At 29.2% G+C, this 144179-nt stretch overlaps 4 protein-coding genes across 5 annotated transcripts in view; 1 reads left to right on the top strand and 3 right to left on the bottom strand.

The window, feature by feature from the left end:
- Positions 1-23591, bottom strand: part of LOC111034875 (AT-rich interactive domain-containing protein 3A-like) — an 83818-nt gene extending 60227 nt beyond the window's left edge. Inside the window, exon 1 of the mRNA XM_022316281.1 lies at positions 22925-23591. Within this exon, the coding sequence (XP_022171973.1) occupies positions 22925-22927 (3 nt within the window). The 5' untranslated portion in view covers positions 22928-23591. The remainder of the gene's footprint in view (positions 1-22924) is intronic.
- Positions 23592-30686: 7095 nt separating this feature from the next.
- Positions 30687-99241, bottom strand: LOC111034876. The gene is made up of 10 exons (XM_022316282.1): positions 98758-99241; positions 76142-76354; positions 75657-75965; positions 62910-62982; positions 39649-39832; positions 38115-38701; positions 33345-33419; positions 32426-32815; positions 31054-31149; positions 30687-30825 (listed from the first exon to the last, which is right to left on the bottom strand). The coding sequence occupies exons 2-10, from the start codon at positions 76325-76327 to the stop codon at positions 30716-30718; spliced, it is 2010 nt and encodes a 669-aa protein (XP_022171974.1). The 5' UTR covers positions 76328-76354; positions 98758-99241; the 3' UTR covers positions 30687-30715.
- Positions 99242-109019: 9778 nt separating this feature from the next.
- On the bottom strand, positions 109020-113769 carry LOC111034878 (28S ribosomal protein S29, mitochondrial). Its single transcript, XM_022316284.1, has 8 exons — positions 113534-113769; positions 113245-113458; positions 113069-113161; positions 112863-113002; positions 112634-112794; positions 111408-111549; positions 111219-111311; positions 109020-109351 (listed from the first exon to the last, which is right to left on the bottom strand). The coding sequence occupies exons 1-8, from the start codon at positions 113633-113635 to the stop codon at positions 109166-109168; spliced, it is 1131 nt and encodes a 376-aa protein (XP_022171976.1). The 5' UTR covers positions 113636-113769; the 3' UTR covers positions 109020-109165.
- A 104-nt stretch (positions 113770-113873) lies between these two features.
- On the top strand, positions 113874-134854 carry LOC111034879 (calmodulin-lysine N-methyltransferase-like). Of its 2 annotated transcripts, XM_022316285.1 has the most exons (6): positions 114174-114309; positions 126187-126259; positions 128506-128640; positions 129762-130032; positions 130834-131158; positions 134050-134854. In XM_022316285.1, coding segments are annotated over exons 1-6 (1017 nt in total). In that variant the 5' UTR covers positions 114174-114307; the 3' UTR covers positions 134261-134854. The 2 variants fall into 2 exon arrangements, with proteins under 2 accessions (XP_022171978.1, XP_022171977.1); XM_022316286.1 differs by lacking the exons at positions 126187-126259; positions 128506-128640; positions 129762-130032; positions 130834-131158; positions 134050-134854 and adding exons at positions 115109-115659; positions 116103-117390 and having other exon boundaries at positions 113874-114309.
- The last annotated feature ends 9325 nt before the right edge of the window (positions 134855-144179 follow it).

Below are 144179 nucleotides of genomic sequence, written 5' to 3'. Positions count from 1 at the left end.
TATGTATTTTGTGTTTTACGAAAAACGATAGCTCCGTGAATACATATATATATATATATATATGGACGTATTCAATGATTCTTAGTAATATCATAAGACGTCTGTTTGAATAGTGTACACACTATTCGAACAATAGTAGTGCATGTCTGTTACCAAAACGCTTTTTGTGAGGTCGGGCCGCGATTGACTCTTCATCTCCTACGCTCTTTAGAATCCAAATTTCAGAAAATAATTTCTAGGTATTTTCCTCCTGTACACGTTAGAATATGTATTTATTATACAGCTCACCCCGCTACACCACAGCCGGCGCAACGATAATAATTATTATAGTTTCGGGCGCGTTTTAATAACTGTTATTTACGAGACGCGTCACGATTGCATGGCGACTACCGCGGCGGGTCGGATATCAACGTTATAATGTGGCTAAGGCAAAATACAATATATAAAGTATAATAAAATACATAGGTTGCCTGCCTCGAGAAAGACCTGCTCGGGAGAGTTTACATTATATTATATTGTGCACGAGTAGGTACATATTATATTATTACGGAATTAAGTATAAGTATAATAGGGCAGTATCGAGGGAGTTTTTAAAACTTTAAAAGTAATACATATGTGTTACATGTATTGACAATTACGGACGGCGTCCTGGCGTGTTGTACGTCGCGTAATATATTATATCGTGTTATAATATATATTGAAATACCTACAACGATACTACGGGGGATGAGGTTGCTAAAAGGGTATATATATGAACGTGGGTGGTGCCGCACTCGGGATTCCGCAATAACACGTTCAACCAAAACTTACTATATTATTTACACTATGCGGCAGTCATTATTTATCGGCGTATACTGACAAATTCAATATGTACAATACTCAGAGCGACCGGTAGAGTTCGCCAGTAAGTTCAACACCCTCCATATATTATAATAAGGCTTAACACGATATTACACACTATAACGTCGCAACGTGAATTCAAATAAATTGTGTTAATGCTTAATAATATTGTGTTAGTTGGGCTGTAAGCCGAAAATTGGTAAATTAATTTCTGGGCGGCTGTGACTGTCGACTGTCTAATATTGTTTTTCATCTACATACAACAAAGCAAAGCCCCTTGTTACACTCTCCTGCAACTGCTTCATACCTGACATTGCACTCTATGTCGCTCAGTAACTATTTTTCAAACTGTTATGATCCATATTTTGTACAAATAAAGTAATTGAACTATTCTTATAGAATAGGTGGTTACATTTATTATCGTTATCATTATAGGCATATTTATGTTGTAGCGTATATAAGTAAATACCTCGTACAAAATTAACAAATGTCGACTTCTTAAAATAAACAGCCGTTTTCACCAACATAATATCTCAAGTCTTACAATATTATCGCCAGTCAGTTCATGATTATCATATACGATATATCTTATTCGGAACACACAAAAACTGTAAACCACCGGTCGCTTGTTGTTTACGCCGATCGTAACATATGTATAATGTATATAATACTTTTTAATTTTACATTTAATTTTTTCTTTTTTTTTCGCCGGCCGCGGAAGAGCCGCTCGTTAAACAAATTCTTACGACATCATTAATTACACGCGCCGTGGAACCGTCTGACACTTTTCCGCTGCCTCCACCGGTCACCCCTTCGCCATGTAGCGCCGAAATGAGATTAGTAGATATATACCGAGACGAAGACCCAAATGATGAATGTACTTTTGTTGCGCTCTTGTTCCGTCAGCTCTTTCGACGTCGCGCATTCCACTATCGGTGCATTATATATATTCAATATTGTATATATATATATATACTATTCGGCTGCACCCCTAAATGTATCGGTTCATCAATTTTGAGCGCCAAAACTATTTTCCAATAACAGAGTGCTGGCCAAAGTCCTCTCGCGGTCTATGCGCACACTAACCATATATTACATAACGATTCTGGTTGATATTCTAATATTGTAGAAGTCGTTATACACCCCCCTCCCCCCTTACACGACGGAATCGATTATCTGCCAAGCTGTAGTCGTGATCGGAGTGGCTAGTGTATTATATTTGTTTTATCGTAGTATGAAATCATATATTATTGTAACAATGAGATTTTGGCACGGGCCTGATGGCTTGAAATTATAGAATGTACAATCTATATATTGGGGTGGTTTTTTGACATTATAATTTTTGATTTGCCAACCCCTTCAAATTTCTTAAGTATAATTGCCTCCATCCAGATTCCCAAGAGATTTTAACAATGGTCAAACTGGGTATTAAAAACTACTTATTATCATAGTTTATCTTTAATAAAATAATCCCTGAAATTTCTCTTTAAACTATTATTTCCCAAAAAAAACAATCTAATGCAAAACTATTATTTTATTTGGCAGCGTAAATTCTGTTTATAGGTATACAGTTATTTAAATTACAGTTATTTAAAATTTAAATATATATTTGACAAACGGTCAGAGAGATCCGATGAAATATCTATATAGTGTCTATATGTTAAAAACGATAAAAGTTTGACAAACAAAAAGCGAAAAAATTATAAATTTTCATACACGATAAATATACACACGAGTGACGACGATGAGGAGTCTGGTAAATCCGATTACGCCGCGATACGCGTCGATTGATTTGATCCATCTGCACTGGACCGGCGCTTTGAATAACACGATACGCGCACATATCGTTCGTTCGATTATTGTTATGACTTTACGAGTACAATATAATATCATGTATATATGTAGTATAAATAAATATGTATACTTGTAAGTGTTCAGTATTTTTACGCGGTTTTGCATGTCATTTAATTTCCCAGACGACTTGCATTTCAAACGGAATTAAACGAAATGGAGAAAATATTATAAATAAAAACTACTCGAGCGCCGTCGTTGTCACATATGATAGAAATCTGATCGCGACGAAAGGTTATATTTATAATATTTTAATTTTTAATATCAAACGCTGTACGTCGCGCGTTATGCTCGTATGTAGATGATGCGCATGCACTACCCGCCGTATAATTAGCCGATACAATATCCGGTCTGCACTTATATCATCATAAAGTCTTCTTTTATTCAATCATCTGGGCCAATGATATAACGGTTTTAATATTATTATAATGGGTAGGTGGTAATGCTGAAAGTTAGCAGCAAAGTTATTTTTTTTTTTTTAGCCAATTGTAAACCATGTCATTCGATGTTTTATATCGTAGTGCATTATTAAATGCACAGCAATTTACGGGCATAGATATGCGCGGTTAAGTTTTTTTTCCACACGATGTGAGACAGAAATATAGAGTTGACTCGATCGTAGCAGTTTGTGCATATTTATAGGCTTCGCCAACAGCAGGAGAAATACCTGCCCCTGGCAAATAATATCATAACGTGATGTTAAATAATAGATTACCTATGTACATACATAACTTATTCGTAGAGTATACGTAGGCGTCTCGCGTGTAATAGGCACGTATTATGTGTTAACTGCAGTGTTATTACTTGTCATGTATATTTTTCCCCTCAAAAATTATTACAATAAAATTTCAATTTGAGAAATCAATAACATACACTAAGAATGGTGGGAGAGTGTAGTTACCGGGTATGATTGTGCTATTTTTCCACTGTGGATACACCTGCCCGGAATCTTTTAATTATAATGTGCATTACACACACATATTATATTCACGTAACACACCTTATGATGCATTTTTTTACGATAACGTATAATTTTCTCCGACCGCTGCTGCCGATTGTTCACTCCAATATGCGGTAATCCGACAAACCGTTTTTAAACATATCGTTGGCGACCACCAAACGGCACATGTCGATCCCAGTGCGGGCGTAAACAATCGTTCAGCGGAGTGTGGACTCGCAGGTGTGTAGGTATTTTATAGTAATAATAATAATAATAATAATAGGTACACATGAAACACCAAGAGAACACCAATTTCAAATCCAATTGTGATATTTTTATCGGGACGTTTTAACGTGAAAACTACTTATACCGGACGATGAGTATGTACAATAATATTAATAACATTAATTACAACATCTTTCGGTCAAGACGTAGTAAATGATTTGAGCATGTATGTTCGGGATCGTCACGGCGGGATGATCGTTTCCCAGAAACGCCGCAGGAAATGATTTCGCATAAAGAAATTAAATATTTATTATAAATATTAAAAAAACCGATCGTTTACCTGCAGAAGTGTGGCCGCGTCGTGCTAATAAAGCGCAAAAAATAGAAGCCGTATTATAAATACGTTCATAATATCAAAGACGTATGTATGATATATACTTTAACAATTATATTATAATAATGTGTACGTCATACCTAAATAGAATATGTATATATAATATGCATAAAAAGAGGTCGTCGGATTATAAGTTTTTTTTCGAAGGTCTCGATAACGACGAAATATAATGCATATTATACATAATAATAATAATAATAATAATATATAAGAATGACTACGATCGCGGTGGGTTAATGTATGATATATATACATATAATAGACCTTATATACATTATAATACAGTGGCTAATACCTATATAATATAATGTGTGTTTGTGTGTGTGTGTTTTTGGGGGGGAAATCGTAAAAATTAAACAACCGATACGACGTCCGTATAATGTCATAATGATATTAGAACTCGGTGGACGGTGATGTAATGATAATACGTCCAGAGCCGGGCTTCTTATGTTGTAAAACAAGTCTGCCGTTTAATCCAAGACGGGACTCCTGCATAATATTGTGACTTCGTCGTCATCGTTGCCGTCGTCGTCGTCGTCGTCGCTGCTCAATTGATTCATAGTACGGATTCCTTTATACATAATAAGAGTGTCTATGTACATACAAAATATAATAAACCCTTATAAAGCTTCTGTTTAATAATATTCTAATGTGCTTGTATTTACTCGCCGGCGCTGAGTCCAATACACTTGCCATCAAATTTAAATATCATTTTTATCTATTTCTTATTCCAATGTAATCATCGATGGCCCGTGCACCTATCGGCTGACTAATAAAAGTCTTGTTTCATCAAGTCCCTACATCGTACGATTCGTCAAAATCTTAGGGCTAGTGACGAACGTAGCTATGGCATATTATAATATACGTAATCGTCCATCAGGTTCGTTTTGTTAAATTATATTTTTGTTTTACCGTGGCATAATTAGGTAGAAATTTATCATGAATCCCACAATTTAATTTTCAAGAAAGTGTTGGTATAAGAAACTTAAAATATCCATTCATAAACCTTCATTATCATTATTTATCATCTCTAATTAATTTTTATTTAGTTCAATACAAATGTACAACATATTATTCAAATCTGTAACTAGGGAAATTCTAAGTGTTAGACAATTTAACTCATTTCTATGAAAAAAAAGTTGAAATAAAATAATTAATTCGTACTTTTTCACAAATTTCTTGTAATGTACTAAATCCATTTATTTGCAACCCTCATACAATTTATGGGGTAAAAATTTACATACCCTGATGACGCTTTTGATTATTATTATATAGTAATTTATTATATGTTATGTTATTATAATTTGTTTGCGTTTGGAGCGGTTCGAACCGGTTGCGGTAAGATCAAATAAATTGCAATTCAGGGTGAATGTCATTCGTCCCGTCACAACGATTTGACAACGTTCGTATCTTTAGGCCAAATGCACTAGTGAACGATAGATAACAAATAGTCTGAATGTTATAACCAAATCTCTACCGAATTCGCGTGCGATTTACAATAAAATCTCCTAATAATAGACCCACTATAAGACCGAAATCTCCTTACAGTTGATAATAACAACTACAGTCCTATTTAGTGTGTAACACATATTCCGTATATTTTAGTCTTCTACAAAGGAAATTCCTTTGTAACGGAAAAATCTATTGATGTACAGAGCGGTTCTGTTATATGGGGGTCTTACTGTATTTCGTTCACGTTCCCAATTTGAGAAATAAAATCTCTTGCCTACCACCTGAAAAAATAGTATAAGAATAATAATCGTATTAGTTTACTTCCTTAATTGCTTTTTTGATAATGTTGATGACACGGTACAACAATTGGAATAACTTTCATAAAAGTATAATTTTCAAAATGTAATACAAATATTATTGCGGTACGATATACACATTATATTGGTGTTTATATCGACAATTTTATTTTACCATATAATTACTACATAAGGTCTGATGAAGACGAGTTCGTGGACCGCCAGTTTGGGAAACACTGGTAACGCTGCAGTCTTAACGATTCGTCGTCATTGCAATGCACCGTTGCAAAAACCTGCAACCTTCGGGTATTTGTACACACCACATACACGCATCATCGAATGGTCAATAGTGTAATATTATATTATTATTGTTTTGATTGTATATATTACAAACGGACGATGCATTTCTGTCGTTTAGTCGAGCGAGTAATGGGTGTATTTTTATCACCGCGTCGTACAGGTGTAATAGAGGCTTGATTTACTCGCAGCTGTGTTTTTATTTCCGCACGAAGAACAACACACAATGTCCGTCCAAGTATAGTACGTATAATATGCGTGTCGGTCTCGAAAGTCCGTGTACTCCTCGTCATTTGCAGAATTCTAGTGGCATAATGTTATTAATATTATATTAAGTGCAAAACGAATGATTTGAATCGATACATCGTATTATTATGGCATTGGTCATAATAATTGTACGATAATGTCATGTACTATGCATCACTTGCACGCTCCTCTACAGCCGTTTTCGTCGAAAAAAAAAACGGCGATGGAATTTATGTTTTAAGTCCAACACACTACGTCTGATTTTTGGGGGTCGCATTCCAAAATTTCAAATACTTAACGAAAGTTAAAACCAGCGAACATCGCTTAGATAATCTATTGTGGATCTTGTCATAGCCAGGCTCCACTCTTCAACATAGGTACTGTAATTATGTGAGATCATAAACATGTTCCGCAGATGATTGGATAATAAGGTAATGTTATGCGCTAAAGGAGTGATCTCTTGTATACGGTCTACTTTACAAGGAGAATCGTAATTTTATGAAGTCCTTATTAGGTTCTACAACAATATATTGTACATAACATGTTAAAATCTTAAAAATATAGGGTTCATATATTCATTTCAATGGGAGTATGAAATTAAAATTGAAGTATGCAGGGAAATTAGGCAAGTACGGCTATGACTAATGAGACATAAATAAAAATATTTTTTTTATTTGGGTCGAAATGAGATCAAGTAGAAAATATGTCAAAGTGTCTCTCGACTATCTTGTATTTATTACATAATATGTATATTATATTATAATACCTTTGCCGAGGAATGCCTCGGATTAACTACGTATAAACACTATACACGTATAATAATATAGTATATATATTGTATTATTATGATGTTTGTAACATTCATAGCAAACCTAAATAATATTGTGTATTATAATTTGTAGGCACATCGATAGAGTCGGTTATCATGTGGAAGTGTCGGCATTGCCCCCGACTGTCCCACCGCCATGCAGTTAAGTATATAGAGGTGCACGTTGATAATATATTGTATAAACGCACACAACAATATGCGACTCGGCATAAAGAAACAAAAAATGAATTTTTTATTATTCCATATTTCCCCGTGTGTTGTTTGTATCCCTTTTGTACGTATATAGATATATATTTATTATTTCCGTTTTCGTTCCGCGCAGTACACGCCCCTCGAATCACCGGCGCTGTTCTAAAACGACGGATTGTTATACCTACCATACATAGTTATTATATTTTATTATTATAATAATATATAGACTGTATCGTGTGCGTTTGCTACAAACTATTACTTTTACGAGTTAACCGAAACAACGACATGCGACGACGACGACGACGACGACGACGACGGCCGTACATAGTATTATATTCAATTTATTATAATATGTTTTTCTGGTCACAATTGCACCGGTAATTCTATGCAGTAGTAATATATTGTATACGTGGTTATATTATTATTATAATTATAATAAGCGTTTGTCCGTACGTCGATATTATTCAAATCCTGTCTCTTACAAATGCACGTGCGTGGAAACGGGTTACGGGTCAAAATATCTCAAGAAAATAATATACTTTATCGAAAATATCTCTGTCAATACGCATCCTGAAAAAATCTTTACAACAAAATATATCTTATCAGAAATATTTATCAACTGTATACAAGTTGATATAAAATGAGTTAAAAATAACAAATAAGTTACATAAGTCAAACCTAAAGATTATGTGACATATAGCTCCTAAATTTTGAACTCTTGAAGACATTCTGACTATAGTTACCCAAAAATGCCATTTCACTATTTTTTTCAAAAAATATCATCGACGATCTGCCATCTATCTACGTATATAGATATCGTATTATACGCGAGAGTAATTTATTTAAAACAGTAAATGAATAAGTAAATTTAAGTTTCAAAGTACGACCACCTACTTGGTGGTATCTGCACTACTTATGCCTCGTGTTATCAGCATATTGACCTATCAGTTAATATAATTACATTGTCGATATTTTGAAAAGTCAAAATAAACGTATCGCATAAATCATCTGCATTAGGTATACATAAAGGAGAATTTTTATAGCCAACACGGTAAGGGGTCGAAAAAATAACTTTTAAATTTATGCCAGTTGTATGGGTACACATTATACCTACACACACACAGACACACACATATTATTACACAGCCTTACAGACAGAACAAACTTACTCATAAAACAATAGTACATACGATTATTATTACAGTTATTATTATTATTACGTTTTGTATACTAAAAATTACAATTACGACATTTAATTTACCTATATGCACATCGTCAAGTTTTGAATTATTATATTAGTAATAGTCACGTTTATTTGGGCGTGAACACGCATATTTTCGTTTATTTTCTTACTATAAATAATAAATATATACGTTATAAAAACAATTGACTCCTGAATAATATTACATTCAAACCCTTAGTTAAATATTATTTTAACCGAATCATCAACAGTTGATTACTTGAATATGTTTATAAATTATACTGTCTACAGACTTGGCCTCATGTAATCTATTTCTTAAAAATAACGCATATTAGGTTTGACGAATTTTTTGATGTATTTAAGTCACAGTTATGTTTGAATAATTGCCTGAAACGTGTTTTGATGTGTGAATTAAAATATTGACGAATAAAAAAATGTAAATAAAAATTATCTACAAATTTAAATCAGGTCTTCATGACCTTATAGACAGTATTTCAACGTTATGATATCTTCAGGATTTATAAACACTTGAATGAAAAAGACAAAAGTATTAAAAACTATTTGACTTATATTTTGAGAGTATTATTAACAAATATATGAATGCATCTATAGAATATACATATAAATAAAAATTAAGCTTTTTGTGAGCCGCACGAGACACGTACAGTAATCGGCGTGTGCCAACGTTATAATATTATTATTATTATTAAGTAGACGTTGTCTGAATCGCCCGAACAGCCACATAACGTGTAATAGGTAAAATAAAACATGTATAATATGTATGAATCGGAGATACCCAAACTTTTTTTGCGCACTACACTTCTGATAAAAACTAAAAACAATGGCTATTACAAATAATAAATCAGTGAAACATTGTAATCGTTTATAATTGATCTGTTATTTATTTTTCAGCAAACGTTTATTCGTCGTTCCATGATCTCCTGGCACTGCGCTCGCATATTTTATAAACATTAATAAATAAAATAAAATTCGTATTCACTTTTAATACCATCATTTCAATTGATCTTCTGCATAACACAGTTTGAGAACCTCTGATATGTATATTATTATTCTGTAGCGCCGGCGTCGTTGTAACGAAACTAAGGATTCATGTTTGCGTGCAACGCGATCGTTGAAATAAAATAGCCACCAATAATTATTATTGAACTCAACAATTTTTTTAATCGACGTAAAAACTACTGTATAATATTGTATTATATTATATTGTTTAGGTACGCGTTAAACGACGATTATGTTATTAAAATAAGTGCGTATTATCGATGCAAAGTACCTATGGTCGCCCAAAACGAATTCCATATGGGTATTTTATACTTATATTATTATATATTTAGGCATCTATAAATTCTGCGTGCAATGTTACATATATGCACACTCCATACCCACCTATAGAGAGATTTGACTAAATTGCTTGAATATTGAAAAAAAAAACAATTTTAATTCCTCGAATTTCATGGATATTGGGTCTGGCTCACGACAAAAGAATCAATATGTAATACGCGTCATATATAACAACAATGTTATGTAAAACATGATTTTTACAAAAACTCTGTATATTATGAACTTAAGATATTTGATATAAATATAGGGGGCTTAGGTTGTTGTATACGAATATTTTGAGAATGATCTCATGTCAGTTTAGTGAGTGAGATAGAAAACATTTATTTTTTGACTTAGGTACGTAAGCAAGATTATCAAATTTAATTTTAAACCTGTTTCAAAAACACAAAATATATTTGAGGACGGTTCTGTGTGCATCAACAGTCGCGTATGTCTTCCGTCACTTTTTGCTTATGATTTTATAGATATGTATAAAGCAATTTATTATATAATTTTATCACAGGTCAATACATGTGTATATTATAATATCATTGTTGAGCATAACGCAAGTGTACCAAACGTATTATAAATATAAAAACCCTGGGTGTTGCTTTGATAAGTCTTAATCACAGAATTTTTAAAATAGTATTGTTTCAACAAATCCAAATCCGGTTAAATAGTTAAAGCCAATAAGTAACCAAAGAAAATACAGTAAATCGTTATTATTAGGTTTGTACTTTGTAATATATAATTCAAACGCTCAAATCTTAAAAACACCACCTTGTTATCCGACAATAAAATAGCCGAACGTTCACTATTTTATTGAAATAGCATTAAAAATATTTATAGTTTAACCCGTAATAACAGTCAAATATTATAAAGAATTTCATAACCTACATATTTTAGCTTCAACATGAAATTTATAACTGGATTTAATCGCGTTGTACAGGACGTAATCGCGAGCGCAAATATCGGAAGAAAAAATTCCATCGCTGCATATACAGTGAGTGGTGTGGACGCGGACTGGACGGTTCTTACATGGCGTGTGGTGTATAATATCTTACACACTGAAATAGAGTACAAAAATTGTAGAATATAGTAGGCAAATCATACTAAACGAGTGCACGTTCACATTAAATTCACATATGATAATCGTGTACAAGAAAATATATTCCGTGTATGCCGTACCTACTTAAAAGTAAAATATTTAATGATCCAACAATTATTTATATCGGTAGTCAAAGTTTTTTCTTGTCAACGCTCGGAGGGGATTGCTGCAGGTCGTTATCGGATGTTATTATAATATTATTACATATTGTATACGAGTTATGATATCGTGTGTTATAATTACGAGACGTAGACGTCATTTCTGTATAATATGTTAATCATCATTATGTATATTTTATGCATTCACGTTAACTATACATCCATATACATCTATAGGATGATTCACCAATCATGCTCATCCCCGTTTTACCCTTGAACTATTCAAATTGATTTCAATCATTTTTGAAATTCTTATTTATACTTTGAGAATATGTTTTCAAATACTTAGATTGTGTCCATTTATGAGAGGTATAATTTTTTTTTTTAGTGAGAACCACCCCTTCCTACTGCAGAACGTTAAGTGCTACATAACAACAACTATAGTATTTACGTTTTACTTGATGACTTTTTGGTAAAAACGAATCAATTTTGTCATAGCTCCACGAAGCAATATAAAGCGTATAATATTATAATGACAGCGCATGGTCGTTTGATAATTAAATGTTTTCGTACAACAGTTGAGAACAATAGATTGCTCGACATCGAGCTCATTGACTCCTACGCCCATTAATTTTATATAAGTTAATACGCATGTATAATAAGTAATAACCTCGGTAACCACGTTATAATATTATACTGGGGGTGGTGGTGGAAACTATCAATAAATCACATTTCATATATGAACAGTGATTTGTATCATAAGGTGTTCTGTGTCAATTATGTGGCAACCTATTGTGTTATTATGTAAGCATGATATAATATAGGTATAATTATGGACCTATAACAATAATGCGGCTTAAAAATATTAGCAGTGACAAAGTTGATCAGTTGATTAATATAAGACCTTTACATATTATATAATAATCATTTCTTGATATTTGTATCCCAATGGCCTATGTCGCTGAGGGTAATTTCATCAATAAAAAAAAATAAAAAAATATTGTTCAATATTTTGGATGTGCGAGTCATGAATCTTAGGTAGGTACTTAAATATACACTCCATTTGTCTCTTTGATGTAGTATAATATCACTTAGCACTCGAAATCAAGCTGGATCATTTTGCGATCCGCTCTTATAGAAATCAATGTACCTATTTATTGTACGTAGCCATTATATTTACCTATACTAGAAAAGCAAGATTATAGAAATCACAAAAAAACAAAAAATATATAGATTACGGGAAACAGCTTGAAATTGGACAGTCGATCATAAATTATTATTATAGAACAACGCTGTGAAAGTATGTCTCTGACCTGCACGCGACGTTGTAATTTTTTTTCTTGCACTCAAAATGAAGACAAGTGGAACGATACATTTATACACACCACGTTGCCGAATAAAATACATATTTTTAAATAATAATATATCATTATTATAAGCATGGTCTGGTCTGACACCTATGTATAGATTTATAAGCACGCTCGAAACTAGGCCACATTTGTGGTAGAGGACTTGCGAAAAATAATAGATTAAATTGTCGTGATTTGGGTGTTTGGAAAAGGATAGGTCTGAGGATCTGAATTTTAGTTGATTACATTATTATAGAACCATTGAGTTTTTAATTGTTTTATGCTATATAGGTACCTACCGGTCAAATGTATAATAGTTTAACTCAAATTTTTCAAAAAAGAATTTCGAAATTAGTTGGCGCTCTATGGAATTCCGCAACTGAGTGCTGTTGCGTCCTCACATAGTTAGTACCCCTGCGATTTCCCCCCTGCAATATATACCTAGGCCGTAACCGTATTATTTTCGACGCCCATTTTCGATTTATATTTAGATGACAAGATCGCTATAATATGGTACACGTACAACACCTACCTAGTAAGTATTGTTAATATTTAAGAAACCATTAGCTAACTATTGCATGATTCGTTAATATTGTTTTGTGATTGTTCATGTGACCCAGGATAGTATTTTTTACATTTTTAAACAACAAAGACTATTTTTATATTTTTCACTTATCATTATGCTATATTATGCTCATAATAAGGCTATACCAAAATAGAAATATTAAAAACAAAAAATATAAGTTTAGAACTAGATGTATGCAATTTTTACCTGTTTTATCTTGCACTTGGGACTTTAGCATAACCATTTTTAACCATTTTTTTTATAACTTTTAGAGCTTAAAATCAAATATTTTACTTTTTTATATATATATATTTTGGGAGTTTGTAAGTATTTGCACCATCATAAGTACTATTAGGCTTATACTGTAGTTGTATCTGTATGTATACCGACTTAAAAATATATACTAAAATTTGAATAGATATAGATTTATTATTCAAAGGCCATTACACATCCACTATTTAAGAGGTTGAATATAGGAAATTTGAATGATATTTTGAGAAGGGTTAAAATTGTTTATAAACTAGTTCAAAGTGTTTTAAAATTTTCCGTACCAACAATGGTGGTTACGTAATAATAAGATTATATCGTTTTCACGGGGGAAAAACTATCACGAGTATGTTATTGACAGTAGATTAACCAAACCATCAAACTACACAGAAGAAAACTGTGTCGCTGTTGTAAAATTATTTTTTTTTATACATCAATTCTCAACTAAACTCAATTATAAGTATTAACAATTAATAAACAAATGAAAAACAAGTATCAAAAATTATTCTTAACGAATGAATAATGTGGATTATCTTTAAGTAATAAATATAACAAAAATGATACGACATACATACATATTTTCTTCTATATGTATGATAAAATTTAAATATTGTCTCTGTATAAGTTTATCCCCCGCAAAATTATTTTCATAGATAAATAACGAGTGGTGTGCGGTTCTAATAAATGAAAAATGGGGTGATACTGTGTGGTGAATCACTGTGTATACAGCTACAAAGAGTCTGATAATAATTCAAATAATATTAGGTAGGTACACCAATAGACGGGTATAATATAAGAACCACGAGCACCTGTAGATTACTGCAATTTTATTTTACAACTGCACAATTGATTTTTAATGTCGTTTACTCAAGCGTATACAGCAATGAATATATTAATATAGAATATTAACATAATAATTGTCATTGTAATACAATATTGTGCTGTATCTAAAGTGAACAACTTACTATACCTACATTATGACGTATTTTAAAATGACACGCGCGACCGCTGCACTGCCAAACCTTCTCTGAGCAAACTTCCTTTTTCGTCATTACACGTAGATTCCCAGAAAAACGCCAATTCCACCGTTTTTGTAAAACCAATTTCAATACATCATTTATAATAATATGTAGGTACACCTTCTTCTCGTATTAAATTGTTTACCGAACGATAGTAAAAAAAAGAACCGTAAAAATTAGCGTTTAGAATAAAAACGTATATTTAATATCACTATATTATGTATTTATCTATGTATGTATGATGCACGTGGATCATGATTGTATATAGTATAGGTACCTATTAGATCGGTATAAGCCAATAAAATGAATTTACTTTATTTACTGTATACAATATACGTGATATCTATATAAAATGTACCTAATTAGTTTTACTAAAAAATAAATACAATTTTACTTCGATTGTACATATACGCATGAATAGCACTTTAAAACATACTTGGTGATTATTAAATGTAGATACCTTTTTTTATATAATGAAGCATCATTTTTTACTCAGCACGATACTCTTTTTATGTTACTTTTTTATGTAAGGGAAATTCACGAGTATGTATCACTACTTTTGTTGTAGATTATGAGTTCCATATGACTAAAAAGTTTTATTCTTGACGTTTGAATGCATATAACGTATAACATAATGAATAGGTAGATGAATTCACGATATTCGATATTCACGACAACTTAAAAACCAAAAATATTTATGTACCTATACTTCACGCAATCCAATAAAAATGAAAACTACTTGTAACTATATTTTAAAATAACTGCTATAAAGTTTGAACTATACACCTATAGTCACATTACATAGTAAAAACCCCCAAAAAATATATTTTAATTATTTTCCTATTCAGTAAAGAATTTTTTTCCTTCTGAAAAATTGGAAATGTCTAGTTGTTGTTTCTTTCAAGTATTCAAATCCTATCTGCATTAAGTACAAATTATTTTTATTCCACTTCATTATGTTTGTACATAATATGATGCAGCAGTTGGTTTAGGTATTTATTATTGGTATCACATTCAAAATTGAACAACCAAGTAAAAACTTTTTATGTTTATGTATGTATTATATTCAAATAAAAAATGAAGAAATGTGTGCTGTTGTATCATTATTATTATTATTAAGTTAACGACCTTTATTAACCAATCTTTTTTGAAGTATCTTTATTTCTAAGAATTGTGTTTTTATAATATTACTTGTATCTACTTACGTTGTGCGCGTTATGTCATATAAATATGTATTAACAATAAAACTAATATTGAATATGTTTGATTGCATTATTTCATAAATTATATAAGCACGAACGCATTTAGAAATCAAAGTAAGTTTTTGATATAAATGAAAACGAATTGACGAAACGTAATTGGTAGGTAGTTAAAAATGAATATACTATTCAGTTGTAGGTACAGATAATATTACATAATATATTTCATGAAATAAATATTCAAGATTTCCAAATAGTAATATAATAATCCGCGTTTTCTGGTTCATTCTACTCATTACACATAATAGCGTATAGAAAATAAATGTTTTTACTACCCATTATTATTGTAAGTTATAATGCATCATTTTATTCCATTATATTATATTTTATAGGTGTATTGATGATATTAATCACGACGTATTTACCACACACCGCCGACAGTCAAAACATAATAGGTACATTATATTATTTAATCGACGGTGCGTTAGGTGCATGCATTATAGGTACTGGCAGTTTGTGTGATTTAAGATGTCAAAAGGGTTATTTTTCTCGAGTCAAAATGTCAACATCACACAAACACATATAAAAAGGACGAAATCATTTGTACAAATAAAAATACCACCCGCTATTATCGGTCCGTGCGCCGCACAAATAATAATAAAATATATATATAATAGAAATCGTGATATCTTATTCTTTATACGTGTTGTATGTTATTTTTCTCCCAGTCTATAAACCTCCCTTTTTTTTTAAAAAAGGCATCGGTTTCTTTGAACTAGCAGGTCACCCTTATAATAATAATAATAATAATTTAAGTATACACACATATTATTATATTATACATACGTCACGACTAAACAAACGTTTGATTTGTACGGGTATTTTTTCTTTTTTAAAAACGCGGTGTACTTTTTGGGGATTTTTATTACACGTCCATAGCGAGTTGTCAATACACATATACACACACACACACACACACACATACACACACACACTTGCACACTTGCACACACACATACGTAGGTATAAATCGTCGGCGGCATCACCACATTATCATCATATACGACGTGAAAAGTCCTTGGACCCATTACAGGCGTATACATACACATATTTATTCCATATATTATACATTGTAATACCTATGTTATGGTCAAGGACGTGGAGGGCGTCTGTTCGCGCCGCCGAGATTCTTTTGCCTGTTTCGGCCGTGATAAATTTGACGGGATTATATTGGCCGATGTGGGTAGGTGGTATTAGGTAGGCACTCAATATAAACCGAACCTAACTATTGTGTTTATGATAAAAAAGGACATATTATTACACACTATTGTACTATATTATTATTAAGCCCTATATGCTGTGTCCATATTATATTATAGTTATAAAGGTACTTTTACCGAGCGCTGACTGGGGACTGTGTTAGTGTGTATATTGCACAATAACGGTATTATGTCACTGGTGCATCGTACCTTTGTCTGTGTGCAAATTATGTATACCTATACCAAATTAAACGAGAATCGGTTAGATTTAGCTTTTTTATATTATCGTAAATACGTCTATGAGTACATTATTAAAATAAAACGAGCCAGTACAGTGAGGTACATTATCGAACCAAATCACTTTTACGGTGATGTGGTGTGTTGCACTCTACCAAATCATATAATCTATGAACACCACGCTACTGTACATCTGTAGTGCATCAGTTATGACTTATAAATTAAAGTTGTCCATGTAACGGTCCACGCTCGGTATTTGTAATTCTAGTTTAATTATTATCCTTCCACTTCGTTCGTGATATTTTTACTATTTACTATTTATAATCCAATTATTTAGCTAACTGCATTTACACATTTCTTTATATTATTTTAAAACTTCTATACAGTAAATCTCATTGATAGTAAGCTAGGTTTCCCCAGGCCCGATTACACTTCAGCGTATAATTTTTTTCCATATCATATCTTATTATAAGCATCGGGCGCCGATCCGAAACACATAATTTGAACTCGCTATATAAATGCTATATTAATACAAAATTGATGTATCAAATTCGGTTCAAAATGGGAAAAAAAATAGTGATGTAGAAGTATTCGGGAACTGAATGGGTAGGTAGGTACATATTTTAAGCTACTCAAACATCTCTACCACAAAAAATTAGAAAAATATGCAATTGCCTAACTAAAAAAACTTCGACAATGTATATAAATATTATAATATAAGGATTATAATAACGTATTAAGTGTTTCAACATGGATGGAATTTAAATGAGTGGTATTTTGATATGTTGTTATGCATACACTGATTTTTTTTTTTGTTATCCGTTATAATATTCTTTTGATTTAATAATTTTTTATAGTTTACTGGTTTACGAGATTTGGTGTATTATGTTGATCGTGGTACGTCAAGCACACATCAAAATTGGTTAAGGGGTAGGGACAAGGGTGTTAGCTGACATCCATATAAAATAAGGGGCGATGGTGGAGGAAACAGTTTTTAAATCTAGCATCCTCATATTTACAAGATCACAATAATATTGTAAAGCGTTACACCAAATATTGTGTTTGAAGCTCCTTCGAAATAAATGAGTGAGTGGCCCACCCACATTTTATAACGTGTATATTATAGTTCAATTATAATGTTATATTATTGTAGAAACTTTTTACCATAATATCATACACTCTCAGCACAACATTTCATCTTAACTATAATTCGGGTGTCATTATTTTACAAAATGTGCAGACTACAGAGAAATAATATTGCAATAGGTACCTAATTATAAATATTTTTTCAAAAACAAAATCGCCTAATAGTACTATATACAAACGCTATGCCGGATAACACGTACCACCTTTCTATATGTGTGTGTGTGTGTGTGTGTGTGTGTGTGAGTTCGCGTGTGTACATCACTATGCGTATTGGCAAACTTATCAAAGGCATAAGAGAGTGACGTATTTCTGGCACGTTCCAATTATTTCTTTGCGCCTAATCTGGTGACTTTTTATATAATATCATTTCATTGTGCATCTGAAATTTGGGCATCATATCGTTTTTAGTTTGTACGTTTAGGATTAAGCGACTTCGGAAATTTAAATTTAAGCGTCTTATTTAAATATAATATAATATTAAATTACAACACATTTATAAACGTCCAATTCATAATGGCTGCAGGGGTTAATAATTATTAGAGATAATATTCTGTGTATAAACACAATGATCGTCATTTAATCGCCATTACGACGCAATTAATAGTGAATGATCGGCAAGGTTGCACGATAAACGCATTACATGTATACATAATATTGTCATACATACATAGTAGGTATATATTTAAGGGTGAAGACTTATTATATAAATATTATATTATAAATATAATATATTTATTGTAGTCGCCGAAGTTAAGCGTCGAAATCATATTAAAATTAATGTAAGCAGTAGACATATATTTAGAATTTTTTATAAAAATTTTTTTCTTTTATTTAAATTTTTGATTAAATTAATAATACAAGAGTTAACAATGTAATATACGAACTCACAACGAGTACGATAATAATTATATTACAGGGCGTTTACAACAGTATAAATTGTCGAACTAAAAAAAAACGATGAAAAAATGTAGGTACTTAATGTTGTCACTGTCGTAAACGTAAAGACATTAGAGTAAGCATTAGATATTATTATGCATATAATGATGAGTGAATACACCTATATAACCTATAGTTATGTATATCACTTATATATGTATAATAATGTTTTGATGAAAACACATTATACCTAAAATTAATAAGTCATTATTATAGTTTATCATTAGTATTAGTAAAAAATATTAATAACAGTGGAAATTAAAAATATTGAAAATGTAAAATTATATTTATTTTTAGTTAAATCAATCGTGCACTTTGAAAAACGAACTGTGGTCTTAGCAGAATTTAAAATTTAGTCAATTTTCACGTGTAGATCATACTGATATCATTCACAAGATTATGATTAGATATTTTATATAACAAGCACGCATTATTGACAAAAATTCAATTATTTTTATGTTGTTATAATATGTTGTAGTGAAGTTAATTTATCTATAAAGTCCGGCCAAATATAGCTATTATCTACACTACGCCAGATGAAACCGAAAATATTTTGTTATTGAAAGGAATTGTCTGTACAAAGTTATGTAAACAATACCTGATGTAATGTCCTATCATAATCTTTGAAATTTTTATAAATTAAATTAATATCTGATGTCTACGAGAAAATCGGTAAGAAAATATTTATTGCGTGTTAAATGTTTTAAATTTCAATAAACGAGCACCTACACATGTACAATTATATGTAGTACCTACTACCAATATGGCCACATCGCACATATATGTATATATACTGTACATGGATACCTATATAATATACCATATACGTCTATATACTTACTAATTGGATTTATTTAGAAACGGGTATATTACTTAACTCTACAAAGGTTAAGTAATGGTTACACACAAATCCAATTAGCTCAAAATGTAATTATTAATTATTTATGAATATAGGTGGGTAAGCCGAAAACTTAAGAGTTAAGGCATAACTATATATTCTTTATAATGATATATATACACATACAAATTAAACTTAGAATCATTTTGCAACTTTTAAGCATTGATATCTACTGCGGTGAATTTTAATTTAAAGATATTATATAAAAATTAGATTCACATAAGTAAACATTAAAAAAATATATACACATATATATACATATTATGCATATGAAATAAGAGTATGTATGGGTGGGTAGATAATTATTAATAGGTATATAGGTACCTACTTATGATGGTCGGAAATTAAACTAAAATTAGTGTATGGACTCAAGACACTAGTCTAGACCTCATTGGAATTTTCTAATAATTAGTAAAACGAATCGAAACCTCCACAACGGAGTATTATGTTATATTTTTAAATGTTTGATTTAGCAAGATTAACAATACTTTACTAATATGGTATAGTAATATGTAACTACATAACATAAAAAACACATAACGTTTGCAGATAATTAGATGTAAAATGTAAGATATTGATTTTTTTTATTTACATATATATTTAATATACCGTATACCTAAATATGATGTCGAAAACGAATTTAAATTTAATTATGTTCAATAACTTCACAATATGCAGACTATTCGAACTTCTAAACTTCGTAATGTCATAATCTTATATAAAGAGAGTAGTGTGTAAAAAATGTCGCTTAGAAACATATTATTTTGATGAAGCATGATGAAGAAAATAAAAAAGTAGCTACCTTAAAATATTGAAAAATTATATATTTAATATCCAAATATATCATATAAATTTTAATATAGCTGCATAGTATTATATATATATGTATAGTATATACCTAAAATTCAGCTATAAAACAGAATAATACAGACTAATAATGTATGTTCTGAAAATTTTGAAATTTCAAGATCTTGCAAAATAAAGATGTATGAGAAATATTTTCGAATGCACTTCTAATGCTTATAAATTTGATACCTATAGCTGATGTACTGAACCAAGAATAAGCAATAGAAGTCAGGGGCGTCACCTGGGGGGAGGGCAAGGTGTGCAACGGCACCGCTAACTTAAAAAATGTTAACAATTGGCCCGCCATTTATACCCCAAGGCCCAGTCATAATTCACTTATAGGTTATGATTTCATGTAGGTATAGGTAATATAAATAAAATTTTTTTTTTTTTAAGTTATGTACAATTTGGTTTATCAGGTTTATTGATTATACCTTATTTGCCTTTTTCTTCAAATAATAGTGAAATGGCTTTAGGTAGTTGCTTTAATTGCTTATAAGGTATTAAGTCTTTGAATTGCTAGCTATTTAAAAGTTGCATTAGTCGTTATGAGTTTCAATTGAAATTATAAAAGGGATGAAAAGAATATTCATAAATGTTTGAATGGTTACCTACATTTATGTATATAAATATATACTTTTCGAATTTTCTGGGGAAATGTCATAGTTTTTTGATATTTGCACAATTCAACAACACGATATTGAACAAATGTCTATTTCTATATGAAAATAATTTTTTAAGTTCTGCCCTTAATAAATCGGACATTCTAATATAATTTATTAATTTCCCAGGCAATATAGAAAATGTTTAAATGATTATTGATACTGCTCTGCAATAATATGAAATCGTCCTTTTCATTACCAATATATTATACATATTTACATGGGCGAGACGATCGTTAACTATATATAATCATCAAAAATTGTCTGGAATAATGTAAACTGAATATCCTTAGGTTAGGTTAAGTCATTAGGTTAATAGTGATAAATTGAATTATTAATTATTAATTTTTACTATTTCAAGATAGATCTAAAAATAATATATTTAAATAAAAACACTTTATTACCTCTTCTAATTCAAATGATTTTATTTACTCAAAACATTCTGAAAAGTGAAATAGAAATAAAATCTTTTGAAGATGTGCAATAAGAACATTATAATACATATTATGTAATTCTTGCCTTGCTACCAACGGTAACGTGGACGGGGTCATTGTATTATAGCATAGTACTGGTAAACACAAATTAGCCAAACAAATAATAACTATCTTGGTATCTAAGTTAAAAAAATAAAGACAAATTTAAGAAGAACATCCTATTGAATCTCCACAACAAATAATTTCAGAAATAGTTGGACTAATACAAAAACCTAGAATTTCCTTATTAAATAAATTATACCTGATGAAAGATACACACGATAAACGCTTTTCATCGTTATCAAAACATGGGGAAACTTCAAATTCTAGCTTTCTTTTTAGATACCTACTGCACAAGTAATGCAGCAGAAGGATATAAAGTAAATTTCAAAAACTTTTAATTGTCCATCACCCTAATATATTATGAAAGTTATAAAATAACCAGCTAAAAAAAAATCATGACATTCATAAAATTATAATTTAAAAAAGTAAAGAAGAATGCTTGCATTATGGCAATTACATAGCAGCTAGATATCCATATACCTGCGAGCAATATGTATATTGCTTCTGTTTAATAGATATTAGGTACATCATTAGGTACTATTTATTAGGTCGGATATACACATATGTTAATAGGTATATTGAAGTAAAAATATAAAGACAAACATACAAGACATAATAATACATATATATAGGTACATCTATATAAGAAGATACATGCATAGTAAGTATGAGAGTATGTAATAATGCTCAGTGCTTACCATATCCTTGTGCGAGTCCAACGAGTTGGTCTCGCCAGTGGCTGCTACACGGACGGGGTTCTGCTTGACGCGGCCAATTTTGAATGAGTATTCACATCCGGTCCACTAAGGGCGGCGATATAATATTATGTTATGTGTGATGATATTCCGGCTTCAGTGGAGTACTAAATGTGGTGGTCTATACATGTGCGTATGTGTTTTACGCTCATCACACATAGGTTTCTCGTGTTACAGGTATTTATTGTATTATAATTTAATATGTATTATATGCTATTATCAATGACCGGAAGCGGCAACTGCGGAGCGATCGGAACAAGGCTGTGGCGTTGACGACCACGACGACCACGATAAGGACGACACCCGTCGGCGGCAGTACATGATCATAATATATCTGATATTGAACAATAAAAAAGCACACACACACACAAAACAAAATACGAAACAATTTTCAAAACGAAAAGAATTCAATAAATCGCGCGTCGCAGCCACAACGGTGCATTCGTCAACAATATGCAAATGATGCACTAACTTTATGATTTAAATACCAAGATCGACCAAGTCGTGTGCGACGACAGTCAGCGACGGAATTCTCGGCGGTCGGTCGGTACAACTATCGCGGTGCGAATCCGCGGACGGTGTTTGTGTGCGTGTGTGCGCGCGCGCGACGTGTTTGTTCGCGAATGTGCGTGTTCGCCGGCCGCGCGCGCCCGAGGTGCCGGGTGGGGGGCCCGCCGGGCCGCTGTTCCTCATTGGCCGAGGGCCACGCCCCCCCGCGTGCGAAGTTTCCTTCTCCCACAAAGCGCGCGCGCGCTCGATCTGTTTTTTTCACGTTCTTTCTTCCTGTTTTATTACTATTATAATTATTTATTTATTTTATTATTCTTACAATTGTTTCGTAGGTTGGTATTATATATACCTATACATATTACATATTATATTAAATATTATATTATATGTACCTAAATGGGTATGTATAACATTATATTATAATTTAATACTTGACACACGCACACGCCATCATATATAATATAGGAAGTAGATGTACGCAATTCTCAAATACGAATTCGTAATAAAGACAATAATAACAATATGGTATTAATCGATCTCTAATATCATAATATCATGAAGAGTGAAGATCTATTCTCTGAATCTATTGTAGTTTTAAATTAATAGTTTAATAGATAATATTATAGGCACCAATAGGTACTATTAAACCATATAGTATAGGTACTTACATTCAAGTAATAAGTATACATTATGAATTTATGCATATTATATGTACTTAGATGATTTGATCGAAGCCTATTGACAATATAGTACCTATATAATGCGTGTATAGTAAACTCATATAGACGCAACTAGGTGGGTGATTGGGGAGGGGGCTTAGTAACAAAAAATTTAGATATATTGGGTTATAACTTATAAGGCACGCAAAATATTTTCCATTATAATGACGCATCTTATAATTGGCTAAGAACATGCGAGTATAGGTATGCTATGTGTATACCTACAAGACGATATTTTTCAAAATTGGCAATTAATATACTTATACCTATTTGTTATATCATCGAAGGAGTGCTCTGTGGCGATATCAACTTCTTTCTTTCAAATGAGTACCAACCTTTTATACTTACCTAAATACTATAAATATGAATAATAATTTAAAATATGGCCATTGAGAATATTTCAAAATCCGAATAATTTGTGATAACTATAATAATACATTTAACACAGATTTGCAGCACAATATTATTAATGATTATTATTTTCGTATAACTATACCACATTGTATGAAATATCCTAGATGTATGTACCTACGACCTACCTATCTATTTTATATTTTTGTAAAACCATTTTTAAGAACTGTTATATTTTTAGTACAAACAATTTTATAACTAAGAAACTACTCATTTGAATTTTGAAACAATATTTAATAGTACATCAAAAAATTTTTTACATCAAAAATTTCCAAAAAATTATCCACTAAAAAATGTATGGTAAAAAGGAGGATTTTCAGACGTTTGTTTCGCCATAGGACACTCCTTAAGTAGTACAAACGAATTCAAGCATTTTAAAAAAGGTCTTCGAGTATAAAAATAATAAATTTTTCCGTTATGAGTATTGGATTGGTATTTCAAAAACATGAAGCTACCTCACTACCTATGCAAAAAAAAGAAATGTCTTATTTTTATACAGAAAAAAAATCTTTCACTTATGCATCGGTTCTCAATATTTTGTAGGGAACTTGGTAAAAAGTAATTCCTCTATTCAGGCTTTTCCAATAAAAAACTCACATTTGAAATTACTTATCAAGTAGGTACTTCATATCCCAAGCTAATTAGTAATTACTTATAATAATATTAAAGTATTATTATAATATTATATAGCATAGCTACTTGTATAGTAGTGTCAGCTGCAGTATGTGTATAATGTACCTATAATATGTACTAGGTAATTTATATATGGTAAATAATAAGCTTGAGAAATGTTATATTAATACCTTATATGTACCAATATTATACACCTATGTGTGATAACTGATAACTGATAAGTGTAACAATAGCTAATAAGTCTTATATGAGGTAGTACCTACTACCTTGTACCTACACTGGTGTTGTATTAAGCACTATTTAATACATCTGCGGACTTCCTCGTAGTTTTCCATCCCGTAGCCACCACGACACATATGCTCCTCAACCTCGAATATAATATACCTACAATAATAATTGCATTATTATTCGCTCCTATCAATATATTTATTATAATGTCGAAAATATAGTATAATATTTAGCATATAATATGTAGTTTATATGACTATTCTGTAGATGGGCACATTAATATTATAGTATATACCTGGTACAGCACAATTTTCTATGGTAATTAGACAAGTTGAGCATTCCAATAATCTTTTATTTTCAGTGGCGATATATTTTTTTTTAGTAGTGGAAACTCGAGGCAACATAATGATAGGCCGTTGGGTGTGAGGTGGTATAGGGTTATATTGGGAGTCTTTTGTATATGTTTAATAGGTTTTTATGTTGGTAGTATTGTAACACGTGTTTGTGCATAATCTCGTTATTACATATATTATCCCAGGTCTATTGATCTAACTAAGCTGGATTTCTTTCAAAGCTCATGTTTATGAAAGAAACCACGAATTATTCGAGAACTTAAGGAATAAATTCGTCGCATCATTGGTTAACTAGACTTGAAGATATGTCTGCGAGTGATGCGCAGTTTTGTGAATTGAAGCTTGCCAGTATAGCCGGGGGGGGGGTGGACATACTATATCAGATATTAAAGGTGTTTCATTATAAATCTGACAATGAATACCATTCATTCATATAATTTTTTGTTTTAAACAAATGTTTTCTAGTAAAGTATAGTCATGAGATTAAATTCGTCTTTGTAGATGCATCATTTTACAATATACCCACATAAAATTATATTATTATAGGCACTATCATTATTTGCAGTTTGTGTACATTTAATTTTGTAAATTTTAAAAATATTAAAATTCGTCACTTTTCACTGCCACTGCAGAAGTTATTGTTGAAAATATTATTTGAATTCGATAATATGTATCAGGGATCTGTCATATCGCTGCTCCAGTTTATTTTGAATCGGTTGGATGTTTACATTACAAGTACAATTTACAGATAGGTATAGTTATTTAAGTAATGAGTTATTGATAACCGACATCAAAGTATATAAAATACCAAATTTAACCTATGTACACTATATATGGCATGTATAAAATACCTGATGTATAGGTCCTCCACAATGTTTACATGCTGATCGGGAGAACGTCTATACATACTCTATTATGCCGATGTTAGCACACGCAATTACCGAAAATGTCCTTATGGCTTATAGTCTACATACTCTATTATATTATATCATATATATATATATTATATATAGGTGTAGTGAGGCGGCGCATCGAACGCACAAGAACATGATTTACTGCAGTATTTAGTTTATATTTTTTCCGGACATAATACCCGATTCGTGCGCAGTGCAGTACCCACAGTGATTATAAGAGTAAAAATATTAATTGTACATATTTTTATATTAATATTACGGAAATACGTCTTACGAATGCATTTTAAGATCACCCATGTAATATACTATTGTGTATAGTAGGTATTAGTTAAACTAAACAAACAATGTTAGTCGATTTTATACATCCATACGTACCTGGTATATGCTATTGCCTATGAGTATCTAGGTACAAATATTTTTGTTTACTTAGTATACATGTACAATATTAAGTGTTCACTGCTAAAATTATAACACATTAAATTGAGAATTTTCGGAGAATGCATGTTTATTTTTACAATTGAGTTTAAAATGTATATACTATAATCAGTTTATATGTATATACGCATAGGTCTATTATACTGATTATAATTATACCTAAACCAAAATTAAGTATATAGGTTGTCCTCCAGTTATAGTTACTTGTAAGTTGTAGTTAAATAAATATAATGCTATGTTATTCTTGTAACTTGTAAGGAAATAAATATGTTATGTTGTTATCATTAAGTGTGAAATACTTACGTAAATATCAAATACCAATAGACACTCATTTACAGTTTTTAAAACGTATATTTTTTATATCATATACTACATGTCTATTTATAGACGTATTGTATATTATGTTTATGCATGCTACTTCAGTTGAATATTTTTATTTCTTATTAATTGATTAAAATTTTATCCATACAAGTACAATGTATAACAACTAGAAGTAATGTTTGACGATAGTACAAACAATAAATAAACCAAAATACGAAGGTATTATACGCAGTTGCGTATCTGTGTACATTGATTTAAAGTTTCTGTAACTAAATACGAGGACATTCTCATTTAACAAGTGTGAAAGATTTTATGTAAGTCAACTCTAATGATACAAAATTTGTCGGAAGGATATTTTTACATATTTGACTTATGATACTGCATCGGTACCTATAAACATAATATACATTTATACGAGTACCTATCTTAAACATTAAAGTTTTAAAAATACACTGGACAATATAATTTTTCTCTTTGTGATATTTTGAATAAATACCAAAAAAATGTATAGTTTTCATTTGTTTATAAAAATAAAGAGACAATATTTTTAGATTAAAATAAAATGAATTTCATGAAATTGAGCGGTCCATTTGACGGTGTGATAAATTATATATAATGGCAAGCGACGAAGTATAATAATATGCAACAAAGACGGCACACGAGTAGCTCGAAAGTAATATTTATAAAAAGCAGAGGACAACGGTTTTGTATGCACATAAAGGTAGTATACACTATACAGTATATATACTAAAACCGACACGTCGACTCGTCTCGCTTTGTTAACTTCGTCGCAAGTTAGTGACATATTAATATATATGTAATGTAAGTATAGACGCGAAAATTATCGTATTAAAAAAAAAATTTGGAGTGATAGTATCGTGAAGGATTGCCCGCAGTACACACGCTTGACCGTAATTTACCCAAATATAGGTATTTTGTTGCTGTTCTTGTCACATCAAATTTGGAGGTTTATTGCGTATAATCTGGAAGGATAAAGTTTGCAGGGTATTACAATTAAGTCAGGGCATACTTACATATTATTAGTTATTTGCGTTTTTTCAATGGTTTTATAGACCATATATACATAAGTGGCAAAAAATAATTGCATTGATAATTTTATGATTGATAAATGGTTGGAAAGTATAGTTGAAATAATGATTAAAATATAATATTAACAACTGAACCCTAAGATAGTACTATTGCAGTAATGTCACTGTCACTCCCTTCTATACCATTTGCCACTACGTCATGTTATTATTATTATTATACTCCCGTCATTTAATAACTATTTAATTTAACATTTCATGTGACGGACGACGGTTTTCACTTGCCTACTTGTTTGTATACTTACAAATTTACAATTTTACTTGATATTGTTAATATAATTATTTTAGATATATCTATACAGTAATATTATAATAAAAGTGTTTGGATGGGTAATTATGTATAACATGAGATGTATGAGAAATACAATTTTTGCTTGCTAGTTGAATATTAGAGATGGAACATGTCCTCTCCAAAGTAAGAAAAATATTTTAGCACTAACAATCGTCTCTGCAGGTCCCAAAATTTCATATGAGTAATATTATATAAAAAATAGTCTTAACTATTTCAATCTACTGTAATACAGTCGAATGGTTTTCAACCGATGTTTCCCGATCGTATAGTGGCTGTATAGTACTCTCGAATACCTATCGGTAGACTGTATAGGATGCTCCGAATGTGAAATTGAAATTCAAGATATATTATGCAAACATAAATAGCCTTCATATTATTAACTATCTTGATTATTTGTAATAAAATAATATTCCAATATTTATGTAACAAATATTTGTTTTTAAATATTATTATAACTTAATATTAAATTAATTAAGAGTAACTACTGTTGAAATCACTTTTAAAATGTTCAATAATTATTAATTATATGACTGAGGAATATATGAATTTAAATAAATAAACTTTCTAATAGAGAATTTGATTTTAATCACATTATTATTCGATTTAATAAAAACCTATATTTATTGCATTGTAAGGTACCTACATAACGATTATAATATAGTTATTGAAACCAGGAAAATACAATTTTGATTCCGCGTAATTGTAATAACTTTATTACTACTTTGATCAGAACCTATAGGTATATAGTATTATAGTAGAATAATAAATAATGTTTTAATTTCCCATATATTATCTGATTAAATTACCTAGGTAGTTATTTGATTTGTCATTACTCATTACCAAACGGGTTTGTTAATAATAATTAAACACTTATAAATAATGGACTTACTTATAATATTGTTCGCACGGTTTTTCGTCGTTGATTCGCAGTACCTAACGTTCGAATATTATTCTACATCGTAAAACACACACTAATTAATACAAAACACGTAATTGAAGTATTTTGTATTCATTATTGATTTAGAACACTAAACAAATACCCTAATATTTTTTGTATTTTGAAACTATACAGGAACAATATATTATGTTTCTATACGACAAAAAGGAATTATTATTTTGATTAGGTAAATAAATAATACGACAACCACATTTCTATATAATCATAATACAAAAAAAACTGTAATTTATTCAATCATTAAACATCGATGCTAATACTGATTAATATTCAAATCCAAAAATGTACGTGTATTTTACAACTTTTACAAGACGTGTTATGTTATTGGTTTTCCCATTAGGATGAGATCTAAAGAATGCACAGCCTTAAAATTAATTTGAAGTACTCACAGTTTACACACTTTATTTACAACAATAAAAATAATAATAATTATACAAATATATTTTAAAAAATAACGTAAAAAAAATTAAGTCTCCTACTCGCAGTAAAATGGGGTAATATAATATATTATTATGTATTTGCGTAGTAACTATAATGATAAATATTTATTGTATAACTATTCTACAGTATAATCATATTAGCAAATCACTTATTTTCCATAAAAAAGTAGTTTTAAAACAGACAGACCACAGACATATAATGTAGCATAATCAATATATAATCTTAAATTAAAAATAACTCAAACTATTATCGAATTCAACTATGTATATTAATATTTAATTGTTATAATGTATATAAGATGAAAAGGTATAATATATACATAATTTTTTTGTGTTGCTTAAATGTATTCTAAACTATTATTTAATACTATATTTACAGGAAAAATCTTTTTGTTGTGCTTATCTACGTCTAATATTTTAATTAGAATGATGTTCGTCATGATTAACAACACTGCTTTGTTGTTGGAGGCATCCTGTGTAGAGTTCGCCATTGAGACGCAAAATAAAGGGTTTAGAGTTTTTCGTTCCTAAAATAATTGTAACGGTCAGATTTTATTTATAACACAAATAAATCTTCATTTTAAAATCTCATATAGGTATGGGATGTTTAAAAATCAAATAAAAAGATCGCGTCCATACTTCGATATTTGTTTAATAATAATGAAATTATGTATATATCTGAAGAAAAACATTAATTTAAAAACTTATATGCGAGTTCTATCATATTAAAGATATTCAAACAAATTCAAATTTACCTCCATTTACTTCTGATTCAACCTTGACGAGTTGACCTTTGTAAATCCCATTTTTTGTTCTTTTACAAACGTTTATTTTGAGACCGCTAGGCATACCTAAACATCAAAAACAAGATTCTTAATAAAACGTAATTAATAGTATAACTATTAAAAATATATTATTGCATAATTATATACATAATAAGTTTTAAGTTTATAAGATATTATTGCATGTTATTAATTTTACAAATTATATGCTACACAATATATTAAATGTTTAGGTAGTATGCATAAAATTAATTTTAACTATTGTGATTATGGATGTACATATTACATGAATGTTAAATGAATGTAAGATAAAAATTGTACACACTCAACCCAAGACATAAATTTGTAAAGTAAACCATACAATATAATATTATTTACTTAAAATATAAGAAAAGCTAAAAATGAAAATCTTATTTCTTTATTCTTATTTATTTTCCCATTAAACTAGTTTTTTTAATCATTCTCAACTTGATTCAACTAAAAAAGTAGTAAATATCATATTTAAAAGTGAATGTAAATTACATATATTCGTTTTTAGGTCGTTGAATTGCAAAGGAAACATTATGTCCTATACAAAGCTCTATTCAAAGTTTAATTATCATTAGGATTTATGCTTACACATTAACCGAAATCATCGACATAGAATTATTATTTGACATTTAAATATTAATTATTTAGAGAAGATAATGATTATATGTCTAAACACGAGAATGAAATTTAAGAAATTAAAATTGTCTCGCATTATAATACGCACTGAAACAAAATCAGGTAAGTCTTTAAATTTCATTTTTGTCATGTATTACACACCAGAACATAAATCGGAATCACTTATTATACACAATATTTATAAATAATATATGCTTATTATGTAATCACTAATAAATTATTATTGTAATATTCGTCATTGAATTATACGATGCGTAGGTATGTATTCAGCTTGTACAAATGCAAAAAAAGCTAAAAACAAAACGGAGCTTTTTTTACTCCTATTATTATAATATTTGCAAATATACTCTCGTGTCATTATGTTTACCTTCCACCAATAATATTAGCCCCTATTTATAAAATAAACCCTCTCCTGGCTTCATATAACCCTGCATGTACATGTACCAGAATCCAATTCGCGAGGGTCAAAAAAATTAATTATACTATAGCTTCGAACAGGAAAACACCAATACTACATATGTTTTATACTATTATATCGGTGATAGGGTATATGATCAGGGCCGGCACATGCCCTACGCATGCCCCAAATGAGTGTAATATTTTGTTTTTTCTTGGGAAATTTAAAAAAAAAAATGCTTATCGTATATGAATTCTTATTTTATAGGAAAATTACACTTACCGGCAGATACGTTGATGTCCATTTCGATGGTGCCGTTGCTGTCACGGCATAAGTCGTCGCCATTCCGTTCAGGGGATGTAGCAGCGGACTCCCGTACCGGGCTACTTCCGGTTGGCGCCGGAAATCGTTCAGGGCTCATCTTGGGGCTGACAGGACGGCTAACCACGGCACCCCGAGGCGACCGTTCCGTCTTGACTCGTTTTTGATCCGGTTCGTCCTCGTTTTCGCCAGCGTTGTTGTTGTTGGTTCCTTGATCCTTCTTACCTAAATTCAACGCCTCACACTGTTCCGGTACAGCCGGTGGTCCGTTGTTTGGGTGCAATGCTACCGGAGACTGGCGTTGTAGATTCATCGCGGCGGGTGCGGAAGCGTACGGCGACTGCTGCAAGTCTGCAAGATGGACAGAAAGAAAAATGCCAAACATGTTAATACAACATACTTTACGATTAACTATTGTACCTACGTCTATGCAGTCTATACAATGGTATTACTTAATAGATGATATTATTTGCAATGAGTGCAGGGTGAGTTTTAATTGTCGCCACGGTGTAAACAATATACTTAATTATTTATTTATAATATAATTCGATGGCAATAATAGTTGTATAAAAGAAAACCAAAATACGAGATGAGAATACATTCACTTATTAAATGATTAATGGCATACAATTAATTTACTTACACCTGCCAAACAGTATAGCTTTGTTTAAATATTGGGGATGTGAACGTAAACTCTTTTAAACTTTCTAAAAATGTATACGGTCTAAGCTCTTTGTAAAATATATAATACAGCTATAAATATTAATAACTTATGTAACAGCATCTTATAGAAATTATACAAGTAGCAGCTTTTACGCTAGAACTGTTTAAGGAAAATAAGAAAAACATGAAGGGGTATTATATAAATATTTTAACTTACTTTGTATTGAAAGTCTTGGAATAGCTGTTTGATTAGCTCGCATTAAATCCATCCACATTAACATACTGAGAATTTCTGAAAAAATAATATGATTTATGATTAAATATTATTTAAATAAAATTGGTTTAAAGTATACCTATTTATCATTTTTTAAAAGCCTTCCATTATTTATTGTTATATTTATGTTACATTCACTAACATTGCGAAAATAATTAGTGGAAAAAAGGAAATTGCATAATATGACTTGCGCATTTATGTTTGTTCGATATTCTATTGTATCGGAACAATTGCAGTTGTCATAGTTGAATTCACAGTTTATATTATGTTGTGGTATCGCGGTAACATGTTGTAAAAGGTGATGATATTATTTTTAATAGTACGTCGATTAATCCAAGTCACCGACTGGTATGAGCTCTCGTATGGGATACGTATTATTGTGGTGGACACGTCTTCAAAAAGACTCCTCACACCTAATTTACCCAAGATATAAAAGCCATAGACTTATATAAAAATACTTTTTACATAGTATTTATAAATATCCATGATAAAAGCCGTCTTTGTAAAAAAATTTACATGTGGCGGCGGTGACCCTATTTCTTATATTATATTACTGCAGTATAATTAGATAGGTGTACATGGTGGTGCCGGTGACCGGTGCACAATGCGATGATAATAATTAATAATTCTTAATGTACTTTGCTCGTGTAAAATCAACCAAAAATTATAACATGATATTCACGTCAAGAAAATAATATGTCATCTCGTCGTGTATATTAGACTACGACGTTGTGTGTATTATCACGGCATGTACTATACATATATGGTACATGAGACGAATTCGACGGATTAAACATTTTTCTTTTTCTTTATTTTCCAGTCGGTCAGTCATCCGGCGACGTCTGGAGCAGACGATACACGGTACAGTGTACTGTGTGCATTTATTATATTACTATTATTATTGTTATGGATGTAAAACAGCCCGCGAGTCGTGAACAAGTGTCGGTAATTTGTTACTTTTTTTTCTCGTGTACGAACACGAGTTTTTTCTCTCAAAATAATAATTATTATACATATTCGTTCATTTTTATATACACAGGTATTATAATAAGAACGAGCTCGCGCTCGCGTTCGCGTTTTATATTATATATATATATATGTACTCGTATATGATAGTATATGATATGACGACAACGACAACGTCGACGTCGACGACGGCAACGGTGGCGGCGGGTGTAAAAGAAAGAAAAACCAACAATGTATAATATTATATGTATCCATGTTGAATATTTAAATATCAAAAGGCGCACGTATTATATTATTATTGTGTTATGGATTCAAACGAACACACGATGTCACGGTGTAAATTGATTTATTCAAAAACGGGAGAGTTGTATACACATCACGTCGCGCGCGTATCAAAAGTGTTACACGCATATACATAATATAGGCAGGTACCTAGCTGGATATTATGCGTGAGTACGTACATATAATACAATATATAAGCGTGTATATATATATACATAATATATCACACAGGTGTATGTGTGTATGTGCGCGAGATATTCGTTAGACGACGAAGGAGCAGGAGGAAAATGCAGCCAGACCGTAGTAAAAAAAAAAATTAAAATAAAATAAAAGCCGTATTTACAACACAATGTGTAAGTAAATTGATAACATTGACGAATGTCCCCGCGCCCGTTCGCATCAGATACGGTCGTCGGACTGTATATTATATTATGTTATTATTATTATTATTACCACGACAGTGTACACGACCCGAGACCGGAGACCGGAGCCTGACGACTCTGGACGAATATATCACGTTGTATACCGTATAGGCATGCATATAAAGTATATACTATAATATAATATGCTTATAGCTTATACGACATACCCAGTTACTACTTCCTGCACACACACACACACACACACAAGTACAAATAGGTACGTCGTTTTGCCTGAGCACAATAATCTCGTATTAAACTCTATGTGTACCTAATGACGTTATATCACAGCGAATTTACATGTAATCTAATAAAAATAACTATCGTATCAGCCATTCCATTAGGTATAAAAGTATAATATGTAGATAATATATAGATGATCAACATTTTGACCGGTCAAACAATTGTTTTATACGTAGGTATATTCAGAGTGATTCTTTTATTAACATGGTCATTTTATCAGTAAATTAATGATTTTAAAAACATTTTTTCAAAGTCAACATATATATATATATATGTACAGCTAGGTACCAGGTACCAGTTACAATTGCATTCGCAAACATTGTACTCGTCGCTCGTGTCAAAATATAAAATACGCATTATTATTACGGTCATTGTAATAGAGCAGAAATAAGAAAGTCATATGAGGTATATAGAATAGGATACTGATGCAGAGCTGTGCTGGTCGGACAAGCATTGCTAATCGATGTCCACATATTATAATATATCATTATGTATTCAAGAATACGGGTCAATATTGTATTATTAGTATAATTATGAATATAGTCACATCATTGTCCTCATTGAAGTTGAGATTCCAGGACAACCTAAACATAGTACCGAATCAAAAAAATAGTATCCCTATTCATGTATACCAATATACCATAAGCGTATAAAAAGAAATACCATTTTACATTGTAAAGTTGTATAGTACTCTGAGCGATTTCTTTGTATAATTAAATTACCTATTTAACCTATAGATACATTATTAAAAACGATACATGACGTGTTAAACTTAGTGTCACATAGAAAATACATGTTTACTAGGTAAGAAATATAAAGCTGGCCCCAGATTTTTTTTAAATTATAGTATACTTATAACCGTAGTTTTCACTGATTTTGTATAATTAATGTATAAATACAACGATCTGAAACAATATCTATTTTTGTGTACACTTATTATAGCGAGTTGGCTTTTAATAATAGTATATTAATTTATTTTCCACCTTTATAAGTGGCATTGGAATTTCGCTACACTTTTCTTTCACTAATGAAGGGCACTTGATGAATGAGCAAAGCTCTAAGTGAGCAAAGAGAGATAGAGGAAAATAGAATCATATATATATATACTATATAATCAGTTGTCGAGAGAGTGAGTGGGAGAGAGAGCATATTCATATAATGAAATTAGAACACGTCGTGATAGTTTTTTTTGCTCATTCTTGGTAACGTTTCAAAAATACATTAAAACAGAATGAATAGATACACAAAGACGTTATATATACACATATTTAAAAGTAGCATAAAGGTGAAATTATTATTTAGAAATGAAATTGAACATTTTTATTTTTGGGGCCGCGTCAGACGGACACACCTGTCAAGGGGATTGTAGTTAGTTGTCAGTGTGTTTACCAATTTCCCGCTTATCCTTTTCTTGGCACGAAACTATTTTGTATTATATAAACAGAAAATAAAAATGTCACACAGTTTATAGAAAAAAGCAAAATAAATAAATACAAATCCGACAAACAACAAATGCTCGTTCTATAACCCATGATTGACTTATTGTAATTTCAAAAAGTATTGTTTCAATAATACAAGATCCGTCCAAACCTATATAAGAGAGTGTTTAACATTTTCTAAATATAGTCATATTTTTTTAAGCATAGAGATAAAATATAACATCTTTTAAAGTCTTGATTTTCAGGTCCCCCAGTTGTGTTTGAGAAAAAATTCAGTATTTTTCTAATGTGTATTTAGACCGCGCACCAGTGTAAAACAATTATTCCTTCCGAGAACATGGCCAGCTAAATATTTTTACGATGGACATTTTTAGAGGACATCTTTATTCAGGTTTGTAAATAAATTGGCTGATGATACTTTAATTGATTTGTTAAATATTTAAAACGAATGGAATAAAAAAAAACTTAATGACATATTCCTAAACCGAAACTTATATTAATAATGTACTATATTATGATATATATATATATAGATAGGTACCTAACGGTAATGTTTTCAACCTGTTTTAGATTTGTATCAAAAATACAATTACTTACAACAGCAAAAAGTATGTTTGAAGTAATTTTTTAATTTTTAAATATAACGCATGCTGATTTAAATTAACAATAATCTTCTTTAAAGAACGATCATTCACCTACCTATTACCTATTGTAATTAGATATTTTAATAAAACGTAACTAATCAACAAAGATTTACCAAATGAATATAGCCAATCGATGATTTTTGAACATTCAAAATAAAAACAATTAATGAAATTAAGGATTTTGGATAAAATAAAATTCAAATTCCTAAAAACCTGGAAAGTATAGGTTGACAATTATAAATCCAAATTACTATAAACTATATATTAATAATTAGCTAAATAAGTATATAAATTATATATGAATATAAAACATGTTAAAATATATTAATTTGGATTCAATCTGTTGGACTTTGGGTTTTTACTGACTATTCTATATTATTATAAAACATCTTTATAAAGCCGTTATTATGATTTGTTATAGTATATATATAAGTACAGATTAAAATATCAGAAATTTCACAAAGTGAAATAACGAAAATAATATAATGGCTTTGAGATAAACAAAGAATTTGTTTTTAAAACAAATAATGGTTTTCATATTTCATACTACGAAGAAAGTTTCAAAAATACATGTTTGAACTGATCATTTTTTTTAAAACATATTATTTTTAAACTGAATATTTTGGAAATTTAAGGGTACAATATTACTTAAATAGGTTTCCAGGGCATCTTTAATTATCTGCCCTAAATTAATAATAATGAAAATGTAGGGTTTATTACCTCTCTGTTTGCTAGTATGGTCGCCGGCTGCCACCTGATGTGCTGCAGCGGCCATCATCGTGGCTGATTGATAAGGCGGCAGTTGGAGCTGGTGACTGTTGAATATTGGTGAAGATTCGGCAGCAGCTGTCGGCGGTGGTGGCTGAAGTTGGGCCAGTCTTTGCATCGGACTGCCTGGCCGTGGCGACGACGAAGACGACGACGGCTGCTGTCTGCCCTGTTCCGCGGCGGCGCGGTGTCTGTTGTTGTCTATGATGGCGGCTGCCAAGTGGCGGAACCGATCGTCTGCGGCCAGCACGTTGGCGTAATGCTGCTGCTGCTGCTGCTGGTGATGGTGCTGCTGCTGCTGGTGATGGTGCTGTTGTTGCTGGTGATTATGGTGCTGTCCGTGCGCCGCCGATGACAGTTGGCCGTGGTGATGAAGCTGGCCGGCGGCTGTCGTCGCCGGAAGTGCCGGCAAGTACTCAGACAGAAGCGACTTGTTCCGGCGGCCCTCACGCCGGTTTCCCGCTATGGCCATGTTCAATTCGTCAACCGTGCTGAACTGATTCATTTTCGACTCGTACGCGTACAGATACTTGACATATCTACAAACGGTACAGCTATATAATATGACGAACGCGGTAGACGCATTGGAAATGGAGGGGGGGGGGGTTGTCAGGGGTACCATCTCAGCTTTTTCGACTAAACTTAATCCGTTATGTATAATATGTAATAAAATATAGAGAAGAGTACCGGGCAAACAAGTACTCGTAACAACGCTTAAAATGCGATGCACTGTATCTAATTTTAAATTGTAGATACCTACTACCTATACCCTTTATAATAATAATGATTAATGATAATAAGAGTTATAGTGTATACCACCGCTGTAATTTCAGCTCTCAACAATTCAGAGTGGACATTTTATTAGCGCTCGATAATCAATCAGAGTGATGATAAGTATTACATTTTTAACTAAAAATACTCTAATTGACAGAATTTTAATTAGTTAAGAAAATTAATTATAATTAAAAATTACATAATAATATTGTTATTGGTATTGATATTTAGACGATGGATATAATATTGTTGAACTATATATTTTATTATCAATTTATTTAGAGCAATTTCAGTATTAATTTTAGACATATCCTCTAGCTAGTATTTCGTATTATAATAATAAAAATAATAATTTCTAGGTGCAATTAAAACCAAAATTACCCAGGACGAGTACATTCATCAAATGGTAAGTAAATACCCAAACCATCATTTGTTTTCTATAAATGTCAATAAAAAAAATGTACCTATGTTTGCCTAGACTTAAGAAATTTATACAAAGTTCTTCATGAGTATAGTTCATAAATTCTCATAGGTATCTGCTACTAGGTAATAAAAACCATAATTATTTTAATAAATATGATTTGCGCTTAAATATCGTATGCACTGTTTTGTTGTTTGCTGAATAGTGAATTATCGCAGAACTGATAACAGGTATATGCATTAGCGTTTGCATTAAAAAGGTTAATTGTATATTTAGAATTGATATACATACTGTGTTCTTAATGTGAAAGCCGCGCTAGTGATGGACGGCGGTAGGCCCAAGCCTCGGATTATCTCTTGCCACAGTTTTTTAGTGATAACCGCCACGATTCCACCTCTTTGATCGACCAGCTTGTACAGTGTGTACAAATCCAACACACGTTTAGCCATGATGGGAAGTCGGCTGATTGGAGTCCCTGCAAATCGCGATACACACAATTATAAACTATAACACACATGCATTTGTACAATTTATTCTGTATATATTCGTATTTTACTCGAATAGTATAATATTGTGTACATCACAGACGATAGACCCCAGTAAATTGTGACCGTGGATGGACGAGGTTTTGTTGGAGAGCAGTTAAATAAATCGTTTCAGCCACTAGTGCAATATTGTTCGGAAATATAAAATATTTACTCGTATTAAAGGTTTGTCTTATACCTGATAAGTAAATATCTATATAAACGAATATAATAGGTATTCACTTTAGTGTTTCACTCGAAAAAATATTATTATCTTTAATTTAATCCAACTATAACATTTGATTTTGATAAGTGAGTTATATTATAATGGTTATACCTACATAATATGTAGTATTAGTAGGTGTGAGGGGTACATATGAATTTTGGTAGTTAGGGTTATAAATGTATACCTACGACCAAGAGACAGTATTATAACGTTATATATACATAACATTGATTTACGAAGCATACTCACCCCGTTTTATCCTATTAAATAATGTAATTGTTCAGATTCCTGCAGTATTTAAGGAAGGTTTGTATTCTAAAAGACTTGCATACTTCCAAACACTTAAACTATTACGGATTAGCTATATGGAGTTAATCGACCAACATAATATTATAGAAGGGTGAAAATAATACGTATTGCGTTTTTCTTATATGTTTCAAAAATAAACTGTCAAATAAGTTAATATTAATTATTATTATATAGGTGCTTTTTCGAAATACCGATTGTTCGTTTGATCAAATAATTGTTTAGGCATAATAATAATAATAATAATAATAATAATAATGATAACAAAGACAAAAATTACCTGCCTCTTGGTATTATAAATAATATGATGGGGATAATAATGATAACTGCATGAGACCAAGTACACGTCTATATCTATGTACATAATGAAACAGCTTTAAATAAATAGTAAAATATTATTATATTAATTTTTTTATGAGTGTTTATCATAGTACCTATACCTATACACTATTTACAGGGATTATACACGGCGTATATACACAGGATCTATTATACATACATACGATTATAACGTTTACTATTATAATATTATGTAGACCGCAGCAATGCCTATAATATGGCTATATATTTTATATGGGTTTGCGTTCGCCGGCCTTTTTACGACTTATAATTATACGGACTGCGGTGCGCTGCGTGTGTTTTTCTATACCATATTATCGTGCGAATATATTATACCTTTATGTGCATTGTATATGTATACACAATAACATAACATTTTAATATTTTATACAGTTCGGTCGGATTGTCGGAATCGTTTATAGAATGAAATTAGAGCTCTCCGCGTGCATTCGCGTACCGTCGGTCGGTCGGTTATTTGCGCGCCATCAAGCGTAAATATTATATTAATATTATTGCACTCGTATATGTATATATTGTGTATAATATTGTACACACATCAGACATGTTTTAATGATGTAGGCGTATTATATATATAATACTGCCACACAGCTATAGTTGTAATAAAAACGAAAATTATCATCCAAACGGCCCACATGCAACATTTTTTTTTTCAGCAAGAACAATACTTATGGTTATGAGGAACTGAACCTTGCAGTGAATGCTAGCGGTTTTTACTTAGGAAAAAAAGTTATCATAAATATAAAAGCCTTAAAAAAAAAAACTTTCTAATATATTTAGGTGCCTTAATAGTTTAACATCACAAAAATAACCAAAATATTAAAATAAATATATCCTACAGATAATATTATGGAGAATAACATATGTTAGCGTTAATGTATGAAATTCCGTAATTCTATAGAATAACTAGTTATTTTATATAATTACGGGTACTTTCAGTTAATGTATTGAATGAATCCATAAATATATACTTCAACTAGTTATTCTACATACCAACTAGATATTTTATAAACTAACAATAATGGTTTAGTTAATGTATTTAAAACTATTATTGAATAAAAGTTTTAATCAAATTACAAATTACAAAATACATTTTCATTGATCAGCTTAGAAATTTCGTTGTTTATGTTACTATATTTGACATCGTTGCGACTAGCAAGTCTAGCGATGTTTTTAATAGATAGCTCTATTCTTCTCAGTGTAGGGGGGGGTACGCCGGCTATGTTATAAATGCTGAGTATGGGACTGCTCCGGAAGGCACCTATTGCTAGTCTTAATCCGATATTATTAACTGTATCAATCAGTTTTAGGGTTGATTTGGCTGCTGTTCTATATAATATTGACCCGTAGTTAATTTTTGATTGAATGATTGCGTTGTATATTTTTATTAGAGATTTGGAATCACCGCCCCATGAAGTGTGTGATAATATTTTGATTAATTTTATTGAGCTGCTTGTGGTTTTTTTTAAGTGTTTTATGTAGGGAGACCAAGTTTGCCGTTTATCGAATATTACACCTAACATTTTAACAGATTCTTTGTTGGTAATTGGGGTATCATTTAGTTTAATGGCTAGTTTAATGGTTGTATTTTTTATAATTGTATCAAATTTGGTTTTCATTTTAAAGCACACTTATTAGTTATTACTTTATACAACACTAAAAATTATTAAACTAACTAGTAAGTAAACTCGCAGTACACTGTCACACGAATAAGTCTAGTCTATGCCAAATGGTGTGGTTCAATACTATCTTATCTTATTATTTTTATTAATAACAACAACNCGTAATAAATAGGTACACATAGGCGCGAAAAACACAATAATATAATTAACAACCTGCAACCCATACCTACCTACATATAATTAAAAAGTCGAAATTTTATACGGTGCCACCACCGAAGAGAAAGATTTCGTAGAAAATCAACAATTGAAATAAATATTTCAATACGCTCTCAAACATCAGCATTATTTTCGTTCAATTTCTCCGAATATACAGAATTTTACGATTCTGTGTAACTCCATAATTTATTTGCAGGTACGGTTTTATAATTTCACGTTTCTCGGAATTGTGAAAAGGTAGGTTCATAAAATAATATTATCTACCTCTAACAAGGCAGTATAAATAGATAGTTAATTTATGCAATTTTTTATTATGTTTCTATTACTTTAACCTACAATATAAAACAATTATATTTGTATAATATATTTGACCGTTTAGTGCTGTTATGCAAAATTTGTATGCATCAGAGCAATGTATAATGTACCTACCTACAAGTATTATAGCTAGCTGATAATACGTATATTTATACTCTGAGGCAGTATAGTGAATCTGAAGTTTGACCAAAAGATAGGGGGAGGGGGTATGATTACAATTGCATAATTCAACTCATAAGTCTTCACAACTCGTGAATCAATGAGCAAATTGTTTAAATTGTTTAACTAATTTAACAATAATTATTGCCCTATCATTATTCTATTATAGAATACCTATAGATAAAATATTTTATAACATTATATAATAGGTACATTATAGAACCAAGCCCAACTCTAGCAAAGCAGTGAGGAGACATCCATCTATCGAACCCTCGTCTATCCACACACCTAAGATATGCCACTATATATATACTTTAAATATCTACATTGTTTATCATAGTATTTTATAATATACATAATCTATTATAAGGGCTACAGAAATATTATATTTTTGTGTACGATTCATACTAAGTAAATCTCAGATACATTATTCAATAATTGTTAGCCGTACCTACGCACCTACTTGGCCGGATATACGTTTATATATACCTAGGTACATTTAGTATTACATATTATTGAAAAACAAATATACGACGAACCCCTAGATTATAACTTATACAGAGTGTTCAAAAATTCTGAAGACGGTCATTAGACTAAGATTATCAGGACTGATAAACGATTATGTGTTGTACAATTTATCATCGAGGTGATTATATATTTTACCTAATAAAATAATGTGCATCAGTGTTTGCTATAATGTACCTATAGAGACATATGTATAAAAATATGCTAACAGTAATTAAAGAGTTTCCAATTTTTTTTTGAACAGCTTGTATATATTTTTAAATAGTATAATCTATTATAGTGTTATACTTAACTAAATCATCCGAACGCTTATATTATAATATGATAATTCTCTCCATTGGACCGTTCCCATTGGCCCGTCGTCCGATCGAATTAAAACACGCCCGTTTTATATATTATCTACCTTACCTCATCCGGCCGCCACGCAGTGCCGCTGTGAAGGGGAAAACCACGATGACGTGCCACGATATCAACAACAATAACGTAGTATAAATTATAATAGTAATATAACAACAATTAATAACATGACAATATGCTACCAATACGAATATGTATTATACGATGGGTACATTATTTTGTTATTCAATAATTAAAAAGACGTATAGGTACCATACGATATCCCTTCGAATATAAATAAATAGGTGGCACTACACATCCGGTGATGGCGGACACGGTGACAAAATCCAATTTTAAATATGGGAAGACTTGGTAAAGAGTGCCCACTGAAGCGTGCAGGAATATACGTGGGGCCTTTGCTGTCTCCTCCTGCAGAAATGCAGCTATACCAAACAGCACTTTGCGCCCACTTATATACGAATGAACACACTATATTTTCACAAAAGGTTCTAAGTAGGTATATACACCTATAGTTATTATTATCGTTGCCCTTGACGGGTATTTTCAATAATGATTTATAATAGTTTAAGTTTAAGGTGTTTACCATAAAACCGTTGTTCTATTTTTGATAAAATGATAACATTACCTATATTTTGGTAAAATCTATTGGTATATGTAATACATTATTGTGTTAATGTATTCTAATAAGTTATAGCCTATAGGTACAAGAAAATATTTTATCCTTCCCGGTAAATATTAAGATATAAAATAGGTAAAAGATAGGTGTAAATGTAATAGCTAATAATTCTATACATATACATTGATTATTCGACAAACGGAAAAAAAAACAAATAATATTATATAGGAATATTTTTTTTCAGCTCTACATGAATATACAGGAAATTTCTCTGAATAATATAATACACATAGGGTATATTAAATCGTATATTGTTTAAAATCTTCAAACCGTGTTTTTTTAGGTGTTTTTTTTATATATGTACCTATGTATAAAGTATAAACACGTGTCAACTCGCGAGGTGTCTTGTTTAGGGTTTGACGCTATTTTATTTACAGCGGTCGCGTCAACACAACGCGCGGTGACGACTTCTGTACTCACACAGTCACATATAATACCTATACATACCTACACTGTCTATACCTCGACTAATAAATCTACAGTATTTTCAATTTTGTTAAAAAGAGTATAAGGTAAAAGACGGTATAAATCATTATCGTATATTCATATCTCCTAATATAGATACACATCAAATAATATAATATACAGAGTGGTTAAAAATAATGTATTTATTCAAATTCTGATTTTTGGAATTTTTAAGTACATGTATGTTTTTCAGTACTATATATCTCGTATCTTCAAATAATTCAATTTTTATCCTTTAGTTATAAGAATATTCAAAGGCAATAAAAATTTATTTTTTTGCAAACGAGAACCACCCTGTTTTACTGTTAAGCGGATGACTTTATTAAAATGTAAATGTATTAATTCGATTGTATTAATTTATGTTTATTTATAGTTCCCGAGTTATTAAAACTTATGTTCTATTTATAGTAGGAAAGTATTTATATAGTTAGTACCTTTTATACTCAAATAAATTTTACACAATTTAAAATGATAATAAATTAGTATTAACTATTAATGTCCGTAATTTTATACTCATACCTATTATAATGTTTGAACGGTATAAAAATAGAACTATTTTAAAAAAATGATCTAGTAAATGATATTTAAACATTTCAAAAATCAGAGTGTTTGTGGATGTATATAGACAGTTGGGAAAAATACGAGTGAGAATGTTTTTGTGAATCACTCTGTATATAATATACCTGCAGCCTGTTTATCGATAGGAGGACAGTACAATAAATATACATAATACATATATTATGTTATTTGTCCAGTGCATTATAATATTTTTGAAATGGTCAAGCGGGGACTTGTATAAAACAATTTAAAAAATAAATAAGAAAAGCCACGATTGTTTTGGATATATATACCTACGGGCACGGTCATTAAGGTACATATTGTTGTGTCACCTTTTTGACCGCCACCAGCTCATTGTATGCGCGCGTGTTCTAACTGCAGTACCACGTGGAGACTGCATCAGAGGCGGACATAATAAATAATAATATAATATACGAAGGTACCTGCAAGTAATAGTATTATATATATGTGCTCGTTGTGTTGTTATTGTCATTTATGTTGCTAAGTTCAATATCTAAGATTTCCAGCAAACATTCGAACCATCTGCACGTGCGCTACTCTTTGGTATGGCGTAATACATTATAAGAAAACCCGATTATATATAGGATGTTATAATTATTCTAGTAAGTCACCGGAGAACAAAAACTATTTGTCGCATTACAAAATCATTAATAATTTCAAGTTTTTTTTTAATTGGTATACATAGTTTATCTATAAGTTTTAACCACACGTGGTCTAAAATGTTCTAGAAAATGATATACAAATTGTCACGTAATATTATCCTTGCGTTATCAAAAGAGGCACTTGTTCATGAGACCGCCCTTCATAAATCATAACCATGAAAGTATAATAATTTGATAGAATCAATAAGAATCGTGTGCCAGATTATCCGATATCCGAATAAGTTTGTATATTATATATAAATCCGGATATTGATAATTGTTCAGTGCACCAGCTGCAATTGCATTTTATGTACATTTTAATGCATATACGACCAGTATAAACCGTTATATTCCGTTTGGTTATCCGGTATACGTTCGACGTACCTATTATCTAATATAGCTTAATAGCTTTATTTAAATGACTGATCGAGTGTTTAAAGTTTAAAACGTCATACAATAATAATTGAGTAAGCCAGTAAGTACGTGCAATTGACAAAAAAATGTTTGCCTGGGAAAATATTTGTTCACATCTTGTTTGCATCCTAGTCCTGGACCTTCTTTATCAAATATTTACCCGATTCATCATCAATTTCGATTGTCAGTCAAATAAACCAGTGTTTCGTGGTTTTGATATTAAGGTAAACTATAAATAACTTAACTTACAAACTCAAATAGTTGGTATATTATGAAGTTGTGTCATACTATTAAATTACTATGATTATTTGTAATAATTATAAAAGGTACGCTTTTAAATGGTTATTAGTTATTACTTACTATCAAAGGGATAGTCAAACTGCACTTAACTACTGCTAAACTGCTTACCTTTAAGAATGTTGCACTCGGGTTCAAAAAAGTTAACATACGAAATATAAATAATAATTGTACTCGATCTGACCAATCCATGGAACTTATGAATATTAATTTTAGTTTTTAATTCTATGTGTGCGTGTGTGTGCCGAATTTCGATCGATTTAGTATTATACGACGTATCTAATTTAGAAATAAATGTTCAATGTTGACACACGGGGGGCCGGTCAAGCCGTGATTATATCTACGTTGGTCATGAAATCTTAAATTTTTAGTGTGGGACGCAAGTTTCCGGTACTCAGGTGTACTCAAACGGTCACTTCCAAGTCTGACATTATGTCCTTAGTCCTTACATATACTGTTTTGGTGTACTTATATACTCGATTTACCAACAAAAAAATATACAGCGAACAAGTAACAACCGAAAGAAAGTAGTATATTGTTAAAATAATATATATTATTCCATACGGGAATGGTACAATATTATATTGTAGGACTATGTGCCGGGACCGGAGACGATCTACGTGCGGACGTGCAGCGGTCTTGGCCGACAAGTCATTGCGGTCGCGTCGTTTAATTATTATTAAAATTTAGTAAAAACACGATCGTTCGGCATTCCCGTTACCGCCCGCTCAGCACAACTGCACAAGACAAATATTTACCAGTGCCTCTCTATATAATATTATACACATTATATTATATTCGTCTATGTGGACGCCCCGGCCGATGGGTGTGGTGCTCATATATGCAGGACGGCGGCGGCAGTGACTCTCGATGTTTGCCCGCGTACACACAAAATATTCTATATACACAGGTATAATATACATCGCGGTCGTGGTGTTATTACACGCGGTATTACTATTATTTTTATTATTATTATTATTATATTATGTGTAAACACACCGTGGGCTGCATAATACACACACGCCCGATTTTTTATTTTTTATTTATCGGAATGGCTTTTAGCGGCGAAATGTCCAATCAAAAGGACCGATGGAGCAAATAATAATATATTAACCGGCGACGAGTACCTAGACGTTTTCTATACATAGACGCTGCCGAGGTAAACAACGGGATATAAGTTCAGCTATATATATACTATGTACCCATAGGACCTGTGTCTCGTGACGTTATATAATATTATAATGAACACCCAGATATTCAATACGCGACACAATCGCTATTTGTGTATTTAATCATTTCCCCGGCCACGGTGTACTGTGCAGTGTATATACACCGATGACAACGTGATGTGATGTTTACCCGGTCGTCTGTGATCCTTTTGATACCCCACATATGTATATATGATAATATTATAGTATATAAAGGTATATAACTATATATAGCTATATAGTTGATATCAGGTGTATACACGCACACAACATTAAACATAATATATTATACACGTTTTATACCTATAATCTATATATTCGTAACCCTATTCTCTTCTATTAATCATGATACGATTATTGATTATTGATATATTATATGCACATTGCACACTCGATGGTTATATTATATTATCGTGTTATTACTGTATAATATTATTCTTATCGGTATCACAATGTTATTATAAACGCGACCCCTCTACCGCCCGTTAAGCAAATAAATCGAAAGAGAATCGATATTTTTTTTCCTACAGGTATAAAGCTGTATTGACTTTATATATATACATTATACATATACAGGTATATAATATATTATATTGTTATACAATTATTATTCAAACGTCAATAATAATAAACTCACACCAAAACGAAATCCATTTTCAAGGCTAAATAAATAATAATCGACTACATTAAGATAATAAAATAACAACACGATATAGCCTATACCTTGTATAGCTATACCTGTACGGCTGTACTACCTCTGTATCGGATCTGGGATCGAATATACATTAAACATCTTATTTGTTGCGGGTCTCTATAATGTTTCTATTGACGTATATTAATGCATACCTATTTCTTATCAAACAAACATCCACATGCATGTGATGTGTTAATACTGCAATAGTGTTAACGTGTAATATATCATAACAGTAAGCTAGCCATAGTAAACAATATTGTTTCTACTGTTTGTTTTTGAATTCAAACATTTCCCTATTCTCTGTGAACCCCAATACAAATAGCCTTCGAGCTTTTAAGAGACAGATAATCTTAATATGTTTGAAATAATTTACTTATTAGTATAATAGAATATATTACTTATATTAGGTACTCAATATTCGTTGCATGAATAATATCATACAGTGTGGATTTGCGAATAGTAAATTAAGTACTCTAATATTGATACCTACGGTCTCGTATGCAATTTGACGTGTGATGGCATTCGCATTGTTTATATGGGTATTATAATAATATTATTGAACGGTATGCGTTGTGTTACACGTATATTATATTACCTAGTTTATAAACCACTACTATAGGCGGTAGGCGAAATCATTACCTACCGAAACCTTGGTCGTCTGGGTTTTGGCATCCACAAACACCACCGGTCTCGATGCAGCAGTATGCAGCACATCAAATGTGTTGGCCACGTGTTCCGTCGCACGAGAAACGAGACGGATACATTTGATTTTAATACGCATTATCATTAGTCTGGTTCCGAGTCGACGATTGCAGTGTAAGCAGGGCGTAAGCGCGGCTAACACCATTAGCGATTTTCACGAAGTCGTATACGAGACAAAAACCGAATTTAACACGACTATATATTTTCGTCGTATGGTACCTTTATTATATACTATACTGTCTGTAACACTTCCGCACACGCGACTTGTGGTTTAATAAATTACTCGATAAAATCCTATACAATTTCATATACTATCAAATATTCTGTGTTCATTAACATATTTTCGATGACGTCAAATTTAATTGGCTTATCGATGATTTGGATATGAGTGATCGAGCTATAAATTACCATAAAACACATCAAAAAATAAAATGTATTATGGTGATTAAGCGCGAAGCTAGAGGTAATTTTATGATTCTATGTTTACGTGTTCAATGATTTTGACTTTTTTGTATTTAAATAAAAATAGACTTTTAAAGGCACCTCCACTGTTTACTATATGGGTAACTATCATAGACTATTATACTTAGCAGCTAAGTATTTCGTCGTTTGAAAAAGTTAAATGTCGAATACAAACAACTATAAAATAATCTTGAGATGTGTATAATTTATAAGACAAAAAGCTACTAAGGTGCTTTTACATTAGATCACGAATGCGAACTTCTATTGCTTCTGTCATTCATTCACGGCCACAGACTGATGGAATCGCACGACTGTACATATCGACTTTATATATTATGCATTATTAAATAGTTACTACCTGTATACCTGTATATTTTATATTATTGGAATAAATTATTTACAACGGTATAATATAATAGGTATTTCAGAGTGTCTTTGCATTATTATTTTTGTACAACAATTATTTTCGTTTCTATATTTGATAAATAAGCTATTAACAATATTTCGGAACAGTGACGGCTGGTATTATGATTTTTCAATTTAATATAGATGGCTAGATGAATTATTATGTATATTGTACCAATGTGTTAACTTTTTTCCACTTCTAATTCCAATATACGATTCAAACGTATAACTTTAATAATATTGCATTCAACATTATTATTATTTTAACTCGATACATTAAACGTTTAAAAACTCAATTCCTTGTGTATTTTATCACTATAAATTATAATCGTATTAAATGTAATTCTATGTTTAATATTAAACACGGCAACGTTGTCGCAGGTATCATATCGCATCATAAAGGAACCCTGGAGAGATCGTAATTGCCCGCATATCGAGAAAGATAAAAGGTTTTTGATTTATTGGCTAAACCGTGTTTTTATTATACCCGTGCGCATAATATTATTATATTATTATGTATAAAAGCGGATCGTTCTCGATTTTATTATTATTATGTTTTTAATCAAATCGAAAATATTTTATACCGACGTGGGACTCGACTCGACTCTACTCCCTCTGACTGTAATACATATTAATATGTTTGGTGGTGGTGCCGTCTTACACGATTCTGTACGCGTCCTGCTCCCCCCCCTCTCTCTCTCTTGTTATAATATTATTTTTCCATTTTTTATTCACCACGCATATATCGACCGTACCGAATCACCAACAGCTTATAAAATATATCATACGCGTACTACACCTCTATAGAGACCGAGAAATACTAAAAACAATTTTATTTTCATAATATTTTAATCGCTTACAATAAACACAGCAGCGGTTGGCATACGTTTATACCTATACGTACATAATATTTTACACAGACTTTATACAATATAGATACATACCTATAGATATGCGGCGCAATCACTGCATAAAGATATTATTATAAAATAATGAGTACGCAATTGAAAACAGAAATAATAACGCAGGGATGATTATTTATTATTATTTGACAGTCTTAATTGCTATTTATTATTAATAGTTTTAGTTTTCGAGCAAATTATTATAACTATGCATCGTTTGAAAATGATAATGATAATATTATTATCGTGTAATTACAGATTGAAATTTGTTTATTAGATGTGTATATTATGTAGATGGCAAAAAGATACCTACAAAAGGTGCCTAGGTCTTAACTCCTAGGTATACACTTTTTTATTTTATTATCATTCATTCCGACGGTAATATCTTATACCCCAAATTATAAACGTATAGGTACACCTATTACTTGCCTACCTACCTCTAGCGAATTCGTCAGTTTTTTATGATCTGAAACCAAACCAATTATGATTGCGCATATAATATCTAGAGTTGAAAAATTTGAACAATTGTGCAAAAATATAATAATAATAATAATAAAATAACTTTATGCTCAGTTAAAAATCTGAACCTTCAGTCGTGGTGGTATAGCGCGGACGAATAATTTTACGACTTCGGAAATATCGTTTGCCGCGCTGCACTATATAGCAGCTGTATTACATGTTGAGAGGGCCACCGTGCACGCCGAGAGCCTCTCCGGTGATTTAAACGACATGTTTCTGATAATCGTATAATCTAAAAATATTATTAATCTACGACGTTTAATAGCAAACATAAAAAAAAAATGAGTCTGACCGGGGGAGAGTGTAAGCCGCCGACAAGCTATTAAAAACAGTTTTATTGCCGGGGTTAAAAAAAAATACATATATACTCGTATATACAAGAAACACAAATTGTAATACAAGTATTATTAACGCCCGACCATTGTGGTTTACTGCTGGACGAAAAAAAAATTTCGGTATTTACTCTCGAATATTGCGGATACGTTGTTTTATGTTCTGCGAACGAGTTCTGTATGAGGTCTTTTGTCGGCGAATTTCCGAATACCTATTGCGATGCGATACGGAGGACGAAAAAATGCAATTCGCGATCGCACACTCGACAGGTTTGTTTTGTGTAAAAAAGAATTTTTTTGATATTCCATTCAAACACTTCATAACTATATACATACACAACCACTAAACGTAATTTTCTGCACAGGGCTGACATACGCCTTTACGGAATATTAAAAAATATAATATGAGTGTTCCCCATATTGGTCACCCATCCGATAACGATTTTTTTAACCGACGTCAAAACTTTGAACGGAATGCCTCGCCGCGTGTCCATAAATCACTTACTGCTACAATGTCAACGCCTAAAAATACATCATTGACAACAGTTCGTTATATCCAATGCGGTTTATGTGGGTTTATTGACCGTCATATTATTACAAACATCCTACATCGTTCGATATATTAAAAAATTTACATAAGCCATATAAAAGTGTGAATGACATAAAACTGTATAAAAGTAATATTTTATAAAATGTATTTTTAAGGTTATTGCATTTTTAATTTTCACGAATTGTATATTATAATATTATGTATAAAAATACTCATGCTTATAAAGCAGTCATACAATTTTTTAAATGGTACATTCCAAAATACTCTACGAGTACAATGTATTTGTGTTTTAATATGATGTAATGTATACGCGTTATCATTGTATAATATTACAATGTATTTTAAATTTGTCCATAATGATGCATATTTTATTGAGGGGTAGATTTTGTACATGGGAAAATGATTACTGTACATTTTAATTATTAATAAAACTAATGATTCGTCATTTTGAATTTATAATTTAAATGCCTTTCATAAAGTAATTCAAAAAGCAATTATTTTTTACCCAAGAAAACGAAATTATAAAATAGTAAAATACACACAAAAATATTTTGGTTTTATTATGTTTGTAATTCATAATATACCTACCCCTTCACTTTATCTATACCGAGGACAAGATATTGCGCAATCCTATATAATATAATGTATAATTTATTATTATGTCAATCGTTATATTATATTATCGCAGGACGCTGGTCGACACATTTTTTCACCGCATAAAAAACACAATACTATATATATCATAATAAATACGAACAAGACCGACAGGCTACATTGTGCAAACGTAGCCACTGCATTTTGTCGCGAATATTTATAATATTATTATTGTTTTTACAACAATCTCGGCCGTAATAATAATTATTTCACGAGTACTGCACGCGCAGAGAACGTCGAAAACAGTTCAACATGCCAGCCACTATAATAAGTAATAACCATACCACGACAATGCTTCGCTATTTTACTAATAATAATATAATAACAACAACAGTAAATAGTAATATTATACAATATTCATGCGCCAATTCCGTCATTAATTTATTTACAATACAAACACGTTTTATTATTTAGCTCTTGAAAAGCATAATTTACACCCATAAACCTTTTTGTCTAATAAGTACTTATAACATTGTTTGCTGAAATTTTATTGTTTTTGTACATGACTTTTTGATTTTGCACTCCATAATCAAAATGTTTTCCCTACACTAGGTGAATTATTATAATTTATAATGATGTATTATATTCTACTGAAACTGCATATAGGTCCCATTGTGGCATAGTGTATAATGTATAATACTATCATATATTATTGTGTATAGGTTAGGCTAATATTATATACTATATTTACAATATAATATGTTGAGTTATTAAAGTGTGTTATATATATATATATGTATTGTATGATTCGTATAATGTTCGGGGTAACATTCCGACAAAGTATTGTGACATCGTGTATACAAAAGTTAATCCGAAATCGTATTATATTTTTTGTACATCGATATGAAATATTACGCATTATTTCAGATTCGTGCTATCCTGCTGTCACTGCGAAATCCTCTTTCCATGACAAATTATTGTTGGAGTGTGGCTGCATAATATTACCTAAGGATATTATGAGCATAGTTCAATACTGTATTGCCAATCCTGAATCCACCATGGTGGTATATTAGTATACAAATGTACTACCGAGTACCATGTGCGTGTGGTTTTATAGCATTATGTGACCGTGGCATAGAGATTTCAATATTGGGTTACAACAGTGCCGAAAAACAAGAAATATATTATTTTCCCTATTCGCGTTCTGCGATAAATAATTATTGCAATTGATATTATGCCTTTCGATGCACATTGTCATTTGAATGTTACGCATAATATTATGCAGAACAATTATGTATAAAAACTACTCAGAATATTTGTCCGATAACAATTTGCTGAAATATAAAAAAAACCATTTGTTATAATTATATCCGTAAATAGAAGTGAAAACAATTGATTGAAATAATAGGTATGTAGTACTATGTACTTATTTATTTTAATTATATCATTAAGGATGTTATATATAGGGCGTCATAATTTATAAAACTTAAATCTCACAAATGCGGTCAATGACTAAATGTAATTATTCTTAACTATAAAAACTATTGGACTACAAATTTAACAAGAAACCCCATTAAGTGAAATCAAATTAAAATTCGTACAACATTTCGTGATACAGTATGTAGGTAGGAATACAATTAATATATTTTGAATTGCCCGATCATTGTCAAAATGAATGAAACTAAGAAGTAGGTTTTTGGTAGATTAATTTCAATATGAATATTCAATATTATTGGAAAATTGTAAAACCTTGATATAATTAATGGTTTCTGCAAAGTTAAGAACATAACCTACCCAGTACCTATAGTTAACAAGTGAAATACATTAAAAAGCAAAGTAATTTAATTAGTTTATCCTTAATGAGTTCTTTTTACAGGTACCTACATGGTTAATTAATGTAATTATGTGTAAAATCAGACAACAATAATTTTACAACAAAAAATTAAGTAATACAAAATACATAATGGAGTGTTTTTAATTAATTTGAAAATACATAATATGCAGTGGTTACATAATTCTCAAACTTTTAAGTCTATTCTCGACCCCCCCCCTACTCTTTGAAACATCAACGTTCAAGAAAGATGTAACTAAATAATTTACTGCAGCTCTTATATTGAATATGCCGCTTTACTGTTGTCAAATCCAAATTTCTTATTTAGTCATTTTTGGTGTGTATAAGTAATAGGTATTATGTATAATATGATTGATAAAAATACTTATAAATTCAATTTTTATGTACTATGTACAATGTAGGTACATGAATAAAATGTTTATAATAACTTATATTATTGTTTTTCGTACATTCACATACCTACTTATACCTATAATCAGAGCCGAATATTTCAGTATAATCACTAATTTTTATTGAAATGTTTAATTATGAATTGTTTTATTGTAATTAATTATGAATAATAAAAATGATGTAGAAACTTACACATACCTACTTATAACCTACACATATATTGATTTTGAACAAATAATGAAACAAAAATGTATAAGCAAGAAGTACCTAAATATTAAAAGTTATTTGATTGAACATAATAATTAAACATTAATTACAATATAATTATTTGAATCCATATAAACAAAAGTGATTCGACGATTTTGTAGAACACATGTAGCATAATGATTAAAAAATGCCAACCAAATGTCTTGCTTTTCGAATTCATAACTCATGCATGAATATTGAACGCATTATAACCGGTCGCCAATCGACACATAATAGTGGCAGAGTGGTGTCATAATAGATGTTTGCGGCTTGGTCTTGGTCGGAGAAAAAAACTAAATTTACGACTTATATTATGAATAAGCGCCCAGTCCTTACAATACAAATATAACTATCATATTATTCTATTATTTATATGTATTATAATATTATACATTTATCTATAATATATTACATAACATTATAGTATCAGAATTTTCATATTTTTTAAGAGGCACGTATGTAGTATAATATGACAATGCCACCAACCATATTAGGTATAACAAAAAATACATATTATGTTAATGATATATATTTGAATATTCGTTACAATATTTGGCCAAAAACCAAAACAACGTCAATAGTAAGATGGAAAAAGAAATCGATTTAGACAATATCATATGATAATTATTGTATCTTTTGATTTCAATTATTGAAGACTCCGAATTATTATAGAAGATTGTTTTTACTCATACGTGTATTTTATGCGCATCAGTATTTTATTTTTCTTTATTCGAATGGACTAGTACCTATATTATAGTGAGGTCATATACGCACTCGCCTACACGAACGCGCGTACATACGTACACACATTGTATATAATACAGGTTGGATGCCAAATGCGGAGGATTGATGACGACGTCAGGGTAGACGAGAGTGATCGAATGATCCGAAATCACGACCCTGCTGATTGATGGGAATAATATCCAAGAGCGGCGATAATTATTTTTGGAAAATAAAAAATTCTATTATTGTAATTAATTATTCGAAATGTAATGCGCCGCGAGCCTCCGGCCTCAATCGGATCACACTAAAGACTAACAATAATTCAAGCCACGACCGCTCATACATAGGGTGTACTCATAGTGTGTGAATAATGTTATAAGTACGTGCATCATATTATAAGTGTACATAAAGGTGTGTAATAATTATTGTGTGGCTCGTTTTATCGAAAGTTTTATTGTGTAGTTTTATTATTTTACCCTTACAGTGATATATGATATTTTAACGACGAACTGAAATATTATTATTTACATTTTTAATGAGGACCTTCCCTTCCCGTTTTACGTCTATATATTATCGTCCAGTAATATGTATACTAAACACTACACTACAACACATCTGTGTCCCGCGACAAAACATAAGAAAACATCACGCTGACACGCCACCATCATATAGGCACTTTATGTGCATAGTTACAGTTGTATAGTACCTATCTAATAGCGACTTATTAGTTCTGCTTAATTTTAGTGCAGTTACAGTGTACACTTTCGACCACTAAACACCTTGTTTCGGAATAATAGCTCTTATAATATGTAGGTACCTAAGACTTTTCAAAATGTACATATGTATGTATAAATATTGTAAAGAGGACACCGTAAGATATCAGCATGACGTCTTGAAAAAAATTATCTGTTTGATCGTTTAATTTCCAAACAATAATCATAATTGATTAATATTTTTTACGTATAATAAAAGTTTCAATGTTGATTTATTCTTTAAAACGATGAATGACGATGATTATGAGATACCAAGCGTAGGTATAACTCACAATAACAATATTTACGATAATTATTATTAATAAAATACTATACATACTTACATAGGTACATCATACATACATATTACACATAATATCGAACGATACGCAACATTATAAGGGAACACCCAGTACACTCGACGAAAAAAAATCGAAAAACCTCAACGCTATAGATGAATTATACAGCCGAAGGCCGATTCACAAGTATTAAACGCTATTCGTACAGATATATAATATTTTTATAATCGCGGTGTCTTTTGATATTGACTGGAAAACGCAATAAAAAATCGGCCGTGATGGAGAAATATTATTAATATAAACGGCGTCACTGTATATATGCATACGCACATGGCACACACATGCATACTAATACAACATACCTATATATATAATAAAAATAATATTTCAAATATTACTGATGATGTAATTATGAAGGTGGATGCCCATATCGGATTTAACAATGTATGCGCATGGATGGTTGTTCCTTGTCGTGGAGGAATACCTATAATGTACCTGATATATACGTAAGAATATAATAGAAAAGAAAAGAAAAAAATTAAACCTTTAAAAATAATAATAACGTCCATTTGCATTTGAAAATTAAAAATTATACATAATTATTCGGTTACGGTTCGGAATAATATTATGTATAGGTAGGTACACGTAGTAGGTATAATAATACAATATATAATGTATTATTATAATGGTGCAGACCCAGTTAATATGCCCATCAATATGTACTATAATAATATTGTATGACGATCGATTTGGAACGAGAAATGGGAATATATATTATATATTATTAGAAAATGTTGTATATATAAGTGGTATGTGTAACCATTATTGTTGCAGCTACCGCCGCTGCCGCTGCCGTTTTGGGACGACCACTGTTTGAACTAATTACAATAATCGCTTATGACTTTCCTACTTGACGTATTTATTATTATTATTATTAAGGGTCACGCTGCACTTGTTATTATAATCGATTTCCATACAGACAATGGACACTCAGCATCAGTAAGTACTTTTACGCGCCTATAAATATTATAAGACTGCATTTATTGACGGCGGTCATTAGGTATTATACACTATTGTAATAATATGTCACTAAATACTTTGACTCCGAATATGGTTATGCGTCTGTAGGACTGTACCTAACCAACTACCTATAAATTAATAGGTGTGTCAAACTAACAAGTTGAAAATAAAATATTATACCTTTGTAAATACATAATATTATACAGTTCAAAGTTATGATGAATTCATCAAATAATCAAGAATAGAATTATATTGATTTTTTTTTCATAACTATAATATTTTGTGTTCAAATGTGTTAAATTTCTGACTATTTAAAAAATTAATAGAAGGAGCATGTAGGAATATATAAATATATTTAACTATTTCAAAATAAATTATAAAATTGATTACCTACCTAGTGATAAAACATAGGAATACATACCTCATTTTCTCATACTTAAAATTATTTTATATGTAAGTCTTAAAGAATTTTACATTAAAAAAGTATGGTGTTAGGTATTAAGGTATCTACTTAAAAAATTACTTAAAAAAAAAATACAATACATTATATCATAGTATGTAGTTGGAAAATATTGTAATCACATATTATGTGAATAATTTGCTAACGGAAAGTGTGCAAATGAATGACCATTACCTATAGTATGTTTTGTTATCAAAAAACTATTAAGTTTGCACATGATATGAAGTATGTACAGCTAATTACACGCTTAATAAAATATATTGTTATCAGTTATCACTTATCAGCGTTCACCTACAATAATGGTCGACCAATGCATATCAAGTCTCAATAAATTTCATCGACCACCGTGTAGCTCACAACTATTATTATTATTACCAAAGAACGATTGCAACTGAATATTGATTATTACTACTATTTGTAATGGTTATGTAGGTATAAGTGTAAAATATAAACTTGAATATTGGTTTCAGTGTGTTGTACATTGTTGTGGTTTAAAAGTAATAAAATTGTACACTATAGTTCATAAAAAAAATCTGATAAATATTAGTCATTGTTTAACTACATATCCAACTACCATTTCACATTCAAACTAAACATAAAATACTTATATCTCTTTTCTTAGAAATAATTACAATGTGTTAATATTTTTGTCATTACTTCTAACATAATATATAATATTAAATACTAATATATATTATGTACACACACATATTGTATTATTATATTATATGTTTATATTTTATATACTATATATCCGTTAAAACGTACAAATGTTAAGTTATCACTTATTAGGTAGGTATAATTAACTATTTGTGGTAGATATCTTTTTTCAAGGTAAATTCAATAATGAAAACTATTTTATCTATAGAACATAATGCACACGTATAAAACCTAAGCGTCAAAATAACTATCGAAATTTAACGAGATAATAATACAAATTGTAACCGCTGTACACCACTATTATACTAAACTGTTTAGCTCTTTGAAAAAAAGGTCGGCTGTTAGGGTGTGTGGACGTATAGTTCTGTCTTATTGTATTGAAGAAATCAACATTCATTCGAAAACAAATACCAAAATTATGATTAAAATAACGAGAAATGTTAAATTTTATTGTTTCCATATAAATATAACGATGCTACATAGCAGGTGTTTCATAGATAAGGCTACAAAAATAATGATATTATTTTTAAATAAAAAATTACCATTTTGCATGTACGTATAGTTGAAATAAATATACATTTTGTTTAGAAAATAACACAACAGGTGAATAGTGTAAATTAATTTATTGTATTTGTGCTAATTACCCATTTACAATTGCCGTTTATTATTACACACCTATGGGATTGTTGCCGGCATTGTGTAGCGACACACATATTTTTTTAAATGAAAATCATTGTACGTATTATAATTTTTTTCTTCGGAATATTGCTTTCCCTATCATCAAACTAACATATTACTATTAATATTGTAATGAACTAAAAATTAATATTTACATATGTATAGTTTACTAAATTGCAAAACATCATTAGACGGCATTTGTCGTTATTAGAGAATTCGGGTTTTTTTCCCCATCGCATGGTGATTGGAATAATAAATTAACGAGTGTGCGCGTTTATATTTAGTAATTATGATTTTTTTTTAATAATTATTGTTACGGACACGCCAATGCTTTCACGTTTATACTATACTATAATGTTTACATTACGGGTAGGTTCAGGCCGTGTAGTATAGTTTATATAACACTACAAGGTATTCAATTGCACAAGGTATACAATAATATTGTCTACATTCGACAATTGTGTTTTATTCAATAGGTACGGACAAAAACTAAACGTAGACAAATATAATATATATAGTCTATCACAAAGTCCTACAATTCGATATAAAACCATACAAAATTCACTGATGCGGAATAATTTATTAACTATTATACTTATACTCATATGAATTATACTTTTTTGAAAAATATATTTTGGATCTTAATATCCGTAGCATTCAGCATTTTAATGATTACCGACTTAATATCATTATACGGTATAGCTTAAAATATTATTCACAACTGTATTGTACATTATTGACAAATATCAACACTTGATGAAATATAGGGATGAGTTTTCAATATTTGAAAACTTTTTGTAAAGGTTTTACTTAACACATAACACGGTTTAAATTGTAACGAATAAATAATTTATTAGGTTTAGATCTTTTTCTTCGTTATTGATTAGTATAATATAATTTTGATCATATTATTAATAATAATAACTATCCATAGGTACAGTAAGTTAAACCTATTTAGTTTAGCTTGATTTTGCTGTAACTTGTATTTTATGATATTTAACTATAGTCAAACAATTCGCTACAAATATTAATTCCTATTAATGCTTGTTGACGTGATTATAAATATTATAGGTATGCGTAAGTACCTATCTAAAATTCGAAATTAATTCAGAATTAAGTAATACCTACCTACTTTATACCTAATACGGTATAAGAATTTGATCTTTATAAGAGTACACGCCATCTATTACAAACTGAACAGATTAAAATATATATTTCATAAAAACAATTTTTAGTTCCGACCTCTGACCTGAGTTTGAAATAAAATCGTCAATTTTAAAGGCATTGTTATTATAATGGTAAAGAGAAGATCGAACGTAAAATGGAAAAAAAGGCAATAACACGGCCTCTCGATTATTATTATTACAGACTTGTCAGAAATTGGTATTGTGTTGCAATGGTGAATATTTTATATTAGGTTGGCTACGCACAAACCTTATACAGAGACCGAGTCCATTATTATTAAATGAAATAATAAAAATAAAACCGATACTTTTTTATAGCCAAATAAAACAAAAACCGAAAAATATATATAATACATGCATGAGACGTGTTTTATTTGGAACAGACGTGGAGGCAACGTATAACCAGGCGGCCGTAAATCTATACGGTTTGGTCGATTTTTTTTAATATCTGATTTTAAACGTCACGTTTACGATTTCGTCAGGACTCATGAAAATTCGCTTTACAAAGAATCAAGGGATATAAAATATGCTCATGTTTGTAGATTTGAATTTACACAACTTGTTTCTACACATGAAGTATGTACATCCATTTTTATACAAGGCCAAGAATTGTTTATTATAATAATTTTTTAAGTTATCATGTAATATACTGTTCGTATTGTTACAGATACATCTTATAATAATAATATTTTGTAACGGTGTAATATTCTTAAAAGGATATTTTCAAAAATGCTTTATATTTAATTATAATTATATTGTGTTAATAACAATATATCCGGCATGCAATTAAAGACCGTATACAAATTAAATACGGAGAAAACGATACTCGGACTCTGTTACTGCAAATTAAATTAAATATTAAATTTTTCATTTGTTAATGGCCAAGAATGTCGAGGTTTTATAGCTATATTTTACATGCTATAAATCATTACACGCTCGTGTTTAGATCACTCGGAAATATATTTTAATTTTAATAATATCAGTTTTTATGGAAACTACATGGACTATACCTTTTGTATTTGTATTTTTTCATTAAAGAACATTACACGAATGGAATTTTTATTTATATTTTTTTGCGATAATATTATTATATACTAGACTTATAGCATCGTAAAAACATCCATTATTTTCCATTTGAGTTATTATTTTTTTTTCTAACATTGTACGCAAATAAGTGGTGACATTACCGATGCTAATCCAGAAACAAAATAATAATAATAAAAACTTGTAATTTCACATACCTTGTTCCTGCATGTAACTGAACAGCGAATCCAGGAAACTGCGTCTGTCCGTTTCGTTGCCCGCCGTATATAGCTGAAACATATAAAGGTATGAGTCAATATTGCGATTATATAGTTTTTACATGTTTGTAAATTTGTTGTGAATTTTTTTTTAAGTTTTGAATTTTTTGGTTTTTATAAATAAATATAACATTGGGACTATATGTAAAAACAGTTAATAATTTCGATGTATACTGTCGAAACCAGTGACAATTACCAACGATGCCTAATGGGTATAGATTACGTTTTTGAAAGTGTAACAAGATCGAAAGTTGGTACACCATATTATTATAAAACAATATAATATTACATTCAGGCAATAAATGTTTATAGAGATCACGAAATTTCGTACCGCAAGTTCTAGATTACACTCATCAAAACATACTTTATTTTATTTTATAATCTTCACATTACAGGCTTTGTGTGTGTTTACATAGTCGTATTGTAATATACAATGACATTAATCAAGAATTGCCGCAAAAGGTACATTTTATTTATAGTCGATAAAAAGTATTGGTATAGGTACCTATTTTAAAACAAAGCCTTTACACACAGTTTTATAAAGAATCACTGGGACATTTTTTTATTCATATACTGCACGTAATTAACTTCTCAAAAGGTAAAAAATATGTTTTACTCGTTCATCGAACAAATATTATTAAAAACGCTATATTATAGGTAAGTTTTTTTTCCTTGCCTAGGTGACACCTTAATAACACGTTTGCTTGGCGCAAAGACAATAGTTCCCACGGCAATTAAACGCTTAGGTATTCATCCGCATGTAAATACCGACGGAGTGTACATAGTTTCTATTTTTCTATACAGATAAAATATATGATGGAATTTGTTTTCGGTCCGTATCGAAACACTCCACTCTACACGCATTACATTATATATAGGTACATTTCTCCATAAACGAACCGCGCTAAACGAAATTAATGGTTTCCGTGTCATTGTTAAATTAATAATTATAATAGTAATAATAATAATAATAATAATAATAATAATAATACAAAAAATTTATAATAATAAAAAAAATCTGAGACGTAGGATTTTTCCTTACGTACACGAACGCGGTCCGATCGGAGGTCCTGCGGAGTTCAAGGGGTCTAATGCGCGTCTAATTAATTGGCTTTTCATGGCGTGGTAGTAAAAATAATATTAATTACCAGCCGTTTATCGTATCTGCAGCTATTCGCCTCTTCTATTGTTATTATTTATATTGTGATTATTGTTTAATGGCAGTGATCCCACTGTGATCGAGACCTAATCTCTTGGGCATTACATATTCGGGTAGACGGCGGCGCGTGGTATGGTATAGATGGGAAGGATGGGCTGTGGAGGTAATTCACCACGAATGATGAGAGGGTGGAAATGAGGGGGGGGGCACTCGAGCATTGTTTATTGGTATATTGTTGTTTATACTATAATATATATGTATATGTTTTTTGTTATTATTATTTAATTTAGTTTCTCGTTTTTATTATCACACTGTGTATAATATATGTATATATAAATATAATAATATAATATTATTATAGCCTATCGTAACCTATTAGCTTGCGCGATAATGTTTGATTTCTGTATAGACGCGATTCTCGGCCCACGCGTGCACGACCAGCGAGCAGTCACGAACCACTGTAGCAGCAATCGGATGTAATTCGATAATATAATACGGAGTCGGGCGTTTGAATAATAATAACAATTTTATAATCCTGCTGCATACGGACGCGGTCGTTCATCATTTACTCGAGTGCCCGAAACACTGGCCCGTGGCTGTTTTTTGACATCGACCGAATACCGATTTACATATATATATATATTTATTTACGCAGCAAGACATTTATTTTATAATAAAATAATATAATATTAATATCATTATTGCAATGTTACCATCAGACGACTAAAAAGTGTTTATTTCGTGCACATAAATGTATAAATATTAAATATAGGGATTACAAATGCATTAAAACTATATTATTATACTTTAGACCACAAAATATGTACATATTTAGTTGGTGCGCAGAAAATAAAACAAATACGTCGACAAATGTAAAGAGATACATCATCATGGGATGAAATCGATATGTAAACGGCACGTAATCACTGATGTAGTGAGAAAAAAATATTGTTACGCCCACTGTGTATTTTTTAAATTGACTCAAACCTCAAGTGTTGAAATTTTAAACGGATTCTACTTCGTATAAAATAATAAATATGTCTTAAAATATAGGTGTTAACAATTAAATAAACAAGGTTGCAGGGTAATGTAATAAATGTTTTAAGTTTCACATTAACAAATCTAAAATATTCTGCTGTACACTGTATCAATATAACGTCGATGAAATAATTAACAGTTCTAATAAAATATTATAGAATTAAAAAAAGTATGTATTAATAATCTTAAAAACTTTTATATGTATTCTCTTATTGGTTTATACCTATTCAACTAGCTATGATATTATTTATTATAATTAAATTATTTTTTATTTTTCGAAATGCCTCGACAAAAAGAGAAAGAACTGTGCTTAATTTACATAACAACTGGAAAACCATTGTATATAACTTCCCTAGACAAACTATAAAATAACAAAATGTCGTAACTCTAATACTCTATGTCTCTTTGTACCTATATAATAGTGTGTTGTCTCGTTGTTGACAAACCAGAACCGATTAACAAGTATGTGTAATTATTATATTTAGTAATAACCTTTTCAATGTGATTAAACCACCGATGTAATGACATAATATTATATGACCGTATCGTTAAGATTTGAAAGATTATCCTTATCAGTTACCTACCGCTTATCGTTGTATTGAAGATATTATGATGTGAGGACGGATCTGCCGACAATCCCAGCCACCGTTCCCCCTTAGAAAATAAATGATGGCATTGTCAACACATCGTATATAGGTGTCAACATTTGGTTAACCACATACACACACGAGAGCGCGGTTTTTGTAATCATTGGGTTGCACAAACACCCGGTGGACAGGGTCTTAAGAGATGATGGTCTCGTGAACACGAATAAAAGGACTCGTCGCATAGGTGTAGATTAGTGCGTGTATAACATGTTTTCGGCCCCACGCTGAGCCTTATTCCGATAATCATTCAACGCATTTAAAAACATTATTATTATATAAAAATGACAACAATACGTCGCAGGAGGGAAAACGACGAAAAACGTCTCATTAGCGAGGATTGCATTATTATTATCATATCTCGTCCTTTGTTGTTTCTATTATATTATAGTCATAAAGATACGCATGAACTGTCTGTTTTCTCCAATTTCGATTTTTACGGTCGAAAATTATTCTACCGTCAATAAAGAATAGTGTGTCAAGTGAGCCAGTAAATAATTTTTAATTCCAAATAAAATGTAGCCACTGTCTCGATCGTATTTGGTCATAGTTGATCAAATAAATTATTTTGAATTTTTTCTTTTGAGTATATTACGTATATTATAGCAATCATAATATACATTATAAACACTAAAATGTAACTTAAAAATCATGAGTTGTAAAGGTAGTGTAGTTACTAGTTATTTACTTGTATATGTACTTATAGTTTATACGTATACATAACTATCTACCTATATTTTATTATTTATATTGAACATTGCAACCTTGCACATAGTTACAAAATAGCTGACATTTTAATAAAATAGAAAATATAAACATGTAGTAATACGCAGAATAAGATAAAAATAATTTTAGAAATGAAACAAAGTATTTAAATTTGTTGAAAATTACCAAGCAAACAATATTATAATTATTAAATTCATTAAAATATAATTGACCAAAAATGTGAATACAATTATTAATTATTATGTACGTTTATACGTAGGTACAATATTTTATGGTATTTAAAATCGAATAATCTAAAGTTATGTTTGAAGTTAAAATATAACTCAGAAATATAGATTGATTAGATAAGGTTTAAACCGTAAAAGGTTAACTATAACAAATTATATAGGTATTGATTCAAGTGTAAATGTCTCACTTATTATTCAAATACTAAAAATGTATTATTTTGTGTTCAATAATGTTCTATTGCGTTACATGCATTTGGAAAAAATTAAGTACTTATCAGCTGCCAATTTAATTATTTTAGAATGTACTTGAAATGTGTATTCTGGGGTTTACTACGACGACACCGGTCAAAATTTCCCACAGAAAAACAATTATAAGCAACTTAATGTACATGTGCCCTTTAAATTGGAGACAACATTGGGGTGGACGAAAATCGTTTGACCACCCTATGATCCGACGATCAATTAAATTTGGTATATAATATACAATTGTTGTAATAGTTTTTAACAACAAAATTTATAGTACAAAATCGTACATTTCCATGAATCATTATGTTTCCCTGCTAAAATAATAATAAATAGTTAGTATAAAATTCAAACTTTACTCTATATAAATGCATGCGGGAGTATAAATAATTATCAAATACAAATAAATGAAATCTAGGATTATATAAAATGATACATTGCACATATCTAATTTTCAATTATCAGATTCAGAACTTAATTAAAATTGTAAGCACTATGCATGCCTATATTATAATAGTTGGAAACCATAAAAATAAAAATAAATGTACCTTATATAGTTATACCTACCATTACGTATATAGGTATATATTATGTTTAAAATATAAAATAATACACACTCACATAAAAACAAATTTACCTAAACTAATTTATGAAGTGTTTATGTGTTGTGACTGGTGATCATCACCATTCGTTGTACAAAACAATTTACAATTTAATTATTTTTATCCATGCTTTAGCCACCATATATCCGGTATGTCTATTGTAATAACATATTACATAGGATGTATTCTTAGGATATCAGTATTAAAAATTAAATTTTTCAATTCTACCTTTATAGCCAATATTAATCCAAACGTTTTTCAACAAGTTCTCTAGCGTTCTAATCTATTGTTTCCGTACATGTGGAATGCATCGTTTGTAAAATATAACATTTATATTCACGTAATAAGTATTTCGTAGATCATTAATTGGGCTTATTTATATGGTTTAAAATACTTAAAGTACATAATAAGTTGCAATAGAATTATAGTCTGTATGGCTACAGAAAGAATGTTCACGTGATAACGGTCCCTCGCAAACTCAAACGATGTGCAACGCAAAACACAATAAATGGTATTTTCACCGTATGATTGTCGACACATTTTCACGTCGCGTTTTCTCACGTCTCTATACCACTCCAGCCTAAATGTAGGTAGGTGCATTTACCTATTTAATACTTCTATTCAAAAACGCTTAAAGCGTTAAGTTTTCAAGCCTAACAAACGATCGATCCCAGTTTCGACTCAGGTACAGACAGTCTATTCGCCTCTGACGACGCCTGTTACGTCTGTATAACGGGCGTAGGTTTTGTGGAAAAATTAAATAATAAACAAACACATACAAATAATGATTAGCAGTCCAGTGATGAGTACATGCACACGCACACACACACATACTAGGGTTCTCGCAATTTACATGAAAATATCAACTGAGGCATGGCAAAGAAGAGTTTAATGTTGATTGATAGTGCTGTGTGTAGTATAAAGCATTTAGATAATAATATATGCCTAAATTATACTGTTATAGTATCATGTGTGTGTGTATGCGTGTATGTATATTCTCTCTCTACTCTGAATTTAATGCGCCGTAGCGATGGAAGATCGTCAGAAGTCGGGAAGGAAATCGAACACGACAAGCGGGCGAAGAGTGAAATAAATACGTACTGTATAGTGTATATATTATTATGTAATAATATTATATACGAGCTGCTTTGACCGCAGTACCGCGTCCAGCACACGTTGTATAGGTACTCGTCAGTCGTGATTGACTCGTTAAAACAAAAAACAAAATAATGTCTAAACGAATTTATGGCGCGCTTGACTTATAATATTCTTGAATGTAGCACGTCGTGTAAGAATAATAACACAAATAAAACACGTAGGTAGTTATGTTCGATAATCACAAAGTTGTAAGCAAATTTAGTGGTATATAGCAACAGGAATTGAATTTATACATTTACAACAGTGTAGTTAACACAAATTATGTGCCAAAACAATCCCCCCTATAGTATCGCGCATAATTACTTAAAGTGTAACACATTCAACTTGAGACAAATTGGACAGTGGCGATTTAATATGTGTACTCACCTAACATATTTTAATAATATTTTACCATTTAATGTTTTACATTATAACAGCTATGTCTTCTTCAAAATATAATGTATGATATATACTTTACAGTTTACGATAGTTGCTCCTTGAAGCTGTATTCAATAAAAATATTTTACAGAGCATCTATCATGTACTATTAATATCAGTTTCGCGTATAGTATTCTATTTAAATATTAATAAATAATTCATCACTCCATAATATACTACTCTCCTAATTTCACTCCCTAAAGATATTTTGAAGCAACACACGATACATTCGTGAAGCGTTTATCTTTTTCTTGGAATTCTTTCGATGGATTAATGTGGGAACTTAAGCAGAGTTTTTATCAGTAATTTGAGTAAATAATATACACATATGACATACCTATATGTATTTTATCAAATTCAAATACCATGTTCATTTTGTATAGACTCCGCATTATATTTTTGGAAAGACTAACAACGTAATGTCTATTATTATTATTATCTTCCTATTTTATAAAATAAAATGTTTAAAAAGAACTGTTATTTTTATTTGGCGTCTAAGTGTTTTAAAAAAATAAATCAAGGTTATTGTGCTATGTTCTTTCAGTTTATTAAGTTTGTCATATTAAGATTTTAAACTTAGTATTTAGTTTATAATATATGTGTACACATATACAATATTTTAGGGTCTATTACACCAATGTATTTTGAATTAATATTCATTGTTCAGTGTTGGGGAGTTATAAAAAGAAACCGTCGTTCTTTTAGAATTGGTCAAAATGTGTTTGCATAAATTATGAACCAGAATGAATAGAACTAAATTAATAGGAGAACATAATTAAAAACATGTAAACACGTGTAATAACTGCAGCCGTATACATGAGATTGATTTCGGTCAGTTTACTAGGTATTTGAATTTTGAATAGGAATAGGATCTTTAAATCTTTTATAACTGAACAAAGACGGTTTGTAAAAAAATACACATTATACAAAAGAAAGTATTTTAAATTATATAGAAACAAAACGACTAGCTGAACTTAATTATATAATTATGTAATGGGAATTTTCTCGTTCATTAGAATTTAAAATACTTAACAAATAAAATATTTATGGGTACATCCAGAAAAATAAAAATTAAGTAGGTACATAAATAATAATCTTATCTTTATCATTGTATAATGATTAAAGACATTTTTAAACAACGATTGTGATGAAAATAAACTTAAATCAAAATTTAAGAATTAATAACAGTCATCACTCAAAATAGTTCACCGACTGTCGAGTAAAATGTAATTTATATAACTTCTGAGAAGTCTTATTTCACTACAATAACTTTTTTTTTTAATATTATAAATATTTCTCGATTTAATTAATCATATAGATAAAAGTGCATATACATATTTATATACAAAATAGTAATATATAATATTATTATATTAGATGTGAAGGTAAACATATTAAGTAAAAATCATCATGAAATCGAATTAATTGCTTAATTGACCGTTAGTAATACAATTATTATTGGAGAGGGACTGCACAACGTCCGAGAAGCAGAAAACGATAATAGCATAGAACAGTGTACATATTTTATACCCTCGCCGCCTTTATGAAGTAGTCTAAACAAAACTCGTATTTACGATTCGTTTATATGGGAATCAAACACGCGATTAAGTCGATTAAGTTGTGAAACAATTAATGAAATAATTTTCTCCCCCAGCTATTAGTCACCCCATGAATTTATTTACCCTCTTCAATTCTAGCCTATAGTCGGCGGTTCGAAACGACACGCATTTGACAAACGGCTGATAATTGGAAACGACACGAGAGTGTGTGGTATATAATCCTTGTCTAAAGCCGGATCATATTATCGACAAAAACGTCTGTGTTATTGAACACTGTAGAAAGCAATTCGACTCGTTTCCCTCCCTTTCTAAGTACAAATAAATCTATTTCAAGTAGTTTTGTGGTATGTCAAATTTAGTTTTTCAAATATAACATCCAATTTATATAATATGCGAATATAAATTTTCAAATAATATCTATATTTTCTTTTAAAACGACATTAAAAAAAACATTTAAATGTCCGTATAACCTCTGTTTTAAACAATATTAACTAAACTTAATTCATATAAAATTATATAAAATTGATTTATTGTTATTAATTTTTAACACATCACGTCTACGATCTCAATTTTAATGAAATCTTACTGCTCTCTTATTATTTGTTATCCGACAAATAAATAGGATAATGTTACTCAATATCTTATAAAGTTAAGCATCTATTGATCTTTATCCCAAACGTTAATTTTCATGGTATGCTATCTAACTGATATACTCGTACCAACCTATATCGGTTATTTAAATATCAACCCAAAATTATAGAATTTATGCATGATATTTTTATACTGTGAAGTGTGGTTATGTAAAACTTTTAACAGTATAAATGTGATAATATTATTTTCATAAAAATAATCGATGTCTGTGGTAATGATTTGTTTTTAAGTATATGAGATAATTTTTAAAATATTTATTTTTAATTTCAAGCGAAATAAAATTATTACTTCAATTATATTTTTGCATGTTGGATGTTCATCTGGTATATAATAACATAAGGCAAACAAATGTAATAATCATTACCAGTTACGAAGATTTTGCGTGCGTATAAGCTGGCTGCTACCGGAATAAATAAAGAAGGAATTTATTCGAGGTATACGACCTATAGTGCAACAAATTCCCGGGGGCGATCAAGTATGTTGATCAATTATGTAACATGCTAAATTGATACGTGACTAAGAAATACTTGTCTATCTAAATTATTAAAACTGTACAAATATATTTATACCTTGAATGATGCCAATGTTTTATAATATTTTTACTCTATAACTACCTTAATCATTATTTTAAAGAAAACTTACAACACAGTAATTTCATTTATTGACCATTTTGGTGTTCAGTTAGTGGAAAATGTAAGAATTAAGTTTTTAAACTAAAAAAGCTATTTGAAACAATCTTAATTTAACAACATCATAAAATTTAAAAATATATAATGAAAGTTTAAATTAGTATTTTTAGTTTTATATTTAAATTTCATTATTAGATAAAAAATTCAACATTGATACAAATTATTTAATATCAAAGTTCATACATTTAAAATACATTCACTACAAATCTTAAGTCGTCCAAACTCGTATAATTTTATTTTTTGATGGTAACATCGACATTTATTTCAGTATAAAATATTTTTGAACTAAGATTTTAAGATTTACAAACATAAATAATTTCAAAACAAAGCATATTATCTATAATTGCATTCAATGGCATGTTTTTTTTATTTTACTACAATATCACACCTACATATAAAGTACAGAAATCGTTTAAATTTTTAAAACTATTTAACGATGACTACTAACTTTGCACAGAAAAATCACACGGAAAATGAACACCTTGTTTCGATTTCGGATACGACTGTTAAAAGTTGTATATTATGTCCCTAAACAGCCGAAAAATGACAGTCACGATTTTCAAAAATATAAAACATTAGACACTATTATTATTATCATCATCATCGATGCAATTACCGAACGCAGAAGTTGCCTACTGTACGATGGATGGATGACGAAGTATATGAAGGTGTCGAACGGCATTACCCCTTGAGCGATTGTCTGCCATTTATTCGGCCAGCCGAATCAAAAAACCGTTTGTGGCCAGTTAATCGGACTCGATTATTCATTGTCTATAATAATTGGGAAAAGCAAATAAATGTGATCGGTTTTTGAGACAGGCTGCAAAGAGGGAAAAATACCAAGAGTAAAAAAGAGGGAGGTGAAAAAATGAGGAATGAAATATATATATATATATTATAATAATGACGAGAGATTCCCATGTACGGATGGCCTATCAATCAGCACATCTAAACCGTAATTAACATCAGGTAGGGCGTGTAATTTTTTTACTATTTTTCTCTCGCGTTATATCTTATATCTGTGTTTTGTTTTATATACATATATCTCCTTTCTTCTTTATTCCTGATCAATCCGGAACAATATTTTATACGACTTAACTCGGGTGGGCGTAGCGTAGTCGATCAGTCAATACAGAAAATAACATTTATTCAGAACAAAAGACCGAGTAATCCTTATTGGCTAAAAGGATTCCTAATAGAATACATTACTCTACTATATGGTAGTATACATTATTTTCTGGTAACCGAAATCATTTAACAAGCGGGTATACACGTATATCCGGATATTATAAGTATGCCCATCCCAATTATTTAATTTTTGATTGATTAATAATGCCAGATATGAGTCACGATTGAGTTTAAAAAAATTAAATCTGATCAATCTTATTTTTAATAAGAAAATATTAGATATTTAAAGGTCAAACAAGTTTACAGTCCCGAGACACGCACATGAGTGAAGCTATTTATTAAATACATATTAGGTATATTTTATATAATTTTTATTTATTTATAATTACCTATCAACAACGATAAATATTTTTATAAAACCAAATGTAAATCGTAGAAGATATTTAACTGCATATTAAACATTGAATAAGTAACTATCCATTATTATATGAATGATATATATTGCTAGTGTTATAAATATTTCAAAGTACATAATAATTTATATAAATAAACAATATTGATCATTATATATATTGTAATAATTGCTTAATCGCAGTACCTACCTCTCTATAATAATTTTACGTTTAGAATTAATAAATTTCAGTTTTTAAAGAATAAAACTCAATGATTAAACGTTTGGGCCTAAATAATAGCCGTCAGGTTTTTATTTTTTTGTGTGCACACTGCATATATATATATATATGCATTATGTAATTATGTAGCTATAAAATATACTCTCACTAATCACTACTATCATGAGCGATATGTAAAAAAGTTGAATCCGTCAGAATATGGGCTACCTATATAATATATATTATATATTATATAGCCACATATCTGTATAAAAAACAAAACAATTATTTTCTTTCCTAGTCACCCTCTAATATATTACACGGTCTGCGAGGGAGAGTTCAGGCTGTATCGTTTCGTCGATTCACATATACACTTAGCAGTATACCTACATAATAAAATCAGTAATCACTAGCAGTTGTTAGTATAATTATTATATTCAACACATCTACTTAATTAATGTGTGTCTTATAATTGCATATAATATTTTCATCGCCTCTTTGACGTAATTCTTATTTTTTCAATGCCAGAGAGCCCCTCACACATCCATATAGATTTGGATATATGTACGATCGTCACGGTGTTAGGTCATCTTGGGTTGGACGCCGACCGCGACGGTATTATAGACCATCACATATGTCGCGCGATGAGAACTCGCGACGGTCTCGCGTGGACCGGCCGGCGACGACGTGACTTGATAATACGGCGGCAGGTGCGCGGCACTTTTAATAATAATATATACCTATAACCTACAGTCATCGCGTCGTCGTGAAGATGACAAATCGGTTGACATGCGATCGAAATCCGTCTCTCACGGCATAAAATATTCTCACCCGGTAGTGGTATTGTCCACCGACCGCCGTCGCCGCTCTTATTAATTTTGCTGTCTCTTGTGACCAATTCAACAGGTGTGCGTATATATTTGTCATTCATTCATTTCCCTTTTTTTCTCTCATCGTCTTTTTCGACTATTTGTTTCATTATACGTATCCCATACACACATACATAATATACTGATTGTGGTCTTTTGTGTATGACCGAGTGTCGTCGACCTCCATGAGAAAGGACACTCGCGCATCAACCGGCGACAATGTGGCGTGTGTTTGACGAGAATTGTATTAAGTACACTTAAAAAAAAGAAATTTATCCTCCCCCACGAAAGTAAAATTTTATCAATATAGTCCATGTGAAATCATCAAGAGTTGATTTTAATTTGCATATTTTTTTTTTAATCCAAAGAAAACATTGTTTGCTTCATGACTGCTTTTATTATGCGTCAGGCACCCATACTCGTGCTTAGTAAAGATTGAAATCAATCTTGTTATCAAAATCATTATTGTGATAAAAAAAATGGTGACTTAAATAGTTTTGCTATTTTAAAGTTTATTTAACACAGGCAGATAAAATAGGTGTATTGCTTAAAAGAATTATGTTAAATTTAAAACGATAAAAATCCAACACAGACATTAAAAATAAAATAGTCCGATAAGCATACAGTTTTTTGATTAAAATTAATATTTACCATAAAGTAAAAAAAAAGATGGATAAATAATGAATACCGATGTAAAATTTTTTTAATTTATCAAGACTGTAAATATCTCAAAAATAGTCGAAATAATTTGAAAATGTTATCATATAATGAATATGCTCTTATTTTATTAGTTTCTACGGTTATTAGTTTTTGAATTTCCTTACTAAAAACTATTGAGAATTTTAAATTTTGACCTCCCGGATGCACCAAATAAATTCACTTTCCTATCATAAAAGATAGTGATTTCAAAACTCGAAGAATTTTTACTCCTTTAAATGTTGATGACAGACAGAAAAATAAACATACCTGTCTAAACTGTTCTTCAAAAGTCCACGATTGTGCCTCACCCTTTCTGGCCAACAGAGATGACTCGTTTTCGGGTGTATATTCATGACCAAGAGGTGTGTCACCTGAACGACTAGATCCTGGTGGTGATTCTATATTGGCCGGTCGTCTAGAGGGAATTGGCATGACGATCTGATCGGATAAAGGCATCCCATTAGGATGGCGATAAACCAAATGTTGTATCATAGACGCGGTATGACCTCCCATCAGTCCGTGTGGCCCATTTGCCAAACGACGAGCCAACTGATTAAGAGTTTCACGTTCTTCTCTCTGAAATCAAAACATGTAAATCAACATGAGGTACAATGATACAGACAAACAAAAAGTTTAGTACTTTATAACTTAAAAACAACTTTGTTTTTTAACTTCTTAGAAAGTTAAGTTCCTAAATATAGTTGTTGTTAAATAAGCTATTTACAATAGGAAATTAATTAATGAAATTATACCTGCATTTCCAGGATATCCGGTTCTTCTTCCGGTGAACAATCGTCATCCTCTCTTCTACGGTCATCCTCATCCTCATCATCAGTACCTTTAGGTGATTGAATCCAATGATATGATTGAGGCTGCACGCTCAAATTCAAGTTTAATCCAAGTCTTGCGCTATCTGTGGCATCCATTGCCATTTTCATACAGTCAATTGGCAAGCCGGTACTTAACTAAATAACAGTGAGTATAATATAATAAATACATGTTTTATAAACAAATAATATAGATAGTAGACAAAACTAATATTATTTTATTCATTATGGCATTATATGGGAAACTACTAACTAGTAATAATTTTTTCACCTCTAAACGTAGAACATATTAGGGTATTTCATTAATTAGTTAGAAGCCTCATTTGTTTGCTACAAATGATTATAGCTAATAGTTATTACAGTAATAATTTATAATACGTTATACCTCTAAGTATAATGTTGAAATTGAAAATTAAGAAATACAATACAAATTTAACATTTAGGTCTTCTACGAATCTAAGTACTTGATATTTTTACTTGGTTTATAAACACAAGAAAAATATACAGCTAGAAAAATGTATTATAATGAATATTATAATGACAAATAAAGTTTGTCATTAGCTTGGAATCATTTGACATGCAATTTAATACTAAAATATAATTACAACTATGTTAATTTAATGACATAGGCATAATCATATAAATCATATTATAATTTTTGAAAATCTATTGCATCCATCAGAACTCAGAGGTGTCTTGGGAAAATAAAATATTCAAATAATTATGTCTAAGTAAATTAATAATAAAAAAAACACTTTTTGTCCCTCAACAGAGACAAGAAAAAAAACCAAGCACGTGCTTCATTAAAACTACATTAGTCCAGTTGGCGCTCAGCCACACGTTATTTGGCCTTACACCGATCTTTACATACACTAGCACTGCAGTGTCGAGTAAATATAATATGAAGTGACTTAGTTTTTAAATGTTACTTAACAGATTAATTAACAATATAGAACACAATCAATTCACGAGTAAAACAAAATCCGGTAATTAAATTGTTGAAATAATACGAATAGAAACATATAATAAATAGAAGTTACCTAATTGATATGAATCCAGGCATGAATTGTTTAGTATAATATAACAATATAATAGGTTGTATAATGTCACATTTTAAATAGGTACTTACATAATAACAAAAAAAATACTGTATAGTAGTTTTAAGTTTTAATTACTACTTATTAATTATAAATTTTTAATGTCACATTTAAAATACCGCTGCAATCAGAATTACCCCGGAAGTTTTAACGAAAATTATTTAATTACCTAAAACCAAAAATCATCATGCAAATATATATGTAATTTGATTTCTTAACGTCATTACAAACACAAAACAATATAATTGTTAATTGACTTATTAGAAAATATATTTTACTGGTAGAAATAAAAAAAATCACTCAGTATAATAACTTAACTGATATTTTATTTCCATGAGAAAATTAAACCAAAAGTGTTGTGTTGTATTCTTTACTCAGTACCAATATAATATTATCTAACTAAATATTTTTTTGTTGTGCTTTTATACGTTTTAACAATTGACTGAGAATAGGATTCTTATAAAATATTATGTAGATTTATAACTACAACCTGATGGCTGTTTGATATGAAAACATAATATTATGGTTATGTTAGGTAGGTACTGTAGTAGGTAGATATTATTTCAAACACACTTTAATTATTATTTAACAAATTTGATCGTAAAAAGAAAATCTCCTCGACGCATAAGACAACGGTGTCAAGTGATTTAACATGCATTTAAATAAATACATTTGTAGAAGCAATAAATTCATTAGTTACTACCAATGTGGTCGACCGGAAATACGGTGAACGTTATTGTTTGATGTAAAGACACGTGACTCTTATTATTTCTTCATTCCTCCGGGTAGTGATAGTGATATGTGTGACAGGTATTATGCACGGTCGTTGGACGTTATTTTATTAATGATGAGAACGTGCTAGAAGAAATCGCGAAAGTCTATATATACCTATTACATATATATAAATGTCAAGGGTGTCTGTACAACTATAACGATAATATTATTTTTCAAAGGAGACTCTGCTTAAACGAAACAACTGCAGTATCACCACACTGAACAGTCACGAATTATGCATCTATACTGAGTATTGGAAAATATTTTGGGGCTCAATAGATGAGTAAAATATCTATTACCAGTTACTCGTTACTCGTTAGTCACATATGTGGGTATATCTAGTATTTACACAGAAATTCGATGTAAGTAGTTAAACAAGTCGTACATAGAAACCCCTAATAATTTTTATGTTCAGGATTGTTGATTGTATAGTGTGATTTTCGAGAATTATAGTGTGAATAAGCGATAGAATAAAATACATATTTTGAGTAGGTATATTGGGATTTTTAAGAGTACTTTTCGTACTTTTGTATTTATCTCATTCAGTCTTAAACGGCAAAAATAAATCCATCTATAGCGGAAATCGCCATTAAAAACCCCGTATTCACAAAATGCATAACAGGTTTTCGATTCCACTCACTCACATATGGGACGGCACATTCTCAAAGTTTGTAACACAACAAGAAACAGCTAGTATATGATTAGACATTGTATTACAAAATACAGAAGATACACGGAAGTTTTGAGGGTTTTTCGTGTGTTTGCTTTTTACTTCCGTCCTCGTCGAAGACGCTCGGTCTTCAGTTATACCATCATAGCTGCAGATGATTCGTTTAAAGCGCGCACACTAATGATATAGGTGTGCTGTCATTATAAGTTCATTAATTACAGTGATAGATTCCCGTTCGCTACAGTTTAAAACAGTTTTTATTTTCGGTCACCGCCGGTTGTTAAATAAATTCCAACTACATCATTAATATCATCGCACGACTACTAACGTCACCCTTCGCGCGCTTTTCCACCACCCCTTGAAGCCAACCCTTACGCGCCCTGCTATCTACGACCTAAACGGAAAACAAGATTAGTGAACATCCGAATGACGTGTGTTATTTTGTGTTTTTTCCCCTCTTTTTTTTCTCAGTCCTTCTCCACGAAAATTTTCGCATTCCGATACAGATGCCCATCAATTTCGACTGTTATTACTATTCCACTGAATATCGGGTACACAAGTAAACATCGTAGGTCGATGATCGTTAATCAAATTCTAACAAAGTGACGAAATAAGCGTCTATAAGAAAAATTAAAAGTATGTTGTTAAGAAAAAAATTAGTTGGGTATTATTGAAATACGATTTTACAATAATATTATAGACTATTCTTAAATTAATATATTATAAAATTGTCAATGATATTATGAAATTATCGATTAGGACATTAAACAAATTTTAAATGTTGTAGTTTATTACAATCCATTGTTTTGTAGTAAGAATTATTTCTGGAATATTATTTTAAATCGTATTGTTTATATTTCCTTAAACGTATTTATAATTACTACTTACATTATAAGCACTATCATATTACAGTATTTAGTTAATTTTTGTTATTAATACTATCAATACATATTACAAAGTCCCTTGTTTGGAGAACTATACATTTTACAATTTAACTTTTCTGTACTTATCGTATTATAAAATATGTATAATTTTAAGGCGTTGTAATATTTTGAATATAATGTCATAAACTCATAACTTATTTACAATTTCTTACTTATATTAATTTATATGACTTCTGAAATATAGGCTATTGATAACTGGTTTTTAATTACTATTCCATCGATAATAGTTTATTCTCTAAACGTTTCGATTTCTATTTAAGTTTTAACTAGAGTATTCTCAATAGTTTGTTGATTTTTTTCTATTTTATTTAGTTATCATAAATTTATAATGGGTACATTTATTAATCTATGTTAAAGTAATAAATGAAAAAAATAATAAAGTTCTGCTTGTTAAATATATATATTAATATAATATATATAATATATATATATTATATATATGTATTATTTAAATGTTTGGACATCCATTACACTTGTTGGTTATTCAATAAGTTTATTTTACATATTTTATTAGGTTCTCTTTGGGTCTTTTATTTCTACTAGCTGGAAATATATTTACGATGGAAAATTTCCATATTACACCTTCATCAAATATATTACCTCGATGAAACTATTGTTTTGATGTATTTGTTATGATCAAAAGGTATCATTTATATAAATGTGGGTAGTTAAATTCAAAATATCGGCATAGTGGGCGTCATATTATATTTAATCAAGACCAGAGACGTATTTTATGATCTCAGATTAATTATATACGTATGATAATACTTTTTAAATTAAATCTCACCACGCAAAATTATTTTGAATGTCATTAATAAGTAATAACTAATAACTAATTATGTAAAAGAGAAACGGTAGGTGTTGAAAACACAAAAATATTGATGCACAAATGCACAATATACTTATTACAAAATACAGGCCAATAAATTGTTATTTTATGATATTTCGTAATATAATATTACGTGCTTAATGAAATATTAAATCAAGCTTGTAATATAATATTACTCAGCATGATATTAATACACAGGTCGTTATGTTTTGTACTACTGTAGACTGTAATTTTAATTCATTGTCAAAAACTCAAAAATAAAGAGTTGATAATAATATAATTGTGTATCTATAACACATTAACACTACTATAGTTAGTCAAATTTCGATTTATATCAGATAGGATTACGTTCACTGTTTTAGTATTTTAAATATTAGCATAATATTAGTATGATATGTAAAATACATATGTTTTATAAAAATATAAACTGTGACAATGTATCAGTTTCTATGTATTGAATGATTCGATTAATATAAAAACTAATAAAGGTATACTACAATATACTGCACTATACCAGTCTACACCAATACACCATACTCTGAATAACGCAACACGAATCGCCTGGTTGAGCTGTTTTCATGCTTGTTTTGTTCTTAAAAAGACCTTCAAATGTGATTTATGACCGTTAAAAATCGGTTTATTTATAATTTATATCATAAATAATTTAATACCGGCTAAATTATTATTCCTATCGGCTTTATTCTAATAGATATTTAGATTTGCTTTTAATTAAATTTTATACAACTTTCATAAAAAATCAACATTTCAAATTATTAACAAATACATTATTTAATAAACTTATTTATTTTTGTAATACCTACTTTCTATGCTTAATTATTATACTAAAATACCTATTATAGGAATCTATATTATGAAATAAGAGTAGTTAATGTAATGATCATGGTCACAGTCGATTAAAAAAATAAAAATAGTGGGTACCGCCGTTTTAAAGTTGTAAACTTGTAAAGGATTAAAATATATTAAAATGTATTTGCTATTTTAATATTATACGACTTTTCTGATCACAGAATCACTTTGTATAAATCTAATCGATTTTATAGCACACCCATACGTAATATTATTATAATACATCGCTATCTTACATTAATTTAACTATTCATATTATAACATAAACATAATAATATACATATATACAATTAAGTTAACCCACTGGTTCAGCATTCTGTCTGTTGAAATGTCAAAAATCATTAATTCTGTGTAACTACAATATGATAATATATTATTAATTGTTGCAGGAAAACGCGTTCTAGCTATAGAAATACAAATTTTTGCTTCTGAACAATATTTTTTTGTACGTTTTATGTGATGTTCAAATTCAAAAATAATAAACCTCCGATACGACTGACCACCAGTGTTCCATTTTACCTACCTACTGTCACGAGAAAATTATGTGCATGGTTTGAAATCGAAATTTACCACGTGATCACGCTGTGAATTAAACATAGATAGGCAGTAGGCAGTAGAGCGTTCACATCATTGCAATTGTACATAGTAATAATAAAATGTATGTAAATATATATAGGTCTATATCCGCGTCTACATTATTATTAGTGGCTTAAACCTAGTGGTATATTATAATAATATAATGCGCAGTACTAGTACAATACACACGAAGAGCGTCCACGAGTGTTGGCAAAAAATACATTACTAATTGCCCTCGGACCTTTAGGGGGGCAGGAGAGTGGTAGAGGCGGCGGAATACAATGTAATAATATGTATGTACTTGATCCTATTGTGATCGTCATAAAAAGTTAGTATTATTTGATTTGATTTTTTTTTTATATAATTATAGTAATGGAAACGTCACCATACATATCATTACAACAGTGTTACATGTAGATAGTTTGGTGTATACGCATTTTAGTATTATTGTTTTCAGCTCATTCGCATTCTTGAATTCACGTATTAAAACATATAAGTACAATATGTTGTACCTATATACTTATACGCTTGAGGATTCTGCATATTATAATAAAGCCATCCGTGGTAGTGCCTTCGATGCATGCGTGTTACTGCAGTTTTATAATATAGGCTTTGACACACCGTAACTTAGCCCGTGGCACTTCGTTATCCCGAGCAAATTGCCGTGCAAATTTATAGCCTATATATACATTAATACATTATTATATGCGCAATATGGCATTATATACGACCGGACCAACCATTACTTATAGGTATATATATATACATAAATATAGGGTGATGTAAACACACTCGGGTATAGACATGGCGTGAGCATGTATATAATACATTATAATATGGTATAGTCCGTCAAGGTGTTAGCTATGAACTGAATACTATACGGTTGCAGCGCCGCAGCGGTTAGTTTGATAGACCGATAACATCTGCAGCTATTATATATGGTCTCAACGAGACTACAACAGTATACCTACATCTTTTCAATATATATACACGCTTATATAGTTATATTATATATTTATATATTACCTTTAGTTTCATTATAACTCATCAATATTATAGACAATAACACAAGTATATGCCCACAACATTCTATAATATTCTATAGTTATTGGTATATAAAGCTAAAAATCGATTGCTCTGTTTGATTTAATTGATAAAATGAAAACACAAATGACTAATTTACTATGAACATATTATATCATTTTAATGAGTATAATTTTTTATGGAAAAATACCAAATTTATTTTTTGCTGCTATCATGAAATACATTTGTAATTGAAAATGAAAGAACACAATTTTAAAATATTTCATCATTATGTATACAAGAGGACAAGCATCGTCTTATTGAATGTATATGCCAGTCTTAAGTACAAGTTACACAGGTACAATACATACCACAGGTATTTTATTGAACCAAGGAAATTGTACATACCCATATATCTATACTATTATAAACAATATAAGCATAGTCCGTTTTCAAGATAGTAACATTTTTGATTTTAAACTGAAAATTATATTAAAAAACTTGTAAATAACATACAAACATAAAATAATCCAGTATATAATTGAGTCACCTATAATCTATATGTTATTAAATAATTCATAATCGTCAACATAAATGCATGTTTGACTTATACTAAAAAAGTTGCGTGTCTGAAAATATATTGTCTATAGAATGTGTGCAAATAATAATTTGGGGTGAAACATTGAATTCGTGTGACTTTTTTAGCTTGCATAACGAGTAATGTTGTATTAAGAAAAAAAAAATAAGAAGAAACAATAATTTTATTCACATAGGAGGATGGTATCACGTGGGCTCACGTTGAATATGGCGGCTCTTTTATTATGTAGACGTGTACACGCGGTTGATACGCCTTTTTAAATTGCACAGGCCCAATACATACCGTTGATAATCGATTATGATGACGAATGTAAATAACGACTTAGTAATTGGCCGCCCACAGCAATGATTCCGAATATTATGAATGGCTATAATATAAACGCGATCATAAAATTTCGAATAAAATACCCTTTGTGTTTAAAATTTATTTCTGAAATTTTAAACCATAATTGAATTACTCACAACGCATGTATTATAACGTTTAAACCATAACAATAGTAATTTGTAACGAAACGTAGGTACATAATATAATGTGTTATGATATATTCCGTATGTAATAGTAGTACCCACATATAATGTTAAAAACTTAAAAATAAATTAGATTTAATTTTAAACTCTGCAAAACAAATAACAAGCGAACGTAAATATCGAATAATTTATAAATATAGGTACTAAATATGAAATATCCTATCGCAAATAGTACCTACCTATTATATTAAACTTAGGTATACGTACATAATTATATAGCATGCAATAAAATATATTTTATTTAAATTATGCAGTGGATGCTATTATCGTCTTTAAGTTGTATGCAAATAAATTTCGATATTATACTATGATGGTATCCAAATATCCAATAGTCACTATTCCATCATCCACTAGTTCTATCAAGCCATTCCAGTGTCATGGGTCATATACTAGAGTGGTATCTTAATTAAGTTTCAATTGAAAAGTATCATGTGGTACACAATTAGTAAATAATTTATTTTAGTATCTATATAATAACTAATGCGATACGTATATTACGTTTATCTGAAATTGTACACAACCTAGTAACAGTCAGGCTACTCATTTGAGTGTTGAATGTTTTGATATCTTTATAATATATATAGGTATGAGGTACTTGCCGGGTATTCCATTATGTAGTTGATAACTTAAAGTGATTGGAAGTCGTGTGGAGTGAGATCTACCTACGTATACATCGTCATTAATACTCGATACTCACAATAGGTGAGATCAAAATTTGATTACAGCTTACAAATGCAATTTCTGAACAACTACTTTTCAATAAACAATTAATGATAAGTTTTAAAACATAATATTATATTATTATGTGTCATCGATCCCTCATAACGCAATAATTCGCATATCACTAACTGTTGAAGAGACATTGGTATACTATACTATATAGGTAGGCACACATATTCGATAAATTAATAATCGGTAATCGCAAACAAATGAATGGTCCATACCATAGATAACTGCAGTAGATTAACTGAAACACCTAAAGACCCTGCAGCGGAACTCGCGAATGTCGCATTCGCACAGCCGAAGGACTGACGAGTGACGCACTGACGTCCATTCGAGATGATAATTCACGTCTACTGTAATAAATAATAATATACAGCTTGAATTTCGAAGTGCTAAAATTACACGTCGACATTGTGTCTTTCTGCCAGTACTGCGTTTGCACTTGGCACGATACGGTGAATTTTTGAGAAATTTTAACGTCAGCCACCTTATTATAAAATAAAATATGTATAAACATAATATTCAAACAAAATATTGAGTATGTATACAAATAACTATACATACGAATAAGTTAATTCTAATAATCATTTTTGTTACTCCCGCAGGCCGTAGTAATACACTAAATGCTACAAATGTACTTCAAGTGTTGTGCTTATTGAACACACATTGCACAGTTGATACCTATTATTACCTACGCCAAGGGGCAAGGGGTAATCTGCGCGTTAGGGGTGGTTACCACAGAGTTTTCGCAATCCAGACAAGCATAATATTAAAATATATACGGCCGATGGTATCTACGGTTAGCACAGGCACATAATTTCTTGTTTTCCATAAAAACCTCTAAACCGAGACACACGTGGTCGATTTTAAAAAAACCGGTTTCGATAAAATGATACGTATTTAAAACATTGAGTGGTAATAATATGGATACAGGCCTATAGGGATCAGACGGGTTGATGCGAGCTATGTGACTGTGACTACTGCCGGTGTCCGGACTACGAGTACACCCACCCACACATGTTATTTATTTATAAGAATATATTCTCATTGCCAGACAATATAATGTGCAATAAGTAATAACTATGCAAAACATAGTCATCGGTTTAATCATAATATTGTATTTATAAATTTATTTATGGGTATATTATGAGTATGTATTACAAAAATCGTAAAAATATTCAAAGACAACCACGAGAAAATCCTTGAGAAACTACACATTAATTGACAAGACAAAAATCTGTAGTTGGGACACAGAAACGTATTTTCACCTTTTCTGTGTTTTATGTGACTGTGTTCTATTATCTATGCAAAACATAATAATATAATGATATAGGTACAATTTTTGTGGATAACATCCTGATCTATTATGTCCATATTATACTTATATGACTATTCCATTAACCATTGTTCATTGTATATTTATCTAACCGAGTTTTAGTATTTTATCGCTTAGCCATTAAAATAAATAAAAAAAATGTAAATATATGAAACACTAATAGTTTTATGGGATGGCGTTTATTTCCTTCCTTTTAGACGTAGAATAGTATTGTATTAACAATTTGTTTGTCTATTTCTGTTGAGAAAAAAAATAGTGTCCGCCTCACACACGTATGTGATAAATAAAAAACAGGGGGGTAAAATAAAAATAAAATAAAACTCTAGTTCATTAATCGGCGGCCTGCATTAATCGGAACCTATAAAATCGGTCATAAACATTTCTCGAACGACCGTTTTCCACGTAATAAGCCCTTCTATTATTGTATAGACACCCATTAAACCGGACGTTATTAAACGCTTCTGACATTTAACGATTGTTTTAAATATACTTGGCATACACACAGGATAGTCCAAAAAGCATAAAGTTACCGGCCAAAATTTGGTCTTATATGATATGCGCAAACATGAACTTACTAATCAAATATGAGAAATATGAGTTATAGCGTCATTATACAAACTTTTTAATGTTTGTTTTTTATTATTACTCTTAAAATGTATGGAATTGTTATTTGTTAATGAATTATTATTACAATGATATTCTTCGGAAAGTTGCTCATGTTAAATAATAGAACGTCTTGATAATGGATGTAATTTATAAAAGGCATATAAATTACTATGATAATACGACAAATAACAATAATTTATTAATTAACGTTAGCAAAATATTAAAAAAATATGGTCAAAGTTTAAAATGTTATCAATATAATGAATAATTTATTCAAAATAGTTACGCTTATAATTATTATTAATATTTTATGTGCATATACATCGTAAGTATCTGTGAGTATTAAATTATTCGAATATTTCCGGTACGTCATTACCTGAAAATTAAAAAAAAAAGTATTCAGATTTTCCAAAAATGTTGAAATATACAGTTCCTTTCTTAGAAAACGTATTTCCTTAATATGTGGTTTCTAGTGTAAGTTTTCACGTAATTGTGTAAAGTTAAAGCAGAAAATAATAGAATCATCGAACCACATTTCCACGTGCTTCTGCTACCATGTACCTATATATATTCAGTAATAATATACCGTTTACATGGTTACATGTTCTGTTTTGTTTAACACATTTTTTTTCACGCATCTGTTGATCGTTTCACATGTACGGCGATAAATAAAATAAAAAGAAAACATCGGGACAAGCGCATAAAAACCCCTCTCGGCACCGGTTTTATTAATCGGCTCGTATCAATCGGAACGCATAAAATCGGCCATAAACATTTTCTTGGTAACTGTTTTCGTATATATGCAATATGCATATACACGTACAGTAGGTATAAAGTATAGTTTATACCATATAGTAACCCATCTGCAGTTGTTGCATAATATAACAGACATCCGTATTGAAGTATAATAACATAGCTAACTTGTTCCTATTATTTATTTTATAGTTTATACACATAATCACACATTCACACGATATCTAATATCGATCAGTTCTTACAACTATAGTCGATCTCTTAATCATCAAATTAGACAACCAAATAGAACTCAATAGTTGTTTTTTTTTATTTTCATGAGTTATTCAAGGATTGTTAAAAATCGGATGTCATCGACTATACCTGTAGGTTCACAATACATTTAATTTAATAATAGAACAATAGTAATTCTAAATTATTGACTATATTATCGAATGACGCATGTAGTAGGTACTCTTGTGTAATTTTAATTAAATGTAAAATAGTAATCGATTATTTATAATTGTATTTTATATATTGTGTAATATATACTTACATAGATGTTAAAAATATAAAATTGTCCAGTGTGGGAATTATAAACATAGGTACCTATAGGTAATTATAATTCACAGTAATTAATCTAGGGTAATGTGTGAATTACATAACACATATTTTTGAACGTCATTGGAATAATTGTATCATATTGTTCATATGTGGCAGAATTCATTCTTTATTCATATAAATATAAGAATAGAATATAGATATGTCCACGCAGAATATTAGACAAGTGAACAACTTATAGTATGAATTAAGTACACATCTATGTAGGTACTCTATATTATGTTGTTCATGAATAATCCATTTGAGAGTCAATAGAATGTTTACTAAAAATACCTGACAAAAATCGTCATTACTTTAATAATATATTTTAATAATCAAAGTTGTGATTATTGTACACCTCAGATAATCATCTATCATAGTACTTTAGCGGTCATACTATTTAACTATTATACCGGTGATTTCCAACCTGACCTGTAAATTACGTGGCAGCATGCCCTTCAATGGTTCATAGTACACATACGCTTCATAATTAATCCTAGAATTGTTAAAGTCTTACAAGTATAATATCAATGTTATTGTAGAAGGTTAAACCGAGAATCGAGATTCTAAACTCTATTAGAAACTATATAGGCATACGCCATCAACTAAATATTTAAAGTGGAGTAAATCCACTAGATAAAGTCATTGAAGAACATTTGGACAAACTAAGGGATAATCCAAATAATATTCGAGACGAAATTACCAAAGAGTTTAGATCTTCTCGGAATCGTCAATTGAATTAATTTCCAGAAATAATTTAATATTAACTTTACAAATTAGCGGATGACTGTGACGAATTACTTTTTTGATACTATTAACTAACAGGGTAAAGAGAATAGGAGACGGTGACCTTGGGGTATACCAGACGGAATGTCTACAACTTCAGATTTAAAGCCAAGCACTCTGACGAATTGTTTCTTTTTTGTGAGATAAGAGTAGATAATAATTAAGTAAGTAGAGGATCACCAAAGTCAGACTAACGAAGGATCTTTATTAAAACGTCATGACTAACACGAACAAAGGTTTTTATAAGATCGGTATAAATTACGTAATGTAATTTATTATAACAATTTATATAATTATTATAATAATAATGTAAAAAAAATTATGATGAAGATTGGTGTCTATACTATAAATAGGTAAGTACTTAGATATTTAGATAAGCGTCTACTTATTATTATTTAAACAGAACACAGAATATTATATTAGACAAATCATTTTAATCTGTATTTACTTTTGTATAAGAAGATATATATTTAATACAATATGTTCTAAGTAGAAAATTTACTACTTTTAAAAACAATATAGTAAAAGTTGGAATGTATAGGTAGGTATAAAATATTATTTTAATAATGTTATATTGTATACAATGCCAATAATATTCAACAAAATGCATTTTTCAGTTTGCATTCGTGTAAAAGTTTATCTATAATAATGTTTCACTTTATATAGTTTATAACTAAATTTAAAACATAATAACTCTAATAATAAGTAGTTTACCTTACAATGTTGATAACTTTTCTTTATAAACAACCCAAATTTTACTACCTTCAAAACCATTAGAATTCCTAAATAATTTTAGAAGTTACTTCTATTTTTCGTTTTTTTTTTTTAATGTAGGTACCTACTTATTAGAAATCACCAAATTTTTGATAAAAAAATAACATAATTTAATCTTCTTTTACTAGAATTTTTGTTTTATGGATACATTCGTTATCCTTATCATATAGTCACATTTTATTTAACGTCTAATAATAATTTAATATGAACAGCTCAAGACTCGTAAAAGTTCTAATACATGGCCTAATGCCAAATTTCACGGCTCATTAACAATAAGTTATTTTACTTTTTTTACGGGTTTGTTTGGGTTCAATTTTACAATTATTTTATCGTATCAAAATTATATTAATTCACATAAAAACAATATGCAAATGTTGTTTACGGATTCTGAGGACGGAAACAATTGGCCTTTTTCTTATTACCCACACCCTCTCTAATAATCGTCTCCGTCACTTCTGTATAATTCGCGATCCCTCAAACTTAAAAATCAAATGAAACCAAACATAAAAAGGAATTTTTAAATACCCCCTACATTGGATATTGAAATAGAAACAAAGTAGGACTTTGGTACATATACGCAACTTCGAATTTCGGTTGTACCTATATACGTACATTAACGTACAATAAAAAATACTAATTAATTAGGTATAATTTTGATAGGTATTAAATAATTTTTAATATCAAACTTGTTTCATTTTTTGATTGGTGAATGATAACTTAAACTTACTAATGTTTGATTATTTTTTACTCGACATTTTTTTTAAGTCCAAAGAGCTAAAATAAAAAACCTATAAACATCACCTGCCATCACTCAAAACGTTACTTCTCAGTGCTCCTGTTTTTTTTCTAAAGGGAAATTACTATTTTTAGTTTTTTCAGTAAGAGTCTAAATAGTCTGAATGTGTATATTATGAATAATTTGTTTTTATGAATTTTTTTAAAATATCAAATATTTCACATTTTTTCTAGTTAATTGAAAAAATGATTCATAGGTTTATTCATTATACATTCGAGTATAATATCAGAAATCTGAAATATATTATTTATTTAGTTATAGGATTTAAATGATACATAATAATATATGATATATAAAATACAAACAATATTATTAATATACAATTAAATTACCAATAATTTCCAAATTATTATTAACTAAAAATGAAGGATTTACCAACAATTTAAAAATAAATTATAATAAGAAAACTGAAGTTACTTATTATGTAAGCTTTATATATTTTATATAGTTTTACCCTTCATAACATTTATGCTGTTTTTAACACTCAAGAAAAAATCCTAATTAATAATTATATGTAAGAATTTAAAATTATCTACTTAATATCATGTTGGTATTTATGCTGCTGTTGGTGGCCTTTATTTGCATTAAAGTATACCCCAAGACCTGCATTTTTTGTTGCAGATAAAATGTTGAATGCAAGTAAATATTAATAGACAGATTTTATCAATATGAGATGATTTGTTTACAATGGACATCAAGCAAGTAAAAACCAAATTAGTGAAAGGACGCTACAAAGAAAAAACCATACCATTGCATACAAATTCTAGTGCTAATAATTATGACAGATGGCTTAAAAATAATAAACTATCAAACAATTTTAAAACTGTTACCAAATTATTTAAAAATGGATGGTACATGATTATGAAGATTAAATTTGAGATAGATATCGAGGTAATCATTTATATCATCATCGTCATCACTAAACATTTTGCTTATTTTGTTGATTAATACATTTTTTTGGATACAGTTATATTTTATGATTATTACTCAATTTTATCAATTATGGAATATTAATTCACAAGACATTAAATAACAAATAACAAGTAATGTTTAAAAATATATTATAAAATTATAATATTATGTTATACTATTTCATACATGTTGATATCACAATATTTAGAAAATATTTATAAGCAACAGATTAATCTTGAACATTTAATAAAAATACAAAAGTCATTGAGTATTGAAAACCTGACACCACATGTTGCCATAGTACATCGTATAAAATGTGCACGTATCTATATATTATATTATATGCCAGCAATCTAACAATATTGTGCACAGGGTAGGTACGTTCAGGAGCATGTTGTATACATCTGGTCACTATTTAAGTACGTTCCACCACAGGGATGAAAAATATAAAATAAGAAGGGGATAAAAGAAAGAATACTGTAATATTCTCAAGTAACAATGTGACAGGGGTTTTAAGAAGTGGTTGTATGTGTTTATTATGAATACGTTCTTTTAAACATTATTGTTATTATTATATATTTTTATGTTTTGAACAATTGGAACACCGAAAAGGCGACCATACAGATTTTATTGTTATAGACTCCATAGTTAGGGGTGTACGAAAATTATTCAAAACTCGGTATTGTAAACTAGTGAACTAGTGCAATTTTATTATACCATTAAGTCATTAATTTTATTGATATACCACAGTTAATCTGTATAGGTAATACTATAACTTATATGATGAGCAATGACTGTCCCATACGTATTTAATTATTATTATACGTTATTTTAATACACTAACGAAAAGCTATGAAAAACCCCAATTTTAATTTGTCTAAACATATTCTAATAAGTAATTAAATAAGAGTCTAAAAGTTAAGTTATTCACATTTTGTTTCATTTAAATTAATAGTCGTATCAATGTCATACTCAGGGTTGAAATTAGTATATTCGTAATAAAACTAATGATTTTATATTATCAAACATATTTAAAAATATTTTTGTAACAATATTTGTAATATGCCATGTTGCTTCTTATTATTCTAGCAGTACTCATAATATAAATGGAAACCAATAACAACCATTTAAATAAATATAAAAATATTCGACTTTAGTGAGCCAAAACTAAATTGTAAGCAACCAAGGGTTGAAAAAATAAGGTATAAACACCCATTGAGTCTCAACTTCTCAAGACTTATTGAAAACAGTCTAGTATAGTTTTCAAGTCCATAATTTACAGAATAAAGAAACATTTTTTTAATGTATATACTATAGATTACTAATGTAAGATGTATGATCATATTATTATATACTCTTAAGTGTATATTATTATTTATTACCATGTAACGTGAGTAGGTACCTATTTTAAAACCCAGGAAAATCCAAACCATCAGAAAATTCAGAAAATATTTCAAGTAATTATTTCTTAAAATAAAATGTATTATACTATGTACCTACCTAAAGTGCAATAAATATCCCAGTTTGGTGTGAAATCACTTAAATCACTATTTACATATTTTAAAGAAAATCAGTTTTTTATATGTTATATATGTACTGAGGTTTTAAAAAATCGGATAATGTCTCGAAACTGGGGGTTAATAGTTAATAAGCCATGACTCATTATCATATTTAATTACAACATTATGTTTCCTCATATGCAGCTTGATTAACAAGTCAAACATATTGTAATGCAGGAATCGGCACTTGTTTAAGAAGGCGGTCGGGTGGTCTATTATTATTATTAATTTTTCCTCCCAAAAAAAAAAAAATGAATTGAAAACGTACACCTATATAATAATATAACGTTTATGTATATACACACATATATAGTTCCATTATAATGACGATTGTCCGGGTCTTTTATAGTCCAATATACGCACGCATACTATTACAAAGGACAATAATATAATGAATAAGTCTCATACATATCATTTACAAAACACAACATCCTTCGAACAATAATGATAATATTAAACAGAAAAAAAACACAGTTTTTCCATAGAAGACGGAACGGAAACGTATACACATGTTAATGTATATTTATATAATGTCAAAACACTTCAATTATCGTTTATGCGTTGGCCGCGGGGGAGGAGGGCGGCCGTATACGTTATTTAAATTGACAGTCTACTTAATTCTAAGTGGTCAATTGTAAGAGACAAGGTTGATAATTTATTGTGTATTTCTGTGACGATTCTAATTTCAGAGGTGGGTTTATTTAAATACAAATAATATTCTTGCAGTTACGCACGATATTGTTGGAAAATTAAATGTAGGTACCCATGTAGTCTAATATTTGGAGCGTAATAAACTGCCAGAGGTCACAAGTCTAAAATCTTATCAATTTTGAAAGCAGAACAAAAATTTGTATAAACTTAATTTAGTTTCATCTAGGTTATATTATTATACAACTGATTTTAATTTTATTGTGAACATGCCAAGAGTAAATTTAAATTGTTAAATTTTTTTAAAACAATTAGCATTTATTTATTATGTTTATTTATTTATTATATAATAATTTACTAACATAAAGTTTAATGTAAACTATAAAGACTTTTAATAGTTGATCTATTTCAAAATATTGTATTAATAATTAATAAATGATTATGTTTAATAACTAACATATAACTTTACAGTCTTTTGAACATAATAATGAACATAATATCTTATATAGGTATTATTTCTAGGTTTTAAATACTATAAGTTCCGTCATCAAATGATCGTATTGAATGACCATAACTTATAATACTTCATTCGTAGGTGAGTCGTACGTAGGTCGTAAGTACATATTATTATGTATACCCCTAAATACTTTATTCATATGAATATTATGTTACCTAGTACTTATAAAGTAACAATTCAATTGTAAATTATACAATTTTATAACATGTAAGTCCTCAAAAATAAAAATAACTCTTTCATTGTTATCGTGGCGTCTTAATTTTACTAGGTAGGTAACTATGTATAATATATTATATATATATTTTTTTTTATTATGACTTATGATTTAGTTTTTTGTCCTTGAGAAAAAAACTACCCTTGTAAAAATATCTGATCGGTCCCTTTGAACACCGATGATGGCTGCGGCGGCTGAATTCTATATAACCCTAACTAAATAAATGTTTGTATTGTACCGAAAGGATTTATCCCAGAAATATGTTCGACCCTATACACATCAATTTCTTTAACATAATGTAAGTCTATATCGGTAAGGACCAAGGACACTTTTTAGCGTCAAGCATTGTACTGAAATTCTCCAGTCAAAATGTCAACACATATAAACACGTTTAATACCATAAATATGATAGTATCTGTAATCTGTATCTAAATACAGACATTTCAAATTCAAACTTATGAAACTAAGACAACTTATTTTGATGTAATATGTAGATATAACACTTAGTATACCTACCTGAGTATATAATACTCGAAAAAGTATTCATCTTCCCATTTAAGTTTATTTATTTTGTTTCTGTGGCTTATGATTTGGTTATAAGAACATTTAATACTATATATAATATCATAATATTATCTGTTTTTCTAATAATTATTATGAATTTGTGTCATAACATGTATATTATTATTATTATTATTATTATTATTATTATTATTATTATTATTATTATTAATGTCTTAATTAATGTATTATTTTCTCATAGATACCAATTTTTTTTAAATAGAAGTAAAACTTTAACAATGTTCAATAATTTTTAACACATTTTTAAAAACGTAATTTATTTAGTCACGTAGTGCTAATATTATTCTTTGTATTTTAAAATAAGTAACTAAAATATTTAAAAACGTTAAACTATATATATATTTAAATGATGCATGATGTGTAAATGTCTATTAAATATTAGGTTGTCACTTGTTTTACATTCAAATTGCTTTTCAAATATTTTGTTTTATGCCATATGAAAAATGCAGGTTGTTAACAGGTAATTTATTATTTATAATTATAGAATTAGAACATATTTTGCATCATAAATAAAGATATCAATCGACTTCATTGAACTTTTAAGTTACGTAATAATTGATTAATAATTATTTAATGGGTTTTTAATTATAATTTACACAATGATTTTAAATAATACCTAAAACTAAAACCAAATAATTATTTTAATTAATGGTGATAATTGTTTTAAATGCCTATTAGCTTATGTTATGTCTATTTACTGAATTTATTAAACTACATACAATAATATAATTGACTGTAAAATTATAAAAATCAGTTTATAGATACCTGTAGGTAATATTAGAGAATAATAATTATAATCTAGGCTCTCAAAGTAAATATCATAGAATTATATACAATGATTTATGTTGGAGTTAAAATAATTGTTACTTGTTAGCGCTAGTTATAACTAGCAAAAATGATAACTGTTAAACTGTGCTATTGTTTTAATAATTTTACATGGAAAAAAGTTTTTTACATTCTTTATAGATACCTACAAATTATAATTTGACGATTTAGTGATTTGAAAATATTGCCTATGCATTTATCAATATTCAATTATATTTTGGATAAAATACACCAACTACCTGGACTATCGTAATACATTAATATGACACTTTGAGTAGGTACCTATATTATAATGATATAGGTATCTAATATTACCTATTCTAAGTGAGGTATGTTATTAAATCTGTGATAGTTGTTAAATTTTGTTTTGAGTTTTTATATTTATTTCATTTTAATGCACAGGATATGTATACATTTTTTTAAAGGTATGGAGACCAAGATTTACTTAGGCGTTACTTGTTATATGTCTAAATGAGTTATTACGATATCCAAATTATTTTTTGCGACTATAATAATTATTGTACAAACTATAGCTACCTATGTCGTTAAATCTACATTACTATAGTTGCTAAGTGACAAATCACAAGGTCATATCATTATGTATTAAACTAGTTTAATTATTTGTTTACAACAAAATTAGTTCGAAGTTAAATAACAAAATTAATTTAATATCGATGATATATAATATGCTACTGTATAGTTTTATTCATCATTGTTGTGAGTAGCGTTGCTTAAGATAATAAATGGTCAGGTAAATAGTAGATAATTGGAATAATAATAAATACCAAGCCATATTATAATATTAATTTATATTACATTTTCTTTAGATAGGCTAAATGTGACAATAAACGTATTAAGATAGTTATGCAAAAGTTGGATAGTTATTGGTAGCCTTAAACAATGGGAAATTATGTTACGTAAATCGTGTAAAACATCAATTAATAATTAATGTGACAAGTTAATACATAAACTAATTTTCATAAAGATTTGGGGATTTTCAATGTGTAAAAAAACGGATGCGACCAAATTGAGAAATTGGTTTACTTGTATGGAATTAGTTTTGTTGGTATAATATTAGTAATCGTAATATTTTATTTTCATATTACCCATGTATCCAGAATATTATTTGTCTAAGTACAAATATCATCACCTATGGCAGAACGTTCATGACAATGTATATTAATAATAAAATAAAACAATTATACACTATTTCACATCACTATTTGAATTTTAAGTTAACATATAAAATATAAATAATTTAGTAAATGGATTAAAGACTAAATAAAACCCATTGATATAATATATGTTTTATCTTATTAAACTCAGTCTTATTATGCACATAAGGATCATGACGTTGGTAGTAAGTATCTAAATAAATATTAAAATATAATATATAAGATTAAGTTATAACTTCAATTTACACAGTTTAGAAAACATACCTATATTATCGAAAACCGTTTAAATATGTTGAACTTAAATTATAGTCTACAGGTATAATAAAAACTTGTTCTGAACTGTATATTGACATTTTGAACAAAAGGTTATCTATACAGTATACATCTATATGTACCTAATTTAATTTATAGTGATATTATTTATGTTAATCATTCGTATGGTAAAAGTGAGCATTGTTTTTTGTATTTATTTGTTAGCAACTGAAATAGTAGGTACACTGTTGTAGTATATTATGTATAGTACCTATACTTTATTATTGTTAGACTTTATTATGACGAACTATATATTATAGTAGTATTTGTTGTATTAAGTATATAACACACATTTATATACATCATACATAGTTTACCTACCTACTACAAGGATTTAATAATGCAACAATAAAACTACGTGTGTACGTACACTTAAAAATGTCAAGATCTCTCGATACACACCCGTATGATACGAACACGTATAACATATATGTGTATACTTATACAACCCTTTATTAACCTAAGAATTAATATTTTATAACATTTGAGGACTGTCGGCCCGGAGAAAGGAGAATACATAGTTTTTAAAACGTTTTGTGCAGGTATATGCTGTTGGTAGTAGATCCACCTACTACGTATACTTACCTACAGAAAACCTCTACCTATACCTATCTGTAAACGTAGTATTATATACATTGTGAATGGTAATACCTAAGCTCTTAAAAATAACAAAATAGAATATTTGTAGAATTGGTACCTACAATCATTTATAGACGCATTTAAAGTATTATATTAAAATAATAGTGTCTAATTTATCCAATTTTATAATCTAGTCACCTACCTAGGTACTTACTTCAAATTTTCACCTATTAATATAAACCTTAAATTAGAAACTGATATCTAATGTTATAGAGTGTTTACCTATACCAAAGATAGATTACAATTTAATACATTGTTCACATAAACTTCAAGATTCAATAATCATGATTATGTATGTACAGGGAGGTATTAGAGTATTACTGAGCTATTGCCTAGTACTTATGTAGATTCTATATTTTATAAAATTTTTTTCGGCAATACAATTTCTACAATAATTAGGTATTGACTGTTAGGTATATCAATATAGGTACATTTACTATTTATATTCATTAAACCATGTAGGTACTTAACTATACTAGTCTACTTGTAAACTGTGTTGTAATAATTTAGTTTACATATATTTATTATTAACGAGTATTGATTATGTATGTTAATATTATCTATAACAGGCAATAGTTAAGTAGAAGGGAAACACGGGGCTCATATTTTTCAAAATTTATTTCAGTAGATAGCGCCCTCTAGGACACCAAGAAACCAGACTCGTGTGACTGCAAAAAAATTATTGCACAAATTCAAATTTCAAAATAATAATACCTACCTACTTCATAAGCATAAATAATAAATGTACCTATATAATAAAGTAATCATATTGGTCTACAACGTATTGCACGATAACTCCTTTACACCTATCTGACAGAGGTATATATAAAAAAATCAACTTCATGCGTATGTATCATGTTGGTAGTCGATAGGTTATAGTCTATAGATAAATAAGCTTACCAAGTCGTGCGCAGCCGTTTCGCCAGTGGCTACACGAACCGGATTCTGCTTGATGCGGCCAATTTTGAACGAATAATGTCGAACCTTGTCCGGTAAAAGGCGGGAAAACTCGGGTTAAAGCAAAGTAGGTAAAACCAAAAAGCACTCACTAATTAGTAAAATGTCTTCACGAAATTTCGTCGTAAAGAATATTGGCGATTATGGAACGTCACACGTATACTATAGGCGTATAATATAATATTTAACTCCAAGTATTATTATCGTAATTACACAGAAGAAAAAGTATTACTTTTTTTCCCCAGAAACTGTTACAAAAACATGATACAGTGTCTTTCGTGTTACCTATATATTAATACAGGGAGATAATATACAAAATTATATCAGATATTAATTAATGAGAACGCACACGATAAACGGTTTCGGAGAGCAGACACGGTGTACACCGGTTACGGAACGCGGCGATGCGTCTGTGCACTGTTGCGACTGTTGCGAGCGTATTGCGACCGGCTGACTCGACAGCATCGGCAGCGGCGGCGAAAGGGGGCCAAACCCGACGGTGGCCAATGGCGTGGACACCGGTGCTACGACCACGCCTCCCCCCTCACCGTCAAACACATAACGATATTATGTGAATTCGGGACGCGGTAGTTGTGTATTATATTATCCCTACGTCCAAGTATTTGCCATGTTATACACAATGCACCTAAACATATTACATATTGTACCTATAATGTTATGTGTATGACCAGCTGTGGTACTAAACTGGTACTACTTGGTTTTGGGTTTTTCTTATTTTTATAATGTGTTATTGACAAGATATCATCTAACTCATTGATTACATTTTAAATATTTTTTATCAGTTACACAGTTGATAATGCATAATTTTATTATTCACAAATTGCTTACAACTTGGTTTTGGTATAGGTATAGCCATTAGCCGTAGGTACTATATACAGTGCGTATACAATAATGCACGAGTTCTACGCCTCTATACATATATTGGCAATTATAATAAGTATACAATAATAGGTACCTATACCTGTATTATTTTGTTACAGGAAAGCATAAAATATAAAACAGGGAAACTCTGCTGATGGTATATGTTTTGATGAGTAATTAGGTAACTTCATCAATATGAGTATACTCATACCTATATAGGGCAATAGATCACAATGATCACAATGATCACAATGAAGTGTGTTATACTTACGACTTACCTACCTCCATTTAATGGAAGTGTTTAATTTGAATTTAATGATAATAAACCATTGGATATTTAAATGAAGAACGATTCAGAGCTGATATATTAAGTCTAGCCTCGTCTACTTCTAAGGATATTTTAAAAATATTAAGTTTGTATGTTTTTATGTGCTTACTATGTATTGGAAATCAATTTTTATTTATTTATTTTTTCTACACAAGTATATTACGGTAGGTAGGCTGAAATGTTTCATATTGTATAACAATTTTTGAATAAAATGTATTATTAAATATTTTTTTTACCCTCGGCAACATCGACCATTATTGGTTGTGTAGAGGTCACAGTTGATGAACAGTTGGAACGCGTGTTTTTATATGGGCAAGGATTCTTCGCGAAAAACCCGGATGGTCACCCATCCAGGAGACTGTGACGCCGGACGATGATTGACCGCATTAGAGATTGCCGGTCAACCACTAGGCCTCACATTATTAATTTTATTATTATAATATTTAATGTTAGGTATATGTACTTAAATCACTCACATTATTATTTTAGGTAAATGCGTCCACATCGCCTCCTGTATAGTTATACGTCACCGCTGCAGTAGTATACTGCATGAATTACAATAATAAAACTAAATACTTCCTAACTAGACCTATATGGACCCTATACTAAAATATTTACCTATACCAATAGATTTAGACGATTTAGTACTATAAACCAGTAACCAGTCTCACAGGCGAGTTGAAGATTGTATTTAGCATTGTTTCTGCTCAAATAATTGTACAATAGTTATAGGTTATAATAAATAAGTTCATTCAACAACCAATGGGATGAGAAATTCGTTTATATTTAAATTAAATTTTGTAATTATTATAACATATAAATCAAATCGTTGTGTATAATTATTGCCAAATGTGAATCAGCGTTGATCGTATAGACGCAATTACGTGTTTTATAACAATTAAAAAAGGAGACATTTGTCTAATGAGATACCATTATATTAAGTTTCTGAATTTTTGCTATCAATGTAATAAGATATTTTTTATATGCAACAATAGATTGATTTTGACCGCCTTCTAAAATGCAATAACTATATAAACACCTAAAAATCTTAAATGGTAGAAAAGAAAACGATTTTTTCGAGGTAAATTTTATTTGGAGAATTTTCACATTATAATAAATAGGCACCTATATGATATAATAATATTAATATAATCGTTATCTATACCTATATGTATGGTTAATATTTTACAGAAGTAGGGAGAGGACTAGGGGATAGTTATTAGGGTTGCATTTACGTTTAATAAATGCACAGTTATATTTTTGTTTTATTCGGTTATACCTACATATTATTGCAGTGATACTTACTCGGCTAACATATTTCAAAATAAACAATCAAGAAATCACAAAAAATTGTAACTACCTATACCTATTATAATATATATTAGTACTGAACTACTGAACGTATTTTTGATATTAATTTAGATTCTGAGCAGAGTGATGTGGGTACCTATATTGAATTTACAATGATGATTTTTTTGTGTCTGTAATCGTCTTTTCGAACTGTATATAAATTATGCTTAAACATACACATCAATATCTTTTCTCATGGCAAAGTGAATTTAGTTGGTATACTTAAGAAAGTCGAAAGTCAAAAGTCAAAAGTGTGAACATTGTAGTAATCCAGAAATTTTCATAATAATATTATGCAGTGTATATTGTGTATATTTTGAAATAAAATGGGCTAGACAAAACTCGTATGCGTTTTTTTCGTTGTCCAGAAGATAATTTCTGTAATGTTTAAATTCTATATGTTCTTGTTACGTTTCGTATAATTGCAAATTTTTGTCGTCAGTATTTTTTTTTTTCGTACAAAATTGTATTGATTTTTTTGATTTTTAAATTTTTTTTCGTGTCACTTTATAACGTTAATGAATAATAATAGTTCAATTTTTATTGCTAAGAAAACTCGATTTAAAAAAAAAATTGAATTAGTTTTATTGTGTAAATAACTATAGAACGAAAAACAAAGTGCGTGAAGTTGGCACCTCCACTATTTGTGCTACAAACTATCCTAAGCAAGTATTTTCATTTTTCAAATTATTTGCTTAAATTTGAAAAGAAATTTTTGAAATTTGTATGCTTAGTCAATCGATGCAAAATAATGTTGTCTGGGTGATGACAATTTTAAGTTACCTATTTTAAAATTTGCTTAGCGATTTTTAGGATTTGCATAGGTACTTATCAAAATACATAACTCATAAGTATAGTTATTACTGAATTCTAAAAATAGAATAATACCTGATATATAACTTTTTACTTTCTTGATTTTTAATCAAGTCAGTAAGGTAATTGAAATGAAAAAAGTCTGAATTTTAAAAACTTCAAGAATTTGTGTTTAATAGGAAAATGTAACTCAGTAATAAAGAGTAAGTGGGTAATTAAGCTAGCTTTAATTTAAAATATTAATGAGAGAGATTCAGTATCACAACCAATAGCGGTATAACGATTTGAATCCACGAAAACACAGTCCCAAAATGTATATTATTCAACTTTTCTCCTAAACTACGATAACTAGAAAGTTGGTTGGTAGCTCATTCAAAAAGGATTATCAAGTACCTAGTTAAAACAGTTAAAACATTTTAAATCAAAAATTGTTAAACAAAATAATTTAATTTTTTACAGTTAAAAAAAGAGTTATTTTTTGCTAGATTTTCATTTAGCGGAATATATTTCAGAAATTGGACAACGGATTTTGTTGTTTGGGGTCTTGTTAGATTCCCATTGACTAAGAGAAGTGCAGTTTTCAGATTTTCAGAACTTTATCTGCAATCGTTAATTTACTACATGGGTAGCTTTAAAGCTGAAAAAAGCAAAAAACGCTCAATTAAATGCGTTTTAATTTTTATTAAAGCTCTTTAGTGAATTAGCTATTATAGGTAAAGTCCTGAAAATCTTTACTGCACTTCTCCGAACCAGTGTGGATCAAACAAGATCAGAAATAATAAAATCCGCTCTCCGCCGGTTTAGGTTCTCACTAAATGAAAATGATTTTATTTTTTTGGATTTAAATTGTTATACTGTTTGCGTGTCGGAAAATGTTCATATTAGGTATCTTCACTATTCGTTATCAAGGAAATTTAATAAATAAAACAAGCAATATGACTTTAATACCACTTAAACTCAGACCAGTTATATTCAACCTACTAATTACCTAAATTCTGCTGTAATCAAATATCTTCTTAAAAAATGAATTAGCAATTAATAATTTCCTTTCAGTACAATTTTGGTTTAATCTTTTTGCAAAAAATACATACATATGACATCCAGTTAGTAAATTTCTGAAAATTAAAAATCAAGAAAGTTTACACGCCGATCTCTCACTTGGCAAGCGTTTTTAAAGACGCATTTGAAGTCCAAATTTTGACGAAGAATAATCAACTTAAGTTAATTTGTTGTCATTTAAAAATATGGCTCGGGAGGACTTGAAACTTGTAAATACGTATTTTATAATGCCTATTTTACTTATAGATAGGCGGTACCTATTCACTCAGTTTTATCATCGGTACCTACCTATTTACTCGAATTTAATAACAATTTACCTAGTCAACAATACGTACAATCATTTTTATGTTTTCAGTAAAAAGTAATTTAACCTAAGCCTATAGGTACCGTTAAACTGATAATAGTAAAGCAAATTACTGTATAATAATTAATACCTACTACCTAGCTATAGGTTTATTATAATCTATATGTAGGTACTGTAGAGGTACCTAAAATAAAATAATATGATAAAACATATTTAGTGATAATGCTAACGTTGAAGTCATATTGCAATAAACTTTTTTTATAAACTTCAGTGAGAAAAGATAATATAAGGAATCTTGTATTATTATATTTTTGAGCTTTATAGTTGGTATTAAATTAAAAATTGTATGCATTGTTGACTACAAAAATTTTTAAAATGTTCATCACTATGTAGAAATTTGTAAGAAATAAGAATTAGAACTTCGAATGTTTATGAAAAAAAAAAATGAGAAAAAAAATTTTGATAATTTTTAAATGCTCTAAGAATAACTTATGGAATGTGCTGTAACTATTACTGAGCAGTTTGACTCAATTGTCCATACCATAATATCATTACACTAATGAAAATCCACTTATCTATATTTTACCAATTGTTCAGGAGAGTGAAAAAACTGAATAACAAATATACACCTCATATTTTTATCAAGTTTAAATTAAATTATGATTATTCAACATTATTTTTAATAAAATTCTTTAAATTTGATTGCTATATAAAATTGAGTGTAGTTGTGTGGTATTTACTAAAGTTTTTGTGAGATACGTGTTATTGAACAGTGCTTTAATATGGTTGAAATTTATAAAAATATTAAATAATAAAGTAGGTACCGGCCTAGTATATTAAATAAATAGGTAATGCAATATTATTTATAAATTCTTATACTCATTTTCAAAATATGGACACATAAAAAAAAACGTTCATACAAATCTACATATTATTGTATAGCTTCTTGCATTTTTATTGCAAACTAGTAGGTAGTCCAATTAATTGGTACCTATCTAAAACTTAACAGTTAACACTTAAAAGTTATAATAATTTAACATGTTTAAGGATCTTAATATTAGACAGTTATACTGTTTCAAATTTAAAATATTATAATAAAATATAATTAATTAATCACAATGTTAGATTTGGTAAAATAATAAAAGTAAAATAGTAGTCTTCTCCTTTTTTAAAAGCTTACAAATTAAATTTAAAAAATAGTTAACAGTAGTATTTAAGTATTTCATTTTAACATTAACAGTCTTGTTATTCTTATGTTATTAAAATATACAAAATATTATACCTACATTAACTGAAATCACATTTTCTGTTTTCGTTCTTTGAAAGCAGATTAATTTGGCAGTGTGTCATAAAAAGGGTGTACATCTTCTGCCAAAACTTTTTTCAACTTTTGTAAATCATTCCATTTAGTTTTTAATAAGTTTTAGTGGACCTTTCAGTAAAGACAGCCTTGTTTCTTGTTGTCCGCTGGGGTAACTCTATATTAGNGGTGACGTTACACGGATCACACTGTCGACCGCGGGTCCAATAATGCGTATAGATGATTGATCTGAAATTTTGAACGCTGTGACGGTCACGTGATGGTGGCTCGGACAGAACGGTACACAACTATTATATACGGAGTAGCACAGACTTAACGGACTTACGGTCACGTGGTGGCTCGGACAGAACGGTACACGACAATTATATACGGACTCGCGCAGACCTAACGGTTACGCGGTGTGGCTCGGATAGAACAGCACACGAAAATAAGTACGGGCTCGCGCAAAGGTCATGCGTTAAGACGGAAACGTACTGTCACTACTGTTTGTGCTATTATAAGCATTTATAATATAATATTAATATACTTAAAGAAAGCTCAAACTAGCACATCACGTGGTTTCGGGTGGCAAACACAGGAATAATAACGTGGATGAAGACGAGTGACAACCGGTGCGCTAGAGCTGATCAGCGGAAGTTGCGTCTAGTCATTCTAGACGATTCTACTCAGACTTCAGACTGCACGGCGCGCGCTTAGCGGCCGTGATGGCAAACTCAAGAAATGGCTGTCCTCGTTCAAACAATACAACTTATAAGTTTAGTAATAATTATTAATTATGATGACGAAGTATATACTAGCTAGTATACGATTAAAGTGATATACAGTAATATTATACACTGCAATACTACGAGTACACAATAACACACCGTGCCCATGTATCAATAATAAGTTGTATGCTGTGCTCTTGTGTGTATGCTTGCGCAGGAAACGATGATATAACAACCGCATCTATATTATTACCGACTATACCGACGCCATTACCTATGCGTAAATCATTATGATATTGTGGATATTTAATAGATGACCAACATATCCATATTAAATTTAGTCCAGAAGTAATCTTGTATGGATATCTATATGATATCTATCCGAAGTAACTTGTGGACTAGACGTGATATGGATATGTCGGTCATCCATTAAATAACCACTGGACTACATGTGCTGTGTGGGAGAGTACCTGTAGGCTAGCTATATATTTGTATATAATAGATACCTACATCTATATTAAATGGATCAATGTTACATTTTTCAAAAACTGACGTTCTACCTATATGTACAAATACAATCTAATAAATAATAATGATATAATTTTAGCACTCCCTACACTACATCAATACACGCACTTAAGTTAACTTAATATTTATTTTATTGAGTAGGTAGTGATGGTAGTATGAAAAAACTGGTTCTATAGAATTTTAGATCTCCAAAAATCTAGGAAAATCTATTCAACTAAATCACCAAAATAAGAAAATTATTTTGTAGGTCTATTTATTAAACATTTTGATTTTAATATCAAAGGTTTGAAAATTGAATGAACAGGTACAATATTTTTATTAGGAAGTGGAAATTAAAAAAAGTTAAGCATACATAGCCTCATAAAGGTTATAAAGCGATTTAAATTCAAGTGTTAATGATGTTGAACATATTTTCGATTTACCCTCAAACGATTGTTTTTGGTGTTATTCAAAACATTTTAATTTTAGAAATTTGAAACAATTCACTGTTCCTTAAATTAACATTCATTTTATTATGATGTATGATATTGTTATAATATGCATAGGTATTGATAATACCTATGCATATGACAATAATACAATATTATAGCTACAAAGTATAATTGAGGAATCAACCCACTTATTTTCATATTTTTTATATAGTTGTATAGTGAATGCATTGGGATTTAAAACCGGCTTGGCTTATAAAATGTATACATTTAATAAGTACTTGCTTATAATGTAGTGGAATAAGGGTACTTTTTGTTGAAACAAAATTCTTTAAGTTAATGATCAGCATTGTATAATACCACTGATTATAAAGTACCTATTTATAATCAATGATAATATTAATATTTTTTTAAATTTAATTAAATAATTATTTATTTTAATAACCTATCATCTTTCATTAATATTATTTATCTAAGTTTAAGTAGGTATGAGTTGTATGACCACGAAAAACGGATACAAATGGAATTAGTCTCAATTAACATTATAATACAAAAACGTAGAGATCAATGGACAATAATATATAGGTAAGGTGAATCTAGCACTATATATAAAATAAAGTCAAAGACTTCTGTAAACCTAATTATATAGAATATATTCAAGTAAAGAAATTTAAAAAAAAAAATTTTAACTAGGTTCCTACCTGTCTATTTGTTTAGTATTTATAGAGTATACCAGGAACATATTTACATCGGTACAATGGTATCAACTCACAAGTTAATATAACAGTAAGTTATATTAAATATATCTATTTCGATAACTCAGATAGAAACTACCTATACCGTATATTATAATTTATAACCATAAAATGAATAACTATGTGACTTATTTTTGGCAAACATTAGTAGGTACAACTACCATACTGGGGTGTTGCTAATTAAAATAACAAATTACTATCTATAGTAGCAATATATATCTACCTAATACCTATTATACCCAGGGCCGAACTTCCGCCTAGGCCAACTAGGCAGCCGCCTAGGGGCCCTTGTCTTCCTGGGGCCCTCAGGGAAACACACACAAAAAAAAGGTATCACATACATAAATTGATTTACACGGAAAATAGTTCATGTATAATATAGAATATTATTGAGAGGAAGTAATTTAGAAATTAATATTATTATATTGTGTTTTAGTAATATGGAACCGTGTATAAACATAAATAAATACATTTCGTGGTGTTTATCAGTGATTGTTTCTTTCTATTCGATTATATTTATAGTCGAAACCCTTAAATAAATGTATAACCGTAAACACTAAAATTTTTTATTTCGGTGCGAGCAATATTGTTATAATATTTGTTTTATCTATTAGTATGTTGAAAATATACAAATTAAAAACAGTTTTTATTAATATATATTTAAAAGGGCCTTTCTTTAAAAGCTGCCTTGAGGCCCTGAGACCCTTAAGTTCGGCCCTGATTATACCTAGTGAGTAGTGACTATATCTAAATGTATAGTTTAATAGTAATACTCAACTTCTTTGAAATGGGGCACACACATTTTTGACTTTTTCTAGATCACATTATCTAGCGGTGAAATAACTTTCATTGTTATATCTTAATATATTTTATGTGAGAAAAATAATCGAAAATGGGGATATGACACCCTTACCACGGACTTACCCCTGCACAGGTTAGGTATCATAGTGGTAATACATCACAGGAAATAACATACCATGACTGCTCGTTGGATTCAAATTTAACACATTTATTACATTGATCTTTTCAATGAAGTTGAATTTGTTTTTCTTATTTGATATTATGTGTGCAACTTGTATGAGGTATACATTTAAATTAAATATTATCTAAAATACTTTATCAATTGACATTTATAAGGAAGGAGAAATGGAAAAATAATAAGTAATGGAGCACAGGCCGCAGAATATAGATTGTTTATAATTTATAGGTAGCTAATAAATTCATAGCATTTGATGTAGGGCTCACTTACTAAATATGGGGGTTATAAACTATCAATACAAGGTGTAACAGAATGACTTGACAGTTGAATTAACTCTTGTTTTAATTAGCATTTTATTATTTTTTTAAATTTATTATATTTTATAGATGCTTGTAAGTCTTAGTTATGCAAGTATAGTATACAATTAACAATACACATCACTATAACAGAGTTTAAAATTTGAAATCTTTAAAATATAAATTAAATGATTAATAATCAAGTACAACTGTAAAAGTTGTTTTTACATTGATAGGTATGTTATAAATAATTTTAAAATCAGTTGATGTAGCATGTGAATTTGCACAACCAGTGAAGATAATATATTTAATGCTTATATCTAATGAGCCCAGCAAGCTGTCATTAATAATTATTTCCAATAATATGTATAAATAAAATCAGAAAATATCAATATAAAGGATAGAAACAAAATAGAAAAGGTTATGATTTTCAAAAATGATATAAATTAGTATTGTTTTATAAATTCCAAATTGTATTTATTTTTTAATACGACAAATTTGTATGATAATGTATAACTACATTGCCATAAAAATCAATTTTTAAGAAAAGTACTCAAAAGTCTATCCTACTTAAATAATAACGAGAAACAAAGAATATATACTACAATGGTGCACATCGAGCCATTAAATCAGCAGGTAGTTTGGAAGTTAGGAATTCAAGCTCCTTTCTGCCACCAGATTTTTGTAACCATCTTTTTTCTTCATAATAATCTAACATGTTATTAAATTCCACAGTAGAAAGTTCAGGAACCATCACTGGAATGAATGGATCTATATGTTCAAATCCCTGGAAATATATGATAAAATTATAAGTACACAATAATACATAATATAGCTGAGAAAAACTAAAAAACTAAATTAATAACTGCTTACATACATTACACACCACTGATATATTGGTGACTGGTGGTACAGGTAATGATGTTTTATTTATTTTTAACATGTGTCTAGTTACACATTTCTCAGTAATTTTCGTAAGTGTGAGGACCAGGGATAGGATTTATATGCAATAAAAAATTAAAATAAGCATTATAATGACCAAAATGTGCAAAAACATTTTATTTTATTCCTATATAACATTATATATTTTTTACATACAAATCAGAAACTAATTGAAACCGAAACTAATAATTAGTAATCATTTATTATTTATAATAATAAGCTATTATTACATTGAATATTAAATTATATAATGATGTATTTTCTCCAATTTTCAAATATTAACAAAAAGTGATAGGAACAAATCATGGATTTATATTGAATAAAACTTGTCATAAGAAAACAAAAAATAATGTGTGGATAATTCCATTGGTTGTCCAACTAAAATCAGATATTTGGTAAATAACTCAATAACTATGGTCATTTCTTAAATAAACAAATGTGATTTAAAATTTACACAATTCTCAAAAATCTTAATGTGAAATTATATATACTATGAAATATGCGAAAAAAGTTGTTCTATTTAATCAAGAATGAACCAAATTATGGAAAAATATGACAACCAATCAATTCAAATTAAAGGAAAAAACATTGAAATGCATAGCAATCGAGTCCCAGCACTAATTAAAAACCAATATTGAATAAATACCACTTAATTGAAAATTAGAGACGGCCACTGTAAGTATCATATTTCAACTATTAAATCGGCAGAATATTATTTGAATTATGAACTATTCAATACTCAAATATTATGAAATACTATTGAATAACTTAATGTACTTTGGTAGTTTCTAAACAATCAGAAAGTTTGAATGTAATCATAGGCGGAGATCGGGGGGGGGGGGGGCTTACGGGGACTTAGCCCCCCCCTAAAAAATAAATAATTTGAAGTTAAAGCCCCTCTAAATATTTAAGAAACAAAATGTACTTTTATACAGACTACAGAATGTTTTAGGGATAATTTATTATTATTAATATTAAATAAATACCTAAATTGTAAAAAATAAGAATTTTACATCAAATTTATATGTAAATTTGTTTTTGTTTGGATCCAAAAACTATATTTAATAATTAATAAGGACTAGTATTTCTTACTGTTGTTATTTCACGAGAAACAATAATAACTAGGCTGATGCCTGATATCATAGTGAGCTATTCTGGCTATTATATACATTGAAAAAGATAAAACTAAATCGTTACTTTAAATGACACTATTTTAAATATATTTGAAAAAAAGTGTAATAGGTTAATACAATTAAGTTAAAAATGGCAATTGTATTTTAATCATTTTTCCTTTTTTGTGAGTATTCTAATTAGTAGGTATAATAATGAGAATTTTTAATTATTTTAATGAGTTATTATAAATATAAAAAAAGTGTTAGGGGTGTGAGGGCAAAGCACCCACGGATTTGTTTGCTACCAACTATTTAAGCCCCCCTCAATATTTCAAAGGATCTCCGCCTATGAATGTAATGTGGCTTTTCAATTTGTATAATAGTGCAAATCACTAAATACACAAAATAGTTTATATTTCTTAATGTAATGATTTATCGTTATATTATTATTTATAATCTAAAATCATAAATATAATAGAAATGTGTGTCATTTCTAACTTCTTTTTCAGTACTTTATTTTAATTACAATTCTTTAATTTAATACAATTATTTAAACAACTATACAAAAAAAAAAAAAAAAATAACAAGATACTGTCTTACTTGTCGGCCAATGAGGTAAAGTGGTAAATGAGACTCTCTTCTTGTGTTTAAAGCAGCTCTAGGCGATGTGACCATAACTATTGCACCATTATTCTGGAATAGCAGTATAGCACAATTAATTATTTAACATATTATAATAGCAAATGTATGCTATTGTTTATATTTTATATTCAACATAGTATACATTACCCAATCAGAAAGAACGGCTGATAATCCTGTTTGGACCATAGTGATTTGTTGTGGAGTTACTTTAACCCTGTCTTCTGTTTTCAAGTCGGTTTTCTCATTGAAGAATGCATTAAATCCATCAATTGCCACTAACATTTTGCACCTAAAATTATAATTATTGTAAATTTAAAATCGAATTATATATCTATAATACATGATTATTCAATAAATTATATTAAAAAAATTATTATTTTTTATAAAATAATTTAATTATATGTCCGAGTAACCTACTCGAAGGTATACATTACAAATAAATTTATAATTACAAGTTATATTAAAATTTTTAATTTAGTAATCACTAAAAGTAATAATTTTAAACAGTCCCTCAAATTATGTAATAACTAAAATAATTTGAGAATTAAGATTCAATATTATATTGTCAAACCTTCATATTCAAAAATTCTGTAAAATGATGTAGTATTTATTCACATTGGTTTGGAAGTTATTGAATTATTATGAAAGTAAACATCAGTAAATTAATTAAAAAATTTAATTTAATTGATAATCAACATTTCGTTAACACTTGACAACTAATATATTTTTAATTATGAGCTTACAAGTTTGAAATTAAGATTAATAGCTTTTTTATCTTAACAATGTGTAATGATTTCTGAATAGGAACAGTAAGATTTGTCTGTACCACTGTTGTTTATTTTATTAAATACAATTTCATGATAAGCTATACAACTAATAACTATGTTAAAATAATTTTGTATGAATAAGGTATACCTTGTTAGTTACCTATATAATATATATAATAATAAGTGTTGTTAAAAAATTAAAATCAATTTTAATGAATAATTGATACAAGAAATATGCAATTAAGTCTAATAAAATTTGTTATTTATGTATATTATATTTTGGTCCTCTTTCAAAGTCATTAAGTAGTATTAAGACTTCAATGCATTGAAGGTAGTACTATAATAATACTCTTAATAGTATTTTACCTGGCCAAAAGCTTTATTTCCACAATTTTTTACATTTTGTAAAATTTAAGAAATTTAAATTATATTTAATGATTTATTTTAACTTGTGTAACTATTTTGAATTTTAAAAAATTGAAGTTTCAAGCTCAACTGCTATAATTCTCCATTTAAAATGTGCAATTAATGTGAAATATATTTACCATTAGTCACTATAAGATTTATGAACAGTCAAATTATAATATATTAATAAGATAAGCTTACTTATTATTTGAACAGTGAGCTTTTAACTCATTTAGAAGTATATCCATACAATCACATGCATATTTAGCTCTATTTATGCCATGTGTTACTAATTCATTTAGTGTAGTTCCTTTAGGTGTAGTTTCTCGTTGACTCCAAACATAATCTTGACTTGTAGTAAGCTAATGAAATAAAATAACAATCCATTCATAAAATAATAAAGTTACAACATTTTTTATAAGATAGTTACATTGAGTTCATTTAATAAAGCTCCATTTTGATGTACAAAATGTTTTAACCACTGAGCTGCTATTAATGGTATGTCAGCCATGCCGTTCTTAGAAGATGACCAGTTGACTTCTTTACGATCATATTTAAGCCATACTGGAACTAAAAAAAATTGTTTTATTAGAAAAATGTTGAACATTATAAAATGCAAAATATCAATATAGATACCATAAGGGATGTGATATAAAATGAATTTTGAGCTATAAGCATAATGGAGTATATGAGCAAGGCTGAGTGATTTACCACTACCAGTCTGGCCATCTATAAATTAACATAAGGAAAATATGTTTCAACTATGTATTAAGAGTAAGTTCAAAAATAACAACACAATTTTTAAAGGATACATAGTAAATATCGGACAGCTGGTTTCTGGAAATCGGTGGATTTCAAACTGTTAATAATTTCCAGAGCTGGCTTTCGTATCATCAACGCAGTTTCAGCAAACATATTGGTTTGCTCAGTGAAAGGTTTTGGCAAACCACCAGTATGAAATATATTGCTAACAGTTTTAGGATCTATGGTGTAAAATTTTGATACATCATGACTGTCATGGTCTCCCTAAAAATGGAAAATGAATGAACAGTAATACAAAGGTACAATATACAAGAGGTATGTGAATGTAAAATTTCAAACCGGATTTTTCTTTTCCGTGCGTGCGGCTGTCGGAATCTGATACTGCGTTTCTTGTTTTACTGCCGCTGTAGCATAATTACAAAGTCGTCTGTATGCTCTCATTTTTATTCGTCTTCACAACCACCTTTGTTTAAATGGCATTTAATTACAACAAATTTGAAATTACGATTTATTCAATAAAATGTAATCTCAAAAGAAGCCGGCTTTCTGGTGAATGACTAGAATCTCTGTGTTGTGTTTGATCTTCTTGTGGTTTTTACAATTATGATAATATTGATAACGACAAGAAATGATAATAAATCTGATAAACATAATATTTTTATCAAGGTGGATTCTACTTAATTGGTTTCTATTTTTTTTTGAAATTGTTAATAGAAAAAACGTTAGTGTTCTAAGAAAATTCACTTTCGTGTAACAAACAAATAATATAGTTATTATTAATTCACATTGATTGTAAGAAATCATCATCATGTATATAAAATATGAAAACCATTCTTTCATTGTGAGGAGGATTTGATCATAAGTCATAATCATAAGTTGGCCATCATGGCAAGGATATCAATATTACTCTGCCCCTCCTAATTCCTATATTCTAATTTTTCAAGTATCTGCAGCAGTGATTTTTTTAAACTTTAGTGTTTTTTTGAACGTTTGTTTTAAAACGTTTTTGCTTGTATAATGTATTATTGAATTAATCATGTGAATAACTGTACGTTTTTTTTATTTTCTGTTAGTTATTACTTATTTCACAGACATACACAGTATACACCAAAAATGTAAGTACCAGCTCCTTTCACTAGCGTTAATAACTATATGCTCGATACTTATGTCAATAATAATAATATTATGAATATTAAGAAATTTACACTATTAACAATAAAAAAAAAATATGATAATGTATTATTGAGGTTTTCATTAGTTCATTATTTAATTTTTTTTTAGAAAAAAAAATTATTAATTAAATTAAAAAAACTATCATTGTTGAAAAGTATTTGTGTTTCAGCGACTTTGAAAAATAATAGTATTAATATTTAAGTAGGCATACAAGATTTATTGATACCTAAGCCGATTAGAATTTATGGTATTGTTAAGCGATATACCTACATTTAGGTTGATTAGTATTATAATAAAATACTGTATTCAACTACTTATACAGTTCTTGTAATATTGTAAATGTGGTAGGTTAGGTAGGTACTTAGGTACTTTTAATTTTAAAGAACAAGTTTGTTAATTTTTAGAATTCATTTTCTCAAGACCCAAATAACTATAAAATGTCCTAGTATTTATGGTTCCACTAATATTCATATTTATTCTAAATTATTGAAACAACATTTTCAATTTTTCATTATTTTAAAATTTAAAATTTAAATTTAAATTGTTTACAAATATTTTAATTATATATATTTTATTATTTTATTAGTTTTATATGTATCTAAAATAGTACCTACTTTTTTAATTTCATATGTCAAGATGTACCTACTGTGAAATATTTAACCCCACCTTACAGGATAATAATTAGATTAAAAGTACCAAGTACTATCTATAAATATTATTTTATTTTCCTGTTTATTGCAGGACAATTTCTGTGATACCTAGTCAAAAAAAAAAAACATTAATTTAAGTCAAAAGTTATAATATGTTGAATAATGAATGCTAAAGAACGTGCACGTAATAGATGGAAATTATTGGCAAATACAGTCAGTAAAAAATGTCAAGACCAAATATTTGCTTCACAAATAAGCTATGATCTCTTTAATATTGAATGCATCAATACTGAATGGTCTAAATATTCTTCATGTGTTCAAAACAATAATTTCTCAGCAATTGTATGTCGATCTCCTATAATTGTTACGCCTGAGGAACTTATGGGCTTTAACAATACGGGAAATGTCCGTATATGGCCATCTGAAGAAGTATTAGCTTATTATGTACTATCAAATCTGGATTCGTTCAGAGATAAGACTGTACTTGAGCTGGGCGGTGGTATGAGCTGTTTGGCTGGTATAATGGCTGCTCTATATGGTTTTTGTAGCGATGTTCATTTGACAGATGGAAATCCAAATTCTGTATACAATGTTGAGCGTATACTTGAGAAAAACGTGTTCACAACCAAAGTTACTTGTTCGGTTAGTTATGATGAACATTACCTATTGTTATTAAAGTAATGACACCAATACATGTAGACTTGTTTGTTGTTCTTTAATATCTACATGTATTAATCTGATCTTTTTTCTATTACCTATTATTATTATTATTTCAATTTTTTGTTATTAACCTGATATATTTATACAATTTTTGTAATTATTAGTACCTATTTTAATTTAATGATATTGGATTTGGATTAAATAAATCTAATATATCATTTGTTTTTCTCCTTTTTTTTTTATTTAATTTAATTTTTATACTCACTGTTTGTTTGTGTTAATCAAATACTTAGTTGTAGTGGAACAATCTGAATTCTTTCTCGTTTATAAGCATGCTTTTGAAGACGTTTAGTAGCCTGAAATGAACAAGTCAATATTTGAATTTTCAATTTACTCTGGAACTAATGGTAACATTCGATGATTAGGTGTTGAAATGGGACCAAAGACCTGCAAACATTTGTCATTACGATGTCGTACTTGCCGCTGATTGCCTGTTTTTTGATGAAGCTCGTGACGATTTGGTGCATACTATTGCAGCATCATTATCATTTGGTGGAGTGGCATTGGTTGCAGCACCAAAACGAGGGACTACTCTGTACGAGTTCATAAACATGGCACAGCAAGAGGGTTTGATATGCACTGTACAACAAAACTACAACACTCTGGTATGGGAACGTCATTCCAAACAGGTTCTTTACAATCCATCGTATGATGCTGATTCGCATTATCCATTATTGATAAGTATTACCAAAACGACCAAAATTATTGATTGCCAATTTCAATAAAATTATTAAGAAAAATATATGTACATCGGTATTAAAATATTGGATCTGACAATTCAAAATTGTCAGTAGATAAATACTTGACTTTACTATATTGAAAAAAATCACAACAATGATCAACTTCTGGACATCAATATGTTTTAAATGATGTCTCCAATGGCAGATCTATATGAGAGCATAGTCAGATCAATTACCCACCCCCTTCCTACTGTAGTGAAAAAAATAAGTTTTGAGTTTGACTCTTTCATATTTTAGTTGAACAATACTGTTATTAAGTTAACATTTAGAAATGCGTTGAAAAAATTCCAATACAAAATATAATAATACATAGTATTTTTTTCTCTTATCATACAGTCCTCCCACACAAACAGTGGCTTATAAGTGTTATGATTTTTGATTTTTGTTTGTTAAATAACTATAAAGTCTCCACTACCATTTTCTGGAGTTGGATCCATCCATGGATTTTTGTAGTTATAATCCAATAGTTCCATTTCAGTATTTGTTTATAGATTTTATTACTATTATTTTTTTAAAAATATTATTCCTTAAAACTATTACTTACCTGGCTACCTACACAAAATACAATATACCTTGTAAATTTTAATTTTGAAAACAATTTTTATAGGTATGTCATGCTTTCAATCTGAGTCAAACTGAACCATGTTATATTTAAAATATTGTAGAAAGTTGAAAATGATATTATTTTTTGTTGTGTAGTTCCATTACTTTAATTAAATTTTAAAGATTCCTATCCTAAACATGAATGTTAATATCAAATAGAGTTCCTAGAGCTTACTTACAAAATCTTTTAAACAGGGTGTTGGTTTATTCGAATTTTCTATTAAAACAAATTATATTTAATGTATATGTTATTCTTAAAGTTGCCAATAATTGAAATTTAATTTCTTACTTCATTGTAAATTTTTTTAAAGTATTTATCTCCATTGTTCCTCTACTATAGTTTGTTTTAATTCACACAATTATACCTATTGAATTAGCATATTTATTTTGAATATTATATTGTTTTATTGACTTGGTTTAGTCTTATATGCATGTAATAAATAAATCAAAAATATCAAAAAATATTTATGTATAACAACATAAGTAGGTAATTTAAATGTACACACATTTCTTATACATTTATCACTATATGTTTATTCATTGACACTTAATTGCAATTTAAATAATATTCTCAGGTATAACTAAAGCAAGGGAAGTAATTTAATGGGATTACTTTTGTTTCAAAGAAAATTCTAGTTTATTAAGTTTTAATAATTTGTCACTGTAAGGTAGCTATTATGTAGTATATTGTATTGGTACTTGTCTTGTAGCTACGTACCACAAAACCATTTGTGCTGAAATTAAACATGTGCACTCCATGTGAATTTGTAGCTCAATAAAAAATTCAAAATTACTTTTGTCTGTAAAGAATAAGACTGATAAGTAAACAAAATCAATAAGAGAGTAGACTCGAACAATTGAATTTTAATGGAGACATTAAATTAAGTATGGAATTAAAACACCCAGAGCAATAATTATGTTATATCACCCATTACAAGAAGAATAGTTGCAAAAGTGAATGCATTAAAGTAAAATATGTTAGAAGCTTTCTTAATCGATACAAAAATACCATGTATTAAATAAAATAAAACATCCAATGAGCTTTCAATTTATTGGTATATATTGGGCATAACATGCAACACATTTCAGCAAGTAGCATACAAGGCTAGTACATAGTATTAAAAAAAATATTTATAATTTTGTTATATACTTTATACCAGATGCCTTCACTATTAATTATATTTAAATTTATGTTCCTATTTATTAATATATATATATTTTTTTTTGCTTTATTATAGTAGACTGTGTACTAAATTTTGTAAACATCTTTTAAATTTCTTAATATAGGTAAAATTCCTGTGAATATAATTTTATTATTATAGTAATTATAAACACCAATACATTTAACATATTGAATTTAATCATATACTATAATATTGGGTATATTATACATTTACAAAATATATATTAAAATAATGCTACTGCTATTATAAAACCTAGGGTCCAATCTAGAAATAATTTTAACTTGACATACGTTTTAATATATTAATATTGTATTCTTTAGCTTTATATAATAATATATAAAATATTTAATATGTAGGTATATATTATATATTTATATTATTGTTGTAGATAATTTTAAAAGACAATTATTTTTTACACTGTTACCATTTAATATGTTTATCTAACAATTCTAGTCTTGTTTAGTCATTATTCATATCGTATAGTATTAATTTTCATAATAGAAGTGATTTATTTATTAGATATATTATTATCAATGTATCTGTTAGCTTAGATAATATATTATAAATATGTGATAATTAAAGGAAAAAGTCTATCGTATCTACTTGGTAAATTTGTTCAATACTACCTATACTCAATAAATATCATGACGTACATAATATATTGTTTGTCTCTGTATTACTCGATACTCGACTCATATTTTGCATATTTTAATTTTAGTGAAATTGTATGGATAATGGATGTTCATTCCAATTACTTTTCCATGTTACTCAATGCTATTTTAAATCATGTAATTTTGTAACTTTATTATGTTAATAGGATATGTAAAATGTAATTGATTTAGATTTAAATTTTAAGAAAAAGACACAAATACACAATATTATAGTTACTATTATTTTTTTTCGATTTTGGATTATTTTTAGCTCGTATATAACACAAGTGGTTTATGGGAAAATCATGGTTACTGTTTTATTTAAAATAAATGGTAGTAATCTTTAAAAAAAAATTGAGTAAGTAATCTGCCAATTCGCGTCGAATTCCCAATGATTGACAACAGACCGTGGGTGTGCGGTATGCAGCGTGAATTTCAATGTACTAGAGTTATATTCGGTTACTGTTTTGACATGAGTGTAATATTAATCAAAGGGACAACATCTCCAATCGGCTTTTGTAGTTCGTTGCCATACATCTGTGTTTAAGAATCCATTGCCAAGGATTAAGGTGTACCTACTGTATAGGCCACAGATATACGGTACTACCTTTATGTAATATGTATAATATGCGGTGTCTCCGTGCGTAATAACAGACTATGATATACTTGACCCGTTGATAAGTCTCTATGAAGTTTATATCCGACCGTAAAAATGTACGTGCCACCCAGTGTAAATGCTATTATACATACTCGTATTTTGTTTTCAATTCGAAGTCGCTAAAACAGTAAATATATTTTAACGTGGGTTACAAATGTGCAAATGATACTATGAAATTTTTTTTTAAATATTTAATTTAGCATGTAAGTGCAATAATTCAAGTGTACAACGTTCTTTCTAATCCAAAAAAACGCTTGTATAATATGTTTATGCATACAACTGTATATTATATATTTATATATAGCTGCTTACCATTGATGATCATAATATTAAGCATAATAATAAATATTAATTATTACTTAAGGTCTTTGGTTGATAATAACAAAAAAGTACCATTCTACAGCTACGGGAGGGGGGTCTACCGGTAATCCAACCCTTTCGTTGTGCTACTACTTTATACATACACATTGAGTGAGATTTATATGTGAGAACAGGCAAAGCGTAGCTGGGATAAACATTCTGTAGAAGCTGGGCTAGATGTAGTTTAAAAAAATGAGTGTATATTTTATACAACTTCCCACTTTGTAGAGGGTTGGTCCTTAGCCCCTAGCTTCAACTCGTCTTGTCAATGAGCTGCCTATACAAATGCAGACGTACTTTATGCATGTATATATGACTATTATATTGAACTGAAATCTGAAAATAAAACAAACCTATATATTGACTTGAAATTTTTGAGATGGTTTACACAATCGTCAACTTTTATTTAATTATAGATACGTAGTTGATGTTATAGGTAAATTGCCTTGATTGTCTCAGTGAAAAATCATTCAATATTACATTTTAGATTCTGAGCGAAACGATGAATGTATTGATTTAATAATCATGTGTGGGTTTGTTTTGTCTGTATACACCATAGTTTAGTAGAAAAAATGTTTCTATCTTCCACTTTGTGAGAGCTTCTTCTAATGGAAAATTGTAACTAGTTGTTACTTTTGTGAGATTGAAATTGAACACTCCTAGTATTTTTCAAAATAATCGAGGAAAACAAAAATAATAAAAAATAAAATAAAAACTGGGATTTTACCTCAAAACCAGTTTCCAACAAAATTGATTTTGTTGTGTTGTAAATGTGTGACAATAAGTAACAGTATACTAATAATGTAGTGTAATATAAATAACTTAAAAACAAATAATCGTAGATAGCTGCAAGAATGTCCCCAGAAATTTTTTCAGGGGAGGGGGGCAAAATATTTTCATTTTTCAATCTTAGTTTCAGTATCTGATCAGTCATAAAGTATTGTTTGTGACATGTTTTCTTTCATAAAGGTATACAAGGGAAAATATAAAAATTATTTATGAATTCGATTAGGCTTACAGTCTCCTCTCAGAATTGTTTTCGGATGCAACGATTTATCATTGAATCCAAATTTAACACACTACACATCCGTTTAAGTTACAAACCTACTCAATGACGAGGTACACTATTGTACTACCGATCGGTTACCTAATTTCACCGTTTTTATAATTTATGTATTTATTTTTGATTATTTTTAAAATTACCGAAAAATATATAATATTTACATTTATTGTGAATTATATAAAATATTAAAATCTACTCGAGTGTGATAATGTGTTATTTTCAATTTCTGAAGAGTATAATCAATTATAAGTATAAAATATATAATAAATAATAATATATAGCATAATATCTATTGATTTTTACGTTATTTATTTGTATAGAAAAATCTAAAATACATATTATTTAGATTCCTTAAATCCAGAGTATTTGGATTCCATGTATAGGTATATTCGGATACTCCCATAGTTCCATCCCTGATAAGTAGGTATGGTATGTTTTAGTAATATCATAGATTTATAGTGTATAATATAATATATTATTGTAATAATTTACGCCGTCATCGAGTATGTTGGCGTTACGTCGGCCGTCGCCAGCTATAGGACGAGGCCGACGTACATACGATGCTGGCTATAAATATTAATGGCTATAATAAATATTGTAATTAAAAAGGTCCTACGTTCGCGGGCAGTGGTCAGACATCGGAAGATATTTATGATTATTTGTTTATTTATTTATTTTTTTTATGATTTTTGGCACCGTCGAGAGAAATAGAAACCATTGCGGACGTCCGTTTTTTCTGATATTTTTTTTATGGTTAACTTTTTTACTTTTAGTATAATATTTATAAAGCCAATAGGAAGTGTCACTACTGGGTGGCTCCTTCCAACAACTCATTTCATGTCACTGTATAAATTAACCCATATTCGTATTGTGTCTCGGGGTACAGATTGTATATTTCTTATAGTAAAAAAAAAAGTGTTGTATATACTCGAATTTTGATAGTACGTTAAATCGTACAACTATGAACTACTCTAATAATTAACGAAGTTGTATATTTACCTAGGTTTATCAGTATATGATGCTCCGATATTAATATTATGGCATATTATATCGCGTTGTATACAAAAGATTTTTTTTCATTTGTTTATGTTTATTTTTTTTTAAACTTTATATAGTCCGGACGTATGCTTATAATGTTCTATTAATATTATGTGCCTAAACGGCTTTTCTTGTTTTCTTTTTGGAACGGTCACAAAATGGTTAGTCTCGGAGATTGCCAATCGCCGCGTATTAGACTAGATTCCTTATTTAGATCATCGGTTGTGCCCCCACAGGCTAAATGCCCTCTATTAGCAACGACGTCCGCCAAATCATATGTAGGTATACGTATCGATTGCTAGTCGGCTGCCGGATCGTTAATTTTAGTCAAACGCCTATCCCTTCTTCCCCGCCGGCCGCTTCTACAGCAGTATAATAATATTGCCGATGGTCATCGTAATTTGAATACAACATATAGGTATAATAATAGGTAATACATCAATGTGTCATTTTTAAACACATTATATTTATATGTACCCTCATCGTACTTACGTCTATATATTTACTGTACGCATATATACATGTACACGTGCAACTACCCCACTTCAGAGTAGGTTATTCTTCTTATTTTTTTTTTTTGTCTAAAAACGTCGCCATTTTGTATGGTGGACCAAACTTATATAATATTGTTTTTAATGTAGGCAAACCTTTTTCATATTTGTCGAGCACCAATGTTAATCATGTTTTGTGAAATTAAACTGATATTATTTATATTAAACATTAAATTGATTTTTGTAAAAACTAATATAACACATAATATATATATATATATGTATACATTATACATACTGTATAGATATTCATATTTTGGGGGAGGGAGCCAACGAATAATCACTATTTTAATGTTGTTAGAACAATAATGGTCACTACACCGAAACCATATGACTGTACATATTTAGTTAAGAATCCTCATGAAATCCACTATAAATGTATAATATATAAGTAGCATGCATTAAATGTGTAAATTATATATATATATATATATATATTATATTATAGTATTAAACATAGTAAAGTTACATAACTTTGGTATATTTATCAACTAGCAAATACATTCCTGCAGCAATATTACCACTCTATATATCTATGTTAACGTATTTGTGAGTCCTTATGCACTTCGTACATTGGACGTTGCAGTGTAACGCGTAAGATTTATCTAAGTACGTATACGACATAAACTTCAGTCTTTCGACTAGTTAGGTACAACAATTATCCTATCAGCGCTCGGGGCTGCATAAATGTCTACAGCTCGTCATCAGAATATTATATGGTGCCTTAAGCTTTGCCGATATTTCGGTTATGGTACACATATATTTGTAAATTATTATATAGACATGGGATTCAATTCATTGTAATAATTTTTTTTTTTATTGATCTTTATATATTTAACATCAGCAGCAAAGGCTAATAATATTTTATAATAGGTATTACATTGACTTTACCTATACAGCCGTATGATACCTACCTAAATATTTTTTACGGACTTTTTCGAAACACCCGATATACCTTATAAGGCTTCCTATACCATCCTACTGTTTCTACGTACGAAATACGTCATTAATATGGTATGATAGTTAAAGCCTGAAAGTACATCATTGTATACAATAATATTTTATTATATAAAATAGGTATATATATTATATATATACAGCGAGATCTGCGTGCTTGCTCGTTGGCACAATATCCAGGATTCGGGATAAAATAGTGTTCGTTGCGGATTACGACGACAAATCATCTAGTTCGTTACTGAATATAATACGTTTATTTGTATCGTCGTATTCAGATATAACAAGAGCGTAGGTACACACAATACCTATATGATATATTTTTGTGATCAAAAAACCTATATCTATATATCAATAACCTATGTTTCATTGTTACATCAGCGTATTATTAGTTATTATACAATACCGATGAAAACAATGCTTAGACGCTTTAGGTACACAATGCGAATAAAGAACGAAAGCTTTTTGCTCCTTGTATAATATTATTATATTCGCGTTAAATATACTCGAATACTGCAGACGAAGGATACTCCATTTGCTCCATATATGTAATACACGCTGTAATAATCTCTGCGTGGGTTTAACATCCGTTTCAAATATTGGCGCAATTACCATATTGCACACCTATTATTTTATTATACCTACCTACATTTACCTACCTTTCGTAATGTAATTTTACTTTAATTCTGGAACCCTGGAATAGGTAAATGATGTACAATACTAGCCCCCGTATTATTATATTGAATAACTCTCAGCATTCAGCTCAACTAAAAATTCGGTATATTTCAGTTTAGAGCCACTATGGATAATTTTATTATGTGATTTAAATTACGACAGCTGAATTTTCTGCAAATCATTCTTAATTTTGAAATAATACAACTTACGTAACATAAAATAAAATAATGAAACATATGAATAGTTCGATAATACTATTAGTAGCCAGTAGTTCGGTACGTATGTATGTGTTAGTATATGTACAATATTTGCGTAATATATTATTCTATACAGTAATTATTAACTGCAGTTGCTATTTTTTAATCATTGGCAACCCAATTCATTTTATAAATAATAATACTATCTAAGCTAGGAATGTGTACAATATGTAAATAAATTGGATAAATTGCATAAAAACATAATATGACGACAGAATGTGTCATCAGTGAGAAAATGGAATACCTATTAACGGGTTATTTATCATTTTTAACTTGTTTAAAGTCAAAGTAGAAATTTGTTTTGTTTACGCTGACTTGAAACTTTTGGCTGCTGTCGAGAGACACATTAAGGTGGTTGATTAGAGGATTTGTATATAAGATGAGTTTGGAATAAAATTGGCTCTAATACGTTATGGTGACATCAACCTTTACTTTGGAGATAAGTACGCCATCATTGAGTTCTAGCTTTAGATTTATGTTTTGAATTATTTACATGTTCTTAGGCTTATCCTACATTATGTAAATATATGATATTTATGACTTCCTTTGAAGTAAACTTTGTAATGCAGACTCTATGGTTGGTTATGTCTGTAATTTAAAAGGTCAGTATTACAGACTAGCTGACTATACCTTAAAAACCTCAAAGAAAACAACTGAGGGATTACTAATGAATTATAATAATCAATCAATGGTAATCAAATTTTGATTTATATATTTTTATTTGGTTCATTATTAAATCCTTTTATATAATTTACATAATGGCATAATGGCATAATGGTTTACTATACACGAGTGGATACTAGAGCTGGCTGTATTTTTGAATACCGGGACTCGGTTGTTACTGAAAATAGCTTAAAATGTATAGAGGTAATCAATAATCATAATAATTAGAAAAATAATTTTTGAAATAGACGTTAAATTGTCCTATGTTGAAACACTTCTAAATTCATTGAAAATACCTACCGATTACCGAGGTACGGTGTTTTCAGTATTTACCAAAGCGTGGTATGTTCGGTAATTACCAAAGACAACTTTAATATATAGATACGGGTATCAACAGTTGAAATACTCTAGTATAAACTTTGTATTATTACATATATTATATACTAGGTAATTATAGTAGGTATTTAGTAGGTATTGGTATTAGGCACATAATATTATATAATATTATAAATTACTATTGAAGTACAAGATTAAAATATGGAAGTATGTAGGTATGGGTAAACCTAATGTATACCATACTCAAACTGACTTACTCAATTTACTTATGGCTGCTGTCATCTGTTTTTATATTTAATATGATAAATTAACTACAAATAATTCTTTAAAATAACGACAATAGTCTTAGTCTATGTTATTGTAATTTAAATGTGGTGTTTTCTGGAAAATTCAAGAGTTGTTCAAATAAAATAGCAACTATAAATATCAATGAAATATATTAAAAAATCATAATGTAAAGTAATAAACTAATCTAAATACTTAAAAGTAGAACTATTTCTCAATACATTTAATTATACCTAGTTGTGTCTTAAAATGTTAACGATCTTTTTAATTTTTTAAAACTCGAAAGCAGCCATATGCAGTATTTGAACTATTATAAACTGAAAATAGTGTTGAACTGTGACTATGTGTAATAAAATATAATGTGTTAAAAATAAACCGTACAACGTATCAGATTTTACGATGTGTTATTGATGAATGCATATGTTTCTGTAGGACAGAGTTTTGGAAATCTACTGGCAAGAAATTTTGCGACTTTTGCAAATGTTGGATTGCAGATAACAAACCTGTGAGTACAAATACCATTTATAATTAGTATTATATGTAGGTCTACAGTATACTATTATTTAGGTGACCCTCAAATTGAGGTGCATATACTAGTTTTCTCCCGACTATATACATAAGTTGCTTCTTGAAGTACCCTAAATTTTATCGTAAAGGAAAATTGTCTACTACTAAGTACTAGTTGCCTCCCAATGGGCAGGTTATAAATGTATAAGTGGTCCTAAACATTTTGGCTAAATAATATAAATCTAAGCAACGTTATAACAAATTTTTTTCTTATTAAATGTAATTATATCATCATATATTTTTGTATTGATTAATTATTGGTACTACCACCTGTTTTGTATTGACTTATTATACAATTATTTTTAAACTCTTGTAATTTTTGAATAAATGTCGTATATACCTTTTTATAGGCATATAATTATACCTTTTTACTTATATACTTTTTAAACTCTACTGTATATAATTAACTACCAATTGACTCAATATAAAACAATATATGTACAATTATAAATTATAACTTATAACACAATATATTATGTATACAAGTGTTATATTTTAGTGAAATTTATGAATCAAGTATAAATTATGATTGATTCATAATATATTAAATGTATAATATAATATTTACAACTGTAGATATATATTAAATTACCAAATATCTTTTTATTGATTAATTATTATATTGGGTATTAATTTTAATTTTTTTTTTTTTTATTGAACTAAATCCCAGCATCTATAGTTATTAGTTGTACGTATTGTATGTGTGGCAAGGATTTTGTTGTTAAAAATTCCGGGTGGTCATCCGTCCGAGAGTTATCAACGCCAGCCAGTACGTACTTATTACTACTTACACTCGGAGCGTTTCCGCAGATTGAGCGTTTGACCACGCCTCTCCAAGCCACTTAATATAGTTGTTTATTGATCATTTTTGTATTATTATTAATTATTACTTCTGTGTAAGTATATTACATTTTTAAAATTTTTATTCTGAAATTTTTGATACAGTTTATTTACTAAAAGATTTCTAGTTATTTATTAGCTTTAATTGACATTAAATCAATCGACATTGACTTATTAGGTACTCAATTAATTTAATTAATTAATATTTCTTAAAATATAAAGACTAACCTAAGTCCTAATAACCTAACTTTTATATCCTTTTATATTGGCTGTATGCTCTACTAATGATTGTTTTTAATTTTAAAAAAACTTATTGTTTGTGATTTTAACTGGAAATCGATAAATTACAGTTATCGTAAGCGATTCCAGGTTAAGGGGGTCACAACCTAAAATAGGAGGCAATTCAAGTGAATGATATCTTTGAAATCGAGAGGCAATTCGAGTAAAGTTCTTTTTAAATTTAAAAACAAGTTCAAGGGAGGCAATTTGTGTGCGCTCATTATTTAGTGTGTTTGAACAGGTACATGAAAAAAAAAGCCCAGAAAAAAATTAAATATAGATGTGAACACATACACCTATACTACATTCCTAATTTGTAATTAATAATTCATAAATTGTCATAGCTAATATAGACAATTTTATATACGGATACTGAACTAATAAGAAACGTTTTTTAACCTATTGATTTAATGAAAAATTTCAAATATAAATAATTTTATGTCTGAATATGGCTTATGCTTAACTATATTAATTATATATAAAAACATGCAACTTGTAATAGCAAAACAAATTTAAATATAAATATGAACTCATCTATACATAATAAATATACTGCGTATCATAAGTCTAAAAACATCAGGGGTATATGTATAACATCTTAGGTAAATACTACATTTATACAAAAATTACACATGATAATAATTTATGACATTATTTTCATTATAATATATTATATTTTGTTATAGGAACACGCCACACGATAATATTATTACTAATTACTAATTAGGAGTAGAGTATACATGGGTTCAAATTTATGCTTATTTTTTTTTCTAGGCTTTTTTTCTGTGATTTATTTGAGCCATATCGACAAATACAGATTGTCAGTGAGGGTCAAAAAAGTCACAAAGGTCTTATAAAAATTGAATAAAACTGTCGAGAAAAAAGTTTAATTTTAAATAATATTATGTCATTAATATTACATATTAAGCATTTTGTTATGTATTAATCTTTATGCTATTAGTACTTACCATCATCTACCAGTGGGGTCTGGGAATCGTACAATATCATATTAATATGTCTATATATTTTTGAATAAATTTTAATAAATCTTTTTTGGCTTGATAGAGTATTCAATTTCATGAAAATGGTAAACGGCACCAAAGTAGCGTGGCCAAACGGTTGGTGGACATTAAAAAAAATAGTGCCATCGAACGGAAAGAAGAACAAAAAATGGAAATGGACATGAAACGGATGGAACAGGTATTTATAAATATATAATAATCAACCAACCTATTACAATTCTTATTATATTTTACATTTGGTATAATATACGTAGGTACAATGTGCGCTATGTAGAAGTGACCGGCCGACGTCATACGATGGTATATTATACCTTTATATGTGAAAAAACTCCTTTAGTGGGTGGGTTTAACTTTTTATTTTTAGTTAGTGGCATTCAGCTTCTTTTAAAACAAAACTTAACTTACCTTATATTTTCTGTCGAATCATCAAAACTTCTCAACTTTTTATCGTAATTTTTTTTTTTACTTTAAAGCTATTTTATTGTGTTATATGCCAACTAACGTACACTACCAAACCGGAAATGTACAAATTTTGTTTTTATTAAATTTAAAAAAAGTAAAAAAATATTTTCCAAGAATTTGAATTTTTGAAAGGGTATAGCATAGAACTCCAAATAACGCCTACAGTTTTTATTTTATTTTTTATATTCTACAGTATAATACCTAAAGTAATACATTTTGTTTTCATTTCTTCCATAATTTCCGCTGCAAAATATGACACGACTTTCGTGATTGTAATCATTGTCAATGGACAAGAATTACTGGGCAACGAGCTTAGACGAGCATTCCCAAAAGGTAAAATGTAGGAAAACAAAATGTTTAAAGTTCCTATTCTAGATATTATTTAGAATAATAAAAATCGTTGGATCAGCTTTTAAAGAATTTCTTTTCATAACTTATGTAATATCATGCGTCGCCTTCCGGGCACTTCTTCGCGGGATGTATTGTTTCATAATATTATATGATGGATATTCACTTGTGTATTATACGGAGTAATAAAAGTGACGTTTACATATGTATATACTATATATAGGTATTAAAAACAAATTAACTAGTACACCTTATAATATGCTCATCATGACATGGTATTTATTATGGGATCTCTGTATTACACGTACATACTTTTTCAATTTTGTCAAACTTCGTTATGAAACTCTATTTTTTCCTTATTGGCGGGTTGTAACTATAGTATTGGAACAATTCCGTAAATGTAGAAGTGGTTAGAATACGTAGTGTTTGGTTTTTTTTCGACTAAATATCATTTTTTTTTTTGCCCCTAATATTGTATTATAAATACAGAATGCAATGAAAGCGTACTACAACGACATACAGAACAATCCTGATTATTCGTCACAAGTGCTGATCAAGGAGAAGGGCTTATGTATACGTCCTACGCCTTACATAATGACTACGCAGCCGACAGGGCCACACGTAAACATCAGCTATTCAAAGAACAACATGCCCGTTTCCATCAAACCAGTGCCGGCACCTAAGCCCGAATACGTCTGGCACCAATCCAGGACTGACGATGGTTCAGACCTGATGTACTACTGGAACACCGAGACCGGAGGTCAGTGCTACAAGTTTGATATAATATACATCCGATGATGTCTTTCCGTATTTGTCTTTTTTTCTTTTATCAATATATAACCAGGGGTTAAATTGTGGGGGGGGGGACAAGGGAGACTCAGTCCCCTATCACGGATGGCCGGTAAAAACATCTCTTTTAACGTCACCTTTAAAAATATAACATTATTTGTTGTTTAAATTATATATGAAATAAATTACGAATTTGAACATTGTTCAGAATGAAAAGTGGGATGAGTATGTTTACACAATCACTATTTGTAAATTACATAATAAAAATTAGATGTATAGAAAAAATTATATATTTAATGCTTAAAACTATATTATGGAGACATTCGTTCTCTCCCCCTGGAATTTTTTCTCACTTTAAGCCTTGTAAAGTAACACTAACGCACAGTAATACTCCCATATGTTCTTCTTCGTGAGCCTTGGTTTTAAAATTTAAGAACAAATTATATTTTGGAACACCACATTATGCGCAATATTTAAAAAAAAGAAATACGTAATTGGCTGTCTCAGACTTGTACACGAGAACAAATATTAATTTCCAAAATATCTTCTGGACACAGTTTTATATGTAGGTAGGTTTACCGTACACCCGGAAAGACACTATTTAATATGGTATTTTATGTATTTACAAGATGATTTATTTACCAAATTTACTCAACCTCTTTTTATTCTTAAATTATGCATGTATTCCGATTCTGAATCATCTTGTACGCATAAAATAACCGGGGTGGCTTAGGTTGTTTATTTCATTAGTATGTCGATGCATGTGTTCTAGAGTCGGTTTGGGAACCACCGGCAGAGGGTTTCTTGAGCGTGGCTGAACAGGAAGCAGAAGAGAGCGGCAAGGGAAAGGATGGAAAAGGAAAGGACGGCAAGAACAAGGAAAAGGGGGCGACCAAAAAGAAAGCGCCGACCACCGGGTCGAAAGCCAAACGGAAAAAGACTACGGACAAGAAAGCCGGCGACGACATTGATGACGACGATGAAGATGGTGACGAAGACGATGCAGGAGATCCTCCTCAGCCTCCGGTGCGCGGTGAATTCGAACCGTTCATGGCGGAAACGACTCGCATTGGATCATGGAAAAGGGTGGAAAATATGTAAGTGTGCAGAAAACTATAATTTGTTTAGATTGGGGATCGAATTGTTATTTGTTTTGTTTTTCGCAAGATATAAAATGTATACGCAATTCGATTATTTACACGTATATAATATATTATATTATATCTAATCGAATTTCGAACGCGTTTCTCCACGGTCCATTTTTTTAACGATATAAATGCCATTGTTATTGTATATTTATATATATACACAGCCTTCACTCGTTTTATATTTACGGATTAGCACGTACGCAGCTTGGAAACAAAGCAATTTTTCATTGTTTGTGGTAAGCCATTTTGGCAGACGAAAAACGCTATTAGTTTTAATCATTTAACAGATATTATATATATATATATATATATATTTACAATTTACGTTCCAAATAATCGACCAACAATGTCTAACGACCAAACCAAAACATGTCCTCTAATGTGTCTTGGGTTTTATAATAAATGTTATTATTATAATAATTTATAACATATCATACTCCTACAATACACTTACGTCATATTTTGTTACATATATACTAAATAGTAAATAGTACATAATATTTTATGCGATTCCTATGGAAAGTGAAACTCCAATCGGCAAACTTTCCTATATGCAACGGTTCTATATAAGAATGTATGACTGATGTTTTTTTTTAAAATGAAGTTAAGCATGATAATATTGGATCTGCAGTTTTAAAGTCCTGACAATTTACAAAAAATCCCTTTAATAAAAGCTAATCACATAAAAACTTAAAAGCTAAAATAGTAAAAATTATATAGTTTGATTTAAATGTCTATCTATTTTTATATTTTTTAAATAATATTTCAATATGATTAGCTAATACTTCATAATTTTTCTGACTTCTTAATATGAAATATTGATGGTATTATGTATACTGAGTGATACCTAGTCAATGTTTCTATTAAAAAAAAAAATATTTTCTTATATAGGTACATATTTAAAATTTGAACTTTGACACTTATTTTTTTTGTTTTTTAACAACCTTTTTTTAAGTTGTATATAATGGGGAATATATATTTTGTAAAATAATGTTGCAGTACTACACTCATCTAAAGTTAATTGAACTTAATAACCTAAGTACCAAAACAATATTATTTTTTTGTACTGAATATTATTAAATTTGTATACATTAGTATTACATTACACATTTTGGTTTCTTAGTATTGTTGTCATAAAAAAAAATAATAATCTCAAACAATTATACAGTTTATACTAAATAACGTTGATTTTATTAAACTGTACCTATTAATGTACTAAAAATTACATAAAACATATTTTCCTAAAACACAAACGTTTATTGAGAAAATGTGTTTCTTGTTTAAACGTATCGCCCAATATAGTAGATATATGCAAATTATATTTATTTACAATAAAATTAATGTATTATCTTTATAGTCTTAAGTGTTAAAAAAATATTTTTGCTAATTTAATTACAAATGAAAACTTTCATTAACAGTGCTATAAATTTTTACTGAACCGTTATTTTCTTGTTGTACAAGAAAAAAAATACTGATTGTCCTATACATAATAACAGATCATTTATCCTATAAATACTAAATGTTTTTATTTTAATTGACTTGTTATTTTTAATAATAAACAAAAAAGTGTATTATTATAGTTATTCGCAGATATTATTGCTGGCGCTACAGATAGTATGCTATTAGGTACCTATATACAATTTGCTTATTTTCGTGTCCGTAAAATATACCTCATAGTCGGTAGGTATATTATGTTTTCACTCAAATTAGAAACAATAATTTTTCGTGTCAGATAAAGTATTTATTTTTTTAGTTGTATACATGTGAATAAACTATGTATCTTACGATTAATATTTTTTATTTATTCGGAAATATTTTGTAAGCTTCTGAAACATAAACTTGAATTTCATGGAACAAAACTAATGTCTGGTTCTGGTACCTTATAAAGTGTCGGTTGAATAAACGCAAAAGTAAGAATCATCGTCAAATATTTCATGTGATGACCGAAGGGTATGACGGAATAGGCAAATACTCACGTTCCTTAAAAAAAGGCGAAAAATGCTATTAATATTTATGTTTGACTTGGTTTATAAACAAGCCAGCATCTAAACATTTCTTTCGCATAAAATGACATTTAAAGGTAAAAACTATAGCAGAAGTATACATCTAGGATTTCTCATCGATATTTGTATTTTATACAACAGGTACAGTTTTGAATAAGTACATTTTACTGTTTGAAATATAGTTATATCTTCTAAACATTTATACAAATAATTATAATGTGTTTCCTGTCTGGTAAGACTCTTATTTTGTACGTTTTCTAGTCTATGATGTATAGATGAAATTTACCTTATAAATCAGAATTACTAAACATATTTTTATAATTCGTAATAATCATATACAGTTATATAAAAGTTTTAACAGTTATTCGAGAACGACTATATAATAAAAACATATGCCGTGGTAAATAGCTTATATTACATTGTATTTAATATAAACTGTAGCAGTATTGTTATGAGTATAAAAATAATAAAAAAAGTATTATTATTATGGAATTTTATATCTTTATTATTCTCACTTTAACAAGCGAGATTGTTTATTTCAAAGTTTCTCTGTTAAAATATATGTTAAATCCACCAAGTAGAGACTTTTTTGAATAACGATTTTTATATGAACTAAATATTTTACTGCGTGCTTCTTTGTGGAAATGGTTTTGTAAATAAAAATTTAAAATTAATAAAACTCGGTCCCTACAATGAGTGGCTCCATGGATTTCTCGTATAACATTATTTGTATTTAAAAATACTTCATGTTTTTTTCCCTTTAAAGTTACTGTTAAATGTAATACAAGGTAAAGCCACTATTTTGTTATTAATATTCTCGTACTCATTTTTTTTCAGACAACCGCAACCGGTGATCGATCTCCAGTTACCAGTACAGGAATTTGTGGCTATTAAGGTGCCGAGTACCAAAGAAAAAGAACACACGTTCAAGGAAAAGATAGTTGGGAGTGTAAGCGCTTTGACAAAGAACGAATCGACCGAATCCATTTCATTCAAGAAGTCTAAGTTTAAAAAATCGAATTGTAGAAAACGTTTGGACGACGATTGAAGGATGGTTTGATTTCAATCATAAAATCGACCAACTCATCTTTAAGACCCCAAAGTCACTCGGTGGACTTGCATTTATTATTTACAATATTAGTGCTTAAGACCAATAAATTAAATTTAATTTAATAAAATGAGTATTATATTTTACGAATGTTAATCCTGCAAATTATAAGACAAGTTCGCACATACGCGTCACAATGGTTTTTCGAATGTGTTCGTTTGGCAAAGCCCGAAATCATTCATTTTGAGGCTTTTGATGATTATGTATAATATAAAATATTAAAATAACATTATTATGATCTTCACGACTAGGTTGATGCGTGTATTATGGAAAACACGTTCTGAAGGGTGTATGAGATTTTCGAGGCGGCAAACCAATAGTGGGGTGTCCAATGAAAAGTTGCGTACGCTATACGCAGTATATTTTGTAGTCACGGCTGTATAATATTTCTCATTTAAATTAACCGGGGCTTTTCGTTCACTGCTGCGATGTGATGTGTGCCAAATTCCAGAATTTTCAAATTTTCCACGTAACGTTACGATCCGTGTACAAAATTAATGTATCCCCTGGGTAACAAACGAGCGTTCGGGAAAGCACGTGATTCGTTTTATCGTGTGTTGCATTGAAATTATTTACAGCGGTAGAAAAAAATTAAAACACAGTTAACAAGATATAATTGAATTTATGATATTTATTCATTCTGTTACGTTATTATTATGAGATATAACTTAAATAAAAAAAATAAAAAGTCTTGTGGTTCACATCATCTTTTGTTTTGCACTTTTTCGGAAATTCTCTGAAATTTATTTAAGTGCATATTATATTATTAATCACCATAAATGATTAAACTGGAGACAAATTACGAATAACGAAATTTCCAAAGATTTTAGAACTTAGAAAAACAAACTACCTAATATGTAAAAATATATATTTAGTGGCTTAGGTATTGAAGAATAAAAAAATATGATAAACATATAAACAACATCGTGTTTTTCTAAATTTTAATTCGAAAATTGAAATTATGTTTTATCAAAATAAATCCTTTTTTACTTACATATTATTATTTTTATATTTTAATTGTTACTCTTTAGTCATTGTACCTTTAGTTGGTAAATATTATGTATTATAAATATATGTATAGGTATATATATATATATACAATTTTGAATTTGTTCATTATTTTATAAAATTTAGATAATTGGATGTCTATAATATGTTCTTTATTTATTATTGATGGGAATATCAAGTTGATCATTCGTTGATTTCGTGGATAAATACCATAAAGGTTTAGATGTGTGGATATGATATTATCTTGATAATACCTGTGTACCTGCAAAGGTACCGAAATTCAAAGTTTCCTCTTTAATAATTTCTTTATAATATTTGCAATATATTATTCCTTTGGTATTATATATCCAGGAGCAATTTTTAAAATTATTCAAACTTCTTAAACCATAATACGCCACTCGATATTTTTCTTTGCAAGGAAAATGTATGAATCATAAATATGTTTTTGTTAATAACAAACCATGACAACAAAAATCTTACGAAAAACCGGTCAGAAACATTTTATAGTGTATCCAGTTTATCAAATAAACAAAATATAACAAATATGAGGAACCTATATCAGTTAAGAACTTATTATCATAATATTATGAAAATTGTCTTTTTCGGCAAGTACTTATGTATAGCATTGATGTACCATACATTTGTACATGTACAACGTTTGATTCCACCGTGTAATTTGCCGAGAGATCAAAATCGAAAAATAAAAAAGGTGAGATATTATGTAATTTTAGCATGTTAGTAAAAAGTAGTTTTATAAGCTCTTTTGTCACTAAATAGATGACACAGACCCTATAAATTGATTGATATCTTTTTTATCTTAATTTTTTTACATTATTGCTTTGTTATTACCAATTAATTATCTAGTTATTTATATACTACATATTATTGCATTTCTAAAATGTTTGAAATGTTATGAAATCATTATTTACTTTTAGCTATGAAGGAATTGTAATTTAAAATATATATTATAAATCTAATATTCTAATTTATCGAATATATGCTATTATGACATGTTATAAATGTCGCGTTTGAAAATTGTAATTATACTTTTACACATCAAAGCCGTATTGAACCCATTTTCATATACGAAAAATCTGCAGATGAAGTTTGAAAACACTGTACTACTTTTTCTAACTTTAGTTGAAGCAAATAGATATTTTGGATTTAGACTAAGAGCACATTAAGTAAAATAATATACCACGCTTAAAGTGAACATAACGATAAAATGACCAGGCAAATAATTGAGTGTAATGGTCGCATATCGTATGTGGCTACAGTTTGTCAGAAATTTCGAAAATTCGATTTGGTTGCATCACACCTCTAACCCTCTAATCACACACCCAATACAGTACATTATATACGTCACCGCGAGACCACCGGTATCCTAGTAGTTTAGGATAGACTGTCTAAAACACTCAAAGGTATACCCTTTACTGAACTTCATATAAGTTTCTAAAGTTTAGCAATCTAAGGGTATGACACTATATAAACTTCCATTTGATGTTTATTACGTTTAGATAGATAAAAGTTGGTAGTATAAGTGTTGACGAATCAATGGCTTTATTAAGTTATGATAATATGTGATTAGGTTACTAGTTAATAGTTAATATTTCACCCTTTCCTTTATTCAGAGCAAGTCAATTGTTTTTTGTATAATATATAGGTACCTGTATATATGTTTATTACATTCATTGGTAGTTTTATAGTAGTAATAATATGCTTTAATTTTCAACTTTTATGGTGGTTTCTGGTAGAAAATTGGATCTAGTTCGTACTTAAGGAGTCAGAAGTAAAAAATTCTTAGTAGTTTTAAAAACCATCAGGAAAATCAAAAAAAAAAATTATAACATTAAAAAAAACCAGTTCTGAACTGGTGTACCTAACTCAAAATCATTTTCTATACATGATAATTGAATGACATTTTTTAAATATTTTGAATCTCTGTGAACAATTTTTAGAGATTATATTTTTTTTTACTTTTATTCAACTAATGTGGGCATAAAAGTGTTTGCTCTTTCAAAATGTTTGAAAATTGAATATAAGGTTCCTTTAAATTTTTTATTTTAGCCATTTAAATGTTTTAAAGATAATAATAAGCAAGAATTTAAATCATAAATATCATGAAAATTTAAAAACTGTTTGTTATTAAAAATATTTAAAAATATTTAAATGAATTTCTTTATTTTACAATAAAGTTTTTTTTTTAAATAATAATAATTATTATTGTTTTAGTGTGTTTGTGTACACGATAAGTAGATAGATGAATGCTTCGACTTTCAACGTTAGTATTTTTTCCGATGGGAAAGTGAATCAAAGTTTAAAATAGTAGTTTACAAAAGAGTAGAGAAAAACAAAAAACAAAAAAATCAAAGAAAAAAGGCAAATTTTACTCAGAATCGGTATTTGATAAAATCGATTTTGTTTTTTTTATGAAAACAAAATATGTTTTAGTTGTAATATTGCTTTTAACAGAAGGTTAAAATTATTATAAAATAATTTAAAAACAATTGTTTATTTTTTGCACCATTAATTAAATTAAGGAAATTTAAAATATTCTTGAATATCATAAGATCAGTAAATATAAAATATACCCAATACAATTAAAATTAATATATTAAACAATAATTATTAATTCTAAGCTCGGTAGTATTTGGAGAAAAAGTTTGACTTGGAATTTTACAAAATTTTTTGGTATAGTCGGTAGTTGGTACGGTAAATTTGATGCATTCACTGTGACTAAAAAGCAGTGACAACATTTATTTTCAATAATATTTTTATCTAAATGTTTCATGAAAAAAAACAGTAGTACCCTAATATTTTTATTTTTTTTTACTTTACGTTAAGGAAAATCTATGAATCATAAATATGCTGTTGTTAATAATTAAACATGACAACGATAACGTTACGCAAAATCGCTGAGTCAGAAAATCAAAGCAAATGTACCCAGCCCAAAAACATATTTATGTTATAATATGTTTTTATAAAAATATGATCTTGCTTCAAATGTCCATACACCTCCTTAATCAATTATTAAATTATAAATTAATAAATAAAAATAATTATTATTTGTCTTAATATCTTATTACATTAAAACAATTTAAATTCAAAATATTTTAAACTATTTTGGTTATTGTCAAATCACATTTCAATGAACAAATTGTAAACATCCTATTTGATACAATTTAATACAATTACAACAATAAAACAACCTCTTTAATATAAAAAATACATTACATAACATAATAATTATATACGTCTACGTAACAAAATGAATGCATTTTTACTGGCATATTTAAAAGGGTGCCCGACGCCCGTTGCTCAAAATCCAACCATGCTTTAGGTTAGGTAATAACCTATCCTTTTGGGGATGCTTTTTCTTTCTTTTTTTTAAATTTTAATATTCACAATTAATTGATCTGTTATTCAAAATTGACTGCAATCTTAAGCTTCCACATTTATTCCTCCATAAGTTATGATAAGTCGTCTTATATGATACATAGATATAAGTATACATTATTCTGATTATAAATTATTAATAATATAATAAATGCAATGTTTCCTCAAAAATCAAGTATCAACCAATGTAATACTACCAGTAAAATAAATTACTTTAATACGTATCAATATTAAAAACATATTATCATGATATATATTTTGATATAGGCTGGCAAGCAGTCTCCACTCGGAATCGTTTTTTGTATTCGATGATATTATACCTCAAATTTAATCTGTACATTATTAGTTGGAATAAGTATCAAGTAGACCCTCGAGATCCTTTAAATTGAATATATTTAGTTAATAAATATCCTTTATGCATATTATTATTTTCCTTGTACCTACCCTAAATATTTTATACATAAACTATAGTGGTTTTTTAAATTGTGTATCACGTAATTATATACTAATTTAGATGTAAAGTAACATGAGTTATTATAATGCATTAATATCAAATATCCATATGTATATATATACATAAATACATCATGTATACTATTATATATATATTATATACTAGCCACAATAAACTTTTACCAGCATGTTTCAAACGAGTTTCGCCAAACTGTTTGATAATACTTCACTTTGTAAACAACAAAAATACGCATATTATCGAAAAAACATTCCACTTACAACACTTGACGCATGTATTTTTATATTTGTTAACTCATAAAAAGTCACATTTTGTATTCTTTTAGTATTCAGTTTTTGAATATTGCCACAAAAAATCATCATTGAATTAAATTGAAACACACGACCGCTTCAGATGCATAAAGTCGGATAAGACGTTTTACTTAATATTCTCATTGGAACCACGACGATCGTGGTCCGTGGAATGCAAATTGTGTTTGAGCATAATTGTAAACAACGGTTGAATTTAAGTATGAACATTTATTGATATTGGGCAGATGTTATCGTAGCCGCCATTTTGTGAGTAGAAATAGATGGTTCGCAGAGGAGAACATAAAGAAATAGTTTCATTGGAGTCGAATGATTCAACAATAATTGCTAAATCCGATATTTCAAGCTGATATATTGAATCATAGTGGTAAACAGATATCACTATAAATTAATAAATATTATGTTGTTATTGTTTTGATTATTTCCATGTTTTATGTTTTTTTATGAATAATATTATAAAGATATTTATATAGGTATATACATTTTATCTAAAACTGTGGATAACTATTACCAATAGGCTATAATGATGATTATTTATATTGAAAGTTTAATAATATCGTACACACATTTAAATGTTACCAGTTTTTTCTTATATAACCTAATTCCGCGAAAACCGCCGTACTTATACTCGATGACAACATTTTTGGTCGTACTTATCTCATAAATATGATTAATATTATTTATGTTTCATAGTATTTATCGATAACAAAATCACAGTTATACGGCGTTTGAGATAGGCAATTCAGCTACAAGACTGTCGAGGAACTATAGTTCAGGTTAGGCTTAATTATTATTATCATATTTTAATAATCTGTTCACTTATGACTACAATATTACACACAACATTTTTGACTATTCAAACATACCAGTGCCTACGTCATAGTATTAGGATCTCTGAAATAGATTTGGTTTTTGCAAGTATGGTTTGTCAAAAACTATCAATATGTACACGAAAAAGTGTGGAATTGTGGTGCAAATGTGGATAAGTATTTGCATTATGTTATTCAACTCAATAATACTAAATTGTACATGGAATAATGTTTGTGCATTTTTAGCGATGATATCAAACATTTCCAACATTAGTTACAACGGGATAACGAAACCGATAGATATGAAACCTTAGTTATAAGTTATAACTTAATATAAATGTCAACTTCGTATACTTTTATATTGGACGGAAAAATAAATACATCAAACATCGAAAAAAGTTTCAAAAACCAATTTGAAGGGACCAAACACTATTTAATATACAGCTTCCAAAATCAGTATTTCTCTGAACAGTTTTATGTTCAAAGAGACGACAAACATAAATCACAATATATATATGGATACGTCGAATCAGTTGCAATGGGAAAAATAATAACACATGGATAGGTACATATTAAATAAAATAAAAATGAAAAATGTTGTATACCTACTTCAATAGTTGACACATAATAATATTATATATTAAATAAAATAGGTAAATGTCCTGTAAAAATACACATAGTATTTATTTTATTTAATGATTAAATTCTGAAACATTTTTTAGTCTACCGTTTACTCGGAAGCGTTCTAGTTCACAACCAAGCCACAACCTCTTGTAATTGGCGAAACGATGTTTGTTATATGTTACTTTTTGTTAGATTATATTATGTAATTTACTAATATGAATTTATTTGAATTGAATTTTAAAAATTGTAACAATACTAGCTAACCACGTGCACTTTGTAGCCCGTTAAAAATGCCAACAATTTATGATTCAAACTTCATTTAATTCGTTATTTAATATTGGCTGTAATGGTTTTCAAAGCTATGTTTTCTACTATTTCTGTTATAATCTGTGACCATTGATAACAATTATTTATGAACAAAATAAATGTTCGATTTCCATCGATCATCGTAAATCTCAAAATACTAGTGTAAGCAGCACTTTAAAATGAGAATTTTAGAAAATCCTTTTTAATGTAATAGTTACATGATACGAAGGCGCCATGAAAATTTCAAGTCTCTAGTTATAATTGTATAGGCTTTAATTTGATTAGTCAGCGAGTCAGTCAGGACCCGTTCTACTTTGTAGTTGGTTGTATTAAAGCCATCTCGTCCGGCTTTGCTCGTGCAAAATAAAAGGCCGGCGAGACTCACTTGTGGTTATGCGAGCAGTATTTTATCAGGTAATTTGTAACTTCAAAGTTCAAAGTTATACCAAGTTTGTTATTTTTACTGAATCCAACACACATTGGATTCAATGTGTCATCGCTTGTCCTATGGTTTTTTATTCAGCTATATAACCCGACTTCACCCTGGACAAAAATAACAAATAATACTAAATACGGTGTTATATTGGTGTATCTCGGTTTTGTTGTAACTCAGATCAGATTTTATGGCTATTGGTATATTTCCAAACTTGGTTCAAACCAAAGACTGGAATTTTACCGAAAAGAACCAGTTTTGGAATTTGAAACCTCTAAATATTGAGAACTGGAACCTTGCCGAAACCTTCATCGAAATTAATTTTTAAACCGGAACCTCATCGGAACCCTTATTTATAAATTAATTTAAAAACCGTAACTTCTCTAGAACCGATAATTTTACTTTCACGTAACAGTTTTTTAAGATTAATTTCAGTTTCTTATTAGAACCGGAGTCTTGCGTTATGTGACATTGATTTGTTCATTTTTTGAACCCTCTTCATTCGTCCTAAGAAATTTTCAGGATATCTGGTTGAAAATTGTCGTTGACCAGCTAAAATTGACAACACCAATATATTTATATATTTTTTACGAAATGGAAAGGTACTATTTTTATTCTTATATATAAGTATAAAGCTAAAACATTAAACGAAATTCTTATCTTTTAAAAACCGAAAAAAAACCGAACCTAAATTAATGTTTTTTTTTAACTGAAAAAAAAACTCAATTCGAAGGGTAGGACTTTTTCTAGAAACTAAACCGAAACGGGAAAATTATCAAGGTTCTAGTCTCTGGTCAAAATTATGTTCTAAACTTAACTGATAACTCTAAAAACAGTTCCTGAAATGTTCGATAAAATCTGTAGAATGGTTTTAGAGTTTGTAGTTAATAAACATATTATAGATGAATCATTTTATAAATAAACTATCATATTAATTGTTTTAAGATATAATTTGCTTAAAAGAGGCCATAAGCGTTACAATTTGATGCATGCTTTTATTTCATCTGCCAAAATAACCAATGGTTAACATTCATACAAAAAATATTAATTTCCAATCTATAGAAAACTTGAAATTAAACTTTAATGCCGAAATTATGTGTACCAGGTACCTACATGAAATGAAGTGTTTTTTATTTATTTTATTCAAGTAACCCACGAGTAACTATACAATTTTATAGCTTATATTTTATACTAAGTCGTATAGTTTTAAACATGGATTATAACATAATAAACAAAGTGATTAAAACTTCTGCTTTTAAAATGTCGACCATTATAAGTTTTGTGTTACGTTTTACAACACAATTTTATATAATTAAAGCTCCAACTATAATTGCATGTAACTCATTAAAGCTCTTCTAAAACTGTCATAGTATCAATGGCAGTATTGAGTATAGATAACATAAGGATTATGTAAGTAAAAGATGAAGGTAACCTTACAACATTATATATACATCAGTAAATACATAAATAAAATTATGCTAATCAAAGAATAAACACATTATTATTAATCAGTAATAGTGATTTTGGATTGGGAACTAGAGAAGGGGGATTTTTGTTCTGGTCAAACAACTTAAAATTATTTTTGAAACAAAATCATGAATATTTGCAAATTTAGTTAAAAAGTATTGAATTTCAATTTTTTTTAACTTATCTTCACAATTTTATTGTTTTCTTGCTAAATTTCAAATTTGAATGTATAATACAGATGATGAAGGGTGAATTTGCATGACCTCATCGTGGCTACACTACCGTTATTAATTATGGGTAAATATTATTATTTCATGTTATGTAAATGAAACATTTTATTTCAATTTATATATATATTTTTTTATAGGTATAGAAATTATAAAATTTAAATATCGAAGTGTAAACTTTTGTGCCTAAGGTCTTGAATTGAAGAATAAATAAAAAATATAATAACACATTTATGTTTTAACTAGAGTTTTCCCCAAATATTATTACAATTATTTTAATTTCACAATAGGTAGGTATACTTACTATTTTAATAATGACATCACAAATATCAACAGGCCAACAGGGATACATGATAATTTATTTATATTTTTTCAAGAAATATTTTTGTTTTGTGACAGTAAGCATTTCGAAATGATAGTTATTTATTAACCTTACATTTTATGTTAGACGAGCACAAATAACAAACACTATCATACAATTATAATATAATTATAATATAATATTTTACCGGATCAATATAGTTAAACATCTTTAAGTCTATATAATTAATGAATTTAAGTACTTAGGTGTATTAATATAACCTCCAGTATCGGTTAAATTATACCTACGTTCTACATCAAATCATATAATAGCAACGACTTCATAAACACTGACATGAACTGTTATGTTTTCTTCATCTACGTCAATTCTTTGTTATTTTTAATTACACATAACTATTATAAGAAGACGGATATTAGTGGAGATATGGAAAGAACAAGAGATATCGATTTTGGAGCAGGGAAAAAATTATACTAATAATAAAAGTATT

This window comes from Myzus persicae, unplaced genomic scaffold, assembly GCF_001856785.1.
Source record: "Myzus persicae strain clone G006 unplaced genomic scaffold, MPER_G0061.0, whole genome shotgun sequence".
Lineage (NCBI taxonomy): Eukaryota > Metazoa > Arthropoda > Insecta > Hemiptera > Aphididae > Myzus > Myzus persicae.
Note: the sequence above shows the minus strand (reverse complement) of the source record. Positions and strands in the feature narration are given on the sequence as shown.

Coding starts and splice junctions, on each gene's coding strand:
- LOC111034876 (XM_022316282.1), bottom strand. CDS start 76,327: ATGAAAATGGCAATGGATGCCACAGATAGCGCAAGACTTGGATTAAAC. Junction 62,983..75,656: donor TTGAAGAACAGTTTAGACAG/GTATGTTTATTT, acceptor TATATGTTTCAG/CTATATACGGCGGGCAACGA. Junction 33,420..38,114: donor CCATACTAGCAAACAGAGAG/GTAATAAACCCT, acceptor TTATTTTTTCAG/AAATTCTCAGTATGTTAATG.
- LOC111034878 (XM_022316284.1), bottom strand. CDS start 113,635: ATGAGAGCATACAGACGACTTTGTAATTATGCTACAGCGGCAGTAAAA. Junction 112,795..112,862: donor CTTTATTAAATGAACTCAAT/GTAACTATCTTA, acceptor TTATTTCATTAG/CTTACTACAAGTCAAGATTA. Junction 111,550..112,633: donor GCTCACTGTTCAAATAATAA/GTAAGCTTATCT, acceptor TTATAATTTTAG/GTGCAAAATGTTAGTGGCAA.
- LOC111034879 (XM_022316285.1), top strand. Junction 128,641..129,761: donor ACATGAAACGGATGGAACAG/GTATTTATAAAT, acceptor TTATAAATACAG/AATGCAATGAAAGCGTACTA. Junction 131,159..134,049: donor TGGAAAAGGGTGGAAAATAT/GTAAGTGTGCAG, acceptor ATTTTTTTTCAG/ACAACCGCAACCGGTGATCG.